This window comes from Trachypithecus francoisi, unplaced genomic scaffold, assembly GCF_009764315.1.
Source record: "Trachypithecus francoisi isolate TF-2019V2 unplaced genomic scaffold, Tfra_2.0 Lachesis_group6, whole genome shotgun sequence".
NCBI lineage: Eukaryota > Metazoa > Chordata > Mammalia > Primates > Cercopithecidae > Trachypithecus > Trachypithecus francoisi.
In genome coordinates this window covers 23,851,653-23,995,831 of record NW_022681471.1, presented here as the reverse complement: position 1 = coordinate 23,995,831, position 144,179 = coordinate 23,851,653, and the positions used below count along the sequence as shown (strand labels likewise).

The window sequence follows — 144,179 nt, the reverse complement described above, 5'->3', positions numbered from 1 at the left end:
AACAAAAACAAAAACAAGTTATAGCAGATGAATCTGAAGCTTTTATTCTCTCCTTCCTTTTATCTGCATCCCACTCAAGAGAAAAATAAATTATTTTCCTTATGTCTCACTGTGGGTCTCATTCCCTCCTCTGAGTAATTTATCAGTCATTCTTCCAAATCAACACAACATTCCTTCTAAGCAACGCACACACAGAGAGGAAATGAATAGATGGGAAAGCAGAACACAAAGCCTAACTAACCTCATTTGAGAGCCAATTAATCTGCTTGAGAAAATATTTTTTTGAATTTCATTTGAGACCTGAAGGATAAATCGTGCAAAACTGTGGTGCTGGTGTGGTGGAGGACTGGTGGGATGAGGGGGAGAGCACTCTGTGACAGAGAGCACGGTATGCAAAGTTTCCGAGTCGGGAGAGCAGGAGTTCTGAAAAGTCCTGTTTGGATGGAGTTGAGAGATCAAAGGGAAATGTTGCAAGGGATGTTGGGAGACGGCAGCAGGGGCCAGATCAAGGAGGGCCTCTGTGGTGTTATGATGTACATATATATTGGTTTTCGCCCATGGTTCTTGGCTCGTAACTCCCATAGCCCTTGTTACACTCTTTTGTTATAATATTGGGTGTGCTGGGCTCAGAAGCTGGCCTCAGGAACAGAATCTGATCTTCTCCCACCCTCCTTTCACCTGCCGCAAGGCAGAACTCGAATCTTTCCCCCACTTTTCTGATTTTGGGTCTTTTTTTTTTTTTTTTTTTTTTTTTTGAGACGGAGTCTCGCTCTGTCACCCAGGCTGGAGTGCTGTGGCCGGATCTTCAGCTCACTGCAAGCTCCGCCTCCTGGGTTCATGCCATTCTCCTGCCTCAGCCTCCCAGGTAGCTGGGACTACAGGCGCCGCCACCTTGCCTGGCTAGTTTTTTTTGTAGTTTTTAGTAGAGACGGGGTTTCACCATGTTAGCCAGGATGGTGTCGATCTCCTGACCTCGTGATCCGCCCATCTCGGCCTCCCAAAGTGCTGGGATTACAGGCTTGAGCCACCGCGGCCGGCCCTGATTTTGGGTCTTAAGACCCTCTCCTGACAGAGTCTTGCCACATACCTTAGGGGAAGTAATGCTGACGTAATGACACGTCCATCAAAACCCAAGAAGACTGGATATGGAGAGCTTCCTGATAGCTGAACACATACAGGTTCCTAGAGGGTGGTGCACCCAGGGAGATCATAGAAGCTCCATGCCCCTTGCCCCGTACCTTGCCCTATGCATCTCTTCACCTGTATCTTTTGCAATACGCTTCATAATAAATCAGTAAACATGTTTCCTGAGTTCTCTGAGCTGCTTCAGCAAATTAATGGAACCCAAAGAGGCGATTGTGGGAATCCCAACTTAAGCCAGTCAGTCAGAAGTTCTGGAGGCTTGGACTTGCACCCATTGTGTATGGAGGGGCAGCCTTGGAGACCGAGCCCTCCCTTTGTGGGATCTGACAGTGTCTCTAGGTGGAGAGTGTCGGAATTGAATCGGAGCATTTGGTGTGTGGGGAAAATCCCCCCAGCATATTTGGTCATAGAATTCTTCTTCTGTTTTGATGATTGCTGTGGTGGTGTGAGAGCAGAGGAAAAAAACAGTTTGGAAGTTTTCCAAAACAGCCTCACATTTGCCTAGTCTTTTAGCAAATATTTGCTGAGTGCTTACTATGTGCCAGGAGCTGTCCTAGGTGTTTGGGAGTGTATTAGTTTGTCAGGGCTGCCCAGTAACAAGGTACCACAGACTAGGTGGCTTAAATAACAGAAATTTATTTTTTCACAGTCCTAGAGTCTGAAGCCTGAGATCAAGGTGTCAGTACGGTTGGTTTCTTCTGAGGCCTCTCTCTTTGGCCTGTAGATGGCCACCTTCATCCTGTGTCTTCACATGATCTTCCCTGTATATGTGTCTGTGTCCTTCTCTCTCTCTCTCTCTCTCTTTTTTTTTTTTTTTTTTTTTTGTGAGATGGAGTCTCACTCTGTCGCCCAGGCTAGAGTGCAGTGGCACAATCTCGGCTCACTGCAACCTCCGCCCCCCGGGTTAAAGCAATTCCGGAGTAGCTGGGACTACAAGTGCGTGCCACCATGCCCGGCTAATTTTTGTATTTTTAGTAGAGATGGGGTTTCAGCATATTGGTCAGGCTGGTCTCAAACTCCTGACCTCAGATGATCCACCTGCCTTGGCCTCCCAGAGTGCTGGGATTATAGGCGTGAGCCACCATGCCCAGCCCTCCTCTCTTCTTATAAGGACACCAGTCAGATTGAATTATGACCTACCCTAATGACTTCATTTTATCTTAATTACCTCCTAAAGACCCTATGTCAAATATAGTCACATTCTGAGATACTGGGCATTAGGACTTAAACATACGAATTTTGGCAGGGGTGGGGGGGCAGGCTTGAGGGGGCAATTTGGTGCAAACTAGTGATATAGCTGTGTACAAAACAAAGATCCATGGACTCACGGAGCTTACATTCTAGAGGAGGGAGACAGATAACAAACAATAGTCCGAATAAAGTATATAGACTCTTAGAAGGTGATTATGGAGGCTGAGTGTGGTGGCTCACACCTGTAATCCCAGCACTTTGGGAGGCAGAAGAGGGCGGATCACTTGAGGCCAAGAGTTCGACGAGATCAGCCTGGACAACATGGCGAAACCCCATCTCTAAAAAGAAAAAAAAGGAGGAGGAGAAGAAGAAGAAGGTGATTATGGAAAAAAAAAAAGATAACGTAGGGAAGGATGAGGGGTTGGGAATATGAGCCATGTGACAGAGGGCGGAGGTGCAGAGGGAAGGAAAGAGGAAGAGCTACAGATTTTGTTCTTTATCCTAGAGGCAATGAAAAGCTCTTAAAGGGTTTTAAATAGAGGTGTGACATATTTGCTTTTGAAAAAGATCACTCAGACTGCTTATAAGAAAATAAAGGGTGGGAGAGGAAGGTAGGAGGATATAGCAGTAATGCAGGTGATGATACCGTCTGAATTAAAGTGGTAGTAGGGGGAATGAATGATATGGATAGATTTAAGATTTGTGAAGGAAACTGAATTAATAGGACTTGGTAATTGGTTGAATATAGAGGGGGAGGAAAATTGACAAAACAAGGATGACTCCTAGGGTGCTGTCTTGCATAACAGGATGGATGATAGCGTCATTCACTGGCATAAGGAACACTAAGAGAAGACCTGGTTTGGGAGAGAAGATCACGAGTTTGCTTTTGGATGTTGTGAGTGAAATGCTTGTGTGACACCCAAGTGGAGATATCCAATGGTTAGTTCGATGTGAGGGTCTAGAGGTCAGAGTGGGACAGGAATAATATAGGGTGGTCGCAGGAGAATAGAAAATTTCAGGCAGCAGTTTTACATGACTAGCAAAAGGAAACTGTTGAAACAGCTGCATATGCTAAGGGCCCATAAGACCCTGAATAACAGGATGTGGGCCAAGCTGGCTAAGACTGACTGGACCCCACATGGCCCTGGATTTGACCTAGGTTTCACCTAGGATCTCACTATATGCTCATTAACATAATCTCACATCCACTCACATCCCGCAGTTCTGGGAACACCCATATTTGGTGTAAAAATGGATGGTGCCACAGTTCTGAGAAATCTTCACCTTTTTCCGGAAGTCTTCATGAACATTTGGTTAAAGAAACCCTTAAAAATAGAGGCCCCAAGCCCTATTGGGTGCAACTCTCTTGAGTACACCTGCACTCCCCTTTCTTGAGAGTGTGCTTTCACTATTTTCTGACTTGTCCTTGAATTATTTCTCATGACAGTGTCAAGAGCCTGGACAACAGCCAGGGTCAAGGTCCCACCAGTGTTTGGGGATCTCACCCAGCCCACTGGTATCAAGAGGCAGTGAGTGCATGGACTAGAGGTACAGATCTGGAAACTTGCAACTTATAGAGGGAGGGAGAAGCAAGGGGAGAGAATGAGATCAAGATCAACACTGCCTAGCAAGACTACTTTGTTTCTTCAGTCTGTTTGCTCTCCCACTTTCTACAATGAGAATTTACCTTTTCTACCTTCTTCAAAACTTCTACCACCCCTACTCAATCAACACAAAAACACACCACGACCACCACCACTACCATCATCATCAGCTGAGCCCCAGATCCCAAACTCTTCTCCTGAATCTTACCCACTATTCCCTCCCTTTTCTGTATCTTTGGTCACTCCCTTTTCATTAGGTTGGTGCAAAAGTAATTGGGATTTTTGCCGTTACTTTTTTTTTTTTTTTTTTTTTATGAGATGGAGTCTCACTCTGTTGCCTGGACTGGAATACAATGGTGCGATCTCGGCTCACTGCAAACTCCACCTCCCAGGTTCAAGCGATTCTCCTGCCTCAGCCTCCCAAGTAGTTGGGATTACAGGGGCCCGTCACTATGCGCAGCTAATTTTTTTTTTTTTTTTTTGAGACGGTGTCTCACTGTCACCCAGGCTGGAGTGCAGTGGCGAGATCTTGGCTCACTGCAAGGTCCGTCTCCTGGGTTCACGCCATTCTCCTGCCTCAGCCTCCCAAGTAATTGGGACTACAGGCGTCCGCCACCACGCCCAGCTATTTTTTTTTGTATTTTTATTTTTATTATTTTTATTTATTTATTTATTTATTTTTGAGACGGAGTCTCGCTCTGTCGCCCAGGCTGGAGTGCAGTGGCCGGATCTCAGCTCACCGCAAGCTCCGCCTCCCGGGTTTACGCCATTCTCCTGCCTCAGCCTCCCGAGTAGCTGGGACTACAGGCGCCCGCCACCTCGCCCGGCTAGTTTTTTGTATTTTTTAGTAGAGACGGGGTTTCACCATGTTAGCCAGGATGGTCTCGATCTCCTGACCTCGTGATCCGTCCGTCTCGGCCTCCCAAAGTGCTGGGATTACAGGCTTGAGCCACCGCGCCCGGCCTTTTTTTGTATTTTTAGTAGAGAACGGGTTTCACTGTGTTAGCCAGGATGGTCTCGATCTCCTGACCTCATGATCTGCCTGCCTCGGCCTCCCAAAGTGCTAGGATTAGAGGCATGAGCCACCACGCCCAGCCGCCCAGCTAATTTTTTGTATTTTTAGTAGAGACGGGGTTTCACCATGTTGGCCAAGCTGGTCTCGAACTCCTGACCTCGTGATTCGCCCACCTCGGCCTCCCAAAATGCTGGGATTACAGGCGTGAGCCACCGCGCCCAGCCTGACATTACTTTTTTTTTTTTTTTTTGAGAGGGAGTCTCGCTCTGTCGCCCAGGGTGGAGTGCAGTGGTGCTATCTCCGCTCACTGCAAGCTCCGCCTCCCGGGTTCACACTATTCACCTGCCTCAGCCTCCCAAGTAGCTGGGACTACAGGCGCCCGCCACCATGCCCAGTGAATTTTTTGTATTTTTAGTAGAGATGGGGTTTCACCATGTTAGCCAGGATGGTCTCGATCTCCTGACCTTGTGATTCGCCCACCTCGGCCTCCCAAAATGCTGGGATTACAGGCGTGAGCCACCGCGCCCAGCCTGACATTACTTTTTTTTTTTTTTTTTTGAGAGGGAGTCTCGCTCTGTCGCCCAGGGTGGAGTGCAGTGGTGCTATCTCCGCTCACTGCAAGCTCCGCCTCCCGGGTTCACACTATTCACCTGCCTCAGCCTCCCAAGTAGCTGGGACTACAGGCGCCCGCCACCATGCCCAGTGAATTTTTTGTATTTTTAGTAGAGATGGGGTTTCACCATGTTAGCCAGGATGGTCTCGATCTCCTGACCTTGTGATCTGCCCACCTCGGCCTCCCAAAGTGCTAGGATTACAGGCGTGAGCCACCGCGCCCGGCTCTGCCATTACTTTTAATTGGAAAAAACCGTAATTACTTTTGCACCAACCTAATACTTTCCCCATCCCATCATCCAAGCTCAAGTCTCTCACATCTTTAGGATATTTTCCTTGATCCCACTCTTCCTTCCAGCTATCATTCTATCCTTTTTCTCTTCATTGTTAAACTTCTTCAAAGAGTTGTGTATTCTTTTTTTCACTTCTCACCCTTTTCTCAATTTACCTTAATCTGTATTCCCCCACACCATTCTACTGAAATCTTTTGAGAAGGTCAGTAGGACCTTCATGTTCTTTTTTTTTTTTTTTTTTTTGAGACGGAGTCTCGCTCTGTCGCCCGGGCTGGAGTGCAGTGGCCGGATCTCAGCTCACTGCAAGCTCCGCCTCCCGGGTTCACGCCATTCTCCTGCCTCAGCCTTCCGAGTAGCTGGGACTACAGGCGCCCACCACCTCGCCTGGCTAGTTTTTTTTTGTATTTTTAGTAGAGACGGGGTTTCACCGTGTTAGCCAGGATGGTCTCGATCTCCTGACCTCGTGATCCACCCGTCTTGGCCTCCCAAAGTGCTGAGATTACAGGCTTGAGCCACCGCGCCCGGCCAGGACCTTCATGTTCTTGAATCTAATGGGATTTTTTTTGTTTTTCATCTTCTTTGATAGCTCAGGAGCATTTGTCACAGTTGAAAGCAGTGAAGAACAAAGGTTGTTTATTTTATTTTATTTTATGTTTATTTTTTATTTATTTATTTATTTATTTATTTATTTTTTGAGACGGAGTCTCGCTCTGTCACCCAAGCTGGAGTGCAGTGGCCGGATCTCAGCTCACTGCAAGCTCCGCCTCCCGGGTTCACGCCATTCTCCTGCCTCAGCCTCCCCAGTAGCTGGGACTACAGGCGGGCAGGCGCCCGCCACCTCGCCCGGCTAGTTTTTTTGTACTTTTTAGTAGAGACGGGGTTTCACCGTGTTAGCCAGGATGGTCTCGATCTCCTGACCTTGTGATCCGCCCGCCTCGGCCTCCCAAAGTGCTGGGATTACAGGCTTGAGCCACCGCGCCCGGCCAAAGTTTGTTTTTTTTAAAGTGACAAGCTCATTTCATTCACCTATGAAAAATAATCTGCCAGATACTCAAGTCTGAATAACCAGTTTGTCAGTTATTCTTTCAAGTAAAAATGGAGTTCCATGACAAAATCAGCTAGTTCAGTTTGCAACTCAACTAACCAGTTGTTTTTATTTTTGAGATAACCATCATACTTTTGTATACAGAGTGCTTTATGCATACTTCCTATTTTGTCACACAGATTATAACACCTGTACTCAAAAGTTGATATTTAATAAAATTAGTAATTTTCACTGCTTAATCAGGTAAAATTTGATTTGTTTCTTTCTTCAAGCATGTGGTGGGGAAAAGTACAATGACCATTAGTAGGCTGATGCTACTGCCTTGATCTGTGTGCCAGTGCACCTGCAGTTTTACTTACCATTGCTTTTGCACCATCGGTGAAATTGTCCACAAAGAAAAAACAAAGGCAAATAATGACTATTATTTTGCAAGTTGTTTTGACTTTGTGAAAGCTTGGAAAGGGACCAATATGGACCACAATTTGAAAATCATCATTTTAGATTAATCAGGACTGACCCCAAAACTGATAAATAGAATCACATTCCCTAAAAGATAGATCGTAGAAAAAATAAGTGGGTTTCTGTTAGCATCGAAAAGGAACAGAATCAGTGTTCATAGCCAGCCAAGTATCTCTTCATCAAAACAGGTATAGTGGAGTAATTGAAAGGAAAATGGTGTAAGGGGAGGTTTGATCAGAAAGTAGAATTTCAAATTAGTGCAGGGGTGTCCAATCTTTTGGCTTCCCTGGGCCACATTGGAAGAATAATTGTCTTCAGTCACACATAAAATACACTAACACTAAGACAGCAGGCCGGGCGCGGTGGCTCAAGCCTGTAATCCCAGCACTTTGGGAGGCCGAGACGGGCGGATCACGAGGTCAGGAGATCGAGACCATCCTGGCTAACACGGTGAAACCCCGTCTCTACTAAAATATACAAAAAATTAGCCGGGCGAGATGGCGGGCGCCTGTAGTCCCAGCTACTCGGGAGGCTGAGGCGAGAGAATGGCGTAAACCCGGGAGGCGGAGCTTGCAGTGAGCTGAGATCCGGCCACGGCACTCCAGCCTGGGCGACAGAGCCAGACTCCGTCTCAAAAAAAAAAAAAAAAAAAAAAAAAAAGACAGCAGATGAGCTATAAAAAATCACAAAAAATAATGTTTTAAGAAAGTTTACAAATTTGTGTTGAGCTACATTCAAAACCACCCTGGGCTGCATGCAGCCCATGGACCATGGGTTGGACAAGCTTGAATTAAAGTAAGTTTCTGCTGTTTATAAGGTCAAGGGTGCAACTGCTGAAGTAGGTGGCTGTGTGGAGGAGAAGGTCATTAGAAATTAGGAGGTCAGGCTGGGCGTGTTGGCTCACGCCTGGAATCCCAGCACTTTGGGAGGCCAAGGCAGGTGGATCACAAGACCAGGAGATCGAGACCATCCTGACTAACACAGTGAAACCCCGTTTCTACTAAAAATACAAAAAATTAGCCCGGCATGGTGGTGGGCACCTGTCGTCCCAGCTACTCACAGGAGAATGGCATGAACCTGGGAGGTAGAGCTTGCAGTGAGCCAAGATCGCATCACTGCTCTCCAGCCTGGACGACAGAGCGAGACTCCGTCTCAAAAAAAAAAGAAAAGAAAAAGAAAAGAAATTAGGAGGTCAAGGGAGAGAATGGCCAGGTTAATGGGTGGGTTGACCATGTGGACACTGAAGTCCCCCAGAATGATGGCAGCAGGGCTTACAGTACACAGCAAGACTAAAAGCCACTTGCTAAACTCTCCAGTGAATACAGAGGAGTGGCCAGGAGTTCAGTAGATAACAAGGACCAAGATGGGGAAGCATTATCATAGCCAAACAGCATGTAACTCAAAGGAAGGAGTAACGGTTTGAAAGTGGCATTCCCCATTGTGGAAGACACCAACCCCACCTCCCAGACTATGGAAGGTAGGGTGCTGAGAGATTAAGTAGCTACCATTGAACGGAGTTACAAAGGAAATGGTGTTCTCAGAGGAAAATCAGATTTCCACTAATGTAAGGAGGTGGAAAAATGCTCATGAAAGGTGTTGAGGATATAAAGGTGTGTGATAGTTATATAGCAGCCATTCCAGAAAAGGCATGATAGAAGTTTTTGGTTGCTGGCGGAAGAGTGGAACTTCAAGTAATAGGAGAAGCAGAGAATTAGGGCAAGAAGCGTAATTGGGAGATGGTGGGAGTAATATGTAACTAGAGGAGCTTAAGCTATCCTAGATTTTGTCCTGACAGCCTCTGGGAGGAGCAAACTCAGGCCTCCAGAATACAGCTAAGGTTTGAAACAGCAACAACAACAACATTCATTTCGAAGCTGCAAGTGAAACTGACCCAGTAGTCCCATAGATTGTTTTTATTTTTATTTTTATTTATTTTTTTTTTTTTTTTTCTGAGACGGAGTCTCGCTCTGTCGCCCGGGCTGGAGTGCAGTGGCCGGATCTCAGCTCACTGCAAGCTCCGCCTCCCGGATTCACGCCATTCTCCTGCCTCAGCCTCCCGAGTAGCTGGGACTACAGGCGCCCGCCACCTCGCCCGGCTAGCTTTTTATATTTTTTTAGAGACGGGGTTTCACCGTGTTCGCCAGGATGGTCTCGATCTCCTGACCTCGTGATCCTCCCGTCTCGGCCTCCCAAAGTGCTGGGATTACAGGCTTGAGCCACCGCGCCCGGCTTATTTTTTATTTTATTATTTTATAAACAGAAATTGAGCTTTCTGATCTCAAAGCATAAAACTTATTATTTGTTTTATCCCAGTTACTTCCTCAGGAAATGACCTTCAGGCCTCTCAGGAAAAGTATCAAGAACTGAAACTCATCAGATAAGCACATCCAGATAATGAGATGTGGGACTCCTCATTCCTCGTGATGGCTTCCTTGCTCCTCCTTAGTTCCTACTTTCTTATACATTGTTACCTTTTTTCCCTGTGATATAAACCCCTAGTTTTAGTGGGTCAGGGAGATGGGTTTAAGACTGAGCTCCCATGTTCTTTACTGCAGCACCCAAAATTAAAGCCTTCTTCCTTGGCAATAATTGTTACGTCAATGATTGACTTTCTGTGCTATGGAAAACAGGAGCTAGATCAAACCCCTGGTGTTTCAGTAACACAAGCATTTTCTATGTCTTTTTTTTTTTTTTTTTCTGAGACGGAAAAAAAGCATTTTCTATATCTTTTTTTTTTCTGTCGCCCAAGCTGGAGTGCAGTGGCGCGATGCTGGAGTGCAGTGGTGCGATCTGGGCTCACTGCAAGCTCCGCCTCCCAGGTTCACGCCATTCTCCTGCCTCAGCCTCCTGAGTAGCTGGGACTACAGGTGCCTGCCACCACGCCTGGCTAATTTTTTTATTTGTTAGTAGAGACGGGGTTTCACCACGTCAGCCAGGATGGTCTCTATCTCCTGACCTCATGATCTGCCTGCCTCGGCCTCCCAAAGTGCTGGGATTACAGGCGTGAGCCACCACGCCCAGTCAACATTTTCTATATCTTAAGAAGTATGAAATTGTACACTTCTTTGAGGCAGATGTGCCTTTGTTCTAAAAAAAAAAAAAAAAATGCCCGAAGTGTTCTGCACAAGGGGACAGGCAGTCATGGCCTATCACTGCTGAGCATATGCAGTTAAGCAAGTTTAAGCATGCCAGCTTAAAAGTACCGCTGGTAGACCCAGTACAGTGGCTTACACCTGTAATACAAGCAGGAGGCAGGGAGGCCAAGGTGGGCGGATTGCTTGAAGCCAGGAGTTTGAGGCCAGCCTGGGCAACAAAGGGAGACCCCCATCTCTACAAAAAATAAAAAATTAAGTCGGGTGCAGTGGCTCATGCCTGTAATCCCAGCACTTTGGGAGGCTGAGGCAGGTGGATCACAAGGTCAGGAGTTCGATACCAGCCTGACCAACATGATGAAACCCCACCTCTACTAAAAATACAAAAATTAGCTGGGCATGGTGGCACATGCCTGTAATCCCCTCTACTCAGGAGACTGAGGCAGGAGAATCACTTGCCTGTGAGGTAGAGGTTGCAGTGAGCCGAGATCGCGCCACTACACTCCAGCCTGGGCGACAGAATGAGACTCTGTCTCAAAATAAAAAGGAAAAAGAAATAAAAAGATAAAAAATTAGCCAGATGTCATGGTATGTGCTTTAGTCCCAGCTACTCAGAAGACTGAGGTGGGTTGAAAGGCTAAGGCAGGTTGGAAGGTTGAGGTAGGAGGATCCCTTGAGTCTAGGAGTTCAAGGCAGCAGTGAGCTATGATCATGCCACTCCACTCCAGCCTGGGAGACAGAATAAGATCCTGTCTCTAAAAAAAAATTATAATAATAAAGTACCACTGATGAAAGTGTATTCTCGTGACACAATCTTGTGTAACTTAGTTTTTTACTGGTTTTTTATTTGGGGGTTTTACTTCAAAGACTAGGAACTTGTTTGGGTGTGTGTAACCAGCTTAAACTAGAATTGGTTTTTAAAATGTAGTTTAGGTATTTCAAATGCTGAATTTCATGTATTTAGGAAAGTTACTGATTCTAAATATGTATCTAGATGCTGGTGTTACTCCAAATGCCAACGTTAAAAATGTGTTTTGAAGAGTTATGCAGAGAACATCAACATTTATATAATCACCCCTCTTTTACAAATAAGGACACTGAAGCTACAAGAGGCAAACTGGCCCAAGGTCACATACAGCTAGTAAGTGTCAAAATGAAGTTTTAACCCAGGTCTGAATGCCTCTTATCCATGCTCTTAACCACTGCACTGCAGTAGAGTATACCTACCTCTTGCAGTGGACATTTGGGAAAATACAACTGGATTATAGAGCTGGTCACTTTTGAAGTACAAAATCACATGGTCTGAAGTGGAGTGTAATTACAGACAAGCTACATCTTAAGTATATGTTATTGCAGAATCTCCCCTTGCTGTGGCTTGCTCACCCCAATCATTGAAATCATCTGTGCCTCTGTGAGGACATATTCCCAGAAGTGCTGTGACGCACATGCTTACCTTAAAAACTGTGGTTTGGGCCGGGCGCGGTGGCTCAAGCCTGTAATCCCAGCACTTTGGGAGGCTGAGACGGGCGGATCACGAGGTTGGGAGATCGAGACCATCCTGGCTAATACGGTGAAACCCCGTCTCTACTAAAAAATACAAAAAACTAGCCGGGCGCTGTGGCGGGCGCCTGTAGTCCCAGCTACTCGGGAGGCTGAGGCAGGAGAATGGCGTAAACCTGGGAGGCGGAGCTTGCAGTGAGCTGAGATCCGGCCACTGCACTCCAGCCGGGCGACAGAGCGAGACTCCGTCTCAAAAAAAAAAAAAAAAAAAAAAAAAAAAAACTGTGGTTTGGCCAGGCGCAGTGGCTCATGCCTGTAATCTCAGCACTTTGGGAGGCTGAGGTGGGCGGATCACCTGAGGTCAGGAGTTCAAGACTAATCCTGGCCAACATGGTGAAGCCCCGTCTCTACTAAAATACAAAAATTAGCTGGGCATGGTGGCAGGTGCCTGTAATTCCAGCTACTTGGGAGGCTGAGGCAGGAGAATTGCTCGAACCCAGGAGGCGGAGGTTGCAGTGAGCAGAAATGGCACCATTGCACTCCAGCCTGGTCAAAAAAAGCAAAAGTCCGTCTCAAAAACAAAACAAAACAAAAAACAAACTTGTGGGTTTTTTTCTAGGTATATTATTAGTTCAGTCTGCCTTCCAAGTTTGGCCATGAAGAAAGTAGGTAAGTAGGTGAGTGTAATAAGTTATACATCTTGGATGCTTAATGAAATTTCAGTGTTGCCCTTTGGCATATTCCCTCAACAGGGTGTTTCAAAAGTCTCAGTCCAGTTTTTTTTTTTTGTATTTTTTTTTTTTGAGACAGAGTCTTGCTCTGTCACCCAGGCTGGAGTGCAGTGGTGCGATCTCGGCTCACTGCGAGCTCCGTCTCCTGGGTTCACACCATTCTCCTGCCTCAGCCTCCCGAGTAGCTGGGACTACAGGCGCCCGCCACCACGCCCAGCTAATTTTTTCTGTGTTTTTAGTAGAGATGGGGTTTCGCTATGTTAGCCAGGATGGTCTCGATCTCCTGACCTTGTAATCCGCCTGCCTCTGCCTCCCAAAGTGCTGGGATTACAGGCATGAGCCACTGCGCCCTGCCTCAGTCCAGTTTTAAGTTTTAAATATGTTTCATTGAGCACCTACCAGATTACTAGATAGAAAATTCCAGATGAACCTGGTGGGCCTGCCATTTATGAGAGAAGCCAAGGAGCCAAGTATGAAGGATAGGGCCACAGGAAGTACAGACTTTGGAAAGGAACAGAGTGGAAGAGTGGAGACAGTGGGATAGTACAAAGCTACTCAGGGCACGATGTGGGATCTCCCCCACAATCCTTAAGAATTGCAATAAAATGCCAAATTTAGAAAATGCTGATTGTATCTGGATTTCTTGTGGAAAATAGCAAAACTCATCAGGGTTTGGTACAGGACAGGGTGAAAATAGCATGCACAAATGTCCAAGAGCGTGGAGACACCAAGTGTGAAGTACAGCTTGGAAATCCGTGGAGGATGCTGAGATATGAGCTGCAATTGAGGGTGACCTAAGACAGTATCTGGGCTACAACATCATTAGATAAGATGGACTGCCTTGATTTTTTGTTTTGTTTTGTTTTGTTTTTGTTTCCCCTTGATAGTTTTTCTTTTTTTCTCTTTTTTTTTTTTTTTTTGAGACGGAGTCTCACTCTGTCGCCCAGGCTGGAGTGCAGTGGTGTGATCTCGGCTCACTGCAACCTCCCCCTCCTGGGTTCAAGCAATTCTCCTGCCTCAGCCTCCCGAGTAGCTGGGACTACAGGCGCACACCACCATGCCTGGCTAATTTTTGTATTTTTAGTAGAGACAGGGTTTCACCATGTTGGCCAGGCTCGTCTCAATCTCCTGACCTCGTGATCTGCCCACCTCAGCCTCCCAAAGTGCTGGGATTACAGGCATGAGCCACTGCCTGGCCTCCCCTTGATAGTTTTTCTTAAAGACGTTATTGTTTTAGAGCAGTTTTAGGTTCATAGCAAAACTGAGAGGAAGGTACAAAGATATCCCATTTAGCCCCTGCCCCCACACATGCAGTTTCCCCCATTATTAACAGCCTCTTGAATTTTTACAACAAAGTTGACTAATCTCAGTGGCCATGGCCTTTATTTCATTCTTCATCAAGTCCCACTTTCTTCATAATATAAACATATATATGAGTGCCTTCTGTGTTCTAGTCACTTTACAGACATGCATTATTTCCTCTACTCAGGCTACCTTATGAAGGAAAGTTTCACAGATGAAGGATCTGAGCTCAGAGAATTTTTTTTCTTTCTAGATGGAGTCTCGCTCTGTCCCCCTGGCTGGAGTACAGTGCCATGATCTTGGTTCACTGCAACCTCCACCTCGTGGCTCAAGCAATTTTCTTGCCTCAGCCTCCCGTGTAGCTGGGATCACAGGTGTGTGCCACCACACCTGGCTAATTTTTGTATTTTTAGTAGACAAGAGGTTTGCCATGTTGCCTAGGCTTGAGCTCAGAGAATTTAAGCAACTTACACCGGTTTCCGCAGCTCATGACTCTGTGTTTCTTCCAGTGAACCACACTGCCTCACATGCCTCATTCCATGGTTAATTTCTATATTCACAAGGAATTCCTGACTTTTATTTCTTTCCCCTTAATACTATGCCCAAGACTGTCTCCTTGTCTTGGTCAACTTTCTCTAGCATGGTGAATAGACAGCCTTGTGTAACAGTGTTGTAACCTGACAGGTGCAGAGTACAGGTGCCCTGGTTGCTACTACAGAAGGTGAAAAACATCCTTAGCTCTGCCCACAGGCTCAGTAAGTCATAGGGCTCTTGGCATCCCTGAGGCCACCCCAAGCTCTGGAGCATGGAAAATGCTCCCACTATTTAAAGAATAAAACAAAGTCATTCATACATAGTGTTGACATCTAGCAGGCAATTCAAGTGTTCTTGATTAACTGGTAATTTAGTCATTTTTATTTAACTTATATGGGTCATGGGGTAGGAGTGATGAGAAATACAGGACAGTTTCTCTGTGGTTTGATTCTATAAACTTGTACAAGGAATCAAGACAGAAGAAAGGCTAGTTCCAGGACCTTGAACAGAAATTTCTGGCCAGACCTGCCACAAACTTGTTCTAGCCCAGCAACTTCACTGTATGAAGTGAATTTCAAGGTGCAGGAAGAAGAAAGGTATAGCTAGTTAGTGCAACAGTGGAAATCAGTTCTTACTTTTGCAAAAAGTGCTCTAGGGAATTAAAACGGGTCTCTATTGTCTGCTTTGCCACTGAATGACTGCAATTATTATTCCTGTTCCTTAATTTTTTAAGGATGAGCTATGGCAAGAAAGAACAGGAGAGGAACTCTGGGCAAAGGCTACCAAAATGAACTGGCAATGCAACATGTTTGAACATCCAGAATTAAAGGTGTGGTTTTTAATACCTTTTTATGGCTGGATTGACCATGTGTTTGGATTGTCAGCTAATGAGAATGCAGCCGAAGCCTTGTTGGCGTTCAAACCTGTTTTAGCCACATCTTTTGGTCTCCAGCCCTTGCCTCAACGTAATGGGAGAACTAGGCAATATTCCCCACTCCTCTCATAAGGCCCCTCTCAAACTCACCTCAGCTAAAAAATAGCACACCTATATAAAGGCTATGAACAATAGGCTCTCACTGAGTCCTAATCCCAAGACTGCCAGTGCCAACGCCTAGCGGACTCTGCATCTTTTCTGAAGTAACTAATATAGGCTTTACCAAAGGGGAGACCATTCACCCTTTTTGTTTGTTTGTTTGTTTGTTTTGAGACAAAGTCTTGCTCTGTTGCCCAGGCTGGAGGGCAGTGGTGTGATCTTGGCTCACTGCAACCTCCCCCTCCTGGGTTCAAGCAATTCTCGTGCCTCAGCCTCCTGAGTAGCTGGGACTACAGGTGCTCACCACCACACCTGCCTAATTTTTTTTTTTGTATTTTTAGTCTAGACGGGGTTTCACCACGTTGGCCAGGCTGGTCTCAAACTCTTGACCTCAAGTGATCCGCCCACCTCGGCCTCCCAAAGTGCTGGGATTACAGGTGTGAGCTACCTGCCCCGCCCCATTCACTCTTTAACAAATATTTCCTGATGGATGACTCTGTGCATGGCATGAGGCTAGCACATAAGGATGGATGCAGAGTTGAACAGTGACTGCCCTCAATAAGTTTCCAGCCAACTAGGTGAGGCACAGAGTAAACAGACAATTTCACCTTTGCATCCCCTGGGCCTCACATTGTGCTTGCTATATTGTACGTGCTTATGTTGGTGGATAAGACCAACTCCAGCTCTTATTACTTAAAGAGGCAAACAGGAAAGCAATGACAGTTGGCCAGGCGCCATGGCTCACGCCTGTAATCCCAGCACTTTGGGAGGCTGAGGTGGGCGGATCATGAGGTCAGGAGATCAAGACCAGTCTGACCAATATGGTGAAACCCTGTCTCTACTGAAAACACAAAATTTAGCCAGGTGCAGTGGCGCACACCTGTAGTGTCAGCTACTCGGGAGGCTGAGGCAGGAGAATCACTTGAACCTGGGAGATAGAGGTTGCAGTGAGCCGAGATTGTACCACTGCACTCCAGCCTGGGTGACAGAGCGAGACTCCATCAAAAGGAAAGAAAGAAAGAGAGAAAGAGAGAAGGAAGGAAGGAAGGAAGGAAGGAAGGAAGGAAGGAAGGAAGGAAGGAAGGGGAAAGGAGGGAAGGAGGGAGGGAGGGAGGGAGGAAGGAAGGAAGGAAGGAAAGAAGGAAAGAAAGAAATAAAGAAAACAATGACAGCACAGTGTTTAAGTGCTATGAAAGAGGTCTGCCCAGGGAGCTGGGAGAACTCTGGAGAGAGGGATCTAGTGGGAGCACTGGTTGAATAAAGCCACTGTGGCACTAAGAAATTTCTGAAACATCACCAATTAGTTGAGACAGTAAAGGTCCCTGTTTTAACACTTTGACTTCAGATGGTAAATGATATTATCTTCAAGTCACCTAGTTCCTCCAGCCAGTTCTAAGAGCTTGGGGCGAAGACAAGGAAATTCCAGGGGAAGGTTTTGCATATACTAGCTGCAGGCACAATTGTGAGGGAAGTTTGGCCCTGCTGGAGCCTCCTTCCAAGCTCTGTTCCACAGTTTTGATTTCTCCTTATCTGAAAGGCCTCTCCCAGAAAGAATCCTAAACTAATCCATTCTGATTCGTGAATGACTGGTAATGTCATTGACATTATCTCCCAGATGACAGTGTTTCCCAGATTTGCCTGAGGATAAGAATCACGCGGTGGCTCAAGCCTGTAATCCCAGCACTTTGGGAGGCTGAGACGGGCGGATCACGAGGTCAGGAGATCGAGACCATCCTGGCTAACACGGTGAAACCCCGTCTCTACTAAAAACACAAAAAACTAGCCGGGCGAGGTGGCGGGCGCCTGTAGTCCCAGCTACTCGGGAGGCTGAGGCAGGAGAATGGCGTAAACCGGGAGGCGGAGCTTGCAGTGAGCTGAGATCCGGCCACTGCACTCCAGCCTGGGAGACAGAGCCAGACTCCGTCTCAAAAAAAAAAAAAAAAAAAAATGAATCACCTGGTCTCATTCCTAACTGTACTTTTAATCTTGTCTTTCTCCTGGAAATTGGTATTCAGTATGTCTGGGATAGGTCTTGGAATCTGTTTTTAACAAAGTCTCCAGATAATTTTTTTTTTTTTTTTGAGACAGAGTGTTTTGCTTTTGTCACCCAGGCTGGAGTGCAGTGGCACAATCTCAGCTCACTGCAACCTCCGCCTCCCGGGTTCAAGTGATTCTCATGCCTCAGCCTCCTGAGTAGCTGGGATTAGAGGCACCTGCCACCATGCCTGGCTAATTTTTGTATTCTTAGTAGAGATGGGGTTTTGCCATGCTGGTCAGGCTGGTCTCGAACTCCTGACCCCAAGTGATCTGCCCGCCTCAGCCTCCCAAATTGTTGGGATTACAGGCATGAGCCACCGTGCCTAGGCAGGCTCCAGGTAATTCTTAACCTCGGGCAAATTTGGGAAACCATGATCTAAAGCATTATCCGTAGTCATTTGCAATAAAGCCTTTGATTCCCACAAGTGGCATCTCAAACACACATATCTAAGTAATACAGTGTCAAGATTATTAAAAACATAATAATAAAACAGAACTTATGTTTGAAGAACATCTTGTGGTTTACATTATTACTGATACCACTGGTCCCTGGCCTGTTAAGAACTAGACCAAACAGCAGGAGTTGAGCCATGGACGGGCAAGCGTTATAGCTGAGCTCTGCCTCCTGTCAGATCAATGGGGGTATTAGATTCTCATAGGAATGCGAACTGTATTGTGAACTGCGCATGGGATGGATCTAGGTTGCACGCTCCTTATGAGAATCTAATGCCTGATGATCTGAGGTGGAGCAGTTCCATCCCAAAACCATCCCCCACCCCCATCTATGGAAAAATTTGCTTCCACAAAACCAGTCACTGGTGCCAAAAAAGGTTGGGGACTGCTGACCTATTCCATATACATTACCACATTAGAACTGTGTAGGCCAAAGATTCTTGTCTCCATTTTAGGAATGAGGAAACCCTGCCAGAGTGTAACTTGTGATATAACTGGAAAGAAAGCAAATGTATCATAAATGACGTAAGAACAATACAAAACAAGATGCCCACTTTTGCAAAAGAAGAAATCTTCCAATTTATAAGATCTGAAGAGATATCAAGCCCAAGGGTAGTCTAAAGCAAATAGGAGTCAAAAGCCTCCCAGAAGTGGGAGATGTGTCTCCTTTTGGAAATTCAGTTGTTTTTCATGGCACCATACAATTTTTCTATACTGGATTCTTTTTTGTTGTTGTTGTTTGTTTTGTTTTTTTTGAGACGGAGTCTCACTCTGTCGCCCGGGCTGGAGTGCAATGGCAGGATCTCGGCTCACTGCAACCTCTGCCTCCTGGGTTCAAGCAATTATCCTGCCTCAGCCTCCCAAGTAGCTGGGATTATAGGCACCCGCCACCAGGCCCGGCTAATTTTTGTATTTTTAGTAGAGACAGGGTTTCACCATGTTGGCCAGGCTAGTCTCGAACTCCTGACCTTAGGTGATCTACTCGCCTGGGCCTCCCAAAGTGCTGAGATTACAGGTGTCAGCCACTGTGCCTGGCCTTCTATACTGGATTCTTATGTGAGCTGAACCAGTTACATTTTCCACAACCACATATTATACCACAAACCAGTCTGACCTGCAAGGGAAGTACAGTCATTGGTTCTTTTGTAATGCCCTGCTGCCTAACCAGTTTGTATTTGCAAAAGCGACACGTGGCCAGGTTAAGTTGGAGATGTCCTAGGGAAGGGTGGATGGTTGTTGTATGAGGCCTTGCCTAGGGTCCTTTCTGGGCCTACTTAGGGCTTCAGATGCAATGGAGATGAAAGATTTTATTTCATCAAATGGTATTAATGTCATTTCTGGATCAGGCATTGTGCTGGCAGCCTGAAGAATTCATAGTCTAGGTAGGAGAGAAAGGAAGATATACATGTGGCTAGTGATGACCTAAGTTAAGATGAATTGTAAAGCAGAATAAGCAACATTCTATGGTGATGGAGCAGGAGTTAATAGTTCTCATGGAAGATCCTGGAAGGTTAGTGGAGGAAGGAGCATTTCCACTGGGCCTTGAAAGATAAGTAGGTATTCCAAAGACAGAGAAGGGCATTATAAATTGAGGAAATCTGTGAATAACGTTATCAGAGGCATGAGCTTAAGGAAGATCTACTGGCAGCCTAGGTGGGGCAACTGGGGAAAATTCTTTGGGCCTTTTTCTTATGGAGAGGGGATCGGTCAACACTTCACCTTACTCTTCCTCTAAACATCAATACAATTTAATTTTGAAAACTGTATCTTTAATTACACTCCAAGGGGCCTATGGAAGTTACTGATAGTGTGGCCTCCTTTCACGGGAGAGTATTTGAGGTAGCCAGTGCTTGTTGAGTTGTCTCAGACCCTGTTGTCTTCCACGGATAGCCAAATGTATTGCGCTAGAGTATAGGGTACATCAGAAGAGGATTGCAGTGCTTTCTTTGGCAGCACATACACTAAAAAAAGGAACAACACAGAGAAGATTAGCATGGCCCCTGCACAAGGATGACAAACAGATTCATGAAGCATTCCATATTTTTTTTTAAAAAAAGAAGAGGTTGCAGAGATCCTGAGCAAAAAGAACAAAGCTGGAGGCATCACACTGCCTTACTTCAAAATATACTTTGGTTACAAAGCCATAGTAACCAAAACAGTATGCTGCCAGCATAAATACAGACCTGTAGACCAATGGAACAGAATAGAGAACCCTGGAAAAAGTCCACGCATTTACAGCCAATTCATTTTTGAAAAAAGTCCCAAGAACATACCTCGGGGAAAGAACAGCCTCTTCAATAAATGGTGCTGGGAAAACTGGATAACCATATGCAGAAGAATGAAACTAGACCCCTATCTCTCACCACACACAAAAATCAAATCAAAATAAAGACTTAAATCTAAGACCTGAAACTATGAAACCACTAGAAAAACATATTGGAGGCTGGGTGCGGTGGCTCATGCCTGTAATCCCCGCACTTTGGGAGGCTGAGGCGGGTGGATCCCTTGAGGTCAGGAGTTCAAGACCAGCCTGATCAACATGGTGAAACCCCATCTCTATTTAAAAAAAATACAAAAATTAGCCGGGTGTGGTGACGGGCGCCTGTAATCCCAGCTACTCAGGAGGCTGAGGCAAGAGAATTGCTTCAACCTGGGAGGTGGAAGTTGCAGTGAGCTGAGATCACGCCATTGCACTCCAGCCTGGGTCACAGAGCAAGACTCTGTCTCAAAAAAACAAAACAAAACAAAACAACAAAAAAAACCATATTGGAGAAATGCTTCAGGGCAAAGATTTTTTTGAGTAAGATTGCAAAAGCACAGGCAACAAAAGCAAAAATAGATAATGGATTACATCAAGCTTAAGAGCTTCTGTACAGCAAAGGAAACATTCAACAAAGTGAAGAGACAATCTACACAATAGGGGAAAATATTTCTACCCATTCATCAACCTCTCTTCAATGCCCCCTTCTCCCCTCCCTTTCCCAGCCTCTAATAACTACCAATCTACTCTCTATCTTTATGAGATCCACATTTTTACACCCACAATGAGTGAGAGCATTGAATATTTGTCTTTCTGTCCTTGGCTTATTTCACTTAGATAATGACCTCCAGGCCAGGAGTGGTGCCTCACGCCTGTAATCTCAGCACTTTGGGAGGTCAAGGCGGGCGGATCACATGAGGCCAGGAGTTCAAGATCAGCCTGGCCAACATGGGGAAACCCCGTCCCTACTGAAAATACAAAAATTAGTGCCTGTAGTCCCAGCTACGTGGGAGGCTGAGGTGGGAAGACGGTTTGAGCCCAGAAGGTTGAGGTTGCAGTGAGCCAAGATCCCAAATATCTTTTCTCATTCTGTAGATTGTCTCTTCTCTTTGTTGAATGTTTCCTTTGCTGTACAGAAGCTTTCTAGCTTGATGTAATCCCATTTGTCTATTTCTGCTTTTGTTGCCCGTGCTTTTGCAGTCTTACCCAAAAAATCTTTGCCCTGTCCCGAAGCATTTCCCAATATGTTTTTCTAGTAGTTTCATAGTTTCAAAAGGAATGAGAGCTAGTATTCAATACTTCAGTATGGTAATTATAGTTTATAGTAATTTATTGTATATTTCAAAATAGGTAGAATAGAAAAATTTGAATGTTCTCAGTATAAAGAAGAAAGACAAACTTTTTTTGTTTTTTGAGACAGAGTTTCATTCCGTGGCCCAGGCTGGAGTGCAGTGGCGCGATCTCGGCTCACCGCAAGCTCCGCCTCCCGGCTTCACACCATTCTCTTGCCTCAGCCTCCCGAGTAGCTGGGACTACAGGCGCCTGCCACCACGCCTAGCTAATTTTTTTGTATTTTTTAGTAGAGACGGGGTTTCACTGTGTTAGCCAGGATGGTCTCGATCTCCTGACCTTGTGATCCGCCCTCCTCAGCTCCCAGAGTGCTGGGATTACAGGCGTGAGCCACCGTGCCCAGCCAGAAAAGACAAACTTCTGAGGTGATGGGTATCCCAATTACTCTGATTTGATTTTTACACATTATATGAAGATATCAAAATATCACCTGAACTCCAAAAATATTTACAACCTCTATGTTTTTTTGTTTTTTTGTTTTATTGAGAGAGCATCTGACTCTGTCACCCAGGCTGGAGTGCAGTGGCACAATGATATTGACTCACTGCAGCCTCGGACCTCCCAGATTCAAGCGATTCTCGTGCCTCAGCCTCCAGAGTAGCTGGGACTACAGGCGTGCACCACCACACCTGGCTAATTTTTGTTTATTTAGTAGAGATGGGTTTTGCCATGTTGGCCAGGCTGGTCTCGAACTCCTGGCTTCAAGTGACCTGCCCACCTCGGCCTCCCAAAGTGCTGGAATTACAGGCGTGAGCCACGGTGCCTGGCTAATTTTTGTGGTTAGTAGAGATGAAGTTTCAGCATGTTGCCCAGGCTGGTCTCGAACTCCTGACCTCAAGGGACCCGCCTGCCTTGGCCCACTTTATATACCATGTTAAGGTGTTGTAGGTACTGTTGAGACTGAAAGGTCTCAAGGAGAAAAGTAACATGGTCATGTGTACATCTTAGATGGATCCCTCTGGCTGCTTTCTGGGAGATGGTTTAGACTGAGGTAAGAGTGGAAGCAGAGTCCAAACAGGAGGCTACTGAAGGAGTCCAAGCAAAAAGTCACGGGGCCTAAACAGGTTCTGAGGATGGGGTGGAGCCAGAGGCAGTAAACATGACATGTCTCAGAAGTATGAATAGAAGCCACTAGCCTTGAGTACTCACTGGGTGCGTGTGTGCAGGAGAGTGAGACAGGACAGGAGGCAAGAGGGACTGCCTAACGAGCGCAGAGAGAGGTGGCCCTCTGTGAGAGCCTCCAGTCTGTCTCTTCAAGGGAAGGCGGGAGGGGAGGGGCAGATCCGAGGACAGAGAAGGAAGAAGTTTAGAGCATGAAGAAAGAAACCCCAGGAGGCCAGGTGGCAAGGCCAAAGCCCCGCCCCAGGCTCCGGCCCCGCCCCCAGCTCCACCTCTTCTTCCTCCCACCTCCCACCCCCAAGTCGCGGCTCATCCTCGAGGGCGGAGAGAGGTGGCATTTGAGTCCTCCGGTATCCCAGCAGGCAGTGCAGCCTAGAGACGCTGACAAAGGAGCGGAGGAGCAGTCGCAGCTGCTTTCCGAGGAAGCCGGTGTTGCCGAGGTGAGAGTCCCCCACCGTCCCGTCACCCACTTCCTCTCACTTCGGGAAAATGTGGAAGTTACGTGGCTGAGAGCCCCCCGCCAAAGAATGACCCATCCCCACAGCCGGAGGTTGGCTGTGTGGTTGACAGCGGGGCTCCGCTGCACCGGATGCGGGTGGGCGGCGGGGAGGAGACCGAGGGAATCCTTTCCTGTCCGGTGTGTGACTGGCAGTGGCTCCACCGCCCTCGGCGCCCGACCCCGGGGTCTGGCCAGCTGATGTGTGGCTCGCTCCTGCCCGGGCAAAGGCAGGCTCGGGAGCCTCTCGGTGCCTGCCCGGCGGAGTTCGGTTGTCCAGGGGATGCGGCTCTAGGGACAACTCTTCGGTGGACGCAGCCAGGAGGGCTGGGGGAGGGAAGTTGACTCCCCGTTTGGGGTGACACCGTCCTCGCCCTTCCTCCAGCCCAGCCGGCTGCCCCAGCGAGCAACTGGAAGGAAATCGGCAGGGCTGGAGCGAGGCGTCCCGGGATAGCCTCAGCTGTGCTGTCTTTGCCTGGAGGGAGATGAAAGTAGGGTGGAGAGGCGGGGAGAGAGAGCGAACGCCTTCTTGAAATAATGGGGTAGGGTGTAGGGGGTGCGTGGCCTGTTTCCTTCCCCTTCCCTGGACCTCTGCACGGATCCTGATGGTTGCACCAGCTGCTCTGCTGTAAACAGGCTCACATGACCGGTTTCACATGGAGCGGCCGGTGTGGGAACGAGGGCTGGGAAGGCTGGGCCCCAATCAGGTGGAGCTGAAGTCCTAGGACAGTCCATTTTGTACTCCCTCTCCAGCCCTCCTGCCCTTAATCAATGTTCTGCAGTTTCCCGCTTTGAAGGAAAGTAATTGACATCTGCCCTCTCTGGCTGAAGTAGCAGATCTGCCCCAGTGGAATCTGAGCGATCTCACGTCGAGGAACGAGAGGACAAATACTAAGTGAAAATTGACCTTTGAGGGAGATAAGAAGAGGACTCAAATGTGAAAAATTGGGTCCTTTGGATCTTGCCTAAAAAGCAGTCCTGTTCTTAATGTGAATTCCAGACAGAAAGGGGAAAGTCTACTTTTTCAGGCAAGGCACACGTGGGATTTAATATTCTTGGTGAATATCTTGTCCACACTTCCTCTGAATACTGGAAAATCTCTTTGCTTAGAAAAGGCTATATATAGGATATTGAATACGGAGTGGATACCAACTTTTAGATTATACTTATAGTTGGTAGTGGGAAGTTTGGAAAACAGGAAACAGGGCCAAATGTGTCTTTCAAGTTGTTCACGTCTACATACCCAATCAGGATGCGAGATTAAACGAGTTTCTGAAGCATTTCTTGAACTCTCAAAACAACAGGTATACCTAAATACTAGGAGAGTTGAAATTTTGGAAGTTTTCAACTTAGTAAGGGATAGCTGTGATAGATTCTTCACACATGTATTAATAATAAATTAAATGTAATGGACAATATTCAGCATAAAGTTACTCCTTTATAGGCAAAAATAGACAATAAAACAAATACCCTGTAAAACAATGCATGCTTCTTCCTTAAATTGTTTATGTACATTTGCTTCCCAAGTGTTTTTTTTTTTTTTCTTAGAGAGCTTTTACATTTAACTCCATTTTCTGAAAACTAACAGTTAAGAAATGATCAGAGAAGCGATTCCATTCCCTAATAGGCCAATAAAGTAATTGGCTACTATTCTTTTTCTATTTTTAAAGAAGTTTACAATGGAATATATAGACATTTTACATGTCTACAAAAACATATACATTTTTGGGACAGGGTCTTGCTCTGTCGCCCAGGCTATAGTGCAGTGGTGCAATCTCGGCTCACTGCAACCTCCACCTCCCAGGTTCAAGTGATTCTCCTGCCTCAGCCTCCCAAGTAACTGGGACTACAGGTGCCTGCCACCATGCCCGGCTAATTTTTTCTATTTTTAGTAGAGACAGGGTTTCACCATGTTGGCCAGGATGGTCTTGATCTCTTGACCTCGTGATCCACCCGCCTTGGCCTCCCAAGGTGCTGGGATTACAGGCATGAGCCACTGTGCCTGGCCACCCAGCTAATTTTTGTGTGTTTAGTGGAGACAGGGTTTCACCATGTCGACCAGGCTGGTCTTGAACTCCTGACCTCAAGTGATCCGCCCACCTTGGCCTCCCAGAGTGCTATGATTACAGGTGTGAGCCACCATGCCCAGCCAACTTTATTTTGTATTTTTAGTGGAGACATGGTTTCCCAATGTTGGCCAGGCTGGTCTTAAACTCCTGACCTCAGGTGATCTGCCCACCTCGGCCTCCCAAAGTGCTGGGATTACAGGCGTGAGCCACCGTGCCTGGCCAAAACCCAGGCTGGAGTGTGCAGTGGCACGATCTCAGCTCACTGCAAACTCTGCCTCCTGGGTTCACGCCATTCTCCTGCCTCAGCCTCCCGAGTAGCTGGGACTACAGGCGCCTGCCACCACGCCTGGCTAATTTTTTGTATTTTCAGTAGAGACGGGGTTTCACCGTGTTAGCCAGGATGGTCTCAATCTCCTGACCTCATGATCCACCCGCCTCGGCCTCCCAAAGTGCTGGGATTACAGGTGTGAGCCATTGCACCTGGCCAATTTTTTTTTTAATTAGCTGGGCATAGTGGCTTGGCACCTGTGGTCCCAGCTACTCGAGAGGTTGAGGTGGGAAGATTGCTTGAACCCAGGAGGTCGAGGCTGCATTAAGCTGAGGCCATGCCACTGCACTCCAGCCTGGGTGACAGAGGGAGACCCTGTCTCAAAAAGGAAAAAAAGGCTGGGAGTGGTGGCTCACACCTGTAATCCCAGCACTCTGGGAGCTGAGGCAGGTGGATCATCTGAGGGAGTTCAAGACCTCGTCTCTACTAAAAATAGAAAAATTAGCTGGGCGTGGTGGCAGGCGCCTGTAATCCCAGAACTTTGGGAGGCCAAGGCGGGCGGATCACCTGAGGTTGGGAGTTCGAGACCAGCCTGACCAACATGGAGAAACCCTGTCTCTACTAAAAATACAAAATTAGCCAGGCGTGGTGGCGCGTACCTGTAGTCCCAGCTACTCAGGAGATGGAGGCAGGCAAATCACTCGAATCCGGGAGGCAGAGGTTGTGGTGAGCCGAGATGGTACCACTGCACTCCAGTCTGGGCAACAAGAGTGAAACTCTGTCTTGAAAAGAAAAGAAAAGAAAAATAGGAATTGCACCCTGCAAAATTCTCATTAGGTATATTAACCATATAGGTTGACCTATACCTCTTCATTGGAAAATTGAAGATGGCCTCAGCTAAATCCTGCCTCCAAAATTAGAAATAACAGCTTCAGTTGACTTTCTTGACCTTCAGGGCAGAGAACCAAGTCTGATTCTTTTACTCATTCCAGCTTCTTCCTGAATTAGGCAGACTACGTTATTAATGGTGAAGTTAGAATTTTCTTAAAAAGGAAGGCTCTAGCAGTATCTTAATTTAGCAATATCTTGGTTAGATCACCAGAACCAATGTCTGGTTTTCAGCGTTTCCAGGTTCAAAATTTCATTGGCACATCCAGAAATTGTCAGTCTTGCTGATTGATTCACACCAAACTCAAAAGATTTCTATGAGCATGAATGGCAATTTGCTAACTCAGTGAGGAGAACTGCCAAACAGACCAGAAGACTCATGTACAAGCCAAGGCAAGCTTTGCTGTTGACTATATGGAAACACAAAGAACTTGCTCTTGACCTCCCATTTTTCCAGGTTCTATGAGGACCACTTTTTCAAGCCTAGCAGTCAATATATTCCATATATTTACAGGTTTCTTTTATATAAAAACCATTTCAGTCATACCTTTGTATGGATATATCCTAGTCACCTGGTTGAATTGGGTCACATGTAAAACATCTCTAAAATCTGTTTCTTCTCCATTCCTGCAGCCTTAGCCTAGGCCCTCATCATTTCTTCCTGCCACATTCATTCAACAGTGTTTTTTTATTTTTTATGGTAACTACTCAGGAGTCAGGTGTTGTGCTTGAATGGTCAATGGCAACCCCTCTCCAACTTCAAATCTTAATTGGTCAGTTCCGTGCTTAAAATCCTTAAGGCCAGGCACAATTGTAGGTTACACTTGTAACCCCATTGCTTTGGGAGGCCAAGGCAGGAAGGTTGCTTGAGGCTAAGAGTTCAACAAGACCAGCCTGGGCAACATAGGGAGACCTTGTCCCTATATTTAAAAAAGAAAAACCCTTAAGTGGTTTCCTATTGCCTGCAGCAGTGGTTCTCAAAGTTTAGTGTGGATCAGAATCACCTGGAAGACTTGTTAAAACAGATGGCTGGGCCCCAATCCCAGAATTTCTGATTCAGTAGGTCTAGGGTGAGAACCAAGAATTTGTGTTTCTGACAAGCCAAAACCACTGGCATAGGGAATCAAGTTTAAACCCCCAAACGTTCACAAAATCTTTCACAGTCTGCCTCCAACTTACCTTTCTAGCCGAATCTCTTGCCACTCTCCCCGTATTTGCTATTTTTAACCATATGCAGTGCCAAAGCGCATTTTAAGCATCCCTTTCATGCTTCTACACACATTCTTCCTGGAATTCTTCCAGCCCTCCACTTCTGCAGACTAGCCTTAAGGCAGATGATCATTTTCTTTATGCTCCCAGTGCACTTTATATCTATCAGCAGTTTTAACACTGCTCACATCATATCCTAATTACTGCTGTGTATCTGTTTTTCCTGTTAGTCTGAGTTTTTGGAAGGCTGACAAAATATTTTCATCTTGTCTCCATATTCCCTAGCACAGTGCCTCGTATATAATTAGTGCTCAGGGAATGTTTGTTGAGTGAATCTGTGATTTTTTTTTTTTTGAGACAGAGTCTTGCTCTGTCACCCAGGCTGGAGTGCAGTGGTACGATCTTGGCTTACTGCAACCTCCGCCTCCTGGGCTCAAGTGATTCTCTTGCCTCAGCCTCCCAAGTAGCTGGGATTACAGGCGCCCGCCACCATACCATGCCCGGCTCAGTTTTGTATTTTTGGTAGAGATGGGGATTCACCAGGTTGGTCTTTAACTCCTAACCTCAGGTGATCCTGCCCACCTCGGCCTCCCAAAGTGCTGGGATTATAGGCGTGAGTCACTGCGCCCGGCCGTGAATTTGTGATTCTAAAACTTCTGAGTGTTACATGTAGCAACATATATAGAATCATATAATATGGATTTTGCTTTGAGAATTGCACATCTTAAAATGAGGACATACGGAGATATTGTAAAACATGGAAACAACACATTAATTATAACCGGGTTGTAAATAACACATTTGACAATATGAAGTGTTTTCTTTTTTTTTTTTGAGACGGAGTCTCGCTCTGTCGCCCAGGCTGGAGTGCAGTGGCCGGATCTCAGCTCACTGCAAGCTCCGCCTCCCGGGTTCACGCCATTCTCCTGCCTCAGCCTCCCGAGTAGCTGGGACTACAGGCGCCCGCCACCTCGCCCGGCTAGTTTTTTGTATTTTTTTTAGTAGAGACGGGGTTTCACTATGTTAGTCAGGATGGTCTTTATCTCCTGACCTTGTGATCCACCCGTCTCGGCCTCCCAAAGTGCTGGGATTACAGGCTAGAGCCACCGCGCCCGGCGAAGTGTTTTCAAAAAGACATTAGGGTATTCTTTTCTTTTTTTTTTTTTTTTTTGAGACGGAGTCTGGCTCTGTTGCCCAGGCTGGAGTGCAATGGCCGGATCTCGGCTCACTGCAAGCTCCGCCTCCCGGGTTAACGCCATTCTCCTGCCTCAGCCTCCCAAGTAGCTGGGACTACAGGCGCCCGCCACCTCGCCCGGCTAGTTTTTTGTATTTTTCGTAGAGACGGGGTTTCACCGTGTTAGCCAGGATGGTCTCGATCTCCTGACCTCGTGATCCGCCCGCCTCGGCCTCCCAAAGTGCTGGGATTACAGGCTTGAGCCACCGCGCCTGGCCTAGGGTATTCTTTTTTTTAAATCTTAAAATGTATACGACTCAACTTTTAAATCTTGAATATAGAATAGCCAATCGCTACATATTAATTATAGCAGTCAATCCCATTAGTTTAAATAGCAAAGCATACCAAAAATCTACACAATATATAAAAACAAAAGTGCCAAATATTCAGCAATGAACATTTAAGTAGAAAGTAAACATTAGAACGTCACTTGTTATGACTTTAGGAAAATGCCAGCAATTAAAAACCCTAATAAATAATACTGGGAATTCAGAGGAGGACAACTGAGTTTATGAAGTGGGAGGGAAGGAGGTTTTAATACTAATGAGACTAAAGGAAAATAACATATCGCTCTTAACGATTTAGTATTTAGTTGGTCATTGGCAAGGAATGCACAGAGTATGGAAGAAGGAGATAGCCCCTATGCCCAGATAAAAGGGAGCTGACCTGAAGGTGGAGCTGGGAACCTTAATCAGAGTAAACAGCAAGAACCAGGGAGAGAGAGTTAAGTAGCTGGTACACTGTGAACAAGCAGATGGGTCACCAGTTTCTGGGGGAAGGCTGTACTTTGAATCATCCTTAACTGTTTTCAAACTTCGAACCACTTATTTCAAATGAGAAAATGCTATGAAAGTGGTTTCAGTGCTCTTTAATGGTCTATAAGTTTTGTATCTATGGTGGTCAAATGGATTCCTGTTTATCTCAAAGTCTTACCTTTTCCTTCCTCTGGTCAATGCAAAGTGAGGAAAATGGAAAGAAACCATCATACTTTGGGGTACTGGTCTCCCTGGATTGATGGTAGTAGCAGGCATGTGTGAATATCTCAGAGTGTTTATGCTTTTTTTTTGTGGCAAAGTAGTTTGCAAACTGGTCACAAGGTGGTGTGCACACATAAGGTTTTCTTTATAATTTCATTCAGGATTGATGTTCTGTGCCTTTGGTACAGGGGAGGAAGACAAGACAGTTTCCTGTATCACCAGATCTCAGCTGCACTCTCTGCCTGTGAGGTCAGAAGTGTGTTGGACCCTCAGATTTCTCAATGCTTGCTGGCACAGTTAGGCACTGAAGAGTCAGGGAAAATCAGAGGGAAACAGAAAGAGGGGAGGGGAGAAGAGGGGAAGAGAGGCAACTGGGAGTGCTGATTCTCTCTGCTCTCCTCTTACCCCAACCCATGGTGAGCAGCTACCTAAGATTTACTGCTCCTCTAATTAGGATCCCTTGCTTGTCTTGTATGGGCAAAGTGTGTTCAGCTATGACGGGTGAATGGTGGGGGAATGTTTCCCAGTGGAGGAGACAGTTATTAGTAGACATCTGTAGGATAGCTGATAAGCTCTTAGCTACCTGCTAAGTGCCCAGCACTGACCTTGGGCCTATGAAGGGTACAAAAAACAAAAGCATCCCACAAAAAAACAATATGGCATTATACCTAAAATCTGACTGAGGAGTCAAAATTAATGCACGCAAAACAAATGTCAAAATATTCCATTCTGACTGGGTTCAGTGGTTCATGCCTGTAATCTCAGCACCGTGGGAGGATTGCTTCAGTTCAGGAGTTCAAGACCAGCCTGGACAACACAGGGAGACCCTGTCTCTCTCTACATAAATAAAAACAAAAAAATTAGCCGGGAGTGGTGGCACATACCTATGGTCCCACCTACTTGGGAGGCTGAGGTGGAAGAATCACTTGAGCCCAGGAGTTTGAGGCTGCAGTGACCTGAGATCATGCCAGTGCACTGCAGCCTGGGTGACAGAGTAAAACCATGTCTCAAAAAAGAATTCAACTCATACAGTAAGTACATTCAAAATAACATCATAAAATTGGTGAGATCCGTGGAGATGGAGATCATGGTAGTAGAGGAATGCCACAGGGAGAGGGAATTTTTTTTTCTTTTTTTGAGTCAGAGTCTTGCTCTGTCACCCAGGCTGGAGTGCAGTGACGCCATCTTGGCTCACTGCAACCTCCGCCTCCCTGGTTCAAGCAGTTCTCCCGCCTCAGCCTCCCAAGTAGCTGGGATTACATGTGTGCACCACCACGCCCAGCTAATTTTTTTGTATTTTTAGTTTCGCCATGTTGGCCAGGCTGGTCTCAAATTCCTGGCCTCAAGTGATCCGCCCGCCTTGGCCTCCCAAAGTGCTGAGATAACAGGCGTGAGCCATTGTTCCCAGCCAGGGAAGGGGAATTTGTATTAGGTTTTGAAAAATGAGTAAAATTTTGCTGTCCAGAGAGGAAGAATGCGGCAAGCCTTCATTATTAATGTCCTGATGAATAGTTCCTGACAACTATAGCTGTTTCATCATCAGGAAAATAGTGTGTGCAACTCAGTAAGTGAAATTGTCTCTTGATTTTTCTTTATAAAACTGAAAAGGAAACACAAATGAAGATAATGCAGAATTAGTTGTGACTTGAATTTCGGATCATCCTTTGAGAACTCTGATCTTCTTGATGAGCAGGGACAGTTGCTACAGATTAGGGCATGTGTGGTAATCAGCATCAGGGAGGCAGGACTTTTTTTTTTTTTTTTTTTTGAGATGGAGTTTCGCTCTGTTGCCCAGGCTGGAGTGTAGTAGTGCGATCTCGGCTCAATGCAACCTCCACCTCCCGGATTCAAGCAATTATCCTGCCTCAGCCTCCTGAGTAGCTGTGATTACAGGCGTGTACCACCATGCCCAGCTAATGATGGCCAGGCTGGTCTCAAACTCTTGACCTCAAGTGATCCACCTGCCTCAGCCTCCCAAAGTGCTGGGATTACAGGTGTGAGCCACTGCGCCTGGCCGAGGCAGGACTGTTGAAATTGAGACACAGAAGGGATGACTGTATAAGGAAGTGTAAGCCTGGAGACCAGAGTTCTGCCACTAATACCCTGTGCAACCTTGGATGAGTCTCTTAACCATCCTGGGCCTGCTTCCCACATCTGTCAAATGAGAAGAGTGGGAACCAGCTAACTGACTTGGTGTGCACTTGACTTTTGGAAAGCAACCTCACAAACCGATTTGCAATAAGTTTTTACCAGTTTAGTATATAATCTCTCCCCAGGATTTTTGCATTTTATCATTTTGTAATATGGACTGCAGCAAAGAGAAAGTGTTAGTCTCCAGAAAACTATCAATTCAAGGCAAGTGTTACACCTTATTATGTTCATTGGCACAGTTGCTAATATTGCTCTATTGACTTGGTGCTAATTCTTCCCTAATTTCCACTGGTTGGAGTTTAGGAGGCAACTTACATCTTAGCCAAGATAAGTGATAAGCTGGGCGTGGTGGCTCACGCCTGTAATCTCACCACTTTGGGAGGCCAAGGTGGGCGGATCACGAGGTCAGGAGTTCAAGACCAGCCTGGCCAACATGGTGAAACCCTGTCTCTACAAAAATACAAAAAAACACAATTAGCCAGGCGTGGTGGCATGCACCTCAAATCCAAGCTGCTCGGGAGGCTGAGGCAGGAGAATCATTTGAACCCGGGAGGCAGAGGTTGCTGTGAGCCGAAATCATGACATTGCACTCCAGCCTGGGTAACGAGCGAAACTCCGTCTCCCCCCCACCCAAAAAAAAGTGATAAATGGGAACAGAGATAGGAAAAGAAATAATAGTAAATTGCTCAAGTATTATTAAACACTTAAACACTTCTCTCATAGTAACAAGGAGATAGCCTATTCGTGATTCATGGGGAAATGTGTACATGTTCAACTCACAGAGAAAGCTTTGAAGTTAAAAGAAAAAGAATTCCTACTATGCCATTATTCAAAGATAGTAAAATTTCTACTTTGACCTCTGTTGACTAACTTCTTAAAGTTAGAACCGAGAGTTTAGCATTTGTCTGTGAGGTTAATTTTGACTTCCCAGTCAGATTTATGAACCATTTCATACTCTTTTAAAACAAATAGTTTCACATTAGAGTTATACATGTTGTTAAGTTTGCAAGTTATCTTAAATCTTTTTCTCACTATGAGTTTCTGTTACATGTAAATTATTTTAAATAATTGAAATTATTCTATTTAGCCCATAGTTTAAGGTTTTCAGTATGTTTTTGGGAGAATTATAAACTAGAAATACAGTTAACAGAGATTTTTCACATTGCTTCTAAATTCCCTCTTGTGTTTCAAAACAGACACCTTTTTCAAAGTAAGCCCTAGTAGAGTTGTTACTTAATTTTTTTTTTTAATAAGTATTCAAAGACTTCAGAATTCAAAAGATACAAAGGGTATCCAGAGAAAAATTCCTCCCATCCCTGCTTCTTTCTCCAGGGACAAACGTGGATATCCTTCCAAAGAGTTTCACCTATATCCAAGACAATGAAGTTTACATATTCTTTTATCTCCCCCCCGCTACTTTTTTTTCTTTTTGAGACAGAGTCTCTCTCTGTCACCCACGCTAGAGTGGAGTGATGCAATCTCAGCTCACTGCAAGCTCTGCCTCCCGGGTTCACGCCTTTCTCCTGCCTCAGCCTCCCAAGTAGCTGGGACTACAGGTACCCACCACCACGCCCAGCTAATTTTTTTGTATTTTTAGTAGAGATGGGGTTTTACCGTGTTAGCCAGGATGATCTTGATCTCCTGACCTCATGATCCACCCACCTCGGCCTCCCAAAGTGTTGGGATTACAGGCGTGAGCCACTGCGCCCAGCCTTATCTCCCTTTTTATACAAATGGCAGCATGCATTACACACTGCACTGCTCCTTGCGTTTCTCACTTAACATTACCTCTTGAAGATCAGTCCATCTCTAACTACACAGAGTCTCCTCTTGATATCTGGTATCCCAATGAATGGATAGACTATACTTTATTTAATGAATCCTCTTTTAGTGGACAGTTGAGCTGTTTCCAATCTTCTTTTTTTTTTTTTTCAGATGGAGTCTCACTCTGTCTCCCAGGTTGGAGTGCAGTGGCATGATCTTGGCTCACTGCAACCTCCACCTCCCGGATTCAAGTGATTCTCCTAGGCCGGGCGCGGTGGCTCAAGCCTGTAATCCCAGCATTTTGGGAGGCCGAGACGGGCGGATCACGAGGTCAGGAGATCGAGACCATCCTGGCTAACACTGTGAAACCCCGTCTCTACTAAAAAATACAAAAAACTAGCCGGGCGAGGTGGCGGGCGCCTGTAGTCCCAGCTACTCGGGAGGCTGAGGCAGGAGAATGGCGTAAACCCGGGAGGCGGAGCTTGCAGTGAGCTGAGATCCGGCCACTGCACTCCAGCCCGGGCGACAGAGCGAGACTGCGTCTCAAAAAAAAAAAAAAAAAAGTGATTCTCCTGCCTCAGCCTCCTGAGTAGCTGGGATTACAGGTGTGTGCCACCACGCCCGGCTAATGTTAGTATGTTTAGTAGAAATGGAGTTTCACCATGTTGGTCAGCCTGGTCTCGAACTCCTGACCTCAGGTGATCTGCCCGCCTCGGCCTCCCAAAGCGCTAGGATTACAGGTGTGAGCCACCTCGTGTGGCTTGTTTCCAGTCTTTTGCTATTAATAACAAAAAACTAGCTCTTACTGGGTGCCAAGTTCTGTTCCATATTGTTTCACATAAATCATTTTATTTAACCCTCAGCACTGCAGAGAAACCTTTCACCTACATGACTTCACACAAGGGGAATATATATGCCAGATAAATCCCTAGACATACAATCTCTGGAACTGAGGCTATGTGCATTTGATTTTGGCACATATAGTGGTTATGCCAATTCACCTCCCCACAAGGAATGTAAGCACATGCTTGATTGCTCCCATCATATGCTGTCAAAATTTGAGTTTTACTAATGGGACAGGTAAAAAATTGTGGTGTTGTAGTATGGCTTTAGTTTGGATTTCCTTTGCTGTGAGTGAAGTTAAACATCCTTTTGTAAGTTCAAGGACAATTTTTATGTCCCTTTTCTCTGAAATATTATAGTTTACTAATTTTTTGTTTTAGTTTTAATTGACAAACAATTATTTAATATACTTTTATATTGAGTTGTCTTTTTCTCAGTAATATGTAGGCCCTCCAGATAGTAGGGAAACTTGCCTGTGATATGAATTGCAAACGTTCCTTTGGCTTTGCTTATAAAGTTTTTTTGCCACGCAGAGTTTAAAAAGTTACACAGACGAATTTATTATTTTCTGTTTATTTCTGTCTTCAGGAACAGTTTTTCATTTGTTTGTTTGTTTTTTTCCCAAGACGGAGTCTTGCTCTGTTGCCCAGGCGGGAGTGCAGTGGCACAATCTCCACTCACTGCAACCTCCACCTCCTGGGTTCAAGCAGTTCTCTGCCTCAGCCTTCTGAGTAGCTGGGATTACAGGCACACGCCACTATGCCTAGCTAATGTTTGTATTTTTAGTAGAGACGGGGTTTCACCATGTTGACCAGGCTGGTCTCAAACTCCTGACCTCGTGATCCGCCTGCCTTGGCCTCCCAAAGTGTTGGGATTACAGGCGTGAGCCACCGAGCGAGCCCGGCCTTCAGGAACAGTTTCTTTTCTTTCTTTCTTTCTTTTCTTTTTTTTTGTTGTTTGTTTTTTGGTTTTTTTTGAGATGGAGTCTCACTCTGTCACCCAGGCTGGAGTGCAGTGTTATGATCTCAGCTTACTGTAGCCTCTGCCTGCTGGGTTCCAGTGATTCTCCTGCCTCAGCCTCCCAAGTAGCTGGGACTACAGGCACACACCACCATGCCCGGCTAATTTTTGTATTTTTTAGTAGAGACGGGGTTTCACCATATTGGCCAGGCTGGTCTCGAACTCCTGACCTCGTGATCCTCCCACCTCAGCCTCCCAAAGTGCTGGGATTACAGGCGTGAGTCACTCTGCCAGGCCAGGGACAATTTCTAAGTGAAAAAAAACAATTTGGTTTCTGTTTTTACGTCATTGTTAGAAAGCCTGAGGTTTTTTTTTTTTTTCTCATTGTTTCTTCTAGAGTATTTATGACTATTATTTTTTTATTTTACTTTTTTTAAAAAACTTGTATCTGTTTAGAATTTTCTCTGATTAAGGAGTGAAGGATAAATTATTTTTTTTCTAGATAGATACCTGATTCAGCCAACATTTATTGATTAATCTATCCTTCACAAATCAGAGATACCACTTTTTATCCTAAATTAAATTCTCATCTCGACAGAGTTTTAGAATGAGATGGTGCATATAATTTTGTGATGCCAAATTTGGATGTTCTCTTCCTAATGCTTCCTAAGATAGTAATTATATAGCTTATTTATCATTTTTTATTGAAAAAAAAAGAGAGAACACATCAAACTTCTGAGAGCACATTATCCCAATAGAAATGTGTATACTTTTGAGTAGAAGAAATAAAAATGGAAAATTATAATTATTTAATCGGATGCCTTTTAGAATAATCTTAGTTTTTTGTTTTTTTCTATAAACCCAGGCACTTGATAATCTTAGTTCTGTTTTATTTTATTTTATTTTTTTAAGACAGAATCTCAGTCTGTTACCCTGGCTGGAGTGCAGTGGCGTTGTCGTGGCTCACTGTAGCCTCAACATCCCTGGACTCAGATGATCCTTCCACCTCAGCCCCCTGAGTAGCTGGGACTACAGGCATGTTCCACCACCCCCAGCTAATTTTTGTATTCTTTGTAGAGACAGGATTTTGCTGTATTGCCCAGGATGATTTTAAATTCCTGGGCTCAATAAATCCTCCCACCTTGGATTCCCAAAGTGCTTGGATTACAGGCATGAGCCACCGCATCTAGCTTTAGTTTTATTTTATTGAAGTGCATGGACAGTATAGTGGAAAGAATACTGGACTAGGAGGCAGGAGGTCTGTCAGCTCTTTGGTTTTTTGTTTTATTTATTTATTTATATTATTATTATTATTATTATTATTGAGACGGAATTTTGCTCTCGTTGCCCAGGCTGGAGTGCAGTGGCGTGATCTCGGCTCACTGCAACCTCCACCTCCTGGGTTCAAGCCATTCTCCTGCCTCAGCCTCCCGAGTAGCTGGGACTACAGGCACCCGCCACCACACCCAGCTAATTTTGTATTTTTAGTAGAGACGGGGTTTCTCCATGTTGGTCAGACTGGTCTCGAACTCCCGACATCAGGTGATCCACCCACCTCGGCTTCCCAAAGTGCTGGGATTACAGATGTGAACCACCGCGGCACTGGCCTTCGACCTTGTTTTTGTTTTTGTTTTCGTCTCAGTCTGGTCTCTTTATAATTAAATAATAATAATAACAACAAACAGTTTTTTTTTTTTTTTTTTTTGAGACGGAGTCTCGCTCTGTCCCCCAGGCTGGAGTGCAGTGGCCCGATCTCAGCTCACTGCAAGCTCCGCCTCCCCGGTTCGCGCCATTCTCCTGCCTCAGCCTCCCAAACAGCTGGGACTACAGGTGCCTGCCACCTCGTCTGGCTAGTTTTTTGTATTTTTTAGTAGAGACGGGGTTTCACTGTGTCAGCCAGGATGGTCTCGATCTCCTGACCTTGTGATCCGCCCGTCTCGGCCTCCCAAAGTGCTGGGATTACAGGCTTGAGCCACCGCGCCCTGCCACAACAAACACTTAGAACATTGCCTGGGCTTTAGTGTTATTCAAGAGCTTTACATACAATATATTAATTCATTCAGTCTATGTAATTAATAGAAAGTTTATAATCTGTTATGAATTATACAAATGTTAGATATCTTTACTAATAAAATGTTGATAGGCCCTTTCAGCTCAGTCAAAAAAACAGAAACAAAAACACATCCGACACTGTTGTTAATTACTTTCATGCTATAAAGTATGGAAATAAAGTAGAATGATTATCTGAAGCAGCCTATGCATTAAGTGCCTTCCCTTTTACCTTCATGTTTCTGTGCCTTTGCTGTTCCCTTGGTCTGAATGCCCTCCCCTCAACACATAAGTGTGTACCCTTCTTTTCTTCAAAGACCACCTCAAATATCAACTCTGGGCCTTTCTTTTTTTGGAGATAGAGTCTTGCTGTGTTGCCCAGGCTGGAGTGCAGTGGTGTGATCTTGACTCACTGCAACCTCTGCCTCCCAGGTTCAAGTGATTCTCCTGCCTCAGCCTCCCAAGTAGCTGGGATTACAGGCACCTGCCACCATGCCTGGCTAATTTTGTATTTTTAGTAGAGACAGGGCTTCACCATGTTGGCCAGGCTGGTCTCAAACTCCTGACCTCAAGTAATCCACCCGCCTCGGCCTCCCAAAGTGCTGGGATTACAGGTGTGAGCCACTGTGCCCGGCCAACTCCTGGCCTTTCTTACAGGTAGAATTATTTATGTAGTCTTCTGATTCTCTAGTACCATATATACCATGATAGGCTTATAAGCATCTATTATAATAGAGGTAGTTTCAATATTTTTGCTTGTCAATTAGACTTGAACTTCGGAGAGTACAGTCTGTGTATTATTCATCTTTGTATCTCTGCTCAGCTTCTGACATAGTTCCTGGTATATAATAGATACCCAGCTGAAAGAAAAGAATAAACATTTGCATACATGACTATAGAGCTCCTATTTGATAGAAGTTGGAAAGGCCTCTATCAGAATCAGAGCATGTGGGCCTCCATAGCTGGTAAAACCAAATAATTCATTCATTTGTTTTGTTTCTCTTTGAATGCATGAGAACCTGAACTTGAAATTGTTAAATGGCTTATAGTCTGTTTTAAAGGTGTGATCTACAGGGTAAAAATCAGATATTTTCTCTGATTGTACATTTTAGCTTTTGCATTTTATTTTTAAGAGCTATGTTTCAATTGTAGGGGCACGCCTGTAGCCCCAGCTACTCTGGAGGCTGAGGCAGGAGGATTGCTTGAGGCCAGGAGTTCAAATCCAACCAGGGTAACATAGGGAAACCTGTCTCTTAAAAAAAAAAAAAAAAGGCACACTTGGTGTGCTTGGTAAATAAGAATATTGATTAAAGTGAGATTAGGAAATAAATACAGAACATCACACTTAACAGGCTTCAGACTTCTGTCAGTTACAGCTATCTGGAACATATTCAAGAACCCAGAGGGAATCTAAAAAAGCCTCTGAAGTTGGAGGAGAATAGCTCTCACAAAGCATGTGTACTTGATGTAGGAGGGAGAGGCACAGTGCCACTCACATGCCAAAGCCCTACTTACTGACTACACATTTTCATAAAAAATTCCAAGGACTGCTTAGCATGTGTGGTCATTCGGCCTCCTTTCAAGACATTTTAGCTTGTTTCTGGTTTCAGTAGAAAAAAGATTAAAAGAACTCTCCCACCCATGCTGCCAAGAAGGCACTAAATAAAGTATTGTTGACACGAGCGTAAAAGTGATTCTCATGGTTTTCTTCAGAAATCATGGAAACTTACTTTGTGTTTATTTTTAGTCTTTAAGAATTCTGCTGGACTCATGCAAAATCAGTTGTGACGATACTTAATTATTCTACTTTTTTAAAAATCTGAGGTTAAGAAGAGCGATATCCCTTTGATCTCACCTCTTTGAAAGGGGGTCATTAATTTGAGAAAGATTTCTTTATTCCTTTGAGTATTTAGATTATTAATCATAGGCTGAAATCCTCGATATGAAAGGAGCATGTATAAACTTCTTTGCATAATTTGGTAAAAGCTATATAAGTAAGTCAAGGTAAAAAGTCAAAAGGCATGTTTAAGTGATTTGGGGACTTTTTTTTTTTTTTTGAGTCGGAGTCTCCCTCTGTAGCCCAGGCTGGAGTGCTGCAGTGTGATCTCGGCTCACTGCAACCTTTACCTCCCAGGTTCAAGCGATTCTCCTGCCTCAGCTTCCTGAGTAGCTGAGACTGCAGGTGTGTCACCACACACCCGGCTAATTTTTGTATTTTCGATTTTGTATTTTTGTATTTTGTATTTTTAGTAGAGACAGCATTTCACCACGTTAGCCAGGCTGGTCTGGAACTCCTGACCTCAAGTGATCTGCCTGCCTTGACCTCCCAAAGTGCTGGGATTACAGGCAAGAGCTACTGCACCCGGCCGATTTGGGGGCCTATTTTAATGCATGCTAAATATGCTTTTTGTGTAGGGGCTATAGATTAATGAAAATTGGGATCATTCACTTCTCGCTTTCTTCTTCTATTTCTAGATTGCCAAAATGCTTTGGAGTTTTTAACTGAATCTAAGAAAAGTCCAAAATAGATTTGAGACTGTAAAAACAGAAACTGCAGCAAGGGGGATTCAGTGCCAATGCATCAACAAAAAGACAGCCAGAGTTAGTGGAAGGAAATCTTCCTGTTTTCGTGTTCCCCACGGAGCTCATATTTTATGCAGATGATCAGTCAACACATAAGCAAGTGTTGACACTGTACAATCCCTATGAGTTTGCCTTAAAGTTCAAAGGTGAGTCTCCTAGCTCTATTTTCTGGGTTTTTAACTGCTCCCTACTAATTTTTTACTTGTAGAAACTAATTTAAAAAAAAAACCCACTAATGGCCATTGTGACTTTTTCTTTCAGTTTTGTGTACTACTCCAAATAAGTATGTTGTCGTTGATGCTGCAGGTGCAGTAAAGCCTCAGTGTTGTGTGGATATGTAAGTCAAGATCACTTCTTGGTAACACGTTTTAAGTGTGTTAATATTTGTTTTTAACTTGAGAAAAAGAGATATTTTCTTGAAGCTGTTCTCACATAGGCATTTATTATATCTTGAATTTTTGCTGAAAATTTGTCTATTAAAATTGTTTCGAAGAGATTCGGCCAAATACTTAATAATATTTAATTATGTTGGAGCTCATGTATGTGTTAGTATCTCCATGAACATTTTCTCATTGTTGTGGTTTTAGTCATACCAGGGATGTATAAAGGTAAAGTTCTGACTTATTCCTTTAAATTTCTCCAGCTAAAATAGGGGATTTAGCTTTCTTTGGAACATGCTGCTATTATAGTGACATTTGGAAAACTATAATACTACTGTCTAAGAACAATGGTAATATAAGTTCATCTGAAGTGATTCAACTAAAAGCCTGGAAGTTAATCTATATAAACAGGAAGCAGTTGTGTAACCACTCATCTGTAAAGTATTATTTGAGCTCTTCCAGATAATTTCATCTTAGAGTGTCAGATAAATGATTGTTCAAGCTGTTCATATTTAATTTTTATTTTAGAACTAGTGGTGACCAGATGGATCCATTGACCAGCCCTTAATTTTAAGCTACCAAGTACACTGTATTTGTTTAAATCTTCTGTGAGAATGGGAAGCAGAATTCTTTTCTTTTGAATACTTTTTCACCAGCTCAAAGCCATAAAATGATGTATCTTTGAGAATGTTTCTGCACATTTTTAAAAATTTTCATTCAGTACACAATAAGCAAGAGCTATTACAAAGAAATGTAGTCTCTTGCCAAATAAATGTGTTACCTTTGACCTAATTGTTTTGTGTTCCCTGGTAAGAACAAAATAAATGGAATTGCAGAAAACTCATAAGAATTACAGTACTTAGCTAGGTGCAGTGGCTCACGCCTGTAATCCCAGCACTTTGGGAGGCTGAGGTGGGAGGATCACCTGAGGTCAGGATTTCAAGAGCAGCCTGGCCAACATGTTGAAACCCCGTCTCTAATAAAAATACAAAATAAAAATAGCTGAGCATGGTGGTAGGTGCCTGTAATCCCAGCTACTCGGGAGGCTGAGGCAGGAGAATCGCTTGAACCCAGGAGACGGAGGTTGCAGTGAGCGGAGACCACACCATTGCACTCCAGCCTGGGCAACAAAAGTGAAACTCTGTCTCAAAAAATAAAATAAAATTACAGTGCTGTATACTCTTTTCTCTTTAGAGAAGCAGAGGTGTATTATTGGCCTTCTGTTGCACTGGTAATAGTGGAGTACTTACTTATTCAATTGCTTGTTTCTACCTGCATGCATGGGATTCAATTTTAAGTGTAGGGTGAGGTTTGTTGCCTAAACAATAAGTAAGTAGAAATGGAAATTTATGAGATGTTTGTGGGGAATAAACAATTGTATATATTTCTATTTAGTAAATGTTGCTGCACTGAGATATCCAGAAAAATAAAAAGTCATTGCTAAAGATAATTTTCTTTCCTTTTTTTTTTTCAGATGAGACGGTCTTGCTCTCTTGCTGTAGCAGCGATCATAGCTTAGTGCAGCCTCAACCTCTTGGGCTTGGGCTTAAGGGATCTTCCTACCTCAGCCTCCCAAGTAGCTAGGACTACACGCACACCACAAAGCCAGTTAATTTTTAAATTTTTTTGTAGAGACGGGGTCTCTATGTTGCTTAGGCTGGTCTCAAACTCCTGGCTTCAAATGATCCTGGCCTCAACCTCCCAAAGTGCTGGTATTAACAGGTGTGAGCCACTGTACCTGACCAAAAAGGAATTTTCTTTACCTGTTATTTTTTTGCTTAAGACTTTTATTCTGTGTTTTAGATTATGTGCTTTCATCTAATATTTCTGAATTACTCATTTCTTTTGGGTTATACTGTGATTTTTTTTAACATCTTAGCACATTTCTGTTTTTGAGTATTTGGTTGTAGTCAGTATATTAAAATATCTCACTGCATTCTGTTTGGCCGGCCCCCAGAAATCTAAACAGCATTTGTTATTTTTGCTGTTTTCAGCGTGATTCGTCATAGAGATGTTCGATCCTGTCACTATGGTGTAATAGACAAATTCCGTCTTCAAGTTTCTGAGCAAAGCCAGAGGAAGGCTTTGGGAAGAAAAGAGGTTGTTGCTACTCTTCTCCATCAGCAAAAGAACAACAAAAGGAAGAAGAGGAAAAAAGAATAAAGGAACATTTAACTGAAAGTTTATTTTTTGAGCAGTCGTTTCAACCAGGTAGTTTTGGGGTTGTTTTTAAAGCCCTTTTGATGTCTTACACATTATTAACTTAAAATAATCAGGCAGCTAAGAATAATTACTAGAAAAATCATCTACCATTTCAAACATGGTCAACTACTTTAAAACTGAACCTAGAGAATCAGGGACCTGAAGTAGAACAAGAAGCCTGGAGGTGGATTTTGAGAGGAGGGAATACCCCTCACTGGACTAGGCTGTAAGGAGAGGGTAGATGTTGCTGTAGCCTTTTAATAAAACTATATCTGTATTTAAACATAAACATAAACATATCTAGGACTGCAGGCACCATACTTTATGAAGCTAGTAAATTTGGCAGTTCTATACTTCTGTTTCCATGACTTTCCTATATCCTTTCTCATTTAATTAGTTCCAAGGAAGAGAGAGATTGTGTTTGGCAATAGGCCAAGCTTAGTGCACTGTTCATATTATTTTGAAAAAAAAAATCTCATTAAAGTTGAAGTTAATTAAACTAAGTAGATTATAATATCCCCTGTGGGCTATTAATTGAATCCCTCTCCAGCCCTCATTTCCTTCCAGCTTAGATATTCAGAAGTGTTATGATATATTCTTTCAACATTGACACTACCCTCATATTCAACTCTTTGGATGTCATTACCCCGTCTTCTTAACTTCTCATCATCTCCTCCTAAACCTGTTGTAGTAGAAGGAAGATAAAATTTTCCATAGAAAAACAGGGAAACTGGAAACTTTTTGATGGTGATACCGATACATGAATATGATAGCAGCTGTCCTTGAAATTGCAACATTTTATGAAGGATTAAAAAAATCTAATTGCTGTTACATTCAGTCATATCAGTTTGTTCATCTTAGAATGCTTATTTCGGCCGGGTGTGGTGGCTCATGCCTGTAATCCCAGCACTTTGGGAGGCCGAGGTGGGTGGATCATGAGGTCAGGAAATCGAGACCATCCCGGCTAACACAGTGAAACCCTGTCTCTACTAAAAATACAAAAAATTAGCCGGGCATGGTGGTGGGCACCTGTAGTCCCAGCTACTCAGGAGGCTGAGGCAGGAGAATGGTGTGAACCCGGGAGGTGGAGCTTACAGTGAGCCAGTGCCACTGCGCTCCAGCCTGGGTGACAGAGCGAGACTCTGTCTCAAAAAAAAGAATGTTTATTTCAATAACAGGAAGTAGTAGTGCCTCTTTGATTTACTGTAGCTAAAAGTCTCTTCCTAGTCCATTAGGGACCATCTAGATTTTCTGGTAATACCAGGACTAGTGACTAGGTAGTAGCTATTAGGTTGGTGCAAAAGCAATTGTGATTTTTGCCATCACTTTCAATTGCAAAAACCGCAATTACTTTTGCACCAACCTATAGTGGCTTGTTTTATTCTGATCAATTAGTATCAACCGACAGGACCAGCTTTTCATCTTTTGAAGCTGAAAGAGAACCTTTGTCCAGTGTCACTCTCAGATCAATATTGTAAAGTTAACGTAGTTATAAAATGCAAGATTCCCTTTTTAAAATGCTTCCTCTGGTATAAGAAAGGCCATTTAATTTGTATTTGTTTTTTGAAGTTACACTTGTAATTTAAAATAGTCTTTGAAGTTCAGTTTTGTATTTAACAGATTGGTTTAATAACCAATCTGGAGTAAGGAATAATAAGGAGTAAGGTTTAGGGTATATGTGTATGTAAATATATGTAAGGAGAACTTTATTCCTTTTATTTTGAAATTTATTAAAATTCAGGTGAAGATCATGCTAAGAGGCTAAATAATTATAGTATGTATTGTCTTATTTTGTTTTATTTTTTATTTTTTGAGAAAGAGTTTGTCTCTGTCGCCCAGGCTAGAGTGCAGTGGTGCCATCATAGTTCACTGCAGCCTCCAACTCCTGGATTCAAGTAATCTTCCTGCATCAGCCTCCCGAGTAGCTGGGACTACAGGTGCTTGTCACCACACCCAGGGTCTCACTATGTTGCCCAGGCTTGTCTTGAACTCCTAGCCTCAAGCAATCCTCCTGCCTCAGCCTCCTAAAGTACTGGGATTACAGGCCTGAGCTCCCGCACCCGGCCTTATTTCATTTTTCTAACAAACCTTGGTATCTAAAGTATATTAGAGAGTTTTTCTAATTGTAAAATTGGAGTAGGCAGATGAATGAAGATAGGTGATGTTAGCATAACACATGGTGATCTCTGTTTTGGGGGAAAACATTCGCTAATCCATTCCTGTAAGGAAGCTCAATGAAGGCAGGCACTTTGCCTAGTACTATTAATCCTCAGTACCTAGCACAGGCCTGGCACAGAGAAGCTACATAATGAATTTGTAAATGAGCTGAGCTAGGAAGGCTGGACTTCAGGTCTGGTAAGGGTCTGTGGGAACGGTGAGTGTTTTTGTTTTGTTTTGGCTTACAAGGTTTTCATGGCTATGACAGCTGTTTAGAGGAAGGGTGATAGCACAGTACAGCCCCATTCACAGTCCTGGCCAGCATGTCCCATTTATAGGTAGTTACCCCAATGTGCCTAATAACCTGGAAGTAAGTTGAGTAAAGTTTTCTTCTTTAATAGAATATCATGATGACTGATTTAGTCTCCTGTCTATTAAATTTACAGGAATTTATATGTAGTTCCAACATGTGGAAAACTCAGGTTTTTAAGTTTTTCTGAACTAAAATGTTGAAAATTAATTGAGATTGTTTTGGGAGGCTTTGAAATGTCATTACTTTTACAAGTCCTTAGCTTAGAGAATATTTTAACAAATGCATATTATTAAAGTATTAGAGGTACAACAGTGTTGTGAGACTCACTTTTAGCAGGAAAATGGTTGATGGCTATATGATGAAAAATTTGGATTTTGAAATATATTGAAAGTCAGTAAAAATGAGAAAAATTTAAGTTTATTGTATAAAACACATATAGCAATAACATAAGAAAATGTACCTGTAATCTCACACACTTAACACATCTGCTTATATAAGTGTTCCATGTTACTTTCCAGACCTTGCCTATGTGCATAAGTATATTTTGTGAGTTTTTTTCATTCAACAGAAATTTAAGTATACTTTCATAAAATACTAGAGCTCAGGTTATTAAAAAGCCATTTTAAAAGATACATCTGAATCTTAGTGGGTTTGTCTTAATTACATTATTAATGAACTGCTATGTCTATGCTATAATGTTTGAGTCAGTACCCTCTGGCTTAAGAAAATTATAGTCTTAATTATTGTTTATAATAAAAAAAATGGAAAATAACTGAAAAGTCCATCAATTGGGAATTGATTAAATTATAAATATTCATAAGGTAGTGTGCTAGGCAGACATTTACAAGGATCTGATAGAATGATGAATGCTTATACATTGTCATTTAAAGAGCTTCAAATATTTTCTAAGTAAGGGAAAAAAACAGTTATATAACAGTATGTATAATACGGCCTTATTTATGTAAAAGATTCTCCTACATGTTTATACGGGCATTTGTAAAATCTTTTTTTTTTTTTTTTTTTTTGAGGCGGAGTCTCGCTCTGTTGCCCGGACTGGAGTGCAGTGGCCGGATCTCAGCTCACTGCAAGCTCCCCCTCCCGGGTTTACGCCATTCTCCAGCCTCAGCCTCCCGAGTAGCTGGGACTACAGGCGCCTGCCATCTCGCCCGGCTAGTTTTTGTATTTTTAGTAGAGACGGGGTTTCACCGTGTTAGCCAGGATGGTCTCGATCTCCTGACCTCGCGATCCGCCCGTCTCGGCCTCCCAAAGTGCTGGGATTACAGGCTTGAGCCACCGCGCCCGGCCGGGCATTTGTAAAATCTAAAAGGATACATACCAAGCTGCTAACAGTGTTAGCTCTAGGAGGTGGAATTATGGAGGAACATTTACGTTTTCTATATCTTTATAACATATTTTACAACGATCCTGTAGTACTAGAGGGAAGAAAGCTTTTTCCATTTTGAAAAATTTCAAGCATTTATGCAAATGTTTTTGGAATACTAAAAATTCCAATTTCTCTAAATACTACATGTTCTCTAAATACTAAAAATTATTTGAAATGACCTTTATTGTGGGTTTGCAGTGAATGGTGTACTTGTCATAAATAACTGTTTTCCTTGAGAATTCATCCTTGCAACAAAGATAACTATAAAGGTACTCTATTAACTGAAATAAGACTTGGGGTTTTTCTTTTAGGTATTTCTGCTATTGTTTCATTCCAAGCAATAATTACTATAAAATTTGAATTTGTTTTCACCTCTCTGGCTCTGATGAAGTTCAGTTAACGCCACACAACAGCTAAGGTATTAATAATTTAGAAAAATTCCATTTAATAATAGAATGAACAGCATTATTTCGTTAATGAAACACAAAGATTGTGTTGCTGTTGGCTATTCCTTTTAATGAAAGGAAAGGTAGTGGGAAAAGCTGTATGACAGGAATGCTGTTATTGGGTTTCTTAAAAATACGGGTATGTATACTATACAAATAGAGTCAGAACTGTAGAATAGCAGGTGTGATAACATTTTTAATTTTTTTTTTTTTTTTTTTTGAGACAGAGTCTTGCTCTGTCACCCAGGCTGAAGTGCAATGGTGCAGTTTAGGCTCACTGCAACCTCCACCTCCCGAGTTCAAGCGATTCTCCTGCCTCAGCCTCCTGAGTAGCTGGGACTACAGGTGCGTGCCACCACACCCGGCTAATTTTTGTATTTTTAGTAGAGATGGGGTTTCACCATGTTGGCCAGGCTGTTCTCAAACCCCTGACCTCATGATCCACCTACCTTGGCCTCCCAAAGTGCTGGGATTACAGGCGTGAGCCACCATGCCCGGCCTTTTTAAAAAATCTTTTAGAATTTTATTTTAGGAACATTTAACATGAGATCTAGTCTCTTAATGAATGTTTGTGTACAATAAAATATTGGTTAAATGTAGGGATAACGTCGAGTAGATTTCTAGGACTCACTCAGTTTACATAATTGAGACCTATGCCCATTGATTAGCAATTTGCATTATCCTCCTCCCCCAGCCCCTGGCAACTACCATTTTGCTCTCTGCTTCTATAAGTTTGACTATTTTAGATTTCCTGTATAAGTGGAATCATGCAGTATTTGTGCTTCTGTGACTGGCTTATTTCACTTAGCGTATTTGCCAGATACTGTTTCTGCTGTTTTCTTCTTTGCTATAAATGGGTTAGAGCAGAGGGAAACACTTTTGGTTCCTTAACATTTTCAAAATTGATAGCAGGATGTACAGTTATTAGGATCAAACCTATCTGGGGAGCTCCTTAAAATATTCCCAAAAGGTAGTGGAGGTCTAGTGTGGCAGGCTCAAATTGGATATACACAGGCAAGCCACTGGGGTACTGGAAGAAAATATCAGAACTTCAATTTATATTTATTTTTAGCACATTCTTCCAAAAATCTATTTGTATGTTTTATATTAAGCCTAACAGTACAGAACTTGTGCATATAATTTTAAAATGTGCATACATTGATGATACATGCTTGAATACTTTCTACTGACTAGGGTGGGATGGTCGGGGGAGTTGGTGACCACCTTTCAGTAAGAACTCACTACCTCACAATGCCACGTCAGCATTCCATCCTGCAATGATTCAGACCAGTTAAGACATGGGCTTCCACATCAGCCCAGCAGTTAACTCTCTGACGGATGAAAACGATGGGGAAACAATCGGAGAAGTTAGACAAAATCAGAATTCTGGTGAGTGGCGGCCAGTGTATGTGAAGGAACTTTTGTCTTAAAGTTTTTAGAAGGAAGCTTAGGGATTTTTGTCTTTTTCCAGAAAACAGAGCTGTCTCCTCAGGACCTAGTTTACTAACTGTCTTCCTGGGAGTGGTGTGCATTGCAGCCCTGATGCTGCCTACAATGGGGGATGTGGAATCGCTGGTGCCTCTCTACCTCCACTTAAGTGTGAATCAAAAATTAGTGGCTGCTTATATCTTAGGTAAGGGTTTTAAAGATGCATTTGGGACATATGTGTAGGCTTTTATGTGTTTATGGGTGGTGGTGGTTTGATTTTTTTTGTTTTTTTCCTGAAGAACAGGTAAAGAAATGTTTCAAGAGCATGTTGAGGTCAGGTGCCTTTGAAGACTTTTTCAGCTCACATTTAGTTCTTTTTAGCTTACCTAAGATATAAGCATTTAGGACTGAGCATATTCTTATTCTTATTTTATATTTTATATATTCTCTCTTCAAAAGAAAGCAGCAAAGCAGGAATGCCATGCTTCTGTCTCTTTGTGGCCCTAGGGCCCTGGGATACAGGTAGACTCTTGATGCTTCTGTTAACAAAGTCGACTGGCTTTACCCAGGCTTTAAAATGGCACATCTGCTGTTATTATGGCTGATGTGGCTGAATAAAGTAGGAGGTATGTTTGATAGTTTGCTTTGGCCAGACATTAGTGATTTAATTAAATCTCTCCAGTGACTGCCCATTGCTATAAAGTGGATTTCTTCTTTATAATATCAACAAAATTCAAATGACTTTGAGTTCTTGGTAGAGTGCCTGCCTATGTGTTATGTTTTATTTGTTCACTGAGGTCCAAGCAATTGCTTATTGAATGAAATACTCTGTTAGATGCATATCTTTAACTGTTCTCCATTTTTCTTCTTTCAGGTCTTATCACAATGGCCATACTTAGAACATGAGCAAGGATTTCAGTTGACTTCTGAAGTAAATCTGTCTTGAAAATATGAATGTGGACTGCCTTTTATCTCTATTTCACTCCATTAACATGCTATAAACTATTGAATGATTTCAAGTAATTGCAAATGTATAATATATATTTTAAATTATAATTTAATTTGAAGGACTGCAGAACATTATTTTACAGACAGCAAGGATGCTTCTGAGTGACACCTAGGAAATTATTTGAAGAAATTCTTTTTATACCTATACCTGTTGTGCAAGAGACTTTAAAACATTTGTTATTTGCTCACCTTTTTTTCCAAATCACTTTGATTGCTAGGGGTCATGTATGCTTCAAAGTTACAGGACTAAAAGAGCAAACTGACCGTCCTAAAACTAAAATGACATTTATTCCGTAGCTACAAACATCAGCGTTATTATGTTAATTATACCTTGCCCTCTATCATTATAAGCGGTTGCCATGGTGTTTCTAAAAATAAGTGTTTTACCATTAATGTGTAGAGGGCAAACAAAGCATAAAGTACTAAGGGATCATGCTTATTCTAGGGTCTCACAGAAGACAGGACATATTAATCTTGTGAATTACAGAATGGGTTGTGGTCCAGACACCAAGAATCATAGGGTTTTTTTAAAAAAAACCTAATGGAAGTAGGGTGACCTCTCTCTTTGGTCTAAGAGTTCTAAAGGAAGGTAGGCATCTGTTTAATTAGTTGGTTCACCCTGGCTTTACCTCTGGTTAATGCTTTGTGTTAAAAGGAAGGAAAAATCACTTTATCTTTTCTTCCAAGCCCCTTCCCCGCCTGACTTGCCCAGACTGGGATTACCAGATACCAGGTGATTTATGTGGAGATGATTTTTCACCTTTAAACTCTAAGCCAAGTGTAGGAAACTCTTCATAGCTGTGTCTATTTTATATCAGTCACTGAGACTTTTTTTTAAGTTTTTATTTATTATTAAGACAACTTTGCCAAAAAAATCCCCTAAGCACAACTATTTACATTTCTTTATAGCCTCTTTTGATCTCTAACACATATATGCAGTTTTAACTGTTATTGTCATAGTAACTGATCTTTTGTCTAAGGATTTTTACCTGAAAGCACAATGCATTAAGAGTCTCTTGAAAATCATCTTTCAGATCTTTTTACAGAATGAACTATGCACTGCTACAAACACAAATGTATGCCTGAGGTTGGTTTTTGCAGAAAATAGTCTCCGCTTCTAAAAACTTCTATGTCTAGTCTTCCATAGGAAATCCTCACTGTTTAACCGTGTGAGGAGCCTAAGTCATTAAACGGATCATGTCTGTATATTGTGTAATGAATGAAAAGCACATAAATGTAATCTACTTTGAATTTTGTAAAAATTATGTGTGGAGGCTATTCTTATTTATCCATCTCAAGTCCTGTGTGTGCACATGTGCGCAAGTGCACATACGTGTATGTATGTGTGTATAATAACACATTGTAATGTAAAGAACAGAAATTACTTTAAAAAATAAACAGAAATGGAGACCTGAGCTTCACATTGATTTAAACATTTTATTTGACTTATCTTTGAGGATCTTAAGGTTTTAGCTCTCCTATTACCTAAAGTTGTCTCATATTTCTGTGACTGACATAGGAAAAGTAGAAACAGTGAAATATAACAGCTTTATTTACCAAGGGATTTAAGTCACTTTGTAATTTAACTTCTTGAATAGGTAACAATCATATGCTTCAAAAATGAAAATACAGTGAAAAATCACTCCTCACCCTCTCGGTGCACCCAGCCCCTTACAAGTGACCCCTTTTATTGGTTTAAATATACGTGTGTGTGTGTGTGTGTGTGTGTATGTTTGAGTGTTGGAGACGGGGTCTCTCTCTGTCACCCAGGCTGGAGTTCAGTGGCGCAATCTCTGCTCACTGCAGCCTCAGCCTCCTGAGTAGCTGGGATTACAGATTTGTACCACCACGCCTGGCTAATTTTTGTATTTTTAGTAGAGACAAGGTTTTGCCATGTTGGCCAGGCTACTTTGTTTCTTTATGCAAAACATATACAAGTTGAGTATCCCTTATCCAAAATGTATCCCTCATCCAAAATGCTTGGGACCAGAGGTGTTTCAGATTTGGGAAGTTTTTCAGATTTGGGGATATTTGCATATACATAATGAGCTATCTTGGGGATAGGACCCCATCTGTAAACATGAAATCTGTTTCATGCATACCTTATACACATAGCCAGCAGGTAATTTTATTTTTCCCTTGGGGACATTGAATAAACTGTTACGTACCTGCCTTTTGACTGTGACCCATCACATGAGGTCAGGTGTGGAATTTTCTACTTGGGGCATCATGTCAGCACTCCAGAAGTTTTAGTTAGGAGCATTTCAGACTTTGGAGTTTTGGACTGACGTGCTCAACCTGTATATTCTTATTTCTTTTCTGTAGAAACAATAATAGTTTCATGAGTAGTCAGAGACCTGGGGCTTGAGCTGGCTCTGGAAGGGTGAGTTTAATTCACATACAGAGAGGAGCTGGATTCACAAGAAGAGGCAAGGATGTGCCAAGAGGTGAGATTTGTTTTGAAATAATGTCTAGGGAGATGAGACTTGTGTGTTCCATTATTTCCTGTCTGCTGTGAAGAAAACTTTACTGCCGTGACTCATGGGGATGAACACAGTCTCATGAGGAAAGAACTAAGCTAGCCAAGGGGCCACAGGTATCACAAAATTGAATCAGAGAAGAGGTAAAGAAGTAATCGTCATCGTGAAAACAAATATGATTCATCCTGAAGGCAGCCAGCAAACAGGAAACACAGCAAGAGACATGGCAATCGTTGCAATGATCCGTCACTGCAGGTGTTCCTGCCACCATGAAATCGTTAGGCCAGCACAGTTCTGCCACCCAAGTTCATTTCGAAAGGAGCTGTACAGAGTCGGCATGTGAAACTTTAGGTTTCTAGAAAAGATTCTGGAAACGAGTGTCTCCCAGGTATTTTCATTCACTGAACGAATAAGTTGAAGGACTATAGCAGCTGCAGAGGTGATAGCTACAGGGTTTCCACACGCACACGGAAGTAGACGCTAAGGTTTCAAAACTTGACTATTATGAAAGAGATTGAAGATTTCAAGTGGTACCTAAAACCCTGCCATTTAGAGAAAGCATGCCTAAAAGGAACAATTTAGACCTAAAGGAAGTTGGGGGGTGGGAGGAACTGGGACCACAGAGCTATCTTAGAAGATTCAAATGGAGGGGCCCAGCCAGCCTAGCTGCATTATCCTAGAAGTGGAATGTCAAGTTAGTGATTATTTCATTAGGAAAGTATTTGCTACACCTATAATCTGGCAGTGATAAACAACATACCAGAGCAGAACATTAGTCTCCGGGATTAAATACCAAACAGAATAACAAAGAGTTGACCCAGCTACAGGATGTTAAGAGAGTCCTGTCCAGTTACCACATCAAAGACCCTGTAAGCAAGCCATGGGCAGAAAAAGGAGGAATAAATTGACACTGATTTGGAGAGGCTTTATATGACCGAGAGAACAAAAATGCAAATGGACTAAACTCAAGCTGGCTGTTTATTTTGTTCATTTAGTTTTTCTATGATTTGCCCGTCACTTAGTTAATCAATATAGTCAACAGATTAAAGTGACACTTAACCATGGGCTATGTTAGCTTCAGCGCCTAATAGAAACTGGGTCAGTTCAAGGAAGATGATGGTGAGGAATGTCCAGCTTACTAAATACGTTTGCCAATTAGCTGGGTGATTGCTTTGTGAATCACTGACTTAACAAACACACAAGCTAGACAGTTCAGAATGTGATCCAGGTAGGTGGGGGAAAGGCTTGATTCGATAAAGAGAAAAGAATAAATGAAATGATTTCATAAGAATGCAGACAGATTTTTTAGTCCACCAGGGTAGAGAAAAACAATGCGAAATCTGTCTTGACGAAACGAAGTGTGAGGTGTGATTATGTTAAGAAAACTGCCAACCTCTGGGATAGAAAGCAGAATGCAGATGTGGCACAGGCGCATGTGCATACACACAGATGAAATCCCACAGTAAATTACTTTTGCACAATCATAAGTCACAGGAGGTACAGTTAGGAAAATCCATTCTAAGTCACAGGAGGTACAGTTAGGAATGGATTTTCTCCCTCCTCCCTCCCTCCCTCCCTTCCTCCCTTCCTTCCTTCCTTCCCTTCCTTCCCTTCCTTCCTTCCTTTCCTTCCTTTCCTTTCCTTTCCTTTCCTTTCTTTCTTTTTTTCTTCTTTCCTTCTCTCTCTCTCTCCTTCTTTCTTTTTTTTTTTTTTCCGTCTGAGACAGAGCCTTGCTCTGTTGCCTGGGCTGCAGTGCAGTATTGTGATCATGGCTCACTTCAGCCTCAACCTCCCAGGCTCAAGTGATCCTCCCACCTCAGCCTCCCAAGTAGCTGGGATTACAGGCACACACCACCACGCCTGGCTAATTTTTTTTATTACTTTTTGTCTCACTTTGTTTTCTAGGCTGCTCTCGAATTCCTAGGTTCAAGCAGTCCTCCCACCTCGGCCTCCCAAAGTGCTGGGATTACAGGTGTCAGCCATCATACCCAGCCAGGCATGCAATTTATTAAACAAAAGCACTCTCTCTCCTAATAAACATGTTTTTGCAGCTAATCACTGTACTAGATAACCTGTATCTTCTGCTGTTCTCAGGCTGCTAGGGAGCAGATGTTTTTTGTTTCTTTGTGTGTTTTTTTTTTAGTAGACTTTATTTTAGAGAGCAGTTTTGGGTTCACAGCAAAATTGTTCAGAAAGTACAGAGTTCACATATACTCCCCTCCTACCTCCGCCACGTGCACAGCCTCTCCCACTAGCAACATTCCTCATCAGACTGGTACATTTGTTACAATCAATGAACCTACATTGACACATCATGATCACTCAAAGCCCACAGTTTACATTAGGGTTCGTTGTTGGTGTGATAATTCTATGGGTTTGGACAAATGTTTAATGACATGCACCCACCAGTATAGCATCATACGGAGTAGTTTCACTGCCCTAAAAGTCCTCTGTTGGGGTTTTCTTTCTTACCTTAAAATTTTTCTTATGGAAAATTTTGAATATTTACAAAAGTCAAGAGAATAATATAAATGAACTCTGCCTGTGTACTTATCACCTGCCTTCAGAAACTACCAACCATGGCCAATCGTGATGAGATGGAATTTTGGTGTTTTTTTTTTGGTTTGTTTGTTTGGTTTTTTTGAGACAGAGTCTCACTCTGTTGCCCAGGCTGAAGTGCAGTGGCATGATTTCGGCTCACTGCAACCTCTGCCTCCTGGGTTCAAGCGATTCTCCTGCCTCAGCCTCCTGAGTAGCTGGGATTACAGGCTAGTGCCACCATGCCCTGCTAATTTTTGCATTTTTAGTAGAGATGGGGTTTCACCATATTGGCCAGGCTGGTCTTGAATTCCTGACCTCAAGTGATCTACCTGCCTCTGCCTCCCAAAGTGTTGGGATTACAGGTGTGAGCCACCTGTGGGGCCAAGATGGATTTTGTAAAGGATATGGGTACATAGCTATTGGCAGACTGATATTACTTCTGTGGAAAAGGGGCTTCTCACCCACTTTAAAATGAGTGATTGAATTATTCCGGGGTAAACAGGCATTAGTATTGAGCATTAACTGTGTTAGGCACTTTGCAAATGATATTGAGACCCTTGCTATTCCATGTGTGGTCCATGACCAAGCAGCATGGGCTTACCTGGGAGCTTACTGGCCATAGAGAGCCTCAGGCTCCACCCATGACTGACTGAACCAGGGTGTGCCGTTTAACGAGATTCCCCAGGTGCTTTGTCTGTGTATTGAAAGTTAGGAAGTACTGACTGCCTGGCACAGAGTAGGCTCTAAACAGCCTCCTAACAATCTTGCAACAAGACCACAAGGCAGATATCATGTCAGATTTTAAAATGAGATAACTACAGTGCAGAGATGTTATTTGGCTTTTCCAAGATCCCACAGCTAATAAACTTAGGTCAGTCTGGCTTCAGAGTCTATGATTTATAGCATGCTTCCTCCCAGTTAGGGAGTTCGTTTTTTTGTTGTTGTTGTTTTTTTTCTGAGGCAGAGTTTTGCTCTTGTTGCCCAGGCTGGAGTGCAATGGCATGATCAGCTCACCGCAACCTCCATCTCCCGGGTTCAAGTGATTCTCCTGCCTCAGCCTCCCGAGTACTTGGGATTACAGACATCTGTCACCATGCCCAGCTAATTTTCGTATTTTTGGTAGAGACAGGGTTTCACTATGTTGGCCAGTCTGGTCTCAAACTCCTGACCTTATGATCTGCCCACCCTGGCGGAATTACAGGTGTGAGCCACCGTGCCCAGTCGAGAGTTCGCTTTTTTAAAGGGAGTTTACTGGCCGGGCACTATGGCTCACCCCTGTAATCCCAGCACTTTGGGAGGCTGAGGCGGGTGGATCACCTGAGGTCAGGAGTTTAAGAACAGCGTGACCAACATGGTGAAACCCTGTCTGTACTAAAAATACAAAAATTAGCCGGGTGTGGTGGCACATACCTGTAATCCCAACTACTAGGGAGGCTGAGGCAGGAGAATCACTTGAACTCATGAGGAGGAGGAGGATGCGGTGAGCTGAGATTGCACCACTGCACTCCAGACTGGGCAAAAACAGCAAAACTCTGTCTCGAAAAAAATAAATAAAATAAAGGAGCTTACTTTTAGGGCAACTCAATGAAAAAAAGAAACCAGGATGGTATGTGTATACACAACACCAAAGCAACCAGTCATCTCAGCAACAACAGCAGAAAACCAAACTGCTACCATGCAAGCTACTTGCATGCTACTTACTCCACTAGAAGGCTTTTCACGTTTCAGCCAGTTATTATGGTGTCATGTTGGACAGCTAAATATTTCAGAGCAATCAGAAAAACCTAGAGCAATTATCAAAGTTATTCTCTTGTCAGTGACTGTTAACCCAAACAGAAACCAAATTGCAAACCACATGCTCTTCCAGAACAAAGAGAATATTTGCTATAGTCCCACATAACTAGTAAAGGCATTTAAAAAAATCAGTCAGATCAGTCTGACTTCATGTAAGCAGAAAGGGCAGGTAGTTGATTGCTATTTCTCTTTCTAACCCGCTGGGTGACCTTAGCCTGTAGCCCTGCATGAGTGTTGAATTGCTTACACCAAGAAGAGAACCTTAAATGCTTGAGCACTGCTGGGCAATACAATAGGCGCTTTTGTTTCTGGGTAGCTTTTTGAAAGGAATATTACTGGAAAAGGTAGAAAAAGCATAATTCTTGGAGCACAGCCCCCAGTTTAGCAGGAACTCATTAGACCTCAGGAACTTCTCCCTTCTAATCCTGGGAGGAGATTAGGCCATTTCCTTCTCTTTCGCTGCCCTAATGACTCTGGGGACTTGCATTAATGGATCAGCATGGCTACTTGGTTTTGCAATGAGCTGATTTGATGATTAATTAGCCTCTAGCAGGAATCTGATGAAGTTCTTAGCTCAAAGCTCCAGGGATCCAGTTCAGGGCAATCTGCTCTCATAATCAAAAAGACCAGGTGAAGAGGCTCACAAACTGGCCTGATGATAGGTTGCCATGGGGTTATGATTGACTTTCTACTTTATAACCAAATGACCTGGACATAATGTGCTGTTGTGAAACAGTAATATACTATGGAAAAGTAGTAAACCTACTGGCTCAACAAAGCTAATTGTCTTTATACATGAGATCAAATTCTTAGTGTTATCTCCCCTGCCATGTAAATAACCATTTGGGTCATTCTATCCCACATTCTAATGAATTTAATATTTCACGGCCAACCTTGCCCTCATACTAAAAAATGTAATGAACAATATTAATAGAGTCAACATAAGCAAAAACAAAACCAAAAAACATATAGGGTAAAACAGGTAAGACTTTAAGAGTTATTCTAAGAATGTTTTTCTAAAACACTGAAGAACATTTTAAAATAGGGTACTATTAACACTGTATTTTGATAATGTATTAATCACTGTGTTTTCCCTCCAAAGCTTCACAAGACTTTTCTAAGCCATAATTTTATTTTAATGATCACCATTGTAAGATTGGAAGGGCAGTTATTATCCCTCCTTTACAGCTGAGAAAACTGAGACTGAAAGTTGAAGTCACTTGCCCTCCGTAAAAAGGCCTCCCAGTGAGTAAGATGCAGAGCCAAGACCAGCATGCAGATCATGTGCCAGCCCTTCATTCTTTCCACTTCCCATAAGTTGAAGAAAAAAACAGCATGACAGTAGCCACAGAAATGACCTCCTACAAAAACCAAGGCAACTGAGAACATGTCACGTTTACTAAGTTAGTTGAAAATACCTTTTCTCTTTGGAAATTACAAATTACACCTTATGGGTTATTTGGTGGGGTGGAAAACTTGAGACATAAGAAGCTGCACTCATTGTGCTTATGATTGCCTTTGGTTGTGGGCTGTGATGTAGACCCAGAGCCGTGGCCCTTGGAGTGGGGCACAGAGCCAGCTTCATCCTCTCCTTCCCTCCCTCACTGCTCATCTTCTCCTTACCTAAGGGGAAGTGAGGAGTATTCTGGAAAGCAGGGGTCTCTACTCAAAAAGTAGGGAACGGGGGGCCTTGTTTCCTGAACTGCAGTGTCTCCTGGATCAAAGGCAGATGCCTGCCCTGATCGCTGCCTCTGGGGCTGGCTGTGAAAGGAGTCATTAGTTTGAAGTCACTTTTTTTTTGTTTTTGAGATGGAGTCTCTCTCTTGTCACCCAGGCTGGAATGCAATGGCACGATCTTGGCTCACTGCAACTTCTGCCTTCTGGGTTCAAGTGATTCTCCTGCCTCAGCCTCCCAAGTAGCTGGGTTTACAGGTGCCTGCCACAAAGCCTGGCTAATTGTTGTATTTTTAGTAGATATGGGGCCAGGCTGGTCTCCAACTTCTGACCTCAGGTGATCTGCCTGCCTCGGCCTCCCAAAGTGCTGAGATTACAGGTGTGAGTCACCGCGCCCAGCCTGAAGTCACTTCTTCTAAAGAGCACCACATCCTAATGGATCTGAGCCTGGCTTTGTGTATGGGCTGCTGTGCAGCTGAGGAGACCACGGTGCTCTTCCTGAAGTGAAGAGCAAGTGAAGTTTGTGCAAAGTGAAAAGATGTCAAGAGGCCAGAGGAGAGGGGGTGGGGGATCCAAATTGATCCTACCTGTGGCATCACCATGGCTTCACTTCTGCTAGCCTCTTGCAGTCTTAACACGACTTTGAGTCATTACTATGAACAAAAGTTCTGTCAGAAGGAATTTGGAAGAAGAGACTTTAATCCAGTGAATAAACTGGCGGGGGGCAGAGGGTGGAGAGGAAACACAGCCTTCTAATAAAGGGAAGGTCCAGGTTTTATAGCAAAACTTCCTGTTCAGGTTCTCAATCAGGTTCCTTTTATGCAAAGGAAGGATTCAAATTTGATTAGTTCTCATTTGTCAACACAGCTGAGATCTGATTAGTTGATACAGATGAGCCCTGACTGGTTGCTACAGGTGAGCTCTGATTGGTTGCTTCAGGGGAGCTCTGAAAGTCCCAAAGTTAAATAGAAGTGTGGGTTTTCTGACCTCTAGTCAGCAGATGGCTACTTGATTCCATGAAAAATTTAGTCACTTGGGATCCATCTTGAGGGATTGGCTTTATATCTGTTGACAGTACTTTCTGATGTTGCAATGGACCATAGAGTGTCCAGTATAGCTCTCCTAACCACAAGAGTCCTGGGGAGTTGGGGTCCAGTTCAAATGATCTCATGGATCAATAAGTATAGATATCGTTTAGATAACACATTCATAATCAGTCCAGAATGAAACTCCACACATGAACCACATTTATTTGAAGGGTGTCTACTGCTAGAGGCCAGGCTATTTATTCTGTAATTAGGAGGGGATTTCTGGAATTTTCTGTGAGCCTTCCAGGCTTCCTGAACCTCATCCCTCTTGTTAGGTAAAAGGAACAGAAAAAGGTAGATACTTGTTTGGGACAGAACAGTATGTGATGGGGAAATCAGCACGTGAGAAGGCATTTTGTAGTAGTTAATCTAAAAGTAAGAATTTCACGAATTATGGAATGGGTTAATGGAAGGAAACAATGTCCTTGCTCTAAATGTTTATATCAAATTCTTCAATACTCCTAAAATCCCATAGGAGGTTCTGGTTTGCACATGGTAGGGTCTGGATGGACACTTGCCAGGGATATTGTGGAGGGAATTTGGGTATGGGACACAAGTCTGGGCTGGAGAAGCCACTTGTGTCTTCTAGACACAAGTGAAAACTAGAGGTGCCAATCTATTTTATTAAAGAAACGGTACCTTTTAAAGTACAAAATCGTAGAGAGAGAGAACAAATCAATGGTTACCAAAGGTTCGTGATGGTGGGGGACAGGGGTGTGATTATAAATGGGTACATGGGAGAGATCTTTGTGGTGATGGAAGTGTTTTGCATCTTGAGTGCAATGGTGGTGCCACGAATACATACATGTAATAAAATGGCATACAGAAGAACAGTTAGTGCAAAACAAAACCAACCAAACAAAAATGGCATAGAACTCCCCCACACATATTGTACCTATGTCAAATTTTCTGGCCTTTATATTGTACTATAATTATGTGAGGTGGAATCATTGGGGGAGACTGGGTGAAGGGCGACTTCCTGTGAATCTAAAAAGGTAAACCTTCAAGCCCAATCCTGCATTTCTTTCTTTTTTGTTTTTTTAGATGGAGTTTCACTCTTATTGCCCAGGCTGGAGTCCAATGGTGCCATCTCAGCTCACTGCCACCTCCGCCTCCCGGGTTTAAGTGATTCTCCCACCTCGGCCTCCCAAGTAGCTAGGATTATAGGCATGCGCCACCACACCCAGCTAATTTTGTATTTTTAGTAGAGATGGGGTTTTACTATGTTGGTCAGGCTGGTCTCAACCTCAGGTGATCCACCCACCTCAGCCTCCCAAAGTGCTGGGATTACAAACATGAGCCACCATGCCTGGCCAATCTTGCATTTCTTTTAAGGGCCCTACAGAATCCTTCCTTTATCCAATTTTTCTTTCAAGAGAAGCCCATCCCACCCCTACCCCATATACATATGACTCTTGAGAACTAGAACTACAGACTTAGAAACAAACTTTTCCATCTTAATTTCTCCACTGGGAGAAAAAAAAAAAAGTCAGAGAACATATGTGCCCTTCTTTTATTTTATCTATGGATCTGATGTTTCCGATGGAGCTATTCCACTAGTAATGGCTTGAGCAGACTGGGAAGCTTCTATAGTCAGCTAAGCCAGCTCTTCTTACTGCCATGGAATAAAAGCAGAAACATGTTAAATTCCTTTCATCCCTTCGATGTGAATAGAAGCATAAGGGTAGGAAGGAAGGAGGGGCCGGCTAGGAGGGTGTGGGGTCTTGTGGTTCTGAAATGAGAAGCACCAGGCCACCACACAAAGCAGAGGGGCTTCTCTCAGCTCAGGAGGAGCTGTGTTTTTGGGGTTGAGACACACAGAGAAATTGGCCAGGACATCAGGCACTTGAAAGCTAGCCTCAGAGAGGGGAGCCGTTTGAGTTGAATGTAGAAATCTGAACCAGCTTTCCCTCCCAGCCTCCCCAACTACACCAGAAGAGGAGATGAACAAAGCCTGAGCCCTTCGGTGGGAACAGGTGGTTGTAATGGGCACAGGTCATAAAGGGATTTGGGATGGGAGCATCTGCTGCAGGCTGCCCCATTCCTGACACACCCTATCTCCCAGAGGCCCCATCTTGGCCTTCCTACATTTATTCCATTCCATATTCTCTGGCCCATGCAACCTAGCACTTGACGATAAGTCATCTCACAGTATTCTCTTAGTTTGAGTTAGAGGAGCCTAGGTTCAAATCCCAGTTCTACCACTTACTAGTTATGTGATCTTGGGCAAGTTGTCTAAATGTTTTTGCCCCTCAGTTTGCTTACCTGTTAAATGGGGGCAAAACCTGCTTTACAGGGTTTGTAAGGTGCCTGGCACCTAACAGGCGCTCAGCAGATATTAGCTGTCTCCTTTCTCTGCTCATTGTTTCCTATGTGAATGGCACATCGCTCACTAGATTGTAAGCTCCTTCATGGAGTTTCCCTCCCTTCTTTCTCCCCCAGTACCTGGCCTAGGGTTGGGCACACAAGAACTTGTTCATGACTCCTCATTGGCTAGGCTAAATGGACTTTTCCTGGCTGTCTCAGTAATGCTGATGGGGACCTGACATGAACATAAGGGAATGCCAACATTCCATTTTAATGATATGAGGGTAACATGTTGAATTCTTTTTTTTTTTTTTTTTGAGATGGGAGTCTCGCTCTGTTGCCCAGGCTGGAGTGCAATGGCGCGATCTTGGCTCAGTGCAACCTCTGTCTCCCAGGTTCAAGTGATTCTCTTGCCTCAGCCTCCCAAGTAGCTGGGATTACAGGCACCCACCACCATGCCCAGCTAATTTTTTGTATTATTTAGTAGAGATGGGGTTTCACCATGTTGACCAGGCTGGTCTTAAACTCCTGACCTCATGTGATCCACCTGCCTCAGCCTCCCAAAGTGCTGGGATTACAGGCATGAGCCACCGTGCCAGGCCAACATGCTGAATTCTTTACTTCAAAACTCATGTGCTAAGTCCTGCCTTTAGTGCAAACATAATTTTAGACACCAGTTATGCAGCTCAAGTAAAATTAGAAGCCAATGGTTTAAGTATCTTGACAAAATCACTTCTTGATCTGTTTTGCAGATGTGAAGTAGGAACAAGAAGCAATTACAGACTGACATGCTTATTGCCACAGAATTTAGAAGGTTATCAAATCTAGCATGAGAATCTGAAATTGACCCTATTACATCTATACCTAATCACTGTCTTGGGACCATACCTCAGTCTGTAGTCATTTGTGAGGTCCAGTGGAAAGAGTAATGGATCAGGAAATGAAGACTAGAGCTGGAGTCCCAGATTCACTCATTCAGCCAACAAACATTTACTGAATGCCTACCATGGGGCTAGGCTCTGTGCATCACAGACCTGATCCTGCCCCACATGGAATTTACTACGTTTGTAGCTGTGTGACCTGCGGGAATCACTTCACCTCTCTGGGTCTCATGCTCCCCATCTGCCAAATGGCGACAGATATATTTATATCATAAAGTAATTATTAGAATTATATGAGGGAATGCAGGGGCGAGAGCTCTGCAGACTGTGCTTGTTCTCTATTATTGTCCTCTATGTAATGGTTACATGAATAGCTTGTGATCACTTGAAAATTATGTCCTGAGTCTATTTCAAGGGGGCTGAACATGTTCTGCCTGTCTCATTTTTCTTCCTTACATGTTGTCAAGCCAACCAAAACCAGAGTGAGCAGGAGAAACAAAGAGAGTTTTGCTGTGCCGGGCTATGCATTACAGAGAATAGCACTCCACTTTGTGTTCTCAAGTGGGTTGGATTTCAGATAAGGTCCCGTTATGAAATGAACCGCCTTCCTGCAAATGTAATGTTGAAGTCCTAACCTCCAGTACCTGTGAATTTGACCATATTTGTAAGTAGGGTTTTTGCAGATGTAATCCAGTTAAGATAAGATCATGGCCGGGCGCGGTGGCTCAAGCCTGTAATCCCAGCACTTTGGGAGGCCGAGACGGGCGGATCACGAGGTCAGGAGATCAAGACCATCCTGGCTAACACGGTGAAACCCCGTCTCTACTAAAAAATACAAAAAACTAGCCGGGCAAGGTGGCGGGCGCCTGTAGTCCCAGCTACTCGGGAGGCTGAGGCAGGAGAATGGCGTAAACCCAGGAGGCGGAGCTTTCAGTGAGCTGAGATCCGGCCACTGCACTCCAGCCTGGGCGGCAGAGCGAGACTCCGTCTCAAAAAAAAAAAAAAAAAATCATAAGGGTCAGCCCTAGCCTAATATGACTTGTGTCCTTACACAGGTAAATCTGCACACAGACACAGAGAAAGGAGAATGCCATGTGAAGACACACACAGACACACAGAGGAGGCGGCCATGTGAAGATGGAGTCAGAGAGTGGAGTTGTGCAGCCACAAGTCAAGGAATGCTTGGGGCTATCAGAAACTGGAAGAAGCAAGGAAGGATCCTCCTCTACAAGCTTCAGAGGGAGTACAGCCCTGCCAACACCTTGATTTCATACTCCTAGCTTCTGGACTTGTGAGAGAATAGATTTCTGTGTTGTAAGCCCCCAGTTTGTGGCACTGTGTCACGGCAGTCCCAGGAAACCAGTAGAGTTCCGAAACAGACACAGCCCTTCCCTCCGTTCTCCAGGTGGTCAGATGCCCCTTCCTTTTCTGTACTTGAATCCACATAATAAACAATGCCTTGATATAAGAGCCTCAAAATGTGGGTCTCCAGAATGGCAGAAGAGCTTGCATGGAATTCTGAATTTCATTGCACATTTTTCTTTTTTTTGAAACAGAGTCTCACTCTGTTGCCCAGGTTGATCTCAGCTCAATGCAACCTCTGCCTCCCAGATTCAAGCATTTCTCCTGTCTCAGCCTCCCTAGTAGCTGGGACTACAGGCGACTGCCACCACGCCCAGCTAATTTTGTATTTTTAGTAGAGACGAGGTTGCACCATATTGGTCAGGCTGGTCTCGAACTCCTGACCTCACGTGATCCACCCGCCTCAGCCTCCCAAAGTGCTGAGATTACAGGCGTGGGCCACCGTGCCCAACCATTGCACATTTTTCAAATAAGTCAAGGTGGAAGCCAAGGTTGCCCTCCTTTACCCTTTCTGTTCTCAAGTTTGATGGAAAAGAGCAAGAGCAGGCAGGCATGAGACCCACAGGCATGGGAACTACTGAGTAAACAGCTTCTGCTGCTAGCTCTCAGTATAGAGACTATCTTGGGAAATCCAGAGGGCCCATTCTGGGCCCTGATAAAGCCGAGGGGCTTGCAGGAGAACCGGCCTCATTTAAGATTTCCAGGAACTATACTGCAAGCTTGTCCAACCTGTGGCCCACAGGCCACATGTGGTCTAGGACAGCTTTGTGGCCCAACACAAATTAGCAAACTTTCTTAAAACATTATGAGATATCATTAGTGTTAGTGTATTATATGTGTGGCCTAAGACAATTCTTCCAGTGCAGCCCAGGGAAGCCAAAAGATTGAATACCGCCACTGTGATATGGTTTGGCTGTGTCTCCCCAACAAATTTCATCTTGAATTGTAGTTCCCATAATCCTCCACGTGTTGTGGGAGGGACCTGGTGGGAGGTAATTACCCCCATGCTGCTGTTTTCGTGATAGTGAGTTCTCATGAGAGCTGATGGTTTCATAAGGGGCTTTTCCCCCTTTTGCTCGTTCTTCTTCTTCCTGCCACCATGTGAAGAAGGGCATGTTTGCTTCCCCTTCTGCCATAATGGTAAGTTTCCTGACGCCTCCCCAGCCATGCTGAACTGTGAGTCAATTTTTTTTTTTTTTTTTTTTTTTTTTTTTTTTTTTTTTTTGAGGCGGAGTCTCACTCTGTCGCCCAGGCTGGAGTGCAGTGGCCGGATCTCAGCTCACTGCAAGCTCCGCCTCCCGGGTTTATGCCATTCTCCTGCCTCAGCCTCCCCAGTAGCTGGGACTACAGGCGCCCGCCATCTCGCCCGGCTAGTTTTTGTATTTTTAGTAGAGACGGGGTTTCACCGTGTTAGCCAGGATGGTCTCGATCTCCTGACCTCGTGATCCGCCCATCTCGGCCTCCCAAAGTGCTGGGATTACAGGCTTGAGCCACCGTGCCCGGCCTTTTTTTTTTTTTTTTTGAGGCAGAGTCTCGCTCTGTCGCCCGGACTGGAGTGCAGTGGCCAGATCTCAGCTCACTGCAAGCTCCACCTCCCGGGTTTACGCCATTCTCCTGCCTCAGTCTCCCGACTAGCTGGGACTACAGGCGCCCGCCACCTCGCCCAGCTAGTTTTTGTATTTTTAGTAGAGACGGGGTTTCACCGTGTTAGCCAGGATGGTCTCGATCTCCTGACCTCGTGATCCACCCGTCTCGGCCTCCCAAAGTGCTGGGATTACAGGCTTGAGCCACCGTGCCCGGCCTGTGAGTCAATTAAACCTCTTTCCTTTATAAATTGCCCAGTCTCGGGTATGTACGTCTTTATTAGCAGCGTAAGAATGGACTAATATACCCAGCTATACTGTATCATGTGCTTCAGAGCCAGGCTGACAGCTTGTCTCTGCCTAGACTCTTCTACTCTTGCAACTAACCAGAGGCTGTCATCCTAGCAAAGGAGGTATCCCTTTAATAGGACAGACAGGTGATTCATTTAATCAGTGCATGTGTCTTATTTTGAAAAATTACTATTTGGCAACCACCAAAGCAATAACTGATTCAGGCAAGAGTCATCAACAAATCCTTAAACTAGTGAGTGAAATTTTTATGAGAAACATGATATTTACATAGTCTCAAAGTATCTCCCCATATGTTAGTTATTAAGCATAAAAACAAAATAGTATCTTTACAGTGGAAAAATCTGGTGGACATCATCTTAACCAAGGAATCAAGGTTAACATCACCAACCATCGCATGCCTTTTTATGTTTCACCCCTACCGAAAATGTGTAACCTAGCTCTCATCAACAGGACACATCAGGCAAACCCAAGTTGAGGGACATTCTACAAAATAATTGGCCTGTACTCTTCCAAAGTGTTGATGTCACAAAAGACAAAGAAAGGTTGAGGACTGTTCCAGATTTAAGAAGGCTTAAGAGATTAAGAGACATAAAAACTAAATACAATGTGTGATCCTAGACTGGATCATGGATGAAAAAAAAGCTATGCAGAACATTATTGGGACAATTAAAATTTGAATATGAATGGCAGATTATATATTAGTACACTGCAATAATGCTATATTTCCTGAATTTGATAACTCTACTGTGTTATATAACAGATTGTCTTTGTTTTTAGGAAACACAATTTGAAGTATTAAGGAGAAGAGGAACATGACGTCTACAATTTATTCTCAAGTGTTTTAGAAAAAATATGTGTGTCTGTGTGTGTATGAGTAGAAAGAGAGAATGATAAAGAAGTTGTAACAAGATGCTTACAAGAGATGCATCTTGATAAAGGGTATGTGAAAATTCTTTTTACTATTTTTGCATACTATTTTCTGTAAGTTGAAAGTACTTCAAATTAAAAATTTAAAAATATATTATTTTGAGCATTTAACTATGTGCCTGATGCTGGGCTGGGTGTGAGGCATTCAAGGGAGAACAAGACATGATCTTTACCTTTAGCTCACAGTCTGAAGCAGGGAGACAAAGCGGCAAGCACAATTCCGTGTGATGAAGGATGCTGTGAGCACACAGAGGAGGTACGCTAAACCCAGACTTCTCAAGCAAGGGAGTCAGTGGGGCTCTCTACAGAGGAGGGAAAGAGGAGGCTTAGAGTTGGGACAACTTATTCAGCTTGGGGTGCCAGTGAGACATGCAAGAAGTTGGGGGGAAGAAGCCAAGCCTGGACCTCTAAGCAGCAAGAGGAAGCCACCTGCCTCCTGAGGACAGACAACAAGGCACAGATTAGCAGGTGTCAGAGGCCAGGCTGAGGTTGTTACAGCCTCTAATGTAACATAAGAAGCGCAGACATCAGCAAAACAGCTTGGGGCTGAAAGGTTGAACACAAGTCTGTTTACTGATGACCTTTGCGGTGATGTATAATGGATGCCCGAGAGGTATCAACCCCAGATTGATAAATACAAGTAACCTGGATAAGGGCATGGCCTCAAATTAGCTTAAGTTGCTAATAATAAACGTCACGGCAGGAAGAGAATGTCAAGCGATCATAAGAAGTGATTTTTTGAGAACAGGATGAGCTTTACCAGCAATAAGGATAAGGTAGTAGCCAATTAATACACAACAGGATGGGGAGAGATTGTTGTTAATAGAAAAAATCCTGAGGACAGTACCAGGTCCTGTAATAAAGGGAAATCGGGGAGGCAGTACTGCTGTTTCAGAAGTTGATGTGGGAATGGGAATTTCCATTCAATTATGAGATACAAGAGCCAGGATGAGAAAGTACACCGATGTTCTTAGCAAGGACCTAGTGGGAGTTTTATTTTCTTTTTAAACTTTTGTGCTATGAAAAATTTACAAAAATAATGACAACAGCATTAGTGTAAGCCACATGAAATTGCCAAAATTTGATGATTTTTGATCTACAAACATGGCAATTTTGTGTTTTAAATGAAAACAACCCCCAATACCCACCACCCAGCTTCAGCAATTATTGACACATGGTCAATTTCATTTCCTCTAAATCCCCATCCATTATTCCGATAAACTGATATAAAGGAAACCTCTGGTGGAAGTTTTTGTTGTGCTTTTGTTTTAATGATTTAATATCTATAAAAGAGACTCAAATTACATACGTACACATAATATTAAAATTAAGAGATTCCAATTATGTGTAGATATGTTTTTAGTTAATTATTTTTTTCAGTAAGTAATACATCCAGATGGTTCACAATTCAAAAGGTACAAAAAAACCAGGAGGATACGTGAAAATTCCCTTCCAACCCTTTCCCACTTGCCAACAGCTCTCTCTCCTCAAGGGCAATGAATAGTAACAGTTTTATTATTTTGTTTAAAAACAGGGTCTTGCTCTGTTTCCCAGGCTGGAGTGCAGTGGTATGATCATAGTTCACTATATCCTTGAACTCCTGGGCTCAAGAGATCCTCCCGCCTCAGCCTCCCAAGTAGCTGGGATTACAGGCATCCACCCCTATGTCCAGCTATTTAAAAAATTTTCTTTTGGTAGAATGAAGTCTTATTATGTTTCCCAGGCTGGTCTTGAACTCCTGGTCTCAAGCAATCCTCCCACCTCAGCCTCCCGCCTCCTGTGCCCTTGTATTACAGGCGTGAGCCACTGCACCCAGCAACAGTTTTTTTATGGATCATTCCAGAGATGTTTTATGCATACGCTAGTAAAGAGATTGTAAACTACTCACAGTGTTCTGCACCTTGCTTCTTCCACTTAACAATATATTCTGGAGATTATTCCATATCAATACATAAAGATCTTCCTCCTTTTTAACAGCTACCTAGCATTCCATTTTATGAAGCATAATTTATCTAGCTAATCAAATTACTACTGATGGACTTTTAGGCAGTTTCCGACCTGTTGCCATTACAGACAATACTGCAGTGATTTGCCTTACACATTCATCTTGCACAAAAGCAAGTAAGTATATCTGTAGGAAAAATTCCCCCGAATGGAATTGCTGGATAGAAGGGGATGTGCATTTGTAATTCTGATAGCAATTGCCCAGTGGCCTCCAAAACGTAAGAGCTGTTTGAATGCTGTCTGCACCCTTTCATCATGCATAGTTTCCTTGTTGCTCCTTTCCTCTTACTCCCAGGGTCAAGGGACCACTTCTACATCTCAAACTTAGAAAAGCCCCTCCGACCTCAGCCTCCTATTGGTCTCCCTCAAGCACATTTTGGGCCCCACACCCACCAGCCTATCCTTCCTCCTCTCTTCTTTTCCAGAGGCCATCAGCATCCTCCTGGCTTCCTCTCCTCTTTCCAAGTCAGCCCTACCATCGGCCATTTTAGCTCTGCTAGAGTTGATCCCCTGGACTCACTCTCCCGGTGACCTTCGGCAGCACCTGCTCTGCCAATCCCTGGCCCTGTGAAAGCCCCACCATGCATTCTCTCCATTGCCTGCTCCCAGGCGGCTAGCTATTGCTGGAGAAGGTCATGAAATTGGCTCCACTACAAAGCTAGGCCAGCCAGCCTCAGCTGGGCCCCAAGGGCTGCAAGGCAGTCCTTTTATATATCAAATTTCTCTCAGCAATTGTTCCAGCTCCTCTCCCTCTCCTCATATCCCCTACCCCATCCTTGTGCCAGACCCCTTGGTACTGGGCCTGGCTTTGGATTTCAATTACAGGACATAGGTTATCAAGCAGGCACTCCCTCAATGTCCTCTTCTTCACCTCACCTTCCCCACTTCTCTGCACATTCACCCATGCCTGTTCATCCACCCACACACCTTCACGGGAAGGAGGTGCTTCCTCCTCAAAGTTACCCCTTCCAGTTGTGTCCTTGGCACTAGATTCTCTTGCTTTCTCCTACGCTTGGCCCCAGAAGCCATCCTCTTTCCCTTTGGGCAAGCTCTTCCTCCTCATTAGTTTTTTCCTCTCAGCCTAAAAACACTTCCCTCATATCTGTGTCATCGTTCCACATCACCACCAGACTTTTATTTTCAGACGGAGTTTCGCTGTCGTTGCCCAGGCTGGAGTGCAATGGCGTGATCTCAGCTCACCACAACCTCCGCCTCCCGGGTTCAAGCAATTCTCCTTCCTCAGCCTCCTGAGTAGCTGGGATTACAGACATGTGCCACCACGCCTGGCTAATTTTGTATTTTTAGTAGAGACGGGGTTTCTCCATGTTGGTCAGGCTGGTCTTGAACTCCCAACTTCAGGTGATCCGCCCACCTCAGCCTCCCAAAGTGCTGGGATTAAGGCGTGAGTCACCTCGCCCGGCCTGGACTTTTAAAATTCAGCAATTCATGTGCCTCGTGGCTTCACTTCCTCCTTCCATGTTGTAAATTTCCTCCCCAAATTTAATAGAAAAATCAGAAATACTGACAAGTGAAAAGGAGGAAATCAAAATTATCCACAATGCCACCATCCAACTATTGACATATTGATGTATTTCTTTTCAATCTTTTTATATGCATATATATATACATTTACGTATTTTTTACAAAATTGGACCATAGTATAAATACTGATTAAGTAAATGCACTTCTTTGAGTGAGTCCATTTCCTCCTGTGTAAAGTGAGGACTATTATAGTAACTACCTCACAGGGTTGTTATGAGGATTACTCAAGATAAAAATATAGAAAAACACTTTTCACAGTGACACATAGCAAGTTGAATTAATGTTAGCTATTACGATCTTCCCACGTCAACAAATATAGCTCTACATGAGAATGTAATGAGTTCTGTCACTGCAGTGTCTAATAGGAGTGACTAAAGCACTGCAGTGACTCACCAACACACATTCATTTGGCACAAGAGCAAGTATATCTGTGGGACAAACTCCTAAAAGCAGAATTTCTGGGTCAAAGGCTATGTGCATTTGTAATTTTGATAGATATGGTCAAATTGCCTCCATCAAGTGCCAGTTACCATGATTTCTTTAACTTATAAAGAAGTAATGAGGCTGTTTCACATTTTTAACTGATACAAACCCAGACCATGAAGAACATTCTTATAACTGGATCTTTGCATAGATCCACGATTATGTATCCAGGGAAGAGGAAAGAGTATGAGTAAGGGCACAGAGGTGGAGGCTCAAATGATGTGCATGGGAAACTGCTAGTATTGATGACTAACAGAGCAGAGAATGGCAAGAGTTGAGGAAAACATAGTGGGACCAAATCATGAAGGACCGTGAATGTCACTGTCATTCATTCAGTCAGTCAGTCACCAAATATTTATTGACCACCTAATACAGATCAGGTACCGTTTTAGATACTTTGTTCACTTACTGAACAAAAACAGAAGATTCCTACCCTGGGGGAGCTTATGTTCTGGCAGAGAGCGGCAAACAATATATGGAATGTTAGAAGGTGATAAGTTCTATAGAGAAAAGGAAAAGCACAGCAGGCCAAAGGGGATCAGGAGTGCTGAGAGTTGTGATATGAAATACAGTGGCTACCCCACTGTGGACTTTGAATGTACTCTACAATGAAGGCGTCACTTATATTTATCACCAACCTGCCACATCCACATGCCTGATAACCTAATTATTCTTTTTAATCAGCTTACCTCCCCTACTTCGATTATTTCAAAGGAAACTTCACAACACTAGCATAAATGGAAACCCAGGATTGCTGTCATACAGGTCTAGAAAGGGAAGACCTTTCTAGAGGGGGCTGAGGCAAGAGGATCACTTGAACCCAGAAATTCAAGACCAACCTGGGCAACATAGGGAGACCCCATCTCTACGCAAACAAATTTTTTTTTTTTTTTTTTAATTAGCCAGGCATGGTGGCATGAGTCTGTGGTCCCAGCTACTTGGGAGGCTGAGGTGGGAGGGTCACTTGAGCCCCCGAAGTCAAGGCTGAAGTGAGCCGTGACTGTGCCACTTCACTCCAGCCTGGACGGCAGAGTGAGACTGGGTGCGGTGGCTCACGCATGTAATCCCAGCACTTTGGGAGACTGAGGCGGGTGGATCATTTGAGGTCAGAACTTCAGGACCAGCCTGGCCAACATGGCGAAAACCCATCTCTACTTAAAAAAATACAAAAATTAGCTGGGTGTGGCGGCACGCTCCTGTAATTCCAGCTACTTGCGAGGATGAGGCAGGAGAACTGCTTGAACCCAGGAGGCAGAGGTTGCAGTGAGCCGAGATCATACCACTGCACTCCAGCCTGGGCAACAGAGCAAGACTCCATCTCAAAAAATAATAAATAAATACATAAATAAAATACATAGAAAGGGAAACTGGAGAGTACCTAGCACTGGCTTCTTCCCTTCCTTTTATAGGTCAGTTATTAAATAACAGCAACAACAAGCACTTACTACACTATGTACTTATTTTCCAGGTAGCTTAGGGTTTTATGTGCAGCAAATAATTTCATCTTCACAATGACCCTATGAGGTAGGTACCATTATTGTCTCCACTGGTTTAGGAAGAAACCTGGGTAAAGTGACTAACCTTCCCACATCTCAGTTTCCTCCTACATAAATGGGGACAATAATGGCAATACAGGAGAGAAGAGCCCATTGGCTTCTCCCCACTCCATGTCATGCTTAGGGGAGAGTTGGAGAGGGGACAGGAAGGGGACAGTGGCTCCCAGCTGCAGCATTCCCTGACTGCCTTCCCAATGCCAACAATTGAGATTAGAACTAAATTACTGCTTTAAAACACCTCTCCCCAGAGTTAAATTTATTAGTCACTTTAATTTTCCTATGAAGAACTTTAATCAGAATGTCCAAATTGATTTCAGCCTTGCTAGGATGGGAGCTTTTGATTAGAAGAGGGGAAGATGATGTGCCTTGGGAGCATAGGCCCTTTTTTGGAAGAGATCAGAGCAGGGTAGATACTGAGGGGTTGGGGGTGGGGAGCTGGAGGGAGAGAAGCAGCAGAAAGCAAGGTGGAAAGAAACTAAAGACGAACCCTATCAGCTTCAGCTGTCTCTAATTCAAGTCCTTTTGGGGAGGAAGCAGAATCTAACTGATAATAATAATACATCATTAGAGAGGCAGCGCCTTGGTCCTGTTAACCTGCTTAGTCTCTCAAAGTATACTACTGCTATTCGACTTCCTGAGAAGTCATCCTTGTATCTTTAAAAGAAGTCATTTTCATTCATAGGAAATAATAGTGGATTCTGAACTACTCAAAGACTTTGAGCCAGGCCAGGTGAAGTGGCTCACACTGGTAATCCTAGCACTTTGGGAGGCCGAGGGCTCGCTTGAGCTCAGGAGTTCAAGACCAGCCTGGGCAACATGGTGAAACCCCATCTCTACAAAAAAATAACAATTTAGCCAGGAGTGGTGGCGTGCACCTGTAGTCCCAGTTACTTTGGGGGCTGAGGTGGGAGGATCACTTGAACCTAGGAGGTCGAGGCAGCAGTGAGCCAAGATCACACCACTGTATTCCAGCCTGGGTGACAAAGTGAGATCCTGTCTCAAAAAAAAAAAAAAAAAAAAAAGAAGACTTTGAACCAGAGTCTTTCCCTGGTTTTAGTTCTCATTGAATAACGAGAATTCCACGAAGTCACACAGACGAATCCACGTTCCCTGAAAGGCTTACTTACAATCAAGAAAAAGTCAATATAATGTAGTAACCCAGGAATGTGAGCATCGGAGTAGATGAACCCATGTGTAGAATAAATATTTTTAAGTTGCTTAGAAGAAATTGGAGAGGAAAGAAAAGCTTCTCATGGAAACTAAAAAGCTAAGAGCAGAAGGGGTTAGATCTATGGTGCAGGGCCGGCATTGCCTAATGACCCCTCATAGCCCACAGATGTGATGGGTTATGTAGGCCCTGTGCCACAAAGGAACACAATGTTGGATCTGTTCGGTGTGGACCATCTATGAGAGGATAGAAATCCCCAAAGGCAAGCACATTACCCCTGATTTCACAGTTCAGGAAAGGAAACATCAGATTCCTTTCGTTGACACCCTGTTGAATGGGGGAACTACATTATCTACTACACAAATGCCTTCCTTCTCCTGCCCACATTTGGGGAGCTGCAGACAAGATTCAGACAACCCTGGCCCTTATGCTGGAGTTTCAATCTGGTAAAATGGGATTAGCAAAAACCTTGTTGCTTGGTAACAATGTGCTCTTATAAACCCTTAGATCTTGGTATGATGAAATAGACCAAGTACATCTATTGTTTTATTTTGCTTTGCTTTTTTATTCATTTCTTGTCACCAAGATCCAAAGGATGATACCATGCTTTGTGGCTTTACAGATATCCACCACCCCTAAACAACAGGACATTGGCAAGTATCTATGAAATCAGATTCTCTTCCTGTCAGTAAGTAGGGGAGTTCAGGAGGCCACTTAGACATATAGTATGTCACTGATCACAGGAACTTTAGCAAGTCACAGCCTTTCTTTAATTGAACATGCTTTATCATGAGTTTCTAAGTTAAACAAAAGAAGTAGAAAGTTATATGAAGCTATTCGTAAGAATTTTAGGAGACTCTAGAGAAAGTCAGGTCAGTTTATTCTCTAAATCACATTAGATTTTCTTTTGAAGGAAGTATGCCATGTAGCTGATCATTTTAAACAGTAATGAATAATTGTGTCTGGTTAAATACGAAGGCCCAAGATCTATAAATTAAATTCTTTAAAAACAAAAATAATCTGATTGGCCGGGTGTGGTGGCTCATGCCTGTAATCCTAGCACTTTGGGAGGTCGAGGCAGGTGGATCACGTGAGGTCAGGAGTTTGAGACCAGCCTGGCCAACACGGTGAAACCCCGTCTCTACTAAAAATACAAAAATCAGCCAGGTGTGGTGCCACGCACCCATAATCCCAGCTACTCGGGAGGCTGAGGCAGGAGAATCGCTCGAACCCAGGAAGCGGAAGTTGCAGTGAGCCAAGATTGTGCCACTACACTCCAGCCTGAGCGACAGAGCAAGACTCCATCTCAAAAAAAAAAAAAAAAAAAAATTAGATCAACATTTTAAATAAAATAGACATATTTAAACATATTCCCTCATGCTCATTGATGTCTTTCTTTTGTCAAGCAACGTTTAACACAGCAAATTATTTTGAAAACCAGGATCTCAAAATCAAAACATTGTTTAAAAGAGCTACATATATGAACTACATAAATGAACATGCACTGCCGGTAAAATATAAAATATTTTATTTTATTTTATTTTTTTTTTTTTTGAGACAGAGTCTCGCTCTGTCGCCCAGGCTGGAGTGCAGTGGCTGGATCTCAGCTCACTGCAAGCTCCGCCTCCCGGGTTCACGCCATTCTCCTGCCTCAGCCTCCCGAGTAGCTGGGACTACAGGCGCCCGCCATGTCGCCCGGCTAGTTTTTTGTATTTTTAGTAGAGACGGGGTTTCACCGTGTTAGCCAGGATGGTCTCGATCTCCTGACCTCGTGATCCGCCCGTCTCGGCCTCCCAAAGTGCTGGGATTACAGGCTTGAGCCACCGCGCCCGGCCAATATTTTATATAAATGGTAATATCACTTGGGAAAACAGGCTGCTAATTTCTTATAAAGCTAAGCATGCATTCACTATATAATAAAGCAATTCTAGTAGGTATTTACTCAAGATAAATTAAAATATATGTTCACACAAAGGCTTAAACACAAATGTTGATAGCAGCTTTATCAGTAACAACTCTCAAATGGAAATAACCCAAATGTCCATCAACACATGAATGGATAAACAAATTGTACCATATATACAGTGAAGTATGATTTGGCAATAAAAAATAATGAACTACTGATAGAGGAAGCAACACAGATGGATCTCAAAGACATTATTCCAGGCAAAAATAACCAGACACAAAAGAGTACATATTGTGTGATTACATATATATGAAGTTCTATAAAAAGAAAATCTAATCTACAGTGATGAAAAGTAGATCAGTGTAGCCTGGAGCCAGTAGTGAGTGCGGAGGAGGATTAACTGCAAAGGGGCAGTGGACATTTTCTGTGGCAAAGGAAATGGTCTGTATCTTGATTGTCATCTTAAAATGGGTGCAATTTGTAATATGTAAATTATACCTCAATAAAATTGATTTTAAAAGCTGCATAAGGCCATGTACAATGGCTCACCCCTGTAATCCCAGAACTTTGGAGGGTAAGGCGGGAGGATCACTTGAGCTCAGGAGTCCAAGACCAGCCTGGCCAACATGTGAAACCCTGTCTCTTCTAAAAAATACAAAAATTAATCCCAGCTACTTGGGAAGCTGAGGCAGGCGAATCGCTTGAACCCAGGAGGCAGAGGTTGCAGTGAGCTGAGATCATGCTAATGCACTCGAGCCTGGGCAACAGAGTGAGTGAGACTCTGTCTCAAAAATAAAAAATAAAAATAAAAATAAAAGCTGCATAAATACGAAACTTCAAAAGTTGAAGATTTAAAGTTATTTCTGCCTAGCAAGCATGAAATATAAAGCATCCTGTGTACAAAGATGCAGTACCTACAATTAAGCAAGTACTCTTTTGAAAAACTAAGCACACAGGCCCATATGCATGGTGGAAATCATTAGGCTCAGTGTTATTTGGAGCTGGTGCATATATTTATCACGCTTTAGTAACAAGTGCCTACTATGTAGGAGGAATGGCAAAAAGAATAAAAAGCAAAGGACTCATTAGGCTGGAAAGAAGACCAGGGTGTACACTGGATTTAGCAGGAGAGCTGAGAACATGCCAAGGACAGGAAATGATATTCTACACATCACCATGAATCCTGGCCTTTCACTATCATCTTGTGGAGTGACTCTCAGTTGAGAGGCCAGTCAATCTGCATACAGCTTGACCTTGTCTAACTCAGCTCTAATGTTGATCAAAAGCCAGAAAAACTGGTACCAATGTCTGGGACAAAGAGTAGAAAATGGTATAGGACAAGAGATTCTTCAAATTCCTTGTCCAAGCTACAGAGAATCCTTTGCCTTCCCCATCAGTAGAGAAGCTCTCATTTTTTTTCCATGTTTGGTAAAAAGTTCTACTAACGTTTTAATAATTGCAGGAGGCTGGATGAGAAATTGATCTGGAACGCTTTATCCATCTATATAACCTTAGAAATTAAAAGATGGGGGGATAGATAATTGAGTGTCTCTCATGTAATCTTAATTTTTTCATTATTATTTTTCTTTCTTTTTTATTATTTCAATCCTGCTCCTTCTGTATAATCTTAGGATAGGATTCAGAGTACAGTCACACTAAACTGGGAAGTATTCTGAAATTACTTTTTAAGTCAGAGAACCCTAATACCACAATTTATAGAAACTGAGAATGAAATGTAGAAAAAGTGTGCAGTGTTGTGGAAATTTCTGAGTGTCACACTTTAAACACTGATAAACTGGAAAATGTTCAGAAGCCAATGGTCAGGATAGTATCAAGGTCTAGAAACCATCTCAAAGAAAAAAACACTGGAATGGAAAATCTAGAGGAAAAAAGATTTGTAGAGACATGATAGCCATTGCCAAATATCTGAAAGTCCATCTATTGGAGAGGAGATGGGTTTTGCTTATTTTGTGGCATTCCCTAGGACAAATTAGGACCAAAGGATGGAAGGTAGATTTTGGTTCCATATCAGAAAGAATGTTTAAATGAGTAGAACTTTCCAACAGTTGAAAGACTCTTATACTCTACTTCAATAAAAGCTCAGATAGAGGCAGGATTCTGGATCCTCTCACCCCTTCTCTCACAAAATTAATAACTGCATATGAGTTTCTAAAATATATTTAACTTCTATTGTTTCTTGATTATACAAGTAATAGATAGTCCATGTGGAAAAATCTGAAAGTACAGACCAGGCAAAGAGAAAAGCAAATAAAAATAAAAACTATCAATCTTCCTACCTCCTAGAAACTTAGTTTTTGGCATATAAGCTTACAGAATTTTTTTTTTCTGTTACATATCTATATAAAATATATAGATACATATACTTCTTAAAAAACAAAAACGAGGCAGTGTGTGGTGGCTCAAGCCTGTAATCCCAGCATTTTGGGAGGCTGAGGTGGGTGGATCACCTGAAGTCAGGAGTTGGAGACCAGTGTGGCCAACATGGTGAAACCCTGTCTCTACTAAAAATACAAAAGTTAGCCGAGTGTGGTGGGGGGTACCTGTATTCCCAGCTACTCAGGAGGCTGAGGTAGGAGAATTGCTTGAACTTGGGAGGCAGAGGTTGCGGTGAGCTGAGATTGTCCCATTGCACTCCAGCCTGGGTGACAAGGGTGAAACTCCGTCTCAAAAAAACAAAAAACAAAAACCAAAAAAACCCAAAAATGAGATCCCATTAATCACATTGCTTTTTAACTTTACAATCTAGTACAAACATCTTTCCATGTCAAGTGATATATGACCATGCCATCATTCTTCATTGGTGCCAAGATTTCCATGGAATGAATGTACTGCAATCTATTTTAACCCAATGTTTCCCAAAGGGTATTCTATATAATATCAATCCCACAAGCTGTCCCTTAACAAGATAATATGGGTTAAACAGTTTGAAAATGCTTCATACCACATCCTCTTTCTTGGGCTTTCAGAATGTTAAAGAAACAAGTCAACTGAATTTTCCAAACTTACTTACCCACGGACTCCCCCTGGACTTCCTCTTCAATTCTTCAGGACATTTACTTATTCACATTTTATTAGGTTAGTGCAAAAGTAATTGCGGTTTTTGACCTTTTTTTTTTTTTTTTACAAAAACCCCACAAAAACTGCAATTACTTTTGCACCAACCTAATATAAAGCACCCTGAGAAATGCGAATTTAACTGATCTTAGTGTGACTACACATTAGTTGTTGGTTTTTTAACATAAAACTTACTATTTTAACCATTTTTAGGTATACAATTCAGTAGCCTTAATTACATTCACAATGTTGTGCAGCCATCACTACTATCTATTTCCAAACCTTTTTTTTTCTTTTTTGAGACAGGTTCTCACTCTGTCGCCCAGGCTGGAGTGCAGTGGTACCATCTCGACTCACTGCAACCTCTGCCTCCCGGGTTCAAGCGATTCTCCTGCCTCAGCCTCCTGAGTAGCTGGCGGAGTATAGGCACCCGCCACCACACCCGGCTAATTTTTTGTAGTTTTAGTAGAGAGGGTTTTACCACGTTGGCCACGCTGGTCTCCAACTCCTGACCTTGTGATCTGCCCGCCTCGTCCTCCCAAAGTGCTGGGATTACAAGCGTGAGCCACCGCGCCCGGCCCAAATCTTTTTTTTTTTAATCACCCCAAACAGAAACTCTGTACCTGTGAATAACTCCCCATTCCTCCCTCCCTCTAGTCCCTAGTAACCCGTAATCTATTTTCTGTCCTTATGAATTTGTCTATTCTAAATATTTCATATAAGTGAAATGATATTTATCCTGTTTGTGTGTCAGACTTATTTCACTTAGGCTAATGTTTCGTGATTCATGCATGTTGCAGCATGTGTCAGGACTTCATTCCTTTTCATGGCCCAACTTCATTATTTGACACGTGGCTACTCAGTTGCCCCAGCACCACTTGTTGAAGACAGTAAGTTTTTTTCATAATTGATTTTTTCCCACTTACAAATAACATTACAATATCTTTTTCAACCTGTCCTGTATTTTTCTCTAAGAAAAATTCCTATAATTGCTATCTCCAAAGACATGCACTTTTTGAAGGCTTTTGATACACATTACCACACTTCCTCATTAAAGGACCATAGGACTCCACCACAGTAAATTCAAACACCACTTTCCCCACTCTCAACAACCTTGTATATTATTTAAAATTTTAAAAATTTCTGCTAATCAATGTGGCATGGGTGTATTCCAAATCAAGTTGAAGGGTCCAGGTGTGGTGGCTCCAGCCTGTAATTCCAGCACTTTGGGAGGCCAAGGCAGGCAGATCGCTTGAGGCCAGGAGTTTGAAACCAGCCTGGCTAACATGGAGAAACCCTGTCTCTACTAAAAATACAAAAGAATAAATGAGCTAGGCATGGTGGCATGCATCTGTAGTCCCAGCTACTCAGAAGACTGAAGCACAAGAATCACTTGAACTGGGAGGTGGAGGTTGCAGTAAGCCAAAACCACACCACTGCACTCCAGCCTGGGTGACACAGCTAGACTCTGTCTAAAAAAAAAAAAAAAAAAAAAGTTGGAATTTTAGCTGAACTTCCTTCTTCCTTCACAGCCCTGCCATGCTGGCCTCAGTACCATCCTTTCCAAAGACCCCACTCTTAGAGTTTAATACACGTCAAGTTAAGAAGCAAACTTAAACCCTTCCTCTCAGAGGAGGAGACTAGAAATGGAAAGTATAATTAGGTTCCTCTGCTGGATAATATCATTTTAAAGTATTTCCTTTCTCAGAACAAAGTCACAAGCAAGCTACTCGCAACTTTTAAGTTTGTCCTTTTTTGTTGGTGTTCAGTGCAGAGTTACCAAGCACAAGAGCCATGCCAAGAAATAAACCAACTGAACATCAGAAGGCTTTTCTTATTGCCATATAATAATTATCAAGGAAAAAGAAAGAGCTCTTTTACTGATAGTGTGCTTTGTAGTGTGAGTTGAGCACTTCTGAATTTGTATTGGGATGGTGTTTTTATACTTGATGTAGCTTTTGGCCATGTCTCTCTTGCTTCTCTGAAACAAACATACCAAGTATATCTTTGTTTTGTCTCAAGTTGTTGTTACAGTACAATGAAAATTTTATCGTGAGTGCTGTGTCGGTAGGAACTTGTTATTAATATGGAAATCCTGAGAGGATCATTTATTCACACAAAACAAGAAACCGGGGGAAATTAGCTTTCCACATTTCATCATAAATCATGCATAATTCAGAAAAGAGAGGAAACTATTGATGAAGCTGAGTAAAATGAGTTTCTTGTTGCCAGAAAGAATAAAAATATTAGGTATAAAGCTCTCTAATTTCCTAAATATTTTAAACGCCACCATGACTTTTACTGTCATACTAGCAAAGATGAAGGCACATGTTTTCACAGAATCCATAAAATTTTAAGAGGCAGAAGGGACCTTATAAATAACTAGTCTGATCTGTTTTACATATTGGATTCCTGAAGCCCAGAGTGGTGAAGTGACCTGCCCAAAGACCCACATAGCTAGTGGCAGAACTGGAGCTACAAGTCAGATCTCCTGACTCCTATACTTACTAAGAATGTACTTTGGTCACTCTCCCAAAAGGTTGACATGAGCATTTATGTTACTGATTTACTTTGCTGTCAGTAAAGCCACAGAAATCTCCAACTGCACATATGTAGCTGTTGGTCAACTTATAGGATTTAGTTAATGACTGCATTCATTTAATGCATTTCTTCTGAGAGACCATGGTCATCAAGTCTCCCTTTAGTAAGGGGGTTGAGCAAGTTTCTGAGATTCCTATATGATGTATGATTCTCTCCACCTATACGTTATAGACACTTGTGGAAATCAATCTTGCTTACCCTCGGGTTAAGAACTACATTGTAAGACATCTGCGAGACATTATGGAATTTCAGAAAAACAAAGTCACGTATTTGCTGGGGTACTTATGGTTCCCTGACCTTTTCTAAATGCACAATTTTAACTATCTGACAGTGAAGTCTACCTGTATGATAGATTTTTCAAGCTCGACTTTTAAGATCTAAAATATTTAAAAACACTTCAGGCAAATTGTAATTAGTTTTCCCCATAGATACCTAAAGTATCATACATGCATTTTCATCTTGGATATTTATACATAGTTGCTTCTAGGTGAATTTTAAAAATTCATTTAGAAGATGAGATTAAATATATCCTGTAGTGGGAGTACTAATAATTCAAGGAGCAGGGACAAAGATTAATGCAGAATTAGAACTTTAACTCATGTGCTTTTAATAGCTCATTTGATTTGTCTCAATTCTAAAGAGCCAATGAAACAGGCCACCTAAATACAAACTCTACACTCATCCCCCCTTTTAATGTAAGAGATTTCTAAATATAAGAGCTGTCCAACAATACAATGAACTGTCTTGTGACAGAGTCCATTCATTCCTACAAGATTTCAAACTAAGGCTAAAAAATAATCTGTCTGGAATTATTATTATTATTATTATTTTTGAAATGGAGTCTCACTCTGTTGCCAGGCTGGAGTGTACTGGCATGATCATGGCTAACCGCAACCTCTGACTCCCTGGTTCAAGCAATTCTTCTGCCTCAGCCTTCTTAGTAGCTGGGATTACAGGCATGCGCCACCACACCTAGCTAATTTTTGTATTTTTAGTAGAGACAGGGTTTCACCATGTTGGCCAGGATAGTCTCGATCTCCTGACCTTGTGATCCACCCGCCTCGGCCTCCCAAAGTGCTGGGATTACAGGCGTGAGCCACCGCGCTCGGCCATCTGTCTGGAATTCTTAAAAGGATTTCTGCATTGAGAGGTAGATTCAAAGACTTCTAAAATCCCTGAATACTAAGATTACGTTATCTCAGTATTATCTTTATATCCTATTTTTACAGTAAAAGTGTCTTTTCTTATGTGTATCTATAGTCATGTTATCATAGACTGTCTTGTATTATTATTTTTGTATTTAGTTATCCTGCTTGAAGACAGATAAGGTATCTCACTCATCCTCATATATCATAAAAGTTTTAGTACAGTTTCCTGTACATAGAAAGTATTCATTAGATATTTATTGAATATACTTAAAATTATAAATGTTATTGGTTGATTTGGTAATTATAAATTTTACAAACCATATATATATTTTCCCGATCTGAGAACCCAACTCATTACTACAGTGAGTTTTCATGTTGAATATCAGTGAATCATTAGGGTAAATTTGGAGCACTGCTCTTTTATAAGATTGTAAGTAAAATACGAATACTTGATTGAACACATATTTAAGGCTTAATAATGATGCTTTATAGTCACCTCTTGTTCTCACATTTTTAAGATGAGTTATAGGAGAGACAATTTTAAAAAACTAATTTAGGAAAGATGAAACAAGGAAAATCAAAATTCTAAAATTATACAATTGTGTGTTAAATTGTGTCCTCAAAAAGATATCTTGAAATTCTAATCCCCAGGACCTGTGCATTTGACCTTATCTGGAAACAGCGTCTTTGCAGATATAATGGAATTAAGATGAGGTCATATTGGATTAGGGTGGGCCTTAAATCCAACGACTGGTTGTCTTTATAAGAAGGCCCTATGACAACATAGGACACAGAGAGAATCCTGTGATTCTCTCTGAGGCAGAGATTGGAGTGATGTATCTGTAAGCCAAGGATTGCCAGCAATCACCAAAAGCAAGGAGAGAGGCATGGAACAGATTCTCCCTCAGAGCTTCAAGAGGCAACCAACCCAGCTGACTCCTTGATCTTAGGTTGGTAGCCTCCAGAACTGTGAAACAATAAATCTCCACTGTTCAAGCCACTCAGTTTGTGATGCTTTGTTATGGCAGTGCTGGGAAACTAATATATGTCCTTCACTCTAGAAAACTGATATGATAATTCTTTGGCATGTTTAGAAAGACAAAATATAGCCTTACCATAATTTTTTTTCTTTGAGCAGAGTCTAACTCTGTCGCCCAGGCTAGAGTGCAGTGGCGTGATCTCAGCTCACTGCAACCTCTGCCTCCTGGGTTCCAGCGATTCTCCTGCCTAAGCCCCCTAAGTAGCTGGGATTACAGGTGTCTGCCACCATGCTCAGCTAGTATCTTGTATTTTTAGTAGAGATGGGGTTTTGCCATGTTGGCCAGGCTGGTCTTGAACTCCTGACATCAGGTGACCCACCCACTTCAGCCTCCCAAAGTGCTGGGATTACAGGCGTAAGCCACTGTGCCCGGCCGCCTTACCATAATTTTAAAAAATCAAACACAGAATAGCAAGTAAAAGTTACAATCATTTTGGTCTAAAAATCAACAATAAGTGGAAAATCGTTTTAGAAATGGATCCTCTCAATACACAAGCTCAAAAGGCAACAGAATGAAGAACCAACTATGGAATCCTTGAGTCTGAGCATATTATAGTAAGTTGTGGCATTCTAGTGTACAGCTAAATCAATACAAACTAACTGAATAGGGCTGGGTTGGGTGGCTCATGCCTGTAATCCCAGCACTTTGGGAGGCCAAGGTGGGTGGATCACCTGAGGCCGGGAGTTCAAGACCAGCCTAGGCAACATGGCAAAACCCCATCTCTACTACAAATACAAAAATTAGCCAGGTATGGTGGCATGTGCCTATAATCCCAGCTACTCGGGAGGTTGAGGCAGGAGAATTGCTTGAACCTGGCAGGCGGAGGTTGCAGTGAGCCGAGATCATGCCACTGCACTCCAGCCTGGGCAATAAAGCAAGACTCCGTCTCAAAAAAAGTAACTGAATAGAGGGAAAGGAATTGTCTGAGTTGAGAAAAGTATATTGAGATAGTCAAGATTACCGAGATTTGCTGATAAAAGTTCCTCATACAACTGAGTGGTAGTCTTATCCCCATTAGTTACTTTCTGCATCCTTAGTTCTTGTGCTTGAACATTCTGCGAAATTCTCTTTGGCTAAGGTGCCAATAGTACATGTGAACCTTTGTCTGTCAATGATCTACAGTTTCAGCAAGAAACATCACTGCAACCACACCACACCTCATTCCATGAGGGGCCCCTCTCACAACTGGTCCACTAAAGAGCTGGCAAGTAAAGAAGCAAGTAACAAAGGCAATATTATAGTTTCCTTGTTCTTAGCCAATTTATAGAATCCTGTCCCAGTTTCAAGAGACCATCATGATCCTAGTCATTTTATAAATAGTTGGTTTCATCTATTCATAATTGAATAGAATCTTCTCCCACTTATATATCAATTCTGATCAGTTCCATCAGGGTCAGTGTCAAAAACCTGTTAGTGCCACAGTCTTTTTTCCCATATGGCAGCATACCCACATCACATTTCTATCATTCTGATTCTTTCCAACAAAAAGAAAAAAAGTCTTTTATATGTATTTTAGATAACTGTTACTGTCTTATTAGCTGAGGCAATTTAAACCATTCTCAGCTTCATTTCTTGAGAATATGTTTCTGTTTTTCAAAATGCTAATACTACCTCCAATTACTTAAAGCACATATTTTAAATTTAAATTTTTTAACACACAATTTTTCCTATTTAAAAAAAAAAAACAAAACAACCCTTAAGACTTTCAAATGAAAATCAGGGTTTAAACAAACATTTATAGCCCTTAGGGGACAACTGGAAGCACGATTTTGGCAGAAAAGCCCTAACATATTAAGTCTGTATTTAATCAAATCAGTAGTCATGATGATGAATAAAACGTAAATGATAAAAATGTAAAAGACTACAATTTATCAACATTTTCTCACACTTAATTAGAATACAAAATTAATCAGGGTTAATCAGGTTGAGTACAAATTGAGTGAAGCCTCAATTACATATTATTTTCTTTCTATTCAATTAACTTTAATTCATCTTGCTCTTCTACCTACTGCTTCCCAAGAAATTGAATATCTAAGGATTCATGTGCAAAATAAGCAATCCTTGGATAGGTATGGTATAACTCAGTCATAAAAATTGCCTTTGATATGTGACTTTTCTTCACCAAGTGGAAGCTAGTAGTTACTGAAAATAGCATTAAAGACTAGCATGGACCATTAAGTACATAATTGTCAAACATCATTTTACTTTGTTAATTGAACAATTATATTTTATCAGAATTATGTTTCATAAGATTATTTCAAAAAGTCAAGGTACAGCATTTTCTAGACAATAGCAGCCTAACAATTTATGCTTGTATCTTCAACGCAGTTCTTATTTGGAAAACATCTTTGAAAATATTATTACATTGAATTTAAGGACATACACAAAAATTATACATGCAAGTTCTGTAGATAAATAGAATTTTAGGAAATTGAGGAAAAAAGATAAATAGGAGATAGTTTAAATTATAAAGTACAATTCTCATTGCTCTGACTTGATTTGCTTGATGTGTGTGTTTCTCCATTGGTGAGAAAGTCTTGGGATGGGTGAATCATTTAGTTGAAAGTTCGACTACTAGAACAAATGAGAACCAGTATCAGAAGGTGACAAAGGAGAGTTTCTGACGGTGCCGATTTCAGTGATGAATTACCAAAAGACCAGCATTGCTGTTGTTTCCATCAAAAGTAGCTGGAAATAGACTAGAAGAAAATGTCACTCGTTGATAGCAGAACTCAAGAGATCTGTCTGTATACTCTGCTTTTTCTACACATGAGTGCAAAATACATGACTAACAACTGGCACTTGTCACAGGCAAAGTTTTGTAAGAGTCATACAATGAAACCACCAGTAACAATAAATAGAAATCCATGGCCAGGTGCGGTGGCTCATGCCTGTAATCCAAGCACTTTGGGAGGCGAAGGCAGGTGGATCACAAGATCAGGAGTTCAAGACTGTCCTGACCAATAGGGTGAAATCCCGTCTCTACTAAAAATACAAAAATTACCCAGGTGTGGTGGCACACACCTGTAGTCCCAGCTACTCAGGAGGCTAAGGTAGGAGAATTGCTTGAACCCAGGAGGTGGAGGTTGCAGTAAACTGAGATGGCGCCATTGCACTCCAGCCTGGGAGACAGAGCGAGACTCCGTCTAAAAAAAAAAAAAAAAGGAAAGAAAAAGAAATCCATTCTGGTATTTCTTGTTTTTTATCACTAAAACATGCTTTCTTAGGCATTTTTTTCAATAATACTCTCAACCCAACAAGGTAGACAAAAATCCAAGGGAGAAAAGACAGGCAGAAGATGACTTTTTCCAATGACGCATTTTTATGTATTTCTCTAATATCTCTTCATCTAATGCCAAAATCTCACTTCTAAAAATGTATCCACCATATATTAGTATCACACACATCTCATAAGAAAAACACTCCGCCAGGTGACGTGACTCACACCTGTAATCCCAGCACTTTAGGAGGCCAAGGCAGGTGGATTGCTTGAGTTCAGGAGTTTGAGAGCAGCCTGGGCAACATGGAAAAACCCCATCTCTATAAAAAAATACAAAAATTAGCCAGGCATGGTGGTGCACACCTGCGGTCTCAGCTACTCAGGAGGCTGAGGTGGGAGGACTGCTTGAGCCTGGGAGGTGGAGGTTGCAGTGAGCCAAGATTGTGCCATTGCACTCCCAGCTTGGGTGACAGAGTGAGACCCTGTCTCAGAAAAAGAAAAAAAGAAAATAAAATAACTCAAGTTTATAGCATCCATTTGGAATATTAGTTTTGTTTGTTTGTTTTTCGAGACAGAGTCTCACTTTGTCGCCAGGCTAGAGTGCAGTGGCGCAATCTCCGTTCACTGCAACCTCTGCCTCCCTGGTTCAAGCGATTCTCCTGCCTCAGCCTCCCGAGTAGTTGGGATTACGGGCACACATCACCACGCCCAGCTAATTTTTGTATTTTTTAGTAGAGACAGGGTTTCACCATGTTGGCCAGGATAGTCTCGATCTCCTGACCTCATGATCCGTCCGCCTTGGCCTCCCAAAGTGCTGGGATTACAGGCATGAGCCACTGTGCCTGGCCTGGAATATTAGTTTTAAAACTTCTAAGAATAGTTAATAATGTACCATACTTCTGAATACATACAATAAACAAAGTAGACTTAAAAAACAAGTAAAAATGGTCAATGAATGTTTAAAATCTCATGTTAGTACTCACCACACATTATTTTCTGACAGTTGGGAAGTATCAGAAGAAAGTACGTTGGTTGTGCCTTGGAAAATCCTTTTTGGTTGATATTGAAATGCCATTTCACCTATGACAATATAGTAGATCAAGGTAGATTATGTTGTATTTAACATGTTTATTATGATTTTAATTGCAAAAGTAATAGTTATTCACTGCAATTAATTTATAAAATACAGAAAAGCGCAAAGAAAACAATTTTAAGTAACAATTGTTCAGACATAACCATTCTTTAGTAATTTTTGAATATGTTGTATACACGATTGTTTTTTAAATAAAATTGGGTTTGTACTGTATATAATGTTTTTAGATTTACTTTTTGTTTACAGTGATTATAATTTTATTATATTATTAACTAAATTCTATAAGATGATATTATTAATTATTATTATTATTATTATTTTGAGAAGAAGTCGCTGTGTCACCCAGGCTGAAGAGCAGTGGCACGATCTGGGCTCACTTCAACCTCCGCCTCCCAGGTTCCAGCGATTCTTGTGCCTCCGCCTCCAGAACAGCTGGAATTACAGGCGCAAACCACCATGCCCAGCTAATTTTTATATTTTTAGTAGATATGGGGCTTCACCATGTTGGCAGGCTGGTCTCAAATTCCTGGCCTCAGGTGATTCACCCACCTCGGCCTCCCAAAATGCTGGGATTACAGGCGTGAGCCACTGTGCCCGGCCCTGCAAGATGATTTGATATAGCTATGTAGTAAGGCTGTTTAATGAGTTTAATGTCATTCCTTATTTTAAAACTTTAGATTGTTGCTATCTTTATTTTGCTAAATGTACACAATGAACTAAATAGATAAGTTCTTTTATAGCACACAAGGAACAAAATAAGTGTATCTTTAGAGACTAAGGTAGAACATCTAATCTCAAAAACACAAAACAAAAAAAAACTGCATTTCTGTAATCTTTGCCTTGAAGTAAATGTTAAAATCTGCATAGTGTTTCACATTCATATGATAACCATTTCTGGACCTGAGCAAAACTGACATTCAAGCCCATAACTTCTATTTGAATGATAAAACACTAAGGTCACCATTAAGATATTGCATAGACCTTCCACAGAAGTGTAATCATGGCTCATAAAGTTTAAAAGAAGTCTAGTGTCCCGTGCCTTGCCAGATTACACTTACGTCACTATAGAAAAACTACTCAGCTCTCCTTTTCGGTTTAACATTGAAAACATGACAAATCAAAACAAATTCCTCGTAAAAGAAAATTAGGTCTTTCTTTGCTAAAACCAGCATTACTTGTCAAACGATATTTATAGCTGCCCAATTGCTGCAGTATTCCGATATGAAGGCTTATTTACTCTCGCTTATTCCTTTTTTTTTCTCAGACAGAGTCTTACTCTGTTGTCCAGGCTGGAGTGCAGTGGTGTGATCTCGGCTCACTGCAACCTCTGCCTCCTGGATTCAGGCGATTCTCCTGCCTCAGTCTCCTGAGTAGCTGGGATTACAGGCATGCACCACCACCCCCAGCTAATTTTTGTATTTTTAGTAGACACGGGGTTTTGTCATGTTGGCCAGGCTGGTCTTGAATTCCTGACCTCAAGTTATCCTCCCGCCTCAGCCTCCCAAAGTGCTGGGATTACAGGCATAAGCCATTGCGCCAGGCCCATTTTCTCGCTTATTCCTGATGGAAGTGCTGCTTCTCACCATAAAATATGACTTCATATGCTTTGGAGACGCTAATCTTGATCTCACTTCACAGAATCCTCATTCTTTTTAGTTCCCCCTGCCCCCTGCCTCAGGACCTCTCTTTTATTTTTATGCTATCTTTCTCCCACATTTCATTTGTATTAATGGGGTCCAAATAGGACATAGTTTGTTGTTTCCCAAATGAATATGCATATTCCAAAATATATGAATAAATTTCAATTTCTGTTTATCTGTTATTGTATCTGGCCAAAAATGGCCAAATGAATTTTCAGCACATTTGTATAGGGCATGCTTTGGAGGGTGGGGTATGACTTAAAATATGGACTAGGTGGTATATACAGAATTCGCTTTGGAGTTCCGTCAGGGATACCTTAAAGAAATAAGGCAGTCCTCTTTCAGAGCAGCTGAAAACCAAGTATGAGACAGGTCACATCTCCGAAGACACTGGGCAGAAACTACATCTTTTTTTTTTTTCTTTGAGACGGAGTCTCGCTCTGTCGCCCAGGCTGGAGTGCAGTGGCCGGATCTCAGCTCACTGCAAGCTCTGCCTCCCGGGTTCCCGCCATTCTCCTGCCTCAGCCTCCGGAGTAGCTGGGACTACAGGCGCCCGCCACCGCGCCCGGCTAGTTTTTTTGTATTTTTTTTTTTAGTAGAGACGGGTTTCACCGTATTAGCCAGGATGGTCTCAATCTCTGACCTCGTGATCCGCCCGTCTCGGCCTCCCAAAGTGCTGGGATTACAGGCTTGAGCCACCGCGCCCGGCCGAAACTACATCTTTTATGTCAAAATTGATCTATAAAAATCATTTTTAAATCATAAATTCTAAGAAAACTCCAGATGCTTTTCATGTGATAACATATGTATGTATACGTGTCTCAAAAGTAGAGACGGGGTTTCACCGTATTAGCCAGGATGGTCTCAATCTCCTGACCTCGTGATCCGCCCGTCTCGGCCTCCCAAAGTGCTGGGATTACAGGCTTGAGCCACCGCGCCCGGCCGAAACTACATCTTTTATGTCAAAATTGATCTATAAAAATCATTTTTAAATCATAAATTCTAAGAAAACTCCAGATGCTTTTCATGTGATAACATATGTATGTATACGTGTCTCAAAAGGAGAACTATTTTAATCTGGTAAAACACTCCTCAATTTAAGCGTACTTTATTTTAAATACTTAATTGACCCTCGACTTCTAACAGCTCTTAAACTCCTGATATATTTGAATAGTTTTTCAACACTAGCCCAAATTTCACAGCACAGGTAAAAGACCCCTAAGCTTAGTAACTGAAGCATCTTCATAAAACAATGTGCTTACTTTGGAAAAGAGTGTTTTCCAGAATTTATCTAGCCCTTAATCTTAGAATACAAAAAGTACATGCTGAGTTAGTTATGTTGTGTTGTTAGGAAGACTGCCATTAGTTAATTCAAAATACGCAAAGAACATTAAAGCATGTTTCAGTTTCTTTCCTCTTCTTATTCTTCTTACTCCTCTTTCTTAATAGATTTTTCACAATACACATTTTTAAGTTTAATCTCCTTTCCTATTCACCCATTTCCCCTCCCCATGGTAGTTAAACATTGTACTAAATATACAGGCTTATGCTTATAATCCCAGCACTTTGGCAGGCCGAGGTGGGCAGATCACCTGAGGTCAGGAATTCGAGACCAGCCTGGCCAACATGGTGAAACCCTGTCTCTACTAAAAATACAAAAAAAAAAAAAAAAAAAAAATTGCCAGGCATGGTGGCAGGCACCTGTAATCCCAGCTACTGGTGAGGCTGAGGCAGGTGAATTGCTTGAACCCAGGAGGATGAGGTTGCAGTGAGCCAACACTGTGCCACTGCACTTCAGCCTGGGTGACAGAGCAAGACTCTGTCTCAAGGAAAAAACAAAAAGAAAAAAAAGGAAGAAGAGCATAATTTAGTGAGGTACCATTGAGAAGTGGGATCCGTGCTCGCTTCGGCAGCACATATACTAAAATTGGAACGATACAGAGAAGTGGGATCCAGATCGTAGGAGTTTTTAAAAAACACTTCTGTTCTTTCCATTGCCCTTTATTACTGAGTAGGTGGGTCACTTTCCATATATTTAACCAAAAATAACTCTCATAAAGAAACTAAACACCAAAGAACATACACCTTCATATATATTTTTAGTGTTGTAAGTGGATCTAATTTGTGTCAACTTATTCATATGATAGCAACGTGTGTGTGTGTGGCAGTGAGGCAGGGGTTGATATTCAGCAAAACACTTGACGATTGACTCACTCTATTTGTTCATTCTTTCATTTATTCTCTACCTTGTTTTAGAAAGTAATGAAGACAGCTAACTTGGTGAATTATATTGAAAATCATAGTAGCCAACTAAATTGGAATTAAATTTCTCACTTCACATTTATGTAGCATTTTAGAGTTTTCAAAATATCCTTATACATATTTCTAGTTGCATAAAATGAAAGGCCTCTAATAGCTTATTAAATATATTTTAAATAAATAAAGCCTTTAAAAATAAATTTTTGTATAACATTTTATTTTAGATATTTTTATAAAATAACTTATATTTATTTCTGCTGGTAGATAAAAGTACCTTTTCTTTTTAATGGTCCAAGGATACTTGGTCTAATAATGTTGGTAGGATTTTGACTTCTTCTAAAATAAAATCATCATGATCATTATAAGAAATATTTCTTAACAAAATCAGCATGACTATTTCATTATAACAGATCTAAGGACATACACGAAAACGGGACTCTGTATAGGACATGGCATTACATCATTTTACTGCTTTTCTTTGTTTTTTATTTTTATTTTTTTCCTGAGATGGAGTTTCGCTCTTAACACCCAGGCTGGAGAGAAGTGGTGCAATCTCAGCTCACTGCAGCCTCCGCCTCCTGGGTTCAAGCGATTCTCCTGCCTCAGCCTCCCAAGTAGCTGGGATTACAAGCATGCACCACCTCACTCGGCTAATTTTGTATTGTTTTAGTAGAGATGGGGTTCACCATGTTGGCCAGGCTGGTATCGAACTCCTGACCTTTGGTGATCCGCCCACCTAGGCCTCCCAAAGTGTTGTGATTACTGGTGTGAGCCACCACACCCAGCCATTTTACTGCTTTTCTTTACATATGGGTAAAAACAGGAATGCCTTAGGAGCAAACTATCTTCTAATTCTCAAGGATTCAGGATTTTGAATCCTAGAGTCTACAAAAACCTACAGTCCTGGCTGGGACTTGCCTGAATGAAGGTGAGAATCACGGTTGAAGTTGTTTAAAGTTCTAAAGATAGCTCTGATCCTTATTAACAAACTTGGTTAGAGAAAGATTATGTATTAGCAGGGTGAAGGAATTACTAAATTCTTCTTATGTTCTTAGTCACCTGACTTTTTCAATATACAAAATGATAAACTGAAACAGTGACTTTTTTTTTTTGAGATGGAGTTTTGCTCTTGTTGCCCAGGCTGGAGTGCAATGGCGTGATCTTGGCTCACCGCAAACCTCTACCTCCTGGGTTCAAGCAATTCTCCTGCCTCAGCCTCCCTAGTAGCTGGTATTACAGACATGAGCCACCACGCCCGGCTAATTTTGTATTTTTAGTAGAGACGGGGTTTCTCCATGTTGCTCAGGCTGGTCTTGAACTCCTGACCTCAGGTAATCCGCCCGCCTTGGCCTCCCAAAGTGCTAGGATTACAGGCATGAGCCACCATGCCCGGCCGACACAATGACATTTTAATTTCCCTAAAAAGAAGTCACTTTTTTGGTTGGCACAAAACTTGGAGCTATAATTTCTTTTAAGTTTCTATAATTCTTGTTTTATAAGCAATTTGGTATTTTCATAAAACATAAACTTACATGATGTATTGTTGCGTAGGACTGGGAATGTGACTTGAAGGAGAACCAGTGCAACTCACACAAGTTTGTAATGATGGAGAGAAACACTGCTAAAATCAAATTGGAACACAGGTTTTAAAACTGCCACTTTTCTCAGAAAGCAGATCATTGGCTTCCTAGGGAGGGGCAGGGATGGTGGGGAGGGAGACTGGGGTACAAAAGATCATTAGGAAATTGTTTTGAGTGTGGGAACTGTTTGATATCTTGATTATGGGTGTGGCTACAGGATTGAACACAATTACCAAAATTAATCTAACCCTATACTTTAAAGTTGGTGAATTTTATACATATAAGTAATACTTGAAGAAATGAAAAAGAAGGGAAAACTGTTAGTTAGAATCAGATGTACTGCGACAAAATATATCCCCCAAAATATTTTTATTGGTGACCATTAATGTTCCTAAATACTTCCTAAATATTTCAAGGGACATAGACTTTTAGGTATTCCTTTCTTACCTTCCCAGTCTTCTTGATGGAAGAAGCCATTGAGGATACTGGTGTTAAATCAATGCACTTTAGAGAGGATGATTTCTGTGAGCCATTGTCATTCTGTGTAAGCAGAAAGCAGTGTACAATTGTAGTACCAATTGTTTATTAATCAAATACTTGAGATACTCGTTGCACAGGGAAGTGAGTCCTTACTACTGTGTCACTGGCTGCACCATGGTGAAGAGCTCTCACCATCCTAAAGCAATCAGGGAACCCAAAATTCACTTCAATAAGCAAAGGTACCCTTTTCCCTTTTGGGGATGAGAGCTATATGGTGATTGAGGGGCTTCCCAGCATGCCAGAAAGTCCTAGAATGTGAGTACTCAATACTATAACACAAATCCTAAATTTAAGCTCTTCTCTTTGCTTCGACCTGTGCTTTGTTATTGAAAACTATAATGCTATGTCCAGGAAAGGACCAAAAAGGTTTTGACTGGAACTAAGATGCAAATGAGACAGCAGGAATAACTACATTTATGGAAACTGTCTCTAGATTTTGCATAGACAAAATCAGTACTTCATAATTCAGGATTTTAAAATCTGCCCTTTTCCTTCTAAAACAAGCCAAGTGTGTATTACATGTACCCTTCCTCTTCCTAACACACTTACAGATTCTCTTACTCATCCATGCCAATACCTAAAGTAATTAGAATTGGGCCAAAGGACTCCAGCAGTATCCATTGTATTAGCACCAAAACATGAAAAGTGACAGGCTCCAGAGATTATCTACTTATTCTCCCAGACGTACTCCAAAATCAGGGATAACTGCCCATGTAAGGTACTCAGGGCTCAAAGGAAAATAAGATGTCATTGCTTCTGTTGACAATCCATTTCCGTATCGAATAACTCCCACATCTGAAGATTGACATTAGTCAGAATCTCTCCTATTCAAATTTCAGCTCAGTACTTGTTTTGTCACTATCTGGGATGTCCATAGAAAAGAACACTAAATATCATTCAGCTACCACAACTAGGTAACCACTATGTGCACACAGACATTTAAAAATGTTAACAAGAGATGAAACTAAATTCTAAGTATGTTTAAATTAAAGGTTTTATATTAAAATGGTAGTGGTGAGAATGTGTTACAGGCTGATATGGTGTGGCTGTGTCCCCATTCAAATCTCATCTTTAACTGTAATCCCCATAATCCCCACGTGTTAAATCATGGGGGTGAATTCCCCAGTGCTGTTCTCGTGATAGTGAGTGAGTTCTCACGAGATCTGATGGCTTTATAAGCATCTAGAATTTCCCCTGCTGGCACTCATTCTGTCTCCTGCCACCCTGTGAAGAGGTGCCTTCTGCCATAATCGTAAGTTTCCTGAGGCCTCCTCAGCCATGCAAAACTGTGAGTCAATTAAACCTCTTTCCTTTATAAATTACCCAGTCTCGGGTATTTCGTTATAGCAATGTGAGAATGGACTAATACACAGGCATAAAAATGCAATATTTTTCTAGTAAGTCTATTGTCTGTGGTTTAAGACTCTAATATATAGTTCATAAATTATTGAGAAGGGAGTGAAATCATTTATTGTTTTGTTATCTAAGCACTTTAACTAGTGCGACTGAACTTTTTTTGGGCCTGCGAGGACAGAGAAGAAACTGGTCCACAGCAGCTATGGTTTTGTGTCACAAAACTGTTTACTTTGAACTCCACTTTCAAATAATGGTAGCTATTTTTATGAGTAAATCATGAAGTATTTCTCAAGAGCAATCAAGGGCTAGGTGCAATGGCTCAAGCCTGTAATCCTAGCATTTTGGGAGGCTGAGGCAGGAGGATCCACTGAGCTCAGGTGTTCAAGACCAGCCTGGACAGCATAGTGAGAACTTGTCTCAAAAAAAAAAAAAAAATTAAAAAGAGCACTCAAAAATTATTTATGCAACAGATACAATTTTTGTTTCAAACTAGAGCTTAGATTTCTAGAAATTACAGCAAAACTAGGTATGCCAACACCACAAGTCAGTAAAAATTTGAAATTTTCTACAAAACTGAAGTTATAATACCATACCAGTTTCAAGCCTTCTTCCCAAGATTGACTCATCTGTATCTCAGTTTGTATTTTCCTACAAAAGAAATTAAAACTGCAGTTTGCCTATCTGAAAGAAAAGATATAATTAAATATACAAATTATGAGAATAGTAATTCAAATTACAGCACTCACCATTCATACATTGTTTCTCTAGTTATTAAATTTATGGCTTCTTCCTGTAAAGGTAGGAAAATAGAATAAACTGAATACCCAGTTCCTATGGTTTTATAAAATTTGATTTCATTTGGATGCACCATTATTTTTATTCACTGGCTATAGAAGAACTAGAGAATAAACAAATCTCTAAACAAGTATCTGGTTCTCTACCCTTTATTGCGTCACAAATTATCACACCAAAGATCTATTACTTGTGCATTACAGTACATCAGATATGCAGGAACTGATTAAATGAAAAACTTTGTATTTTTCTTTTTTCTATTTTTTATTTATTTATTTTTTTGAGACGGAGTCTTGCTCTGTCGCCCAGGCTGGAGTGCAATGGCGCGATTTCTGCTCACTGCAAGCTCCGCCTCCCGGGTTCACGCCATTCTCCTGCCTCAGCCTCCCAAGTAGTTGGGACTACAGGCGCCTGCCACCACGCCCGGCTAATTTTTTTGTATTTTTAGTAGAGACAGGGTTTCACCGTGTTAGCCAGGATGGTCTCGATCTCCTGACCTCGTGATCCACCCGCCTTGGCCTCCCAAAGTGCTGGGATTACAGGCGTGAGCCACCGCGCCCAGCCAAAACTTTGTACTTTTCTTTATTCAAAAGCAAAAACATTAAGCATTCAAAATTTACAGCTTTCTCTGAACTTTTTAAAGGTCTACTAGGACAGAGAAGAAACTAGTCCACAATAGCTATGGATAGCCATTAATACTATGATATTAACAAAAATTACTCACAGTACACAGACAACAAATTAAATGCCTATCAGGATAAGTTTGCTTAAGTAAATGATGAGACAAACATAACTTAAATCTAGTCGTTGACATCAAAAAACAACTATTACATATTAAATGGGAGACAAATGGATCCTATTTATATAAAATTGTAACAGAGGTGCTCAGAAAGATGTTTGCCAGAAACTTAACAGTGGTTATCAGTGAGTAGTGAGATCTGGAGTAATGTGTTCTTTCTTCCTTTGCACATTACTATATTATTTGACTTTTTATTAATATGCAAGTATCATTTTCACATAAGTAGTTTTTTTTTTTTTTTTTTTTTTTAATAACCCACCTATAGAAAGACATCCATGTTCACGGATTGGGACAATGTTTAGATGACAATTCTACCCAAAATGATCTACAGATGCAATGCGACCCTTACCAAAGTCCCTATCACGTTTTATACAGAAACAGAAAAATCCATCTGAAAATTCATATGGAATATGAAAGGACCCCAAATAGCCAAAGCAATCTTTGAAAAGAACAAAGCCGGAGGACTCATACTTCCTGATTTCAAAACTTCCTACAAAACTACATAGTCAAAACAGTGTAGTTCTGGCATAAGAACAAATGCATACCAGCACTTTGTGAGTCCGAGGTGGGCGGATCACCTGAGGTCGGGAGTTTGAGACCAGCCTGGCCAACACGGTGAAATCTCATCTCTACCAAAACTACAAAATTTAGCTGGGTATGCTGGCACACGCCTGTAATCCTAGCTACTCAGGAGGCTGAGGCACAAGAATTGCTTGAACCCTGGAGGGAAAGGTGCAGTGAGCTGAAACTGCACCACTGCACTCCAGCCTGAATGACAGAGAGCAAGATTCTGTCAAAAAAAAAAAAAAAAAAAAAAAAAAGAACATTCATATAGCAATGGAACAGAATAGAGAGCACAGAAATAAGCCCTCACATAATATATGGTCAAATGATTTTCAAAGTGATGTCAAGACCATTCAATGGGGAAAGGACAATCTTTTCAACAAATGATGTTGAGAAAACTGGAGCTCTACATGCAAAAGAATGAAGTTTAATCCTTTTTTTTACCTATGTAAAAATTCACTCGAAATGAATTAAAGACTTTAACTTAATTTCCTCAAGGATCTAGAACTAGATGTACCATATGACCCAGCCATCCCACTACTGGGTATATACCCAAAGGATTATAAATTACTCTACTACAAAGACACATGCACACGTTTGTTTATTGCGGCACTATTCACAATAGCAAAGACTTGGAATCAACCCAAATGTCCATCTGTGACAGACTGGATTAAGAAAATGTGGCACATATACACCATGGAATACTATGCAGCCATAAAAAAGGATGAGTTTGCGTCCTTTGTAGGGACATGGATGCAGCTGGAAACCATCATTCTTAGCAAACTATCACAAGAAGAGAAAACCAAACACCGCATGTTCTCACTCATAGGTGGGAACTGAACAATGAGATCACTTGGACTCGGGAAGGGAACATCACACACTGGGGCCTATCATGGGGAGGGGGGAGGAGGGAGGGATTGCATTGGGGAGTTATACATGATATAAACGTCATGCACATGTACCCTAGAACTTAAAGTATAATAAAAAAAAAAAAAAATTTATAAGCAAAAAAAAAAAAAAAAAAAAAAAAAGACTTTAACTTAAAAGATAAAACTCTAAATCTCTCAGAAGACAACATGAGGGTCAATCTTCATGACACTGGATTTCACAATGATTTCTTGGATATGATACCAAAGGCACAGGCAACAAGAGAAAAAAATAGATAAACTGGTCTTCATCAAAATTAAAAAACTTTTTTTTTTTTTTTTTTTTAAGATGGATTCTCACTCTGTTGCCCAGGCTGGAGTGCAATGGCGCAATCTCGGCTCCTACAACCTCCGCCTCCTGTGTTCAAGCAATTCTCCTGTCTCAGCTTCCCGAGTAGCTAGGATTACAGGCACACACCACCAGGCCCAGCTAATTTCTGTATTTTTAGTAGAGATGGGGTTTCATCATGTTGGTCAGGATGGTCTTGAACTCCTGACCTCATGATCCACCCGCCTTGGCCTCCCAAAGTGCTGGATTACAGGCGTGAGCCACTGCGCCCGGCCAAATTAATGCTTTTTTTTTTTTTTTTTTCCTTTGAGACAGAGTTTTGCTCCTGTTGCCCAGGCTGGAGTGCAATGGCACGATCTCAGCTCACTGTAACCTCCACCTCCTGGGTTCAAGCGATTCTCCCGCCTCAGCCTCCTGAGCAGCTGGGATTACAGACACCTGCCACCACACCCAGCTAATTTTTGTATTTTAAGTAGAGACGGGGTTTCACCATGTTGGCCAGGTGGTTTTGAACTCCCGCCTCAGCCTCCAAAGTGCTGGGATTACAGGCGTGAGCCACTGCGCCCGGCCAAATTAATGCTTTTTTTTTTTTTTTTCCTTGAGACAGAGTTTTGCTCCTGTTGCCCAGGCTGGAGTGCAATGGCACGATCTCAGCTCACTGTAACCTCCACCTCCTGGGTTCAAGCGATTCTCCCGCCTCAGCCTCCTGAGCAGCTGGGATTACAGACACCTGCCACCACACCCAGCTAATTTTTGTATTTTAAGTAGAGACGGGGTTTCACCATGTTGGCCAGGCTGGTTTTGAACTCCCGCCTCAGCCTCCCAAAGTGCTGGGATTACAGGCGTGAGCCACTGCACTTGTTTTTTTTTTTTTTTTTTTTTTGAGATGGAGTCTCCCCTCTGTTGCCTAGGCTGGAATGCAGTGGCGCCATCTCGACTCACTGCAAGCCCCACCTCCTGGGTTCACGCCATTCTCCTGCCTCAGCCTCCCGAGTAGCTGGGACTACCGGTGGTGCCCACCTAATTTTTTGTATTTTTAGTAGAGACGGTGTTTCACCATGTTAGCCAGGATGGTCTTGATCTCCTGACTTTGTGATCCACCTGCCTCAGACTCCCAAAACGCTGGGATTACAGGCGTGAGCCACCACACCCAGCAAAATTAAAAAAACTTTTGTGCATCAAATGACACTATCAAGAGTGTGAAAAGACAACTGGAGAATTGGATAATACGCTTGCAAATCATATTTCTGAAAAGGAATGAATATCCAAAATATATACAGAACTCCTACAACACAATGACAACAAAAACCAACCCAATTAAAATATGAGTAAAGAGACTGAATGTTTCTCCAAAGAATACCTACAAATGACCAAAAAGTACACGAAAAGATGCTCAACATCATTTGTCATTATGGAAATGCAAACCAAAACCACAATGAGATGCCACTTTATCCCATTAGGATAGTTTATTTATTTATTTATTTATTTATTTTTTGAGACAAGATCTCACTCTGTTACACAGGCTGGAGTGCAGTGGTGCAATCTCAGCTCACTGAAACCTCTGCCTCTCAGGTTTAAGTAATTCTTGTGTCTCAGCTTCCTAAGTAACTGGGATTTTTTATTATTTATTTATTATTTGTTTTTTATTTTTATTTTTTATTTTTGTGACAGAGTCTCACTCTGTTGCCCAGGCTGGGGTGCAGTGGCACAATCTTGTCTCAATACAACCTCTGCCTCCCAGGTTCAAGCAATTCTCCTGCCTCAGCCTCTTAAGTAGCTGGAATTACAGGTGCATGCCACCACACTCAATTAATTTTTGTATTTTTAGTAGAGATGGGGTTTCACCATGCTGGCCAGCTGGTCTTGAACTCTTGACCTTAGATGATCCACCACCTCAGCCTCCCAAAGTGCTGGGATTACAGGCCACTGCACCAGGCCAAATTTTTAAATTTTCTAAAAACATCATTTCATTCTTATCTCATCCTTTTTTATATTTCTACTTTATATATATATTCTATGATTCACATGATATATAATAGTACAGTGGCATATGTCCAAAATGTGTAAGTAAATGCAGTATACCTATGTTGGAGGCATGTGCTCAAACATTTTCTCCTGATGTGATATGTGATCAAAAGAGTTTAAAGATTGTTGTCTATAGTATAAATAATACATGTTTGGGGTAGTCCATAATAGAGGAGTGGTGTGAGTTGTGTGAAAGAATTAAAATTTGGCCACGCACGGTGGCTCATGCCTGTAATCCCAGAACTTTGGGAGGCCAAGGCAGGAGGAATCCTTGAGCTCACGAGTTTGAGATCAGCCTGGGTAATAATAGCAAGACCTCATTTCTACTAAAAGAAAAAAATAAATTAGCTGGGCACATGTGGTATGCATGTCAGTAGACCTAGCTACTCAGGAGGCTGAAGTGGGAGGATCTCTTGAGCCTGGGAGATTGAGGCTGCAGTGAGCCACAATTGTGCCACTGCACTCCAGCCTGGAACAATATGAGACTCTGTTTCAATAAACAAATATATACATAAATAAAGATTTGACCTAGTCCTTCAAAGATGTATAAAATACGAACAAGCAGTGAGTAGAGGGAAGGGTATTCTAAGCAGAAGAACCCATATGAACAAAAGTTTAGGAGAGGGAAAAAATACAACAGATTTAGAGATAGTGAGACTACCTTGGCTGAAACTGAGTTTGTGCTACAAAGTAATGAGAGAGAAAACAGGAGAGGTAAGACAGGGCCAGATTTACAGGTTCTTAAATAATCAAAGAATAATGAAGAATGAGGATGATGAGGTAGCTGTACAGTTCTCACCACACTGCCTAGCAAACAGTTCAGTGCTTAAGACATATTATCTATTTTTATTATTATTCAATAGGTAATGGGAAGTCATTGTGACATTTTGTATGGGGGGAAGAAAGTGAAAATGATGTTTAAAAAAAAAAAAAAAAGTTGGCCAGGTGTGGTGGCTCATTGCCTGTAATCCCAGCACTTTAGGAGGCTGAGGTGGGTGGATCACGAGGTCAGGAGATTGAGACCATCCTGGCTAACATGGTGAAACCCCGTTTCTACTAAAAATACAAAAAGTAGCCGGACGTGGTGGCGGGTGCCTGTAGTCCCAGCTACTCAGGAGGCTAAGGCAGGAGAATGGCATGAACCCGGAAGGCAGAGGTTGCAGTGAGCCGAGATCGTGCTGCTGCACTCCAGCCTGGGAGACAGAGTGAGACTCTGTCTCAAAAAAAAAAAAAATTTATCTTGGTCTTGATTGTGGAAGTTGGATTCAACTGGGAGAGACAGAAAAATCTATTGGGATATTATTTCAGTAATCTAGACCCAAGGGACAGAAGAAGGAAGTGGCAGTGACAACAAAGAGGACATTGTCAAGGAAGAATTAGTAGGATTAGAGGCCTTATTGGATATGGTAGAAAAATAAGGAAGAAGTGAAGATAAATCAAGAGCTTCGAGTCTTAAAACTGTGACTATTTTGATACTATACAATGAGGTATCAAATCGAGAGCTTTGAGTCTTAAAACTGTGACTATTTTGATACCATACAATGAAGTACAGAAAATGAGTGAATTGGAGAAGGTAATTTAAGAAGATAATTAGTCTTTTAAAAACAATGGAATAACAGTAAATTCAGCAAAATGTAACTGTTAGTAGAGTTCTTCGATTTAATATTATATAGATATTCTCCTCTAGTGTGAAGCTCAAAGTATTTGGTAGTTCATTTGGTCAACAAGTAAACAGCAGGTAGTTCTGTGAAATTGAGATAGAATTCTGCTTAATATTCCTCCCACTGAAAGTTGGAGCATTAGCCAAAATCAGCTATTGAAGGTTGTTAGGAGAAGAGTGTTGACTCTTTTTCATTTACGTCTTGCCTATTTCCAAAATGGATTTGCGATGGCTTATAATAAAATAAGATTGTTAAAATAAGTATAAAAGGTCAAGAGCCATGCATTATAACTGTAAGAAGCAGAGTACAGTACACTGGAAACCTAGTTTAAGGACAGTTATTATACTCGGATGTTAAAGTTAGCTTTCCATTTTTCAGGATACATGGTAAAAATGGGAACTGTAAGTTACCAACTTTTGCTCTCCGAGGAGACAACATCTGAAAGATTTTAGTTGCTAAGTGCCTGCACAGTACCCAATAAAGGCTTGTTGAAAGAATGAAACAATCTGTAAACTAAGATCAAATTAAATTTTTTTTTTTTTTTTTTTTTGAGAAGGAGTCTCACTTTGTCACCCAGGCTGGAGTGAGTGCGTGGCACAATCTCAGCTCACTGCAACCTCTGGCTCCCAGGTTCAAGTGATTCTTCTGCCTCAGTCTCCCAAGTAGCTGGGATTACAGGCGTGCCTCACCAGGCCTGGCTAATTTTTATATATTTAGTAGAGACAGGGTTTCTCTATGTTGATCAGGCTGATCTCGAACTCCTGATCTCAGGTGATCCGCCTGCCTCGGCCTTCCAAAGTGCTGGGATTACAGGCGTGAGCCACCGTGCCCGGCCAGCAAATTAAAAAAAAATTTTTTTTTAAAAGACGGAGTCTTGTTATGTTGCCCAGGCTGGTCTTGAACTCCTGGCCTCAAGTGATCCTCCTGTTTCGGCCTCTCAAGTCCCTGAAATTACAGGCACGAGCCACCACGCCCAGCTCAATTTCTTTTTATTGATTTTTACTTTAGACACTGCAGAGAGAGTCAAGTTGTTACTGGGTGCCAATGACTCATATCCTGTTTAACAAATCAGGAATTAAATATAAAGCTATATAATAAAAAACTGTGAGCAAACTGTTATGGGTTGAATTGTGTCCCCCCAAATTCCTATGTTGAAGTCCTAATCCCCAGTGCCTCAGGATGTGACCTTATTTAGAGACAGAATATTTTCAGAAGCAAGCAGGTTAGGATGAGGTCATTAGGGTGGGCCCTAATCCAATATGACTGCTGTCCTTCATGAAAAGGAGAAACTTAGAAACAAACACATGTGCAGGGAGAACACTATGTGAACATGAAGATAGTCATCAACAAGCCAAGGGCAGAGGCCTGGAGCAGATCCTCCCTCACAGACCTTAGAAGGAATCAACCCTCCTGACACCTTTATCTCAGACTTCTAGCCCTAAGAAATGTGAAACAATATATTTCTGTTGTTTAAGCTACCCAGTTTGTGATACTTTGTTATGGCAGCCTGAGCAACCTAATATACAAACTGTTTCTGCATGGCACTTATTTATGTTTAGAGCTTTGGGAAACAGGGAACTACAGACTGAATGCATTCAGATCTTTTGGAATACGAGCTCAATTTTTATTAGGGGCCACACGTGGTGGCTCATGCCTGTAATGCCAGTACCTCGGGAGACTGATGCAGGAGTACCACTTGAGGCCAGGATTTCAGGATCAGCCAGGGTACCACAGGGAGACGTCATCTCTACAAAAAATTTAAAAAATTGGCCAGGCGTGTTGGTTCACACCTGTAATCCCAGCACTTTGGGATGCCGAGGCGTGTGGATCACCTGAGGTCAGGAGTTCTAGACCAGTCAGACCAATATGGTGAAATCCCATCTCTACTAAAAATATAAAAGTTAGCCGGGCGTGGTGGTGACTCCAGTCAGACCAATATGGTGAAATCCCATCTCTACTAAAAATACAAAAGTTAGCCGGGCATGGTGGTGGGTGCCTGTAGTCCCAGCTACTCGGGAGACTGAGACAGGAGAATTGCTTGAACCTGGGAGGCAAAGGTTGCAGTGAGCCGAGATCATGCCACTGCACTCCAGCCTAGGCAACAGAGCGAGACTCCGTCTCAAAAATAAATAAATAAATAAAATAAAATAAAATAAAAAATTATCCAGGCATGGTGGTGTGCACCTGTAGTCCTAGCTAGTCGGGAGGCTAAGGCAAGAGGATCACTTTAACCCAGTAGTTCGAGGCTGCGGTGAGCTATGATCATGTCACTACACTCCAGTCTAGGCAACAGAGCAAGACCTGTCTAAAAAATAAATAAAATAAAATTTTTATTAGGAAAGGAAAATTACACAAAATAATTCCTATTTAGGAATAATAACTGTGTTTAGAAAATTAACTTCTAGCTTGATAGTCTCAATCTCTTTAATACTTAGAAAGCAGCTAACAACAACAGTTGAGAAGAAATTGTCCATTAATTGCTTAATAAGAAAGGTGTAACATAAACCAAATATTGGCCCAGAACCTAACATTGACTTGGGGCTGTGTGCTCATTTAAAATTAAAAGCAATTTCATCATACTATTTTACAGGAGGCCAGGCACGGTGGCTCATGCCTGTAATCCCAGCACTTTGAGAGGCCAAGATGGGCGGATCACTTGAGGTCAGGAGTTTGAGACCAGCCTGGCCAACATGGTGAAACCCCCTCTACTTAAAAAAAAAAAAAAAAAAAAAAAAAATAGCTGGGTGGGGTGGTGGGCGCCTGTAATCCCAGCTACTCGGGAGGCTGAGGCTAGAGAATCTCTTGAACCAGGGAGTTCAGGAGTTCACCAGACGTTGCAGTGAGCCGAGATTGCACCACTGCACTCCAGCCTGGGCAACAGAGTAAGACTCTGTCTAAAAACAAAAACATAAAAAAACTATTTTACAGGAAATACAGAGGATAAAAGAACATATTAACACCACATGAAAGCAAAATCAGAATGTGGGACATTATACAGGACAAATGGCCTCCCTGGTTTGTTCAATAAATAAGAGGCATGGAACAAAAAACAGGCAGAAAATGCTGTTTTACAGCATGGTACTGGTACCAAAACAGACATATAGACCAATGGAACAGAACAGAGACCTCAGAAATAACATCACACATCTACAACCATCTGCTCTTCAACAAACCTGACGAAAACAAGCAATAGGGAAAGGATTTCCTATTCAATAAATGGTGCTGGGAAAACTGGCTAGCCATATGCAGAAAACTGAAACTGGACCCTTCCTTGTACTTTACACAAAAATTAACTCAAGATGGATTAAAGATTTAAATGTAAAAACCAAAACCATAAAAACCCTAGAAGAAAACCTAGGCAATACCATTCAGGACATAGGCATGGGCAAAGACTTCATGACAAAAATGCCAAAAGCAATTCCAACAAAAGCGAAAATTGACAAATAGGATCTAATTAAACTAAAGAACTTTTGCACAGCGAAAGAAATTATCATCAGAGTGAACAGGCAACCTACAGCATAGGAGATAAGTTTTGCAATCCACCCATCTGACAAAGGTCTAATATCCAGAATCTACAAGGAACTGAAACAAGAAAATGCAACCCCATCAAAAAGTAGGCAAAAGATATGAACAGACACTTCTCAAAAGAAGACATGTATGCGGCCAACAAACATACGAAAAAAACTTCAACATCACTGATCATTAGCGAAATGCAAATCAAAACCACAATGACATACCATCTCATGCCAGTCGGAATGGTGATGATTAAAAAGTCAAGAAACAATAGATGCTGGCAAGGCTGTGGAGAAATAGGAACGCTTTTATACTGTTGGTGGGAATGTAAATTAGTTCAACCATTGTGGAAGACAGTGTGGCAATTCCTCAAGGATCTAGAACCAGAAATATCATTTGACCCAGAAATCCCATTACTGAGTATATACCCAAAGGAATATAAATCATTCTACTATAGACACATGCACATGCATGCTTACTGCAGCACTATTTACAACAGCAAAGACATGGAACGAACCTGAATGCCCATCAATGATAGACTAGATAAAGAAAATTTGGTACATATACACCATGGAATACTATGCAGCCATAAAAAGGAATGAGATCATATCCTTTTCAGGGACATGGATGAAGCTGGAAGCCATCATCCTCAGCAAACTAACACAAGAACAGAAAACCAAACACTGCATGTTCTCACTCATAAGTGGGAGTTGAACAATGAGAACACATGGACACAGGGAGGGGAACAACACACATCAGGGCCTGTTGGGGGGTGGGTGGCGAAGGGAGGGAACCTAGATGACAGATCAATAGGTGCAGCAAACCACCATGGCACACGTATACCTATGTAACAAACCTGCACATTCTGCCCATGTATCTTGGAACTTAAGTAAAATAAAATAAAATAAAATAAAATAAAAATGCTGTTTTAATAAAAGAGATCTAAGAGATATATATCAACTAAATGTCATATTTGGATTGTGTTTGGATCAGTTAAAAATGCATTTTTGAGAATTAGGAAAAATATAACGTGGATTTAGATGACATTAAGGAATAAGATAATTTGTTATGCATAATTACGGCACTGTGATTATGGGGAAAAAAAGTCCTTCTCATGCCCATAAACTTGGGTAAAAAGATATGTCAGAAATTTACTTTAAAGCACTCTCTCCCACCCCTAAAAGAGAAGCAGATAGATGAAAAAGGATATACAAAATGTGGATAATTGTTAAAGCTGTGTGTTAGGTATATGGAGATTCTACATTCTATGTTTTAAATTTTCCATTTAAAAAGATATTTTTAATGCAGTACTCTTGGCACTACATATAATTACTTATAGTCGTCCCTTGGTATATGTGGGGAATTGGTTCCAATACCACCCCCCCACCCCCCGACATATACCAAAATCCACACATCCTCAAGTCCACAGTGGGCCTTCTGGAACCCTAGGATACAAAAAGTCAGCCATACATATAGGAGGGCTTCACATCACAACAATACTGTATTTTTGATCTCCATTATCTGTGTATAAGTGCACCCACGCCATTCAAATCCATGTTGTTCAAGTTTGGAAGTTCCTCAAAAAATGAAAAACAGAGTTACCATATGATCCAGCAATCTCACTCCAAGGTATATCACCCACCAAAAAGGAAATCAGTATATGGAAGAAATATCTACACTCCCATGTTTATTGCAGCACTGTTTACAATAGCTAAGATTTGGAAGCAGCCTAAGTGTTCATCAACAGATGAATGGATAAAGAAAATGTGATACATATAAACAGTGGAGTACTATTCAGCCGTAAAAAGAATGAGGTCCAGGCTGGGCACGGTGGCTCACGCCTATAATCCCAGCACTTTGGAAGACCGAGGCAGGCAGGATCACCTGATGTCAGGAGTTTGAGACCAGCCTGGGCAACATGGCGAAACCCTGTCTCTACAAAAAATACAAAAATTAGTCTGTCGCAGTGGCATGGGCCTATAATCCCAGCTACTCAGGAGGCTGAGGCAGGAGAATCACTTGAACCTGGGAGGCAGAGGTTGCAGTGAGCTGAGATGGCGCCACTGTACTCCAGCCTGGGTGATAGAACGAGACTGTCTCAAAAAAAAAAAAAAAAAAAAAAAAGCAAAAAACAAATGAGATCCAGTCATTTGCAGCAACATGGATGAAATGGAGGTCATTATGTTAAGTGAAATAAGCCAGGCACAGAAAGACAAACATTGCATGTTCTAACTTATCTTCTTTTTTCTTTTTTTTGAGACAGAGTCTCATTCTGTCACCTAGGCTGGAGTGCAGTGGCGTGATCTCGGCTCACTGCAACCTCCGCCTGCCAGGTTCAAGTGATTCTCTAGTCTCAGCCTCCTGAGTAGCTGAGATGACAGGCGCCCACCACCACACATGGCTAATTTTTGTATTTTTAGTAGAGACGGGGTTTCACCATGTTGGCCAGGCTGGTCTCGAACTCCTGACCTCAAGTGATCTGCCCGCCTCAGCCTCCCAAAGTGCTGGGATCCACGGGCGTGAGCCACCGTGCCCAGCCTCATGTTCTCGCTTATTTGTGGGAGGTAAAAATTAAAACACTTGAACTCATAGAGCTAGAGATTAGAAGGATGGTTACAAGGCTGGGAAGGGTAAATGAGGGGTGGCAAGGAAGTGGGATGGTTAATGGGTACAAAAATATAGTTAGAAAGAACAAATAAGACTCAGTATTTGCTAGTACAACAGGGTGACTCTAGTCAATAATAATTTAATTGTACATTTAAACATAACTAAAAGTATAGTTGAATTGTTTGTAACACAACGGATAAATGCTTGAAGGGATGGATACTCCATTTACCCTGATGTGATTATTACATGTTGCATGCCTATATCGAAGTATCTCATGTACCCCATGGCACCCATAAAAATTAAATTAATTACTTTTTAAAAACCCAGGTTGTTGAAGGGTCAGTTGTAATTCTTTTCATCCTCAAAACGATTCTATGAGATAGCCAATATTATTCCCCCCATTTTGATAAAATCAATGCCCTTATTAATGTTGTTAAAGTGAAAGTTCAGAAGGTAATGGGGAGAGAACCACACATTTCCGTTTTGCACTTAAAGGGTTAAGTTTAATAGGGACAAAGAAGTCAGTCAAAGAATGCATGTAAAGAAATATGCAACTTATGCCAGGCACAGTGGCTCACCCCTGTAATCCCAGTACTTTGGGAGGCTGGAGGCTGAGGTGGGCAGATCACTTGAGGTCAGGAGTTCGAGACCAGCCTGACCAACATGGTGAAATCCCATCTCTACTAAAAATACAAAAAAATTAGCCGGGTGTGGTGGCATGCACCTGTGATCCCAGCTACTCGGGAGGCTGAGGCAGGAGAATCCCTTGAACCCAGGAGGTGGAGATTGTAGTGAGCTGAGATAGCGCCACTGCACTCCCGCCTGGGCGACAGAGTAAGACTCCGTCTCAAAAAAAAAAGAAAAAAAAGAAATATGCAACTTAAGATATCTATCAGACCATTAAACTGCTGAAAATAAGTCTTAATTTTCCACTCAATCAGTATCCAGATTGAAAATTAATGTTTTTCTGTTTTCCCATCTCATTCATTTTCTACTTATATTTCATTTTTAAATGTTTATAATATATATTATGTTACTATGGAAATAAACTGCATTAAACTTATATTCCTAACCAGTGTAAATTAGTATTTATATCAAGCTTCGTCAGCAAATAGCAACACGTAACCCGTTTTCAAATATTTGGTTTAATTTAGGAAAAGCAAAGAAACATATTGCACAGATAAACCGGAGGTAACTTTAACTACTTCTTTGAACTTGTTTCATTCCTTAAGAATTTCTAAAATAGCTACATACAAAGACAGAAGTAAAAGCAACTTTTACCTACTAAAAAGAAAAAAAAAAAAAAAAAAAAAAAAAGCCTGGTGTGGTGGCTTACACCTGTAATCCCTGCAATTTGGGAGGCCGAGGTGGTCAGATCACCTGAGGTCAGGAGTTTGAGACCAGCCTGGCCAATATGATGAAACCCCGTCTCAACAAAAAATACAAAAATTAGCCGGGCATGGTTGCAGGCGCCTGTAATCCCAGCTACTCGGGAGGCTTAGGCAGGAGAATTGCATGAACCCGGGAGTGGAGGTTGCAGTGAGCCAAGATGGAGCCACTGCACCCAGTCTGTGCAACAGAGCGAAACTCTGTCTCAAAAAAAAAAAAAAAAAAAAAGGAAAAAAAACGTTTTTACCATACTTTCCTGCTAGTGGATAAGCTGACCTTAGGGAAGCCATGCCACAGGGGTGAAAGGGAGAGAGGGAAAGGAAGCAAGAGTTGGAGGACTAACAACTAGGATTACAAGACGGTATTATGGGCTTTGTGCACTGAAACAGGGAAAGGGGAGCTGGAAAATAATCCAGTAATTTGGGGCCAAATCTTGGCTCTGACATTCACCAACTCTGGACATGGGTAAATTGCTAAATTTCTCCCTTTTTAGTTTCTGACCTTATAAAGTGTTGCAAGATAAAATGAGACCACAAATGGAAAGTACCTATTAGTGCTAAGTGAATAATAAGCCTCTCTTGGGGGGAAAAACGTCTGCTTGTAACTGGGTCAAAAAAAAAAAAAACCACCTGTGGCATAGTGGTGATTTCATCTTTTGAGTTCTGTGGCTAATCCTTGGATAATTAAAATGTTGAATTCTGTATTATGCTTGTGCTATTAAGCACACATGTGCACATGAGTGCACACCCACCCACCCACACACACCCTCCCAACCACACACACAAACACAAAACACACACACACAGAGACGCACATGTGTGTACATGGGCACAAAATATAAACCAGTGAGGTACAATGTGTCCCTGAACTCAGATCACTAAGAAGTTAACACAAAACAATAGCATGAAGCCATTTTATCTGTCAAAAACTCATCTGAGGGTTAAAAAAAAATGATAACTACAGTTATTATGAAGCTGAGAATTAATTTTTGTGTATAACATTCCATTTTCAGATCCCGGGAAGAACGAAGCTAGACTCAAGGTATAAGAGTATGTAGTATTTCCAGAAATTATTATTATTATTATTATTTTTTTTTTTGAGATGGAGTCTCGCTCTGTCACCCAGGCTGGAGTGCTGTGGCCGGATCTCAGCTCACTGCAAGCTCTGCCTCCCGGGTTTACGCCATTCTCCTGCCTCAGCCTCCCCAGTAGCTGGGACTACAGGTGCCGCCACCTCGCCCGGCTAGTTTTTTGTAGTTTTTAGTAGAGACGGGGTTTCACCGTGTTAGCCAGGATGGTCTCGATCTCCTGACCTCGTGATCCGCCCATCTCGGCCTCCCAAAGTGCTGGGATTACAGGCTTGAGCCACCGCGCCCGGCCTCCAGAAATTATTAATTAAAACAGTTAATAAGCCAAATAAAGGGCTTCTTAGTTTGTTTTATCTTTTTTCAAAGAAATCATTCCTAGAAATAAAAACTTAATTACATGTGACCTCACTTAGAATTACTGAAACATAGGTATTTTCACAAAGAAAAATAAAATTTACTTTTTAAAATGACCAGTTGTCAGTTTGGAAAGTCTTCTTACCTGTTTGATTTGATGAAGGCGGCTGATGGAACCACGAAAGGGAGAAGGTGGCAACAACTGAAATTTAAAATGTAGATGTCAAGCTTGCTTTAATGTTTCTGATTAATTATATCTAAACATTAAGTCAATGTTGAATTACCTAAAATAATTATTTAGTGTCCTACGCATGCCAGCAACAGTATCAGTTAGGTTCAAAGTTAAAAAAAGATCCAACTGAATCTTGACTGAAAATTATACTAATCAAAAATCAACACTTTCCAAAACAGAACAAAATAACTGTTATCATAATAAATACAGAGTAGAACATCAATAGAGGATTTTGTTGTCTCTACCTTTTCTTTCTAAGGCACTAGATCTTAAAATTGCCTCATTTTTCTTGCCAGTTTTAGCCCATCATTAAAGCTTAGGAGAGGCATTACCCAGAACAAAAAGCTGAAACAGTCATTGAATCAGTAGCTAGCTTGCCAAGCATACTGCCCAAAATCATAAACAGAATAACTACATCAAATATCCTGGAATCTAGCTGGGAAACTAAACTTTCATAATATGGAATGACTTTAAGGTAATCACTTTCAAGTCATTTAGCATATTTTACTGTTGGTTGCTAAGATACTTCTTGTCTAGGTCCTTTCTCTTTTTCGGGGCTACTTTTTCCTTTTCAGTCTTCTCTCAAAGCTTATGAGGACCCACACAAGAGGGGAATGAAAGAATGGAGGCATTTAAAGCTAAGTGTGAAAATGAGGCTTGAAAATTACCTTCAGAATTCATTTGTAAACTCGTTCTGTACCGTGGTTATTTCTTAAAATGCCAGATAATGTGTTTACCATACCTTAGTTTCAAATTCTATCTTAGAGCACATTGAGTTGCACATTCAAAATATTGAATAAGGTCGGGCGCGGTGGCTCATGCCTGTATTCCCAGCACTTTGGGAGGCCAAGGCAGGCAGATCACTTGAGGCCAGGAGTTCGAGACCAGCTTGGCCAACATGGTGAAACCCCGTCTCTACTAAAAATACAAAAATTAGCCGAGTGTGGTGGCACATGCCTCTAATCCCAGCTACTTGGGATTTTTAAGAAAAAGAAAAGAAAGGACCTGGAGGCCAGGCACGGGGGACTCATGTCTATTATCCCGGCACTTTGAGAGGATCACTTGAGGCCAGGAGTTCAAGACCAGCCTGTGCAAGATGGTAAAAACCCACATATATATATGTGTGTGTGTGTGTGTGTGTGTGTGTATATAGTGTATATAGTATATATATATAGTGTATATAGTATAGTGTATATATTAATACTTTAAGCAACATATAATGAGTGAGGTAATATATTCCTTAAAAAGCAATATGATACATTTTAAAACCCAATAGAAATTCAGACTATCTGCTTCATAGAAACATTTATTTATCCAACACATACTTTATTTTATTTATTTATTATTATTTATTTATTTATTTATTATTTAGAGATGGTGTCTTGCTGTGTGCCTAGGCTGGAGTGCGTGTGTGTGTGTGTGTGTATATATATACAGAGAGAGAGAGAGAGAGAGAGAAAGAGGAGAGAGGGAGAGAGAGAGAGAGAGAGCGCACTGAGCCAGGCCCTGAAGATCCAAAGATAAATAAGACATTTTCCTGTCCTTGAGCAAGTCAAAATCTAATTAGGGGAAACTAGGTGACAGTCAAATGGCAGAACAGAGTTATGATTTGGGTTCAAGGAACAGAGTTCAAAGGACAGAGAACTCTGTGTGGGTCTTGGAGAAGTCTTCACAGAGGAGTAGCAATTCATTAGATAGAGAAGAGGAGGGAGGACATTTCAAGGAGTGAGAGGAAACACTCAGGCAGAGAGGAATGTTCAGGGAACAGAGAGGTTCAGGGTGGCTGAAACTAGTACTTGCAAGGGTGCAGCGCAGGAAACAAATTTAGGGAAATTAGACTAAAACAGATTGTAGTTTTTGGACTTTAGCCTTTGAGCACAGTAGGAAACCCAGAGCTTAGATTCCTCTGAGTTCTTAAACCTCAAAGGTTGTTTAAACAAGATCATATCTACTTTAGAAAGGTAACCCGAGCAACATTATGCAGAGCACATTGATGGTGGATGGAAGACGGACTAGACGCAGGGTCACAGGCCAGGTCACAGATGGCGAGAGTCTAAATGAAAAAGGGAGAGTGAAGACAAGGAGGTAGATTGGAGAAATGACCAGAAGGATGAAAAAGAGGTTGCTAAGGTTCCCAGTAGAAACCAATAGATGGAGTGTGGCCATGAAAGGCAGTAAGAGGAGTGAGTGAGTGGAGGCAAGATGAGTGTTCAAAAAGTATGTGTTGGGCCAGGTGTGGTGGCTCATGCCTGTAATTCCAGCACTTTGGGATGGGGAGGTGGAGGCGGGTGGATCACTTGAGGTCAGGAGTTCGAGACCAGCCTGGCCAATATAGTGAAACCCTGTCTCTCCCAAAACTACAAAAATTAGCCAGGCATGGTGGCAGGTGACTGGAACCCCAGCTACTCAGGAGGCTGAGGCAGAAGAATTGCTTGAACCCAGGAGGCAGAGCTTACAGTGAGCTGAGATCGTGTCACTGCACTCCAGCCTAGGCAACAGAGCAAGACACCATCTCTAAATAAATAAATTAATTAATTAATTAAAATGAAGTATGTGTTGGATAAATAAATGTTTCTATGAAGCAGATAGTCTGAATTTTTGTTGGGTTTTAAAATGTATCATATTGCTTTTTAAGGAATATATTACCTCACTCATTATATGTTGCTTAAAGTATTAAAATCAGTTGTTTGTTTTTTTCAAATCATTTGCTATAAAGTAGAAGAAACAGCCAAGGTTGTAAAAATAACAATAGAAAATTGGTATGTGGGTAATTGAAAATTTACTACAAATAAATTTTATTTGACAATTAGCAACAACTACTTCACCACACTAATTCGCTATTGTCAAAATATGGCTAGCTGTTAAGTATTTCACTATTTTTTGAATACTTGCTATGTTTAATGAGCTATTTTTCTGCTCAGAGGGGAATGAGAGAATTGTTTTCTTTAAAAAAAAAAAAAAAAGACAGCTAATAAGCTGTGCTATTACTCTCAGTGATTACTCAGAGACCTTACAACCCACTGAAGAAACCAGTCTTGGAAGCAGATTTTATATAAGAGACAAGGAAGTGCACGCCAAATGAAAGCAAAGTAGGGTGGGAATAAAAAGCAAAGATGAAGTGGGTGTGTGTAGGGGGGGGAGGTGGAAGACAAATAAGAAAGGCATAAGGTGGTATTTCAGTTGGACCTTTAGGACAAGGAGTTTGCCAGCACAAGCAACAGAAAAGTGAAAGTGCTTGGCATGTGTTAAGATGGGATATTGGCCCTGTGTGAGTGGAACACCAAGAGTTCATGGAGGGAGAAAGGACTCTGAGGTCAAAAGCGTGAAGATACTAGAAAGCTTTAAATGTCATGCTCAAAGAACTTGAACTGTGGAAAAATGATCTACTCTGTTATACATAGGAGAAGAGCAGGTTACACCTAATGGCACCATCTATTTAACTTTGGAATAGACATACTCAGATATCATCAGCCCTAAGCCTGGTTCTATTGCTATCCAGAGAATGGGTATAAACATGTCACGCTGGACGTGGTGGCTCACACCTGTAATCCTAGCACTTTGGGAGGCCAAGGTGGGCAGATCACTTGAGGTCAGGAGTTCAAGACTAGCCTGGCCAACATGGTGAAACCCCATCTCTACTAAAAATACAAAAAAAAAAAAAAAAAAAAAAGCCAGGTGTGGTGGCAGGCGCCTATAATCTCAGCTACTCTGGAGGCTGCCACAGGAGAAATCACTTGAACCTGGGAGGTGGAGGTTGCAGTCAGCCAAGATCGCACCACTGCACTCCAGCCTGGATGACAGAGCAAGACTGACTTAAAAAATAATAATAATAATAAAAATCTGACAGTTGTGGACTCTTGACTGGTGTGTAACTCAGACTGGTCTGTATTAATCATGTTCCAGGGTTGATATTTTAAGGAAATTTGTAATTGAAACCAATAATGCTATTAGCTGACCCTTCTAACAAAAGTCAGAAATCTTTTCTGGATAAAACTGATATTAAAGGGAAACATTGGATATATAATTTGTTGCTATAGGCAATAGTGTTAAGAACAACATGCCAGAGTTGTTGTTTCAAGCATCTACTTATATTAAATATGATAATGGTGATAATGCATGTAATGTGTTTAGCACACCACCTGGCACACAGTATGTGCTAAATAAATGGTAACTATTACTACTACCACCATTATTACTACCATCATCAAACACTCTAGAATACATCATTTAATGATACTAAACAATTTGGATTATATGCTGAGTATTTATAAAACTAGGCTATCTGTCCCCTGTTACCCAGCAGTTTCCAGTCTTTTCCTATTTGATCTTTTATTTATTTATTTTTAATAGATTTTATTTTTTAGAGCACTCTTCAGTTCACAGTGAAATGAACAGAAATTATAAAGAGTTCCACATACCCCTCAGCCCTCACACAGGTGCAGCCTCTCCCACTATCAACATCCCTCACCAGAATGGTGCATTTTTTACAACCAATGAAGCCACATTGGCACATCATTACCACCCAAAGTTCATAGTTTACATTTAGGTTTGCTCCTGGTGTTGGACATGCTAAGGGTTTTGTATGACATGCATCCATCATTACAGTATGCTACAGAGTAGTTTCACTGCCCTAAAATTCCTCTATGCTCTGCCGTTTGTCCTGATCTATTTTCTTCTTCTTCTCCTTCTCCCCTTCTCCTTCTCTGTCTTCTTTTTTTTTTTTTTTTTTTGAGAAGGAGTCTCAGTCTGTCACCCAGGCTAAAGTGCAGTGGCCCAATCTTGGCTCACTGCAACCTCCACCTCCTGAGTTTAAGCAATTCTCCTGCCTCAACCTCCCGAGTAGCTGGGATTACAGGCGTGCGCCACCATGCCTGGCTAATTTTTATATTTTTAGTAGAGACAGGATTTCTCCATGTTGGCCAGGCTGATCTCGAACTCCTGGCTTCAAGTGATCCACCCACCTCGGCCTCCCAAAATGCTGGGATTACAGGCATGAGCCACCGGGCCTGGCCCTGATCTTTTCGTTTTTAACAGAAATTAGCTCACATTTTTTTTCTCATTATAAAGCATATATATTTAATATATATAATTTTATACATTCTGAGTCTTTTCATGTTAAAATTCATCTGCAACACCATTTTAAGTGCTGAGTATTATACTGTAAGGAGGTACCATAATAATAAGCAGCACTTTTATTATGTGCCACACGTTTTATCTCATTCAATTCTCATAGCAACCCCATGAGGTAGGCATTATTATCACCCCCATTTTGCCTCAGAAAAACTGAGGGCTACAGTGATTAAGTAACTTGCCCAAGGAGTTATGCAGTCATTGCTAGAACTGGAATTCAAATACAGGTAATGAAGGCTCTTTCGATTGACCTATTCCCTATTGTTAGACATTCAGACTGCTGCCATATTTTTGCTAGCTCTTGTAAATAATGTTGTAATAATATCTTTTAAGCTAATGTTTGTGCACATCCTTAATTAATTCTTTAGGATCAATTCATAGAGCTGGAATTTCTGGGTTGCAAGGTTGTTGATACAGATCGCCAAGCCGCCCTCCAGAAAACTTACACAAATTTACTTCCCAGTAGTGTATTAGAATACCTATTTCCTTGTACCCTCTCAACATTAGATACTGTGACCTTTTTTTCTTTTTTACTTGAATCCCTAATATTGCTAATTTTAAAAATATTTACATTCCCATTCTTAAGGCATACTATAACAATAATCAAACTTTCAAAGCAAGCAGAAAACACTGTGATTTATACAGTTTTGGAGATTCTTCCTCAGTGTTTCCCTTTAGTAACACTAATTGAGAAGTTGTGCAGTGGCATGAACAGAATCTGAAAAATTAGGTTTTCCTGAAAAAATCTCATCTATATGTGGATATATCTGTGTGCATGTATATATTTTGTGTGTATATGCATATACATGTATGTATATGTGTATACATGTACACGTATGTATATATGTATACATGTACATAGAATACATGTATACAAATACACATATATACACACATCTACATACACACAAACACACACACCTTTGAAGAAGTAGAATTTTAATACATTTAATTCATGCTACTAAGGTTCATATCTTCATCAATCAAATGCCCAGAAAATTCACAATATATAACATGAAACACTATGGTTATAAAGTTTATAATCTAATGAAAAAGATATATAACCTGAACTTAAATGTATACATATATTTACTACAGAAATTACGACACTTTGGCTATATTAAAATTACATGTCATAAATAAGACAATTATTTTGATTAATTTTTTATTTATTTAATTTTTATTTTAGGTTTGGGGTTACATGTGAAGGTTTGTTACATAGGTAAACACGTGTCACTAGGATTTGTTGTACATATCATTCCTTTTCTTTTTTTCTTTCTCTTTTTTTTTTTTTTTTTTTTGAGATGGAGTCTCGCTCTGTCACCCAGGCTGGGGTGCAGTGGCGCAATCTCGGCTCACTGCCACCTCCATCTCCCAGGTTCAAGCAATTCTCCTGTCTCAGCCTCCTAAATAGTTGGGACTACAGGCACGTACCATCATGCCCGGCTAATTTTTTTGTATTTTTAGTAGAAATGGGGTTTCACCATGTTGACCAGGCTGGTCTCAAACTCCTGACGTCAGGTGATCTGACCACCTCGGCCTCCCAACGTGCTGGGATTACAGGTGTGAGCCACCGTCCCTGGCCTGTTGTACATACTATTCATCATCCAGGTAGTAAGCCCAGTATCTACTAGTTATCTTTTCTGCTTCCCTCCTCACATCCTCCCCGCTCAAGTAGACCCCAGTGTCTGTTATTTCCTTATGTTCGTAAGTTCTTATCATTTAGCTCCCACTTATAAGTGAGAAAACATGGTATGGCAAATTTGTTTCATAAAATAATGATGGAAGACTTCCTAGAAGAGATTATTTTAAATTTATACGTAAGGAATGGGAAGGAACCAGTTTAGGTTCAGGTAAAGGCTTAGGATTTCCCATTGAAAAACTTTATCCAGGAAATCATGAGAAGATGGACTGAAATTGATGACACCAGCAGGCAGATAGTGTGAAATGTCTGAGGTAGGTAGGATTTGAACTTGAGCTACAGAATCATAAGCTATAAGAATGTTTTAATGGACAAAATGTGGATCAAATATTGTATTGGCTGATTCTTTTAGTAATAATGTGAGAAATTAATTGCAGAAAACAAGGCTTCTGGAAGAGAATTCTCCCCAAATTAAGTACTACAAGTGGTGTTTGCAAAGGAATTACCTTAGATAATTTTTCCACATGAAACAAAGTATTAAAATAGAAATAATGAGTTTACTGAGATGTAATAAATATCACTGGTATCTTCTGTGTAAATTTCCCACTGTGCCTTTTTCTCATGTTCCAGGAAAAAAGTCCTTGGAAGGAACCAAGAGTATCAGCACCAAGGAATGATGTCATGGTGTGAAGGTGGCTGGGAGTAGAAGTTGGGGGAGGTTAGGGAGGGTGCTGGGTGAAGCTAATTCCTAAGAATTATTTCCAGTGAAGGGATTAAGATAGGAGGAAAAACCAAGCTTAGTTCCATTTAAGAGAGATCACAGAAAATTAATATTGTAAAGACATTAAGATTTTTAAAAATTATTTTTCATTTTCCTAGGTTTGCTGTTTTTAAGCCATTTCCTACTATAGTAACTACAGATAAAATGCTCAGAAAATCCTAAACAGAGGGTTGTACACTATGTTTATAAATGTCTCTGCTTAGTTTCAGAAATGATTTAAGATGGTTTATAATGCTACTCAACATGAACTGAACATGGGCTAGATGCACAGGGCATAAAGTAGGATCAGGAATGTATTACATGCTTGCGACTTTGTGGGCCATACACTAGATTTGGGGTTTGTGGTTGCCAATATGAAAAGCAAAACCTAATGAGACAGATGTCAGTAGGCCTAAAATTAGAACAGAGGAATTGCTCAAGAAAAGCACAACCTTTTCTCTTAGGAAGATGAGACATTTCCCCTGCTTCCTTTGGAAGAGGAGGGGGTGGGGATGGAGAAGTGACGCAGTGACACCCAGATTGAGCAGAAGGGCCAGAATTCCTGGTGGGAGAGAAAGGCACAGGCATGTCAACTTCAGAGTTCTTAGGAGATAAAGCAAAGAGGTGATTTGGGAGAAGGCATAGTCTCAATGTCAAAAGAGGTCTTCGGGCTTCTGTTCAACAGAAGTGGGTGAAGTGATTTCCGAGAGAAGTGAAGAAAATATTTGCACTTAATTAAACAAAATAATTGTGAGGGAACAGTTTTGTTTTTTTTTTTTAACAATGCTTGGAAAATACGCATCTTTATTTTTGTGTTGAATGAAACCCATGGCTCTTCAATGCCCTCTGTCACAGTGATTTGTTTCTAAAACAGTTTTACCTATAAATGTATGTATACACACACCCCCCATATATATACACACACCATATATATGTATATATGGTATATATGGTGTGGTGTGTGGTGTGTGTGGTATAAATATTTATTTATTTATTTTTTCATATGGAGTCTGTCTCTGTCGCCCAGGCTGGAGTGCAGTGGCGGGATCTTGGCTCACTGCAAGCTCCACCCCCTGGGTTCAAGAGATTCTCCTGCCTCAGCCTCCCAAGTAACAAGGATTACAGGCACGTGCCACCACACCTGGCTAATTTTTTGTATTTTTAGTAGAAACAGGGTTTCACTATGTTGGCCAGGCTAGTCTCAAACTCCTGACCTCAAGTAATCTGCCCGCCTGGGCCTCTGAAAGTGCTGGGATTACAGGTGTGAGCTACTGCGCCCAGCCTGTTTTACCTATATTTAAATACATGAAAAGTAGCACCAATATTTAAAATAATGGTAAAATACACTCACATGAAACTTACCATCTCAACTATTTTGAAGCATACAGTTCAGCAGTATTACGTACATTCACATCATTGTGAAGCCAATCTCTAGACTCTTTTCATCATGCAAAACTGAAACCCTTTAGAACTGTACCCTTGCAAAACTGTATCCTTTAAACTACAACTCCCCATTCCTTCCTCCTCCCAGACCCTAGCAACCACCATTCTACCTTCTATCTCTTTGAATTTGGCTACTTTAGATGCCTGTGGCACCAATTTTAAGGATAGGCCAGTATAGGACATAACCATTAAACTTATAGTTTATGATATCATTCAATAATATTTGTATTTTTTCAAGAATAATGTTTCTATTTTGTAATATAATATCTACTAGAAATGAAAACACCTGTATTGCTCATGCTTTGTGAAAAACATCCAACTAGTATAGAAATGCATAAAGTAAAAATAAAATTCTGCCTATAATGCCATGCTCCAGAGATATATACTAAAGATAGGTTGATAGATATCCTTCTTGACATCTGTAAATATATATAAGAGCTTGCTATCCATTGATTTTGAACCCTGGGTCTAATTACTAGGTACATAATTAACTGTGGCTGCTGAAGATGGTAGGGTGGAGAGAGAGAAGGAATCTGAGTCTCTGATGATGTCATTGGGCCACTGAACTAACCCGGCCTAGAACCTCCTTTTCTTGGGGTTTCTTATTATTTGAGATAATAAATGTTCCTTATTGTTTAAGTCTCTCTGTTTTTTGTCTGTTTGTTTGTTTTTGTTTTTTTTTTGAGACAGAGTCTTACTCTGTCACCCAGGTTGGAGTGCAGTGGCGTGATCTCGGCTCACTGCAAATTCCACCTCCCGGGTTCAAGCGATTTTCCTGCTTCAGCCTACTGAGTAGCTGGGATTACAGGCGCATGCCACCATGCCTGGCTAATTTTTGTATTTTTAGGAGAGACGGGATTTTACCATGTTGGCCAGGCTGGTCCTGAACTCCCAACCTCAGGTGATCTGCCCACCTTGGCCTCCCAAAGTGCTGGGATTATAGGCATAAGCCACTTCGCCCAGGCTGTTTAAGTCTCTTCGAATTGGATTTTACTGCTTTTGCCAAAAGCATTCTAATTCATGTCATTCTCCTAGATAATTCAGCAGTTCTATACTAAAGGTAAGTATATACTTACATATGTCTTATAATAATAATGAAGTGACACTTTGACACAATAGAAGCATATGCATAGTATTGTTATAGCAAGCTAAACCAACAAGCCTTGAAATCCCCATCATCCAATAAGTTAAAATGACTTCAATTCTGCCAAACACAATCTGTTATATAAGATGGTTTATTTTAAATATACATTATATTAAACTGAACATTATGCAAATTAAGAGCCTAGAATTCCTAAGGAATGTTATGCATTTTTAAAATGCCAAGTATCACCAGGCACAGTGGCTTACGCCTATAATCCCAGCACTTTGGGAGGCCAAGGCAGGCAGATCACGAGGTCAAGAGTTTGAGACCAGCCTGGCCAATATGGTGAAATCCCATCTCTACTAAAAATGTGAACATTAGCCAAGCGTGGTGGCGCATGCCTGTAGTCCCAGCTACTCAGCAGGCTGAGGCAGAAGAATCGCTTGAACCTGGGAGGCGGAGGTTGCAGTGAGCCAAGATCACGTCACTGCACTCCAGCCTGGGCAAGAGATCCATCTCAAAAATAAATAAATAAATAAATAAATAAATAAATAAATAAATAAATAAATAAAGGAAAAGTATCCTTTAAGTGTTTGGTACTAGAAAAAAAGATTTTAAAATTATAATTTTTAAAAAGCCAGGTACACTGGTTGCTGACTATATGTACTATTACTGATAAAAAAAAAAACCAACACATATTTATTGAGCATTTAGTATGTGTCAGTGCTGTGCTGAGTGCTTTATACTGATCAAGGTAATCCACAACAAACCTATACAGCAGTTACTTTTATATTCCCATTTTACAGATGAGGAATTTGCCCCCCCCACCCCCCAAATAACTGAGCTTGGATGTACAGTGTCATTTATAGGTCTTTGGCTCTCAGTTATTCTTCAAAATCAAATCTGGCTTCATCTTACCCCACTCCTCCTTCTATGGAAAGTGCTTTCAAATGTAAGAATTCATGAGTAATCTCTGTTTTGATAATTCAAAGGACACTTTTCAGTCTGTTTGACTGCTTGACAGCATATGACTTACAACTTTTCCTTGTTTTTTCATGATACTACTCTCTTCTGAAGCCTCCTCCTGCCTCTCTACTTAGTCCATCACTCTTCTTCTGATTGATTTTTAAGTGTTGGTGATTTTTAGTTTTGTCCTGCAACTTCTTCTCTGCTCTTTCTATACTCTCTTTGTAGGTAATATCATTCATTCCCACAGCTTTAAATAACAATCTATTGATGATTCCCAAATGGTTATCTCTAGCCCAGATCTCACTCCTGAGCTTCAAACTAGTACATCGAACATTACTAGCTTACATGTCCAAGAGAATCTCAAATGTAACATGTGCAAAGCTAAACTCATCCTCCTTTGTAAATCTACTCTTCTTGCAGTGGTCCCTTCTTATTCTGTGGCACCACCATCCCATCAGCTGCCCAAGCTAAAGACCTAGGAGTCATGTTTGCCTCCACTGTTTCCCAGCATCCATTGATTCCATCTTTGAAATTTCTTCTGAATCTGGAACTTTTCTCCATTTCCACTACCATCACACTAGTCCAAGCTACCATCAGCTCTTTGCCAGGGTAATTGCAGTAGCCTATCTGATCTTCTTGCATATACGTTTGCCCTCTTCCAATCCACTTTCCACTCTGCAGCCAGGGCAATCTTTTAACAAATCTGATCATGTCAATCATTGGCTCAAAACTCTTCAATGGCTTCTCATTGACCCTAGGATAAAGTGCAAAATACTTAACATGACTTGAAGGCCCTACAAGATCTTGCACTAGTCTACTTCTTCAACCACATCTCTCACTACTGTATCTTTACTTTCACTGTAGCTAAAATGTACTTCTTTCAAATTTTATACACTCTCTTTTATCTATACAGCATACTTCCTTTTCCAGGACTTCAAGCATACTGTTTTCTACCAGGAATATTGTCTACCCCTGCCACCAATATCCCAAACTAGCTAACCCCCTCACATCAGTAAGATCTCAACTAAGATGTTATCTCCTCCCCAAACTCAGTTAGATCAACCCTGGCAACTAGATCAGGGCCTAATACGTAGTGGGTCCTAAACCACTATGTTGGCTTTGCTGAGTAGAAGACTGGATAGGTATGGAAGGCTTTGAGAGGCAAACAGGTGCTCAACAAAATCATTGAATGAATGAGTAAATGAGTGGAAAGAAGAAATATTTATTTAATGAACAGTTATAATTTCTCCCACTATAAAATTAATGCATTTGTGGGAATAATATTGAATATCATTCTATGAGGAGGAAAATGTCCAGTTTTAAGATTAGCAAGCAATATTTTGTTTGTTTGTTTGTTTGTTTTTCGTTTTGAGAGAGAGTCTTACTCTGTCGCCAGGCTGGAGTGCAGTGGCGTGATCTCGGCTCACCATAACCTCCAACTCCTGGGTTCAAGTGATTCTCCTGGCTCAGCCTCCCCAGTAGCTGGGATTACAGGTACCACCACCACACCCGACTAATTTTGTATTTTTGGTAGAGATGGGGTTTCACCATGTTGGCCAGGCTGGTCTCGAACTCCTGACCTCACGTGATCCTCCTGTCTCGGCCTCCCAGAGTGTTAGGATTACAGATGTAAGCCACCACGCCTGGCCACGAGCAATATTTTTAAATTGGTATCAAGCTATAACATTTCACTAAAATGTATTCTATAGATTCTATCACATTAAAAAATCATATTATAAGAGAAATCTATAATACACAACACATAACACATAAATTACCAAACTGATTCAAGAAGAAAAAGAAAATCTCAACAAACCTATAACAAGAGATAGAATTTGTAATAAAAAACCTCCCAACAAAGAAACATCCAGGACCAGATGGTTTCAATGCTGAACTCTACCAAACATTTAAAGAATCAACAACACCAGGCCAGGCACAGTGGCTCACACCTGTAATCCCTGCACTTTGGGAGGCCGAGGCGGGTGGATCATCTGAGGTCAGAAGTTTGAGACTAGACTGGCCAGCATGATGAAACCCTGTCTCTACTAAAAATACAGAAAATTAGCTGGGCATGGTGGCGGGTGCCTGTAATACCAGTTACTCAGGAGGCTGAGGCAGGAGAATCGCTTGAACCCAGGAGGCAGAGATTGCAGTGAGTCAAGATCATGCCACTGTGCTCCAGCCTGGGCAACAAGAGCCAAACTCCATCTCAAAAAGACAAAGACAAAAACAAACAAACAAAAAACAAGAATCAACATAAAATCCTACTCAAACCCTTCCAAAAGTGGAAGATGAAGGAATACCTCCTAATACATTCTATGAGGCCAGCATTACCCTGATACCAAAGCTAGCAAAAGATACCACAAGAAAACAACAGGCCAATATCTCTTATGAATACAGATGCAAAAAGATTTATCACAGGAATGCAAGGGCAGTTCAACATGGAAAAAATCAATGTAATATACCATATGAATCTACCAAGGTGGGGAAACACATGATCATCCCAAGAGATGCAGAAAAAGCACTTGAAACAATTCAACACACTTTCATGATAAAAATACTCAACAAGGTCGGGTTCGGTGGCTCACACCTGTAATCCCAGCACTTTGGGAGGTGGAGGTGAGCGGATCACTTGAGATCAAGAGTTCAAGACCAGCCTGGTCAACATGGTGAAACTCCGTCTCTACTAAAAATACAAAAAAAAATTAGCTGGGCGTGGTGGTGTGTGCCTGTAATCCCAGCTACTCTGGAGGCTGAGGCAGGAGAATAGCTTGAACCCAGGAGGTGGAGGTTGCACCAAGCCGAGATCATGTCACTGCACTCCAGCCTGGGTGACAAAGTGAGACTCTGTCTCAAAAAAAAAGGAAAAAAAAAAAGAAAAATACTCAGCAAGGCCGGGCGTGGTGGCTCAAGCCTGTAATCCCAGCACTTTGGGAGGCCGAGACGGGCGGATCACGAGGTCAGGAGATCGAGACCATCCTGGCTAACACGGTGAAACCCCGTCTCTACTAAAAATACAAAAAACTAGCCGGGTGAGGTGGCGGGCGCCTGTGGTCCCAGCTACTTGGGAGGCTGAGGCAGGAGAATGGCTTAAACCCGGAGGCGGAGCTTGCAGTGAGCTGAGATCTGGCCACTGCACTCTAGCCCGGGCAACAGAGCGAGACTCCGTCTCAAAAAAAAAAAAAAAAAAAAAATACTCAGCAAGTAGGAGTAGAAGGAAATTTCCTTAGCATGATGAAGGACATTTACCAAAAACTCACAGCTAAAATCATATTCAATGGTGAAGGACTGAAAGCTTCCCCACTTAGATGAGGAACAAGACAAGGATATGTATGCAATTAAGAAACTAGAGAGCGGATAGCTAAACAGAAAGCAGCAGAAACCTCGGCAGAGGTAAACGCCCCTGTATGACAGCTTTGAAGAGAGCAGTGGATCTCCCAGCATGGAGGTTGAGATCTGAGAACAGACAGACTGTCTGCTCAAGTGGGTCCCTGACCCCTGAGTAGCCTAACTGGGAGACATCCCCAACTAGGTGCAGACCGACACCTCACACCGCACACAGTGGGGTACACCCCTGAGACGAACCTTCCAGAGCAAGAATCAGACAGCAACACTCACTGTTCAGCAATATTCTATCTTCTGCAGTCTCTGCTGCTGATACCCAGGCAAACAGGGTCTGGAGTGGACCTCAAGCAAACTCCAACAGACTTATAGCTGAGGGTTCTGACTGTTAGAAGGAAAACTAACAAACAGAAAGGGTACCCACACCAAAACCCCATCAGCATGTCACCATCATCAAGACCAAAGGCAGATAAAAACCACAAAGATGGGGAAAAAGCAGTGCAGAAAAGCTGGAAATTCAAAAAATCAGAGTGCATCTTCCCCTCCAAAGGAACGCAGCTCATCGTCAGCAACGGAACAAAGCTGGACGGAGAATGACTTTGACGAGTCGAAAGAAGGCTTCAGTCGATCAAACTTCTCAGAGCTAAAGGAGGAACTATGTAACTAGTGCAAAGAAACTAAAAACCTTGAAAAAAGATTGATGAATGGCTAACTACAATAACCAATGTAGAGAAGTCCTTAAAAGAACTGATAAGAGATGAAAACCATAACACGAGAACTACATGACAAATGCACAAGCTTTAGTAATTGACTCGATCATCTGGAAGAAAGAGTATCAGTGACTGAAGATCAAATGAATGAAACAAAGCGAGAAGAGAAGTGTAGAGAAAAAAGAGTAAAAAGAAATGAACAAAGCCTCCAAGAAATATGGGATTATGTGAAAAGACAAAATCTATGTCTGATTGGAGTGCCTGAAAGTGATGGGGAAAATGGAACCAAGTTGGAAAACATTCTGCAGGATATCATCCAGGAGAACTTCCTCAACCTAGTAAGGCAGGCCAACATTCAAATTCAGGAAATACGGAGAACGCCGCAAAGATACTACTCAAGAAGAGCAACTCCAAGACACATAATTGTCAGATTCACCAAAGTTGAAATGAAGGAAAAAATGTTAAGGGCAGCCAGAGAGAAAGGTCGGGTTACACACAAAGGGAAGCCCATCAGACTAACAGCAGCTCTCTCAGCAGAAACTCTCCAAGCCAGAAGAGAGTGGGGGCCAATATTCAACATTCTTAAAGAAAAGAATTTTCAACCCAGAATTTCATATCCAGCCAAATTAAGTTTCATAAGTGAAGGAGAAATAAAATCCTTTACAGACAAGCAAATGTTTAGAGATTTTGTCACTTGTAGGCCTGCCCTACAAGAGATCCTGAAGAAAGCACTAAACATGGAAACAAACAACAGGTACCAGCCATTGCAAAAACATGTCAAATGTAAAGACCATCGATGCTAGGAAGAAACTGCATTAACTAGCGGGCAAAATAACCAGCTAATATCATAATGACAGGATCAAGTTCACATATAACAATATTAACCTTAAATGCAAATGGACTAAATGGTCCAATTAAAAGACAAAGACTGGCAAATTGGATAAAGAGTCAAGACCCATCAGTTTGCTGTATTCAGGAGACCCATCTCACATGCAGAGACACACATAGGCTCAAAATAAAGGGATAGAGGAAGATCTACCAAGCAAATGGAAAACAAAAAAAAAAGCTGGGGTTGCAATCCTAGTCTCTGATAAAACAGACTTTAAACCACCAAAGATCAAAAGAGACAATGAAGGCCATACATAACGGTAAAGGGATCAATTCATCAGAAGAGCTAACTATCCTAAATATATATATGCCCAATACAGGAGCACCCAGATTCATATAGCAAGTCCTTAGAGACTTACAAAAAGACTTAGACTCCCATACAATAATAATGGGAGACTTTAACACCCCACTGTCAACATTAGACAGTTCAACAAGACAGAACGTTAACAAGGATATCCAGGAATTGAACTCAACTCTGCACCAAGCAGACCTAATAGACATCTACAGAACTCTCCACCCCAAATCAACAGAATATACATTCTTCTCAGCACCACATCGCACTTATTCCAAAATTGACCACATAGTTGGAAGTAAAGCACTCCTCAGCAAATGTAAAAGAATAGAAATTATAATAAACTGTCTCTCAGACCACAGAGCAATCAAACTAGAACTCAGGACTAAGAGACTCAATCAAAACCGCTCAACTATATGGAAAGTGAACAACCTGCTCCTGAATGACTACTGGGTACATAACAAAATGAAGGCAGAAATCAAGATGTTCTTTGAAACCAATAAGAACAAAGATACAACATACCAGAATCTCTGGGACACATTTAAAGCAGTGTGTAGAGGGAAATTTATAGCACTAAATGCCCACAAGAGAAAGCTGGAAAGATCTAAAATTGACACTCTAACATCACAATTAAAAGAACTAGAGAAGCAAGAGCAAATGCATTCAAAAGCTAGCAGAAGGCAAGAAATAACTAAGATCAGAGCAGAACTGAAGGAGATAGAGACACAAAAAACCCTCCAAAAAAATCAATGAATCCAGGAGCTGTTTTGAAAAGATCAACAAAATTGACAGACTGCTGGCAAGACTAATAAAGAAGAGAGAAGAATCAAATAGATGCAATAAAAAATGATAAAGGGGATATCACCACCGACCCCACAGAAATACAAACTACCATCAGAGAATACTATAAACACCTCTACGCAAATAAACTAGAAAACCTAGAAGAAATGGATAATTTCCTGGACACTTACACTCTCCTAAGACTAAACCAGGAAGAAGTTGAATCCGTGAATAGACCAATAGCAGGCTCTGAAATTGAGGCAATAATTAATAGCCTACCAACCAAAAAAAGTCCAGGACCAGACAGATTCACAGCCGAATTCTACCAGAGGTACAAGGAGGAGCTGGTACCATTCCTTCTGAAACTATTCCAATCAATAGAAAAAGAGGGAATCCTCCCTAACTCTTTTTACGAGGCCAACATCATCCTGATACCAAAGCCTGGCAGAGATACAACAAAAAAACAGAATTTGAGGCCAATAGCCCTGATGAACATCGATGCAAAAATCCTCAATAAAATACTGGCAAACCGAATCCAGTAGCACATCAAAAAGCTTATCCACCATGATCAAGTGGGGATGGGTTTGCAAGGCTGGTTCAACATACGCAAATCAATAAACGTAATCCAGCATATAAACAGAACCAAAGACAAAAACCACATGATTATCTCAATAGATGCAGAAAAGGCCTTTGACAAAATTCAACAGCCCTTCATGCTAAAAACGCTCAATAAATTCGGTATTGACGGGACGTTTCTCAAAATAATAAGAGCTATTTATGACAAACCCACAGCCAATATCATACTGAATGGGCAAAAACTGGAAAAATTCCCTTTGAAAACTGGCACAAGACAGGGATGCCCTCTCTCACCACTCCTATTCAACATAGTGTTGGAAGTTCTGGCTAGGGCAATCAGGCAAGAGAAAGAAATAAAAGGTATTCAGTTAGGAAAAGAAGAAGTCAAATTGTCCCTGTTTGCAGATGACATGATTGTATATTTAGAAAACCCCATTGTCTCAGCCCAAAATCTGCTTAAGCTGATAAGCAACTTCAGCAGAGTCTCAGGATACAAAATCAATGTGCAAATATCACAAGCATTCTTATACACCAGTAACAGAGAGCCAAATCATGAATGAACTCCCATTCATAATAGCTTCAAAGATAATAAAATACCTAGGAATCCAACTTACAAGGGATGTAAAGGACTTCTTCAAGGAGAACTACAAACCACTGCTCAGTGAAATAAAAGAGGACACAAACAAATGGAAGAACATACCATGCTCATGGATAGGAAGAATCAATATTGTGAAAATGGCCATACTGCCCAAGGTAATTTATAGATTCAATGCCATCCCCATTAAGCTACCAATGACTGTCTTCACAGAATTGGAAAAACTGCTTTAAGTTCATATGGAACCAAAAAAGATCCCACATTGCCAAGGCAATCCTAAGCCAAAAGAACAAAGCTGGAGGCATCACGGTACCCGACTTCACACTATACTACAAGGATACAGTAACCAAAACAGCATGGTACTGGTACCAAAACAGAGATATAGACCAATGGAACAGAACAGAGCCCTCAGAAATAATACCACACATCTACAGCCATCTGATCTTTGACAAACCTGACAAAAACAAGAAATGGGGAAAGGATTCCCTATTTAATAAATGGTGCTGGGAAAATTGCCTAGCCATAAGTAGAAAGCTGAAACTGGATCCTTTCCTTACTCCTTATATGAAAATTAATTCAAGATGGATTAGAGATTTAAATGTTAGACCTAAAACCATAAAAACCCTAGAAGAAAACCTAGGTAATACCATTCAGGACATAGGCATGGGCAAGGACTTCATGTCTAAAACACCAAAAGCAACAGCAACAAAAGCCAAAATTGACAAATGGGATCTAATTAAACTAAAGAGCTTCTGCACAGCAAAATAAACTACCATCAGAGTGAACAGGCAACCTACAGAATGGGAGAAAATTTTTGCAATCTACTCATCTGACAAAGGGCTAATATCCAGAACCTATAAGGAACTCAATCAAATTTACAAGAAAAAAACAAACAACCCCATCAAAAAGTGGGCAAAGGATATGAACAGACACTTCTGAAAAGAAGACATTCATGCAGCCAACAGACACATGAAAAAATGCTCATCACCACTCGCCATCAGAGAAATGCAATTCAAAACCACAATGAGATACCATCTCACACCAGTCAGAATGGCAATCGTTAAAAAATCAGGAAACAACAGGTGCTGGAGAGGATGTGGAGAAATAGGAACACTTTTACACTGTTGGTGGGACTGTAAACTAGTTCAACCATTGTGGAAAACAGTGTGGCGATTCCTCAAGGATCTACAACTAGAAATACCATTTGACCCAGCCATCCCATTACTGGGGATATACCCAAAGGATTATAAGTCATGCTGCTATAAAGACACATGCACGCGTATGTTTATTGCAGCACTATTCACAATAGCAAAGACTTGGAATCAACCCAAATGTCCATCAGTGACAGACTGGATTAAGAAAATGTGGCACATATACACCATGGAATACTATGCAGCCATAAAAAAGGATGAGTTCGTGTCCTTTGTAGGGACATGGATGCGCTGGAAGCCATCATTCTCAGCAAACTATCGCAAGAACATAAAGCCAAATACCGCATGTTCTCACTCATAGGTGGAAATTGAACAATGAGATCACTTGGACACAGGAAGGGGAACATCACACACCGGGTCCCATTGTGGGGACAGGGAGAAAGGAGTGATAGCATTAGGAGATATACCTAATGCAAATGATGAGTTAACGGGTGCAGCACACCAACATGGCACATGTATACATATGTAACAAACCTGCACGTTGTGCACATGTACCCTAGAACTTAAAGTATAAAAAAAAAAAAAAAGAAACTAGAGAGCAGTAGTGATTGAACAACATTGTGAATGCACGAAATGCTACTGAACTGTATACTTTAAAATAGTTAATTGAATGTATGTGAATTTCATCTCAATAAAAAAAATCATATAATGAATCATGTATTCACCTTGGCTTACTGATCTACAAGTATATTCTCTATGTTTACAGGATAATTAGTAGAAAAGAGTTATAATTTAGAGATTGCATGATAATACCATGAAAAGCAAATCTTATTTATAATTCAAGATAAATGTGAGATAAAAGTCTAACTAAAAGCCTAAAAATTACTTTTAGGAGAGTCTGCAAATTTTCCTCTCAAGGTTACAATTTTCTTTAAAAAAAAAATTGGAAACCAGATGGTCTTATACATAAAATCTCAATATTAAATCCATATGGGATTTAAAAATTAATTCTGTTGCAGCTGCAGCAATCATAACTGTAGTCAATGTGTTTATTTTTCCTTCAGTAATGTTTAGAGCAGTGTTTCTCAAAGTGGGAACTTGTTAGAAATGCAAATTCTCATGCTCCACCCCCATGTACTTAATCAGAAACCCTGGGGGTGAGACTCCCGCTGGCCATCTGTGTTTTAATAAGCCCTCCCTGTGAATGCTCAAGTTTGAAGACCATTGGTTAAGACCAATAAGCACAAGTCTTGGACAGGGAGGCCATTATAAGCATTTTCTTACCAGACAGCGTTGATCCTTAAACATTGCTCTGTTTGTACGAATTCTTAACATGTCAGCTTGCAACACCTGTGAATTAAAACTAAAAAGAAAAAGAAAAAGATTTGTTATAAAATCCATTACAAAAAAAAATTTCTTTTTTGAGACGGAGTCTCGCTCTGTTCTGTTGCCCAGGCTGGAGTGCAGTGGCACGATCTCAGCTCACTGCAACCTCTGCCTCCCAGGTTCAAGCAATCCTCCTACCTCAGCCCCCCAGTAGCTGCGATTACAGGCACGCACCACTATGCCCAGCTGATTTTTGTGTTTTTAGTAGAGACGAGGTTTCACCATGTTGGTCAGGCTGGTCTCGAACTCCTGACCTCAGGTGATCCACCCGCCTTGTCCCCCTCAAAGTGCTGGGATTACAGGCGTGGGCCACCATGCCCGGCCACAAAATTCTTTTAAAGAAGATTTCAAATACCTAAACAGCAAGGGTAAAGGCAAGCTGTGCAAAGGTAGAAATTAAAACACACACACACATACAGCCGTGGTTGGCTGAGCCTAAACAAGTCTCCATATAAGGTAAGGAATTCTCAAGCACACTACTTTACTCCTAATTATGCTACAGAGAATGAATATAATTTATTGTGAACTTGGAAGTACATCATTTTCAGTTTAAACCTGTAAATGATTTAAATTTATGATCAGAGCTACAATGTGCAAATACCAATTCCCTCTCAATTCCCCAAAGTTTCACATGAATAAGAGGAATAACCAATAGCAGGGGTTGATGGAACTCAGATTTTTCACAGATGTGTTTGGTTTGGCCTACACAGTGTTAAAAATGTTTTTGAATTTGTTTTGTACACTGTGAGATTTCACATTAAAACAAAAAAACAAAAACAAAAACAACACCCAGATCCCAACTTTCTGGCTTCTGTTGAAAAGTTGCAAGATTTTGCACCACTGGGCCACATTCCCATGATAACAATGGACTGAAGTTGTGCAGCTGCTGCCCACTGAAGTTAGGTCTGCGTCCTCAGCTTTGATGGTTGCCCACCAAGTGAACTCGGTCCTCTTTGACCTTGTAATCCTGAAGAAATCATCATTTCATTGTTTTTTCAGAGATGTGGTCCCACTACATGTTGCCTAGGCTGCCCTCAAACTCCTAGGCTCAACGATGCTCCTGCCTCAGCCTCTCAAATAGCTAGGACTACAGATCCCAGCTGTGTCTGGCATGTTTTCCTTTTTATTATAACTTCTTATTTTGAAACGGTTTAAGACTCACAAGAAGTTGCAAAAAGAATACAGATGGTTCACATGTACCCTTCATCCAGGTTCCTCCAATGTGAGAAATCATCTATAACACTTTTGTTTTAGCTGCCTATATCCAGTCAACTGCCAGTATTTTAGATTTTACCTCTATACTCTTTCTCTCTGATATCCACCTGGTTCTTTTCATGCTCCTTGCCAAAAACCAATTCAAGGTCTTTTTCCTTTTCCACAGACTGCCATAGTCTAACTGGGCTCCCTGCCTCTCTTCTTTCCCTTCTCTAGGCTATCTAACAGACTACCAGGGGCACCTTCCTAAAGAACAGTTTGCTCACAACTTTCAGTGACTCTCTTCAGTGCCTATCAAATTCAGTTACGTTCTTTACTATGACATTCAAAGCCCTCCACAGTTTGGCTCCAGACTCTTCAATTTCATGGACTAGTACAATTTCAAAACAAAATCTAGGCAGAAACATAGTTGCCACCTCTTTCTTTTACCAAGTCAAGTCATTTTTTAAAAAACCCCACCATTGACCAATACCATCATTTCATTTGTAAAATGGCATTTTGGTATTAAGAAAATAAGAGAACAACAAATCTCAGAGTACAGTACAGTCCTGCCCAGGAAGGATAATTAGCAACTACATAATGACATCTTTAATTATGCTGTACTTAACTTTTTTAAAGGCACGGATTGGTAAAAACTTCACCTGAGATCAGCACTAATCAGCAGATGAACATTTGGGAGTCAGGGGTTCAGGCAAAGTGGAGCATTCAGTTCTCTGGAATACATCTATGTTTTTCTGCCTTCAAGTCTGTTCTGTATATAATACTTAAAATACTATCCCAAGCATTGGTCCCCCTTTTTCCCAGGGTGTATCCTATCAATCCATGAAGGCCCATCTCAATTGTCACCTTCTTCATAAACTTATCCTTCTCCCTCACCAGTCCCGCTGTAATTTCTCCCTTCCTTCTTTGAATTCCCCTAGCACTTTCTTTAGCTCCCTACGCACTTATCTTACTCTACCATACATTTAAGTCCTTCAAGTATTTATAGTCCCTATTAAAGTTTATTGAGCCCTGAGATATGTCTTTGCAACATCATAATTTGCATATAACAAGCAGTAACTTACTATTTTATGAATGGAAGGTATATGGATGTATCTAAGTTTACTTCCTTTCCCAGTCATTTTCTTTGTGAGAATAGGAATATGTTCTGGCAGTCACTTATAAGAAAATTGGAGGGACACTAATGGGCTATTTCTTTCCACTCTTTTTTGTGTACATGTGTAGGGGGCTTAATTCTTAGGGCTAGCAATGATATATTCTACCCTAATTTGTTCGCCAATTTTAGTAAGACTATAACTGAAAGAAAGAATTCAGGCAATATATACTTCAACTGATATGCATTATTCAACATGAATTTATAAAACCCTAGGTGATATGTGAACTGAGTTAAGTGCTACTTCTAACTCGGAAAAAGCAAAGGTAGTATAACTGGATGGAAGTTCAATGTTCCACATCAAATGATCAATAAACAGCTCTGTCTAAACTATAATAGATTTATGTCACTTATATTCCCAAAGTAATCATTTTTCATGGCTGCTATTCTTCCACGTTCGTAAGAGTTCAATAAACCAGAGGATGGGCAAACTTTTCCTGCAAAGGGCCAAAGAGTAAACATTTAAGGATTTGTGGGCCATACAGTATCTGTTGCAACTCCTCAGTTCTGCCACTGCAGTGGGAAAGTAGCCATAGATAATAACTAAACAAATGGGGATGGTTCCATTCCAATAAAATTTTATTTGCAAATCCAGGTGGTGGGCTGCATTTGGGTCTGGGGCAGTAATTTGCCTTTCAAATAGAATTGAGGGTCGGGGGGGGGCTCACGACTGTAATAGCAGCACTTTAGGAGGCCAAGGTGGGCAGATCATGAGGTCAGGGGTTCGAGACCAGCCTGGCCAACATAGTGAAACCCATCTCTACTAAAAATACAAAAATTAGCCAGGCATGGTGGTGCATGCCTGTAGTCCCAGCTACTCGGGAGGCTGAGGCAGGAGAATCGCTTGAGCCCAGGAGGCAGAGGTTGTAGTGAGCCAAGATTGAACCACTGCACTCCAGCCTCAAGACTCCATCTCAGGAAAAAAGTAATAATAATTGAGGCAGTAACAGTTTAAATGCAGGGTCAAGGTAGAGGTTTTTAAGGTAGGGAGGCACTGGCAGGAATACAAGAACCTAATCTCTGAGTCTTTGCATAAGGGTCAGAGAAAGAGAAGAAAAAAACTCCTAGTTTTCAATATAGTTACTGACACTAGCAATAAAGTCAGCCAACTACAGGGATAAAGAGTATAAAGAACCAAGAGGTTCAAAACTTTTGACGTTGGAATTTTTATTAGTTCAAGATATACATAAAACAGTGCAGATGCTTCTTTAAAACAGTAATACTGTATTAAAGAGTTGATATAAAAGAAACAAATGTAAGGAATTTAATTCTGCAAATGCTGGTGCAAGAGGGTCTTTATATAGAAGAAACATCGAGCAAAGTTCGAAAATTACTTGAAAGAGGTGCAACAATGTTTAGCAAGCTAAATATTCTCTACAACAGCACAAAACATCCCCACAGATCATCTGGGCAAGTTCCCTGACCTCAGGCATGTCACACATCATTCCTATGTTACTTCTTTCTGATGGACTGGAGTCCGTGAACGCTGTCCACTTTGTGGTTTCTATATCTTTAACTCCTACTAAAGAAATATGCTAGTGATTCTCACTTTCTGAAAAGAATGCTTTACTGCCAGGTATAGTTTAGAAAGAGGAAGTACACAAGTATTAGAGGGCCAAGGAAGAAAAAAAAAAGGGAGAAAAGTGAGCAGTATACATATGCAAATAAGAACTGAGGTGAAAATGAATTCAACTAAGGCTCAGTGTAATCCTACTCTAAATTTTTCTTGCTTCAGAATAACTTCTCTGACCATGCCCTACATTTTCTACAACAGCACAAAATATGCCCTCAGATCATCTAGGCAAGTTCCCTAATCTCAGGGATGTCACACATCATTCCTATGTTACTTCTTTCTGATGGACTACAGTCCCTGGACTCCGTCCACTTTGTGGTTTCTATATCTTTAAACTCCTACTAGAGAAATATGCTAGTGACCCTTATCTTTCTGTACAAATTTTACTTCATGCATCAGGATCTTTAGCTATGGAATTTAACACTGTAGCTATGCTCTAATATGATAAAAGCAAAAAACAAACAAAACAAAAAAAATCCTTTGCAGAACAAAGTCAGGTATGAAGGGATAACTAAGATCTCTCTGTTTCCAAGGCTTTGAGGATTAGGGAAGGGTCCACTCCTTCTCTGGCGTATTTAATACATTAAAGAGGATCCACAGGTTCTTTCAAGTACACATCCTCCATCGTCTATTTGCAATCTATTTCTTCTTTTTATATTGTCTTCAATAAACCCAACATTCTACCTACTGCTCTCTTCTACTAGTAGAGTGGGTCCCATAATTCCTTTATTCCCACAACAGGATTAGAGCAAAATCCCGAGTGAATAAAATGTTCTTATTCTCAGCACAACATGCAGAGTCCCCCTTCTATGTTTTTCTATCTGCCTATTTTAAAAAGGTAATGTATATATATATATATTTTTTGGTCAATCTTAGTTTGCTTTTCATTTTGTGAACAATATATTCTCTCCTACTTCAAATGACCCAAAAGCTGCATTTATTTAGTTAATCAGCTTAGTTATTGGTTAGTAGTGGCCAGAACAGTCATTTAGGAGTCAGGAAACAGAGGTTCCTAGTACTGGCTCTGCCACTAAACATGTCATTTTGGAGATTTATGGGCCTCAGTTTCCTCATATGTTAAACAAGGAGGGTAAAGCTGGTCTCTGAATCCCTTCCTGATAGTCTATGGTACTGTGAATTACAACTATCAATTAGTATGATGCCACAAAAGGTGAGGAGCAAAGTTAGCAATGTATGTAGTGAATGCATTTTTCAGACATTTTTATGATATCTAGAAAACCTTGTAATACTGAAATGTGAGATCCAAAATATCATTTTAAAAGTCTAGTTTAAGTAAGATTTAGGCCGGGCGCGATGGCTCATGCCTGTAATCCCAACACTTTGGGAGGCCGAGGTGGGCAGATCACAAGGTCAGGAGATCGAGACCATCCTGGCTAACATGGTGAAACCCCGTCTCCACTAAAAATACAAAAAATTAGGCGGGCATGGTGGCGGGTGCCTGAAGTCCCAGCTACTCGGGAGGCTGAGGCAGGAGAATCGCTTGAACCCGGGAGGCGGAGGTTGCAGTGAGCTGAGATCACGCCACTGCCCTCCAGCCTGGGCGACACAGTGAGACTCCGTCTAAAAAACAAAAAAGAAACAAGATTTAGTAATCCCAGATCTTCAGAAATACAGTTAACCATCATTTAGTGCAGTGTTTCTAAATTATTTTTTCATTATTGACCCTCTAAAAAGCCTTTTTAGACATTTTTTCCCCAATTGCTTCCCCTCCATGAAATTTTAATAACACATATATACTATGTATCTGTGTACAGACTGTATGTATATCTGTGCTTTATACATAAAAAGAGTAAAAATTTTTCACACTCCCCCAAGAACTATTTTCTCCCCGCTTGGGGGAAGTATCACCCAGTGAGAATGTATAATTTAGGAGATCAAGCTTCTGTGGTACCAAAATTTTTTGCACCAATAAAAAATAACTGTAGGACAGGAGCAGTGGCTCACATCTGTAATCCCAGCACTTTGGTAGGCTGAGGCGGGCGGATCACCTGAGGCCAGGAGTTCGAGACCAGCCTGGCCAACATGGTGAAACCCTGTCTCTACTACAAATACAAAAAATTATCGGGTGTGGTGGCAGGCGCCTGTAATCCCAGCTACTAGGGAAGCTGAGGCGTGAGAATTGCTTGAACCCAGGAGGCGGAGGTTACAGTAAGCTGAGATGGTGCCACTGCACTCCAGCCTGGGCGACAGAGCAAGACTCTGTTTCAAAAAAAAAAGGTGTAAAAAAGTCCAAAGCTTATTTGCTTGACAACCATTTCCATTCAAGTAGCTGGAGGTGAAGGTCAGAGGTGACAAAACAGCTGAAATGACAAATATTACAGTCATGGCAGAAGATCTGGAGGTGAGTGGGGGAGGATGCTAAGTTTCTTCAAAGGAATGGGTAAGAAATGGGGTGAAGTTAGAAAAAAGCCGTGCTCCACATCAATTGGCTGCTGCTTTCGGGTCTGGGTGGACTATCAGGGGAGGATGTTCAGATTCAGATGTTTGTCAACCTCAGGGTGGGTGCGCGCTCTCCCTCAGGTCAGCCCGTCCCACTACCCCCACCCAAGGTTGAGGGTGGGATCTCAGGACACCAGGAACAAGGGAGATACCTGCAGAACCTCAACAAATAAAGGGACGGGAATTCTATAGGAAATCACTTTCCCGAACACCTCCTCCCCACCCGCTTGCCTCCTTCAGTATCTCAACCTGGCTCACCCAAGTCCATTGATCAAAGGGGCACTGTTGAGTCTTCTCGGAATGTTGCTGTCTGCGGTAGTGGAACTCGGCAGCGACTCGAAACCTAGTTCCATTTTCTCCTGTGCCATGTCCGGGTCGAGGAATAAGTTCTCAAGGCTTTCCGGCTGCCGTTCACACAAGGACAAGTCAACTTAGTGGGCAGGTGATGTAAGGAGAGAGGCAAAGGAGAAAAAGAGAAGAGAGGAGAAAGCTCTTAGACGAGTAGGGGTGCCCACCTTTGCAGCCCTAGCATCCCTAACATCAGTGAACACAAAGTTAGGCAGGACTGGCTCCGAACCGCCCATCTCCCATGATCGGGGCCTCTAACGATGAGAAGATCCCCCACCTCCAAGTCTATAATGTAACTGGGGAATTTAATCTGTCACCGCCGCGAATCCTTCTCCATCTCTCTCAGCCCTGGCAACTCATGGTAAGCCTTTTCGGCCAAAACAAAAACTACAATCTGCCGCCTTTGACCATAAGTTGGGTCCCTCCCCTCAGAACCTGCGATACGCTTCCAGTCAGACGACGCGTATTGTGACGCAGGCAATGACGTCACTTCACGCGCTTCTGTCAGCTTTGCCAGGGGCGCAGGCGCAGTTAAGAAGCCGCTTTATCTTCACGTCCTGCCTTCCTTCCTCTTTCCCCAATGCTCACTCCCCATGGTTGTGCCTCTACTCTTTTACAAACCCTGGCATGGTTTCCTTAAGCATTATTTAGAAATGAAAGCGTTGGGAGGGGTGAGGTCCTTTCTGCCCTATGCCTAATTCTCAGTTTTCTTATTCCTTTATGACTGAGGCCAACAAGCTCCAACCTCCTATGATGCATTTTTCCATCCTGTAACAGCAGACACACTACACCTTTGTAATTTTAGAAAAGCAAAAGTCTGAAAAGAAAAAAAAAAGATACTGCTACCGAAGTACTTAGAGGCCACTTGTTCCCAAAGGGTCTTGCTAAGGTGCTAACCTAACTGAGTTCATTTGGCAAACGAATTACTGTTTTCAGTGTGGTTTCTTTCTTTCTATTTTAAACCATAATTGTACAGTTTTTGTTGTTGTTTTTTTGAGATGGAATTTCGCTCTTGTTGCTCAGGCTGGAGTGCAGTGGCCGTGATCTCAGCTCACTGCAACCTCCACCTCCTAGGTTCAAGCGATTCTCCTGCCTCAGCCTCCCAAGTAGCTGGGATTACAGGTGCTCGCCACCACGCCTGGCTAATTTTTGTATTTTACTAGAGATGGGGTTTCACCATGTGGGCCAGGCTGGTCTCGAACTCCTGGACCGAAGGTGATCCACCCGCCTCATCCTCCCAAAGTGCTGGGATTACAGGCTTGAGCCACCGCGCCTGCTTTGGTGTGTGTTTTTACTTTATATATAATCTGGCTCCTCACAGCTGTTCATATAAAAAAGACCTCAGCTAATTTACAAAGATTTGAGTTAAAGCAGTGAGGCTTTTTAAAAAACAAGTATCTCAGAATTTAGTATCTATGCAAATCAGTGTTTTCATTTCAGGTAGTATTAGAAGCTACATACATTCTAAGAATGCTGCCATGGCTCATATCATTTTAAGAACTGTTCTTTTAGAAATTTTAACCATCACTTAATGAGCCACACTAAGTACTAAAATCTTAATTCCATGCTAATAACTTTGTAAAACCACACATTTTAGTAACCATATAGAGAACTGGCTGAGAAGGCAAATAAACCTAGTGAAATGGGAGTTGTTAATTAAAATAGTCATAACACTTTATAGATAACCATTTTTTTTTTTTTTTTGATACAGAGTTTTGCTCTTCTTGCCCAGGTTGGAGTGCAATGGTGCAATCTTGGCTCATCACAACCTCCGCCTCCCGGGTTCAAGCTATTCTCCTGACTCAGCCTCCAGAGTAGCTGGGATTACAGGCATGTGCCACCACTCCCAGCTAATTTTGTATTTTTAGTAGAGATGGGGTTTCTCCATGTTGGTCAGGCTGGTCTCAAACTCCCGACCTCAGGTGATCCACCCGCCTCGGCCTCCCAAAGTGCTGGGATTACAGGTGTGAGCCGCTGCACCTGGCCTACAAAATGTTTTTACATACTTATCTGGATTGGTTCAATCATTAACCCTGCTCAGCTACCCAGTGGTGAACTTAAAATAATGGGACAGTCTTGAGATAGTTTGTGACAAGTTATGACATGTAAGATAATAAATATGTATTCTTTGTTCATTCTGGGAATAGAATAAGACAAACTTGATTATATTAGGCAGAATCAGATTACTTAAATCCCAGACATGAAGATGATGTGGAGTCCCCATTCCTGATATAAGACAGATTAATAATAGCTACCATTTCTTGGGCACTTACTATGTGCCAGGTACTGTCCTAATCACTTTAAATAGGTGATTGCATTTAAAGTTTACAATAATTCTTTGAGGTAGGCACCATCACAATGCCCATTTTTCACAGGAGGAAACCAAAGCCCAGAGGCATTACTCAAGTTAAAACTACTAAGTGGCAAAGCCAAGATTCCTCTGCCCTTCTGTTTAAGTAAAAAAAAAAAATGAGGTGCCTCAGAATATCTCCCTGGACACAATTTCTGTACTCATAAGCACTTGATAAATACTTATGAAATTATTTTATAAATAAATGCAGGTTTAAATAGCCTATCTTTCATAGTTATCTTGTAAAGTAGGTAAATCATTTCTGTTTTACAGTTGGATAAAATTCCAAAGAGATTAATGGCACATAATTAGATAGCAGCAGAATTCAGGCTAGTATCAAGATGTCCTAAAAGCCACTGTTAAAATTCCCAGGGTACCTGAAAGTTTATAAAAGATGGTGGTTAAAGCTGAGTAAATTCAGGGTGAATGCAGAAGCAGTGATTAAAGACAGAACAGAGTCAAAAAACAAATTGCCTGAATAACAGAAAAATATGAAGTAGGCCAGTGAACAAAGGAATCTTACCTCCATTCTGTTCATTTTAATTTTCAACGTTTGCTAGTATTCTTGGCAGGTAATAAGATTTCATACGTATATTTTGAATAAATAGACAAAATTTCATCCTGCCTAAGCCTTACAAGTATCTAATTTTTAAATAAGTACAACACTAAGAAAACAGGTATAATAAAATGACAAGGAAAGAGTGACTAATGGATTATGTTTCTAAGAAAAGGAGTTAGTAATATGAAATAACTAAATATATGAGATGGTAGTAAGTTTACAGCTATTATCAAAGAGAAAGAGCTCTCTTTTACTAAAGACCAGCTACATGTCAGGAACCCCAAACCTGTAAAGATATAAATAGGACTCATAGTACATACACAAATTGGAATATCAAAAGGAACAAGTAATACAAAAACAGCAAGAATTCTATATGCTACAATGGCAAACACAACATTAAAGAAATTGTTTTCACTTATCCCCATTTCTACCCACACATTATTATACCAACCTAGCTGTGTTTCTTGATCAGTTCTTCCAGTTTCAGGGAAATATGCCATGATCTTGGGACACTGTTTTTGTTAGATCTAGACTTGACAATTAGGCCACTCTTCTCTTTGCATATCCCAGTCTGCTGCCGTGTGTCCCAGGCCCTCACCTATAAAAGGGAAGCAACAAACGTGATAATCAGCTCTTTATTTTGCCAGTTGTCATGGCAACCTTGAAGCTACGTTGTAACCTTTAGTTACCACAAGAGCAAGTCAAATACAAGTTGAACTCAAATCTACAAACCACAAACACCCCAAACCTTCCCAAAAGATTTACATGAAAGGTAAAAAAAAAACTAGCAGGCGAGAATGATGTGAATAAAACCTAGAAATGATGGCCAAAGTAGCATTCTTCTCCTCTTGTTCTCCTAAATTGTTAAGCTCCTGGGTCAGTGCATGTGCGCCCTCAACAAATGATTGTTAGTAGCTATTGTGAACAAAAGAATGTATTATAATTTCTTTTGAGCAGGGAGTAGGAGGTGGCCTGGCCTAAAGGGTTGCTGAGACCTTGAGATAAAAAGAGATACCTAAGTTGCTCAAAAACAGAGGTTGTTGTTTCTAATCTAGCTGGGAGAAAATACAGGCAATTTAAAGGAAACCATCTAAAAGTACTTACAAATCCCTCATACCGCAGGCAGAAAGCATAAACAGTGAGGAATAAAATGATGATTGGCCTTGGCAAGTTTAGTATGGGATAATTGAAAAGAGGCAGGCAAAATTATTATTTCTTGCTGAATTTTGAAAGCAATTTCATAACTATTACATTTCAATGCAATGGCCTTCTCTTCCCCAGGGCCATTCAAGTGGTGAGGATTAAGAGTTTGTGGAGTCCTGATAAGATAAGTAAGAAACAATGCGAAAAGGGCCCCAGGTGGGGAAGAACAATGAAAAATTGCTCTGAGAGACCTAGGGCACAACGACCTCCTTCCACATGGACCCCAGCAGCATGACTTGTTTCCACATGCAGCCCCCTCCAGCTCCCTCCAGCCCCTGCCTCTTTGCAGATAGCTCCTCCTCTGCAGTGCTGCCCTTTGCCTCCTTGCAACATATTTTTCATGACTTCTCTAATAAATCTGCCTTTCTTTACCTATGACTGTCTTGGCAAATTCCTTTACCACCTGCGCCACTGGCCAGTTGCACGTGCAACATTTTGGTGGCCCCTATGGGCCTCTCCCCTACTCTCTTCCTTTCCTCCAATTCCAACCTCTCATTGGACAGCGTCAAAACCCTGAGATAATTTAAAGTCCCTGGCCAGGGCTGCTCCTCAGGGAACCAGGAGGTCTCGGTGGAAAGACATCAGACTGCTGCCCCACGATCCCATGAGAGTTCAGAATTTGCTTTACTTTTCAGTCTTCCAGCGGACAAATTCTAGTATCCCTCTGGCAATTGATGGCAACTGGTCAGGGCCATTTCCTGGTGTGGCCTGAAGGCCAGTGGGTGTGAACAGGTTTGGCTGCCTTGCCCAGAAGGGAAGAAGGCCCTCTCCTATCACTTCTGGTGAAAAGGTCTACAATCCCTTTGTGGTGCAATTGGCACATATGTTTTGGGGAGCTCAGAGCCCCTCTTTCTTACTCGAAATAGTCTTGCGAAAACAGCCAGACCTCCTGCTCTGGATGTTCCCAAATTAGGTGATTGCAAGCAGCCTCAGAGCAGTGAGTCTCCCCATTCTGGTCCTCTCTCCTGGGATGGGACCAGGCTGAGTTCTTCCTTTACCCTTTTTCCTCGTACCTGGGCTAACCATCCAGCGTAAGGCCCCAGCGCTGAGATGTCCTTTCCAATAGGTGGGATGCCCTTTTAGAAAGTGCACTCGAGGCCAGGCTCAGTGGCTCATGCTTGTAATCCCAGCATTTTGGGAGGCCGAGGTGGGAGGATCACCTGAGGTCAGGCGTTCAAGACCAGCCTGGCCAACATGAGGAAACCCCATCTCTACTAAAAATACAAAAAATTAGCTGGACGTAGTGGTGCATGCCTGTAATCCCAGCTACTTGGGAGGCTAAGACAGGAGAATTCCTTGAACCTGGGAGGCGGAGGTTGCAGTGAGCCAAGATCCCACCACTGCACTCCAGCCTGGGTGACAAAGCGAGACTGCATCTCAAAGAAAAAAAGAAAGAAAGAAAGAAAAGAAAAGAAAAGTGCACTGGAATCCCTCAGCAGATGTGAGTGAGTCCTCTTCCCGGTGGGGCGGCGGGGTACGGTTTGCGGCGAGAGAGTATGCTTCATGTCCGCAGCAGACATTAGCCCCCAGCAGTCCATCGTTTTCCAGTCCCACTGTGGGACAGACTTCCTCTATTCTGTCAGACTAACC

General features: G+C 41.8%; 2 protein-coding genes and 1 non-coding gene across 22 annotated transcripts; 2 read left to right on the top strand and 1 right to left on the bottom strand.

Annotated features, from left to right (window-relative positions):
- Positions 1 to 19,981: 19,981 nt before the first annotated feature.
- LOC117078587 lies at positions 19,982 to 20,089 on the top strand. Its single transcript, XR_004435037.1, has one exon. It is a non-coding gene; the product is annotated as a U6 spliceosomal RNA (small nuclear RNA).
- Positions 20,090 to 40,223: 20,134 nt separating this feature from the next.
- On the top strand, positions 40,224 to 50,998 carry MOSPD1 (motile sperm domain containing 1; the record flags this gene model as incomplete). Its single annotated transcript, XM_033202002.1, is given in 6 exon segments — positions 40,224 to 40,410; positions 40,526 to 40,601; positions 42,639 to 42,757; positions 42,760 to 42,855; positions 48,618 to 48,779; positions 49,449 to 50,998. Coding segments are annotated over 6 exon segments (672 nt in total), but the record flags the coding sequence as incomplete, so codon positions are not given.
- A 9,448-nt stretch (positions 50,999 to 60,446) lies between these two features.
- Positions 60,447 to 142,115, bottom strand: FAM122C (family with sequence similarity 122C). 20 transcript variants are annotated; one of them, XM_033201902.1, is made up of 11 exons: positions 141,838 to 142,115; positions 138,388 to 138,559; positions 131,627 to 131,705; positions 110,894 to 110,950; positions 95,489 to 95,532; positions 95,336 to 95,390; positions 93,294 to 93,386; positions 92,799 to 92,887; positions 91,541 to 91,602; positions 87,258 to 87,354; positions 60,447 to 60,774 (listed from the first exon to the last, which is right to left on the bottom strand). In XM_033201902.1, exons 1-11 carry the CDS (start codon positions 141,884 to 141,886, stop codon positions 60,753 to 60,755), a joined length of 819 nt encoding a protein of 272 aa, XP_033057793.1. In that variant the 5' UTR covers positions 141,887 to 142,115; the 3' UTR covers positions 60,447 to 60,752. The 20 variants fall into 20 exon arrangements, 17 of the variants coding, with proteins under 17 accessions (XP_033057793.1, XP_033057802.1, XP_033057798.1 ...); XM_033201903.1 differs by lacking the exon at positions 60,447 to 60,774 and adding an exon at positions 84,780 to 85,628; XM_033201904.1 differs by lacking the exon at positions 60,447 to 60,774 and adding an exon at positions 84,780 to 85,625.
- Positions 142,116 to 144,179: the final 2,064 nt, after the last annotated feature.

What these genes read in the sequence shown, in the direction of transcription:
- FAM122C (XM_033201898.1), bottom strand. Translation starts at nt 141,886, where the DNA reads ATGGCATATTTCCCTGAAACTGGAAGAACTGATCAAGAAACACAGCTA. An exon ending in GGGAAGAAGGCTTGAAACTG is followed by an intron (nt 93,387 to 95,335) that starts GTATGGTATTAT and finishes CTGCTTACACAG; the next exon opens with AATGACAATGGCTCACAGAA. An exon ending in TGGACCATTAAAAAGAAAAG is followed by an intron (nt 87,355 to 91,540) that starts GTACTTTTATCT and finishes ATATTGTCATAG; the next exon opens with GTGAAATGGCATTTCAATAT.